Genomic DNA, 114,058 nt, shown 5'->3' on the forward strand with positions numbered 1-114,058 from the left:
AAATCTCCAGAAACTGCTCTGATTAATGTGTAAAAACCGCAAAGTGTAGCAAAGAATCTGGAGGATTCTCTGAATTTATGATACATTAAACAATAAAGTTTTCCTTAAGACATTTAACAATTACAGAAACACCGTATAAGTGAAAGAATTGCCTCTTTAACAATTACAGTTAATGCAGTGCTACTTTTAATTCCTAGCAGCATATTCAAATTATCGCTTAATTAACTTAACTTTCGCTTCGTAAGTAACGAATCTTATGCCAGTAATTTGAGTATAATGTCCATGTTATTAATAATTAAAGCCGATGTTAACTTATTTCCATCCTTAATTGAAAATCAATAACTATTTTTATTTATTTATTTAAATTGTTTAATTTAATAATTGCGGCATATTAAAATATGTAGTACTTACTTTCACTTGAATAATAATTTAGAGAATTACTATAAATAACTAATTTCGAGTTATTTATTTAATTTCATTAATATTCTTGGAATATTTATGACATTATTTTAAATTATTCAAGTATTTAAATTTATTTCAAACGTTTTAAAGTAAGAATGGAAAGAATTTGATTCGCAGTCTTTGTATAATTTCTGTCAGATTAGAAATGTGTTATAAGCAGTAAAACACAGTAACTACATTAGCAGTGTTACTGCCTACTTTTATAACAATTAAGAATAAAAAAATAAACGATAAATCCTAATGTAGCGTATTTATAGCTTTAATTTTATTACTTGATAATGGCTGTTATAGTTTTGGTATCTTGGTATAATGATATAAACACTAGTAATATAATATTAATATCATACAGGTACGTCGAGAGAGCACGGAAATCTGCAGTATCTTAAATTAGGAGCGTGTCCTTTAGATGCAAAGGTTACTGACCTGTAGTCTAGGATGATGTTTAAAATTATTCGTGAAATATTTTGTAAAATTGTAGATTTTTCTTTGAAAACTTTTACAATTTGCTATTATTTTTGTGTATTTTTTTCTTTTTTTTTTAAAATAATAAAATGTAAGAAAATGCATTACGTTATACCGAGTGATCGTAATTGAAGTAGCGAGTTGGCACATCGGTACTTTTTGCTATAAAAATGATTTGTTATAATGTTACGAACGGTCTTAACGTTAGGCGAAGTCTACCGTTATGCCCGGTTCCCACTAGAGCTTACGGATCTGTCATCGTCGACGTTATTCGTCAAATTCAACGACTGGGCATGCGTACAAACAGCGTAACGTCGACAGAAACTGTCGTCACTATCCGTCAACCAATCGTGGCTGTCCTAACGCAGTCGACTTGTTTCCTACAGAAAGCATTTCCAAGATGGCCGATGTCAAAATCGTGCGACAGAAACCCTCGTTTATAGGAAAAATCTGTGCACGAATATAGAGACAAACTGAAAAAAGAAAACACGTAGATATCCATTGGAAGGCATTGCAATTTCAGTGTATCACTGGTTGCATTGACTGGATATATGACGTAATGCTTATTCAGATGTTTGGCGGATATGGATACATAGACGAACGTTAACGGAACATTGCTGTAGTAAGGGCTTTATATTATAAAATATGTTTATAACGGTAGCCATTCGAAGTAATCTTTTGCTTATAACGGAGGCAATAAGATGTAGCGAAACATTGACATCATTTTCTTAAACATGGCGAACGAGAAGACGACACGATTTCGTATTTTTCTGATTCTGGAAAGCTTAAAACCATCCATCAATTATGATCTGAAATTAGCTTCTGGAACATTTTTGATATTAAAACCAATGGTTTAATATAAGTATTTCGTTTTTTCGGGCAAATCGTTCTCTCTGTCAGTCGGTCCGTTCGCCTAAGTGTGCGCTTACCATAACATTATACTATTTATAAATTTGCAAGCATAAGGAAAATACTGATGCGCAAACTCACCAGTACCCCCTATTAAACGTTATTTAGAGAAATATTAAGCAGTCCAAATGCAATCAAATCTAGCAAGATGACATTTTAAAACATGCGGTAGATATTTTCGTAAAAAATTTAGCCCTGTAGTTCACCAGTATGGAACTTTTGAAGCTGCAAGCAACGAAAAAGTAGTTTCTTTAGCATGAATATTCGTGTTGCAGTCAAGTTCCAGATATAAAAGTGTCCATAAATGTTGAATGTCATTCTTATCAGGTATGATGACAATAGCGTGGTTGAGGCCGAAGTTTTAAACGCGAAAACGTGTACGTCGGACGTCCAGTGCCGCTTTCCTGTAATCCTAGAAGTTTGACAATGGCGTTTGGAAAGTCGGTGGAATCATGCTCGACATTCCAAACACTTTTGTCAAACATCTAGGATTTCAGGAAAGCGGCGCTGGACGTCCGACGTACACGTTTTCGCGTTTAAAACTTCGGCCTCAATCTCGCTAATATCACGTTGCAGGAACGCGTATTTCTTGCAAAACTGTTTTATGAAACCAATGACAATGCTGCAGCTGTATTTGAGAATTGCGCCGTCAGAAGGATTTACGCGAAAACCATTGAGTCACAAGTTCTCAGGAGAACGATAACTCGATTCGAGAAAACTGGGATGTCTGGGAGTTCAAGTTGATCCAGAGAGCAAACCAATCACTTCATAAATCGTTGAAAATGTTACCACAGCTATTGTTGAGCAGTTAATGAATAATGTTGCAAACTCCAGTAGTGCATTTGCAGTGCCACACGACAGTTGGATCAGTCTTTTGGTACCTATTAGTGGCCGAGCTCACGCCTTGTCAATAGGTTAGTTAAATGGAGTTTTCTGGATATTTTCACATGTCTAAAATTTAAATAGGAACCAGTTTCTCTTAGAAAGTCTTCCTGGAAGGTATTCTCTCTTGTTAGATCGTCGTGTGTTGATTTGCCTAAATCAAACTATTCTACGGCATAGTGTGGAAGATACCGAGAAAACAGTGCATTGTTATCTGTCTATGACAGGGTCTAAGATAAACTATAACCAGCCCTGTTTCTTGTCGCCAACAGGGAAACCTGACTCATGCTTGCATTAACTTTCCTTTCCCGAATAGAAGTGATTGTGTCACAACCACGGAAGATCCTGTGGAACATTTTTACCTCAGCGGAACAGTGAACACACATAACTGTCGCATTTGGGCTAAGGAAAACCCTCGTTTCTTTTAGCAGATTCTACTGTATCCGCCTAAAGTTAGTCTTTACATTTTAATTATATTTAGATTAATAATACCTCAACCTGTTATCTAGCCCAACAGAGAAAGCCAGGTGGCCGAGCAGTTTAGGTGCCAGCCTTCCGCTGGGGAATCCTGGATCGAATGCGGATGGGTCGAAAAACCCCAAGAATGGTCTTTTCAATTGCAATATGCAAAAATTACGAAAAAGGTACTTATTTTTGAAGAAGCAATAAAAGAATTTGCACATATAAAACTTTAAAGTGCATTTCTGATATGATTCTAATCTGTTTAGGCGGTTGCTGTGTTGCAAAGATATAATTTGCAAACGCAAATAATAAACTAAAATTAATAATAAGTTCAATTGCTTTACTTAAAATTTAGTTATGCATTGTTATTGAATAGGCTATACGGGATAGGAGCCTAAATTCATTTTTGTATCTAGGACCCAGACACTGAAAAGATTTCTCTGGACATATTGTACTTCAACTGTGATAGAAACAATACCTTGAATCAACCACTTTTACTCAAGATGGAGGGCTTGCACATATCGGATGCTGCGTACGGCAGTTTCTGCGAATAACATTTTACCGATAATGGAGTGATTAGTCGTTCATTTCCTACGCCCGGATCATTTTGTTCTCAGGACCTTAATCCTAGTGATTTTTGGTTGTGGGGACACTTAATTAGCGTGATATAGAAGATATGTTGCAAATGTGGCAGCCTTGAAAGACAGTATCACTATGATTGTGAGAAGTATCACAGAAAATCAATTACCATCGGCCGTCTTACGTTCATCGCCTTCATGTTTTTATAGACTTCAGCATTGTGATCATATAGAGCGGTATCCTACGCTAAGGTCGCTATAGAATGAATGTCTTGTACAAATATTTTATTACTTCTAGCGCCAAAAATAATAGTGAGTTTTAGTAATGTCTTCGGCATATCATCATACTAAACTTGATTACATTTGAGCTACTAAATAAATACGCTATCTCACCAATCAGCGTTTAATAGGGATACTGTACTGTACTTTAATTACCATAACTAGTGATTTAATCAAATTTGAAACATGGTTAAATATAACTCATCCTCTAAAAAAGTAAATAAATATTTGATATATAAAGAATTATATACGTTTATAAACAAATATATATATATATATATATAGAGAGAGAGAGACTTACGAAAACCAATAAAAATTCTATTATGTTTCTTTTTTTAAAACTAAAATAGATGGATGCAGCTTTTTATTTTTTTCAAATCCATTAAATATTGTAGAGCATGAAAAGGGACGTTCGATAATTTTTACTTTTATTTGGATAATTTAAAATCAATAATTCAAATTAAATCTTGAATATTGTTATTACTTTAAAATAAATGCGAATAATTAATAAAAAGACGTATTTAAATGCAAATTACCTTCACGTAATTTTATTAGAAAAATGTCTAACTGATGGAATTTAGATTATATTTCAAAAACATAACTTTAAATATATATATATATTATTGAAGTTTTAAAGGTTAATATTTTCTGTTCTCTACGGACAAGTTTTCTTATGGCTCATGAATCGGTGAGCTATAAAAAAGTATAATAGAAATCCATTAACTAGAGAAATAATGGGAGAGATATAAACTATTCCCGGAAAATAGAAAATCACGGATAATAGAATTCGCATTTAGTGTTGTATTTTCATTTATTCGACACGACAAAATTATAATTAACAAAAACTCATAAAATTTAATAAAATAATTATATATACAACTTTACCCTAAATATACTTTCATTATACAAACACTCTTCGATTTGTTTGCCTCTTTATCATTAAAATCGTGTGGCGCTAAACCGAAATAATGGGGTCTAGATGTAAGTTTCAGTTTGAAAGATTAAATACCGATGCAAAATCATACATTTTACAGATACTAAAAGGTTTTTTATTTATGGACACGATACATTAACACAAGCATTCGTTGACGCTTTACAAAGATCAAAGATAACACTATTTAAGACGGCGTTATTTCGAGGTTTACCTTAACTTGGTCTCCGTCTCGGAAGATACGTACTTTTTCTATAAAACTAACCCATAATGACTATTTTGTCTTCATTTATTTGTGCATAATTAGCATTATTTTAGCGACGTTCAATACGAAGACTCCGGTTGCTTTAGAGTGTTTACAAAGTATTGAATTATAAATTATTAAAAATTTTAAATATAGAACACTTGATTTTATCACTCACTCTAGATTAAATTTGATATTTAGCCTATATAATCAAACGTAAGCCAATGATTTTTTAATAGACCGGACTTAGCTGTTGTCCTAATCTATAATATATAGGTCCTGATATATATGGGTGTCTATTTTGCATTATATCTAAGGACTTGACGCACTAAACCTTTTGAAAGTTGGCAAGATTATTTCTATTTATGTGGCATTGATGCTGTTAAATTTTGGTGGTTAAAGGTCTAGAGGCCGAGGAGATAGATGGGATCATGTGTCTCGAGTGGGATCGAACTTAATAAAAACTTTACTCGTTATTGGCATTTAAAATATTTGGTTAATGTTACCTTAGGTGCCAAGATGGCGGCTTGTCTCTGATTCCAGTAAGGCAACAGTGGGACACATGTTCTAACCTAACCTAAGCTATTCTAATAAATTACCATAATTATTAGCATCCAAATTATCAGAATAGGTTAGGTTAGGTTAGAACATGTGTCCCACTGTTGCCTTACTGGAATCCGAAACAAGCAGCCATCTTGGCACCTAAGGTAACATTAACCAAATCTTTTTAAAAACTCATCTCTACCCTCAAAATTAAATCTTTTGCCTTTTTATAATCATTAATGACATAAAAGTTATTTTTAAATAAAATTTTACAACAGATGACGCCACACATAATTTTATCTTTAAGCTAACGTTATTAAAGATAAAATTGTCCGAAAGCTGTCAAAGTCGTATGGTTTCCGATCTGCAAAGCTCCGGGAGTTCACTGACTTTAGTGCTAAATCTCATTGGATATCATTGACTAACATTGATCCCTACAGCAGAAAAACATTCCAGGCTTCAGGCATTTAAGGAACTGTTTTCCTAATGTTGTATATGTATATATACACAGTAACAGTTCTTTAGCTTCAACATTAATTTTAAGATAAGTAACTTATATTTGTTGCTTCTTTTAGTAGTAATAAATTTTAAAAGAATCCATTGCTGTAAAAATCACTCGAAAACAACGTGTTTTATTTGCTTTGTCTATTTTCGTGTTAGCAGCTTAATACTTTGTATTATTAACAGTACCATTAAGAAACGTTTCAATCTTATTGCGACCTGAATAAAAACATGCTGAAATGTTTGATATGTCTCTTTTATTATTTAACATTCAACAGACAAACCGTAGGGAAAACCCGTGCTGCTCTTGGGATGTAGTGAATCAAACAAGAATTTAAGAGAACTTTCACAAAGTAAAAGAAGAAGCACACTAAATCGGATGTATAAAAATTTTTTTCATAAAAGGAATTCGTAAAACAAATGTTTTTCTATTCCAGTTTATTTTAATTTGTGATTTGTGAGAAATTTCATACAGGTTATTTCAGTAAATTTAAATTTGTATTTGAATAAAATAATAATTTTATTATTAACGAGCGATTATTTATTGCGACATCGTCACAATACCGGGTTTCAATTTTTTATGATATTTTAATTTATTTAATTTAAAAATATATGCTCTCCACCTCAAATTAGTAGTGGCTTGTCCCTGCCCCTTTCTTTTAACAATAGAATCGTGCCTTTCATTTATCTAACACCCTTTCTTAATTTTCAGTGCAAACCAGAATTTTGTATATAGTGAATCGGGGTCTTCTTCCCATAAGGTTTCCATATCTCATCTCGTCTTTCATCTAACTATCACTATTCACGAGATTAAGGAAAGACAGGCGGACGGACTGACGACAGTGGGAATTTATAGGTCTACAATTTTTTCTTATTGCAGTCCAATTAGACTACGTTTATACTACCGACGACAACTTATTTAGACGGTACCAGTCTGTTTTAAAATTGGATATGGCCTCCTCTTTCTTCCACACAAGAGATTAGCGGTTCCTCCATCTTGCTCAAAGAAGTTCACGTTGATTGTCCAATGCCATTACAATCTTGGCTAACTATCGAACGACTTAACGAATAAAACGAAAGATCAACGATAACGACTAGTGTAAACTTCTATATTACTTATGAATTAGCGATTACATAAGGTAGGAATTTTATTGAATTCGCATGAAAAAATTGTTTTATTCGTTTATCTTGAACGCGCCACTAATTTTAGCACATCATATTACCAAAATAATCTTTAAAAATCAATTATAGATTTTTATTTTTATACCTCGTAACTACACTATCTTGCAAATAACCTTGCTATTCATTTATACTGCATATGCGTGTGCATATATTTCACATGTGCGTGTGCACGTGTACACGTGTAAAATATCTATATTAAACATTTGTATTAATGTTATATGTTTACTTATTCTGTTAAGAATACATTTTTAATTAAAATATTTTATAAATTTAAACTGTGAAAAGCAAGTGAGTTATTAAGTTTTAAAGAGGGTGAACAAATCCTGCCCCCCCCACACACTAACATCCATATATACAGAAAAAACCCTCGAATTTCTGTGAAAATCTTGGGGATCATTTTTGACCGATTGCTATACTTTCCCTCTGTTATATATAAAATAGCCGGGAAAGTAATAGAACTTGATTGGAAAATTAATTGATACAATTCTTCCTTCGTTTTACGGTCTTTGAGAAAGGATAAATCACTATTATCTCTAACGGGCTCAAATTCCCTGCATTCACAAAAGGAAGAAATTGGCTGAGAATAGTCTCTACACTTGTCATTTATCATCTAGAATAAATTTGAATTAATCATAATATAAAAACAGTTTAGTTGTATATAAAATATTTTCACTTTAAAAGGTATTTTTGAATAAATAATCTATAGTATTTGAAGGTGGAAAGTTAGATTACTTGAATACAGCTGTGAAATTTTGCTTTTTGTACACACTGTAGTTTATTAAGTTATTATAAGTATTAGGCATTAACAGGGGCAGATCTACATAGGGACTAATAGGACTTAAGCCCTGGGCCCCAAGTGTCAAGGGCCACAAAAATTGAATTATTATCATAAATTTTTAATACTTTTTCTTCAACAATTTATCGTATAGTAAAAAAATAGTTAATAGGTTAGGTTAGGTTTGGAAAAAATGGAGCCCCATTAGACTTTAATAAGCCCTAGGCCCCGAAAAACTTAGATCCGCCCCTGGGCATTAAGATAGATTGACCAAATTTCCAATCTTGTTCAGAACCATTAAACAGAACACGAGAAACTGCATAGTTGGCCAGCATGTGACCAAATTTAACACCAATTATTTATGAACTTTTCTGGTTTGATAGTCGTTTAAGCTAGTTCAATAGAATATTAACTAATTTATTTTCATTTTCATTAATTCTCTTGAAAAATTTCAGAATTCTCATCAACTGCAATCGATTTACATCGTGACGTAAAGCATAACCTGGAACTGACTTATCTGGATAAAATAGTTTTCTTATAAATTTTATAATCTCTAAATGACTTAACCAATCAAAACTCCAAATTGAGAATGAATAGATGACGTAGTATAATTAAAAATTATCGGACTTCCCGGTCCTCTTAACCTCCCGTTCTAGTGTTGAGAAAGTCGAGCGAGAGTCGTTGCCAGTAATTTTTATTTGTTTTCAATTATCTGCTACAAATATACAATGTGAGAAATGAATTTCTAAAGATAAATCTTTGTCCTCGACGTTTCGTAAATGAAAAATTTATTTATATTTGTTGTTTTTTTTTAAAAGAATTTTCTTGAATTATTAAGTTATATTTATTTTGTTGACATTTATAAACTAATTCTACTGTAATTTATGATTCGAAAACAGATTTTAATAACACGATAAGGATAGAATTTATTATTAAAAGCAGTTGAGTAAATGCTATTTCCTAATATATTTTTAGAAAAATAAATTGTAATAAATTTAGTTAATTAAATAAAGTTGGTTTATAAACTCTTTTATGCACTTTAAAGTGTAGGGTGGGTTAGACGAAATTTTATTTCAAATTGCTTACGTAGTTTCTGCGATATAAATATTATCATTAAATAAAAACATAAATATCAAAAGTTCTAACAGTAATTTATAATTCTTTAACGTAGGTCCTACCGAGCCCAAATTGACAAATATACCTTATATATTGAAGAAATTATAACACGAATTTAATTACTGTATTGGCACGTGAGAGTTTAAAAAACATGTTTTACTTTTTTAACTTGGTAGAAACACGATAAAAGTACAATTGAATTAATTATAATTTTAGTTAATTTAGTTAGTTAATTAATTAAGTAAATTAATTTTCCGACTTCCGATGCTTACAGACTTTTGGATTGGGTTATCGTATAGTATCCAAATGTGTCCTCCAATGCGAGAACTCGTCCACTTTTTGTAAAATATAGTAAAAATGGAGGACAGTCTTCCATTTTTTTATTTTAAAAATGTCTTTCCTGTATCCAAACACACTCGTAATGTCTTCCATTTTGGAAAAATTTGTCCTCCATTCGTAATTTTTCAACTGGTAAGCTATCCAACATAAACTGAGAAAATGGAGAATTTCTCAAGTGGAGGACCATACTGTAAAATACTGTTTAATATTTTAATATTCGTGTTTTTATTTGATAACATTTTTAGTTATACGTGCAGCTAATTTGAAATAAAATGTCATTTCTTGTCTACTTTACGCTTATCCTTATTCTTCTTCCCTGCTTATCGACGTTATTTTGACTAAATGTTTAGTTTATTTTTTATTTTAAAAACACAATAAAAACTATATAATGTATTCCTCCTCGAAATTAAAAGATATAATGATTAAAAAAAGTAAAAATTTCCGAGAAAAATTAAGTAAAATCACAACGAATTTTAATATTTGTAACTTTTCTTTTCTTTGTAATGCAAAATAATTGACTTTCTAATGAAGATTCTTCTTTCTTAGCTTTATCTGAATCGATAGTATTTGTTTTTATTTTTTAATTTATAAAACAGAAAAACAAAATAATCTATATTATATAAAAAAACAAATATTTTCATTCAAATAAATATTTTTAGATACGCTTTTGCAGCAACTCCTGCTATCATTATATTGATAAAATGTCATCAGTCTCATACATAAACAATTTCGCATTAGCTTAGGGACGAGTAAAAAATATTGAATAATAAAATAGAAGACAATAGAGAAAACGTAATATTATTTCTCGATTCGTAAGAATAATAATCTATTCACACGATGCAAAAAAATAAGATTAATAGAATTCAATATGATTTTATTCACTTATTTTATACACGAATAAAATCAATAAAACAAATAAAAACAATTTTTTTTATCATTCGTTTTTAAAAATTTATACTTTATATATTACTTTTAATTATATTTTTCTCACAAAAGGTCAAATTTTGAGGTTCTTACTCGTCCAGAAACAGTGCCAGATGATCTTACTCCCTCCTCCTCCTCCTCCTCCTCCATCTTGGATCGTAAAATATTTTTAGATTTATGCTATAAATTCGAATGATTAATATTTTAATTAATGCTTAATATAGTTAAAACTTAATATTATATCTTAATATATGCCTTTAGAGATGTGGAAAACTGTTAAAGATCAAATAATTAAACCGATCACGCGAACATTAATCGTCTACTCGAATTATCTATCATAATCTAATCCGATCATCGAGGAGAATTATAAATTCGAAAGATTAATATTCTAATTAATGTTTAATATCGTCAAGATTTAATAATATATCAACTGTCGTGTATAATATTCTCGCACTGCTAGTAAATTCGTATGCATATATAGTAGATCTTCATTTCTCACGCAGAATGTTATTTAGGATAATTTAATATTTCAAAATTTTTAAACGATTTTTCGAAGTTAATAAAATTTCGAATATAAAAATAAAATATAGCAAGTAATAAATAATCAAATGTTTAATATCGAGAGATAAATTCTATATTTTACAATTTAATTCCGTCTTAATAAACTTAGTTTCATCCCTTCTTGTATAAGCGGGGATGCTCCTAAGTTTAAGGTGATTTGAAAAAAAAAAAAATATATATATATATATATAGCCTATAATTTTAAATTATATATCATTTTTTAAATAATTATAACGAATAACATCTTATATTAAATTATTAAGTTATATATTTATAGATTTTGTATCGAATTCCATGTTAGAATTGAAGTATAATCTGTTTATTATCAATCCTAGATAAGTGAGAAGGATGCCGGATGCCGTTTAACATAGGCCTGTAACATCCCAAAATGTTGTCTTTTATGTTAAAAAATATAATATAAGAGTGATATAAATTAAAATAAAAAGGTTTTATTGATTTTTTTTGCTATATTTTTATAGCAGTCAGAGTAGAACAGAAATCACATTTGTAATTGATCCACGTTCAATTTTAGCTCTCTCAATCCCTATCTATTATCATGGTTACATAAAAAAAACTTATATTAAATTACGATTTTTATAGAAACAGATAATATTGACAAAATAAAATATAGAAAAAGAATAATTAATGAGTAAATAATCATTAATCAGTTGACAGTTATGAATGGTTGTTAGTCTACGTAGCGGAACACATGATAATATTCTCATAACTGAAGCTTTGTTAATAGAATTTGATTAATTGTAAGAAATTTTTCGGATAGTTGGGCAACTTTAACTATTTATAAATTATTTATTATTCGAACATACTAATCAATTCAATTATTATTTGTAGACAGGGCTTGAAAGACGTGACAGCAGGCACAAGCAGTTACACTATAGACTTCACTCTTCTCTAAAGTTTATAAAAATATATGGGAAAAATCAATAAAACGAAAAAATATATATGTATTTTTCCATCGTTTATTTTAAAAAAAGATTAATTTATATCATTTTTCGTGCCATAATTTTATATAAAATATTACATTTTGAGATTTTTATCTACAAGGTGCTCAGACCAAATAGCTGCTGTCCTCTTTCTCTCTGGATCTGTTAGCATTATTTTTGGATTTCAAAAAACACAACAGCATTTTCTTCAACATAAAAAATTATTTTCTCATACAAAATGTAGAAGAAGAGGAAAGATGTTTATTTTCATTAAAATATAATGATTATTAATTGATATATTGAAAGAAATATGACACGATAACACAATTTAAATAGTTTGAGCAATTATAACTGTGATCGAGGTCAGAGACGAAAAACTTTTTGTAATAGGAAGGCCACTTCTCATTTTAGAGGGCCATAAAGCCGCATATTGTATAGCAGGTTGCATAACTGTATCACCGAGTACCACAAATATACATTGTATTTAGCATCACATTTACGCACGTGCACCCTAAATACATAAATTGTGTTTAGATATTTGCATTTATCGAAAAACAGATAACACACTTTTGTATCTTGAAATTCATTGTAGCAAAATTAAACTTTGTGCCATTTTATGTTGTTCTTCTATTACACTTAATGCCACAAGGTCTAAGTTCCTCTACTGATCTGTGATCTGTAGATCGTAGATAAAGAGCATCGTGGCACGTTATATCTTCATGGGGCCAAGACAAATTTGAATTAGAGGCTCCATGTACAGTACAGTGTTAACTTCATACAGTTTTCTTCGAAGGTATGTTTTGGGAAGAAATATTTTCTTATAAAAGGTTGGTTTGAAGGCAACTTTTGATGGTGGCTTCAAGCAATTGACCTTTTTGCTCATAGGGTAACGCTTCCCAGCTGTTATATAGAGGGAAAGTATGGCGATCTGCCAAAACATGATCCCCAGATTTTTACATTTTTGGACTTAAGACACCTTGAAACGCCGAGAAATGAAAAGAAGAAGAAGAAAAAAAAACATTCGGGGTCAATTTCAATATGTATGGATGTGTGTGGCACGATTATGTTTATCCTCTTTGAAGTTTAATAACTCCTGTCCATTTTGTCAAAATTTTCTGAAATTTTGCAGGAAGGTTTGTTTATTAGGGGGATTAATAATATTAAATTTTAGTGGTTAAAAGTCGAGGGATGGGAACATAATGGGGGTCATGTATATCTCCAGTAGAGTCAGACTTAAATGACGATTCTACTCGTTATTTGCATTTCCGATTTTTTATAAAACCCATCCCTACTGTCAAAATTAAGCTTTTTTCCCATTTTATAATAGTTAAAAATATAGAAAGTTTTTAAAATATGATAATAGATGCCGCCACCAAAATTTTAAATGTTGCCGGGAAAGTTGAACAACTCATTGCTGGTTTATTTTTATATGTTCTAACTTATAATATTTTTATTATTGGTTTTATGTGTAATTTTAATAGGATGTTATAGTGTTAATCGGGAAGACATTTCTTGTCCATGGAATTCATTACCTTAATAACTATTTAATAAAGAATTGGACGGAATTCCAATAGGGCTTTACCTTCTCTGAAAGCGATAATCGTGGGCGTCTGCTGCAACATTTTTAAAGGGGAAGAAAAAGGCCTGATCCAGTAGGGGCCCCAGCAGATGTCCATGGCAATAATAAAATTAACAAAGCGAATAAAAATAGTTTTTTTTCCATTTATCAAAAGAAACCTTACAGAAAAGACTAAATGCTACAGTTGAGTACCACGTATTCACCAAAGCTCTGAATAAGTTCGGAGTTGCTTTGGACTAGCTTAACAAAAGTTCCGAACTTCACGATCTTGAATTCGGCTTCTATTTATACTATTTTACATGCGGTTTTTTTGCGTTTTAATAGGGTACATCAACAGAATATACACTAAAAAGGGAATTTTCGATATTCCCCCCACGGGGAAAGTGTTATACATTTATAATAGATACATTTTGAGCCACAACAACGCGTGGCAAGCTCTGCTAGTTATTATATAAAGTAGAAAAATGTAGCGATATATAAAGTATGTAGACCTACTCCATTTTATATACCTTATATTTAGGTTCTAAAATTTATAAATTTTGCATAATTTTAAAGTAATTTTTAACCTTAATAAGATTTAGAATGGTTTGTATACAGAATAAAAAATTCATTTTTGATGTTATCCATATAAAATAGCACGTAACTTGTTCTGTGAAATAAAAATTTTCTTACAAAAATAACATAAATTAAAATATTTTATAGAAATTTTAAAATCTGTAAATAAAATAACTAAAAAATTTGAAAAATAATCCTTATTTTTCACGAGTGTTTCGAAAAAATCCGAACGATCCGAGGGAAAAAATCTTTGTCTATTTATACTTGTCATGGTTTTCATGATCTTTGGACGTTCACTTACAACTAGATTTTAGAAAATCAATATAAGGGTTTTAAGGTTTTCAAAAGATTTATATTTCTTATTATCAGAATCGACTCTATAGTTTTGGTGTAAATATGATTAGTATTACGTCCTAAACTTTGAAACTACTTCTATTATAAGCCTATATTATCATTATAAACCTATTAAAATCAATTATAATAATGGATTTATTTTTACAAAAAATTAAAAAGAATAAACAGTTAAAGAATGTTATTTAATTCAATTGTAGAATATAACAAATATAAGATTTTATTAATAAAAGATACACAATGATCGAAAAGTTATATATACACATTTAGTTTATTTTATTTTTAATGATGAGACAGATTAATTCCAAGAAATTCGCTAGTGTGTCATTCTATGGATTGAATAAGAAGGATCTCAACATAAACAATGTAGAACATGTCCGGGAAAAAAGAGGTTGAACGGCAACTTAACTTTTTATTTATCTCGAGAAACAATTATATCAAAAATAAAGTCAAAAATTAAACATAACGATGGTTAATTTATATTATATTTAATAAAAATTACCAAGCAAACATTACAAGATATCCAGAAATTGTTAAACTAGATAATTGTCACGCTTTAAGAAATCTTGTTTTTTTTTTTTAATTTAATTTTATCGAATTTCTAAACCACTAAACAATGCTCATTTGATTACTAACTTTTCTCAGTTGTCATTAATAATTCTAACAATGTAGTTTTATAATTAAAGTGAATTTTTTGGGCTGCAAAACAGAAAATTTAGCAGGTCGAACTTTAGAGGAAGAGCATTTCTCGCGCGTAATGAGCGAGAACTCCATTTCCCTCTTGTGCATAAACTGATTTGCGAGTGAGAATCCTGATCCGAAAAGTTCTCTTTCGCCTGATTTTCTTTCTTGTCTTCCTCTGTATGAATACAGCCTTACCGTACAAGCGTCCTATGCGAGAATTTTCGGCGCGCCCTTAAACTTTCTAATTAGTGCATAAATTTTAATATTTACAATGAAATTTGTGTATAGCCTACTTGGTTGTTTTCTACTAAAAATTTTTGCGCAAAAAAAGAAAAATAAAGTTAAAAGTTATAATCTAAATACTCTGAACTCCCGATTATCCGTTTTAACTAGTGCACGGGTTTACACGGAAAATCGGAAAACACGGATATTCCAGATTAAGCCATTTAAATTATGAATAAGACTATTCAGATATGTAAGTGTGACTCCCAAGTTTCATAAGCTGAAATTTGTATTTAGTCAATAAACGTTCAAAAATACGTAGAAATTTAAATTTTACATTTCTATGACATTTTTCCCAAATTCACTTTATTTTTATTTTGGGACTACAGTTGTCCCTTGATAGTCCGACGTTTCGTAATCCGACATGCTCAGTAGTCCGACGCACCTCCCGTCAAGGTCACTGTATTCCCCGTCTTCAAAGTGTGAGCACGGTATGTACTGTACTGTACATATTTACATATGTATACAATTAATCTACCTACGTTGTAGCATGTAGTTATAATGTTTATAAATTATCGTACGTACTGCATTATTTATGCCTATACATACTGTATGTACATTTATTGGCTTCCATATTTCTTTTAATAAACATGTTTTAGTTAACCGAAAGGAGTGTTTCATTTCCATATTCACCTAGGCAGCATTTTACTTATAACATGTAGGAATATTATAGGCTACTGCTAGCAAAACAATGCCAAATATGTAATCACTTTCGGTAATCCGACACCCCTTTGGTCCCATACCTGTCGAATTATCAAGGGACAACTGTAGTAGGATATTTTTAAAATCTGCTGTGTTTAGCGTAAAAGGGATTGTTTTTTTCGCGTGTATTCTATCAATACATACATAAAATTTCTTTTATAAACCGGATATTTAAGACGATTTCTTGAAAAGTCGGCTGATCTCGAAAGCCTACAACTTGTGTACACTGATGGCGTGTATACAACTTCCCATTCGTTACGCTATCAATGGACAAGATGGACAAAATAGTTTGATCATGCACGGATAATCGGGAGTTCGGTGTGTATTATTAACTTGCAGAACATTTAATAGCATGCGCATGAGAGAATTTCGTGTTTATTTACATTGGGTGCACGAATATGTGTGATGTGATGTGAAATAGGTCTAAATAATTGTGTCGTTGGTAAAGATAGCTAGATTAGGTTTTGAAGTACATTTCTTCTCGTCTAACACTCCTGTTATTTCAATTAAAGTCGAGAATACCGAATAAAAACCACTGGCTGCCTGTAAACAGTATAAAGAAATATTTTATTGTAAATTTTTCATAACGATTTAAGTTATACTAACATACTGTATGTTCATGGTATTTTATATATCAAGCAAAAAGCTGGTTATGCATGGACAACTGAGATCTTACCCGAATCAGAAAGTTCTTTTTCACGAAAAAAAATCCTCCAATCGATATTCCAATAGGCATTCCTCCGAATATCTTCATGAAGCAAACGACCTAACATTAATCATTTGTTTTAGTTAAAATATCAATGAACACGAAATAAAATTTAAACTTATGATACTATACTTTTAACTTATATCTTAACGTCAGAGGAGAAGAGAAATATTTTTCCACAGAAATGAAATTGTCGTACACCTGAAACAACATTATTAGATTGTTATAAAAATTCAGCAACGAGTTGCGTAACTTTCCCGGCTGTTATGAGATTTTATTTCAAAAATAACATTTATATTAAAGTAGCCCCTCGTTTCGGATATATCGCGCTTGTTCTTTGTCTCCCGATAAGAGCGATATAACGAGGGGCTACTGTATTAATCATAATAAATAAATAAAATTGTGTGTGGCGCCATCTGTTAGGAGATTTTCTTACAAAAACTTTATTATATTTTTAATTATTATAAAATGGCAAAAGGGTTAATTTTGAGTGTAGGAATGAGTTTGATAAACAAGTGTTGGTAATGTGTAACAATCTTTATCAGGTTTGACTCCTCTCGAGATATGCTACATGCCCACTCACTATCTCCTCACCCGGTCGACCTTTCACCACCAAAATTTCAAAGTATCAACGCCCCTTATATACGAGCTACCATGAAAAATCTCAATTTTTTAATTTAAAGTTTAAGAAACTAAATTTACTCCATCTTGGGATATTAAACGAAATAGACACCAACACACAAGAACGCAAACATACATACCTATCCAAGGAATTTTTTCCCTTCCAGTTTGACTTTTTTGGGGTCTCAAAACATGGATATGGAGATTTGCAAAAAGAAAAAGAAAAAAAAACTCGGAAGATCAAATTTAACACGATTCAATACTCTCTTGTATTATGGTATAGATAACAGCCGGGAATGTAAAAACTAGAGTAAATGATTTATGTTAATTTTTACTTACGATTGATGTTAAATATGATGCTCCGCTGCAGACAAATAAACTAAAACTTAATAATTGTAATGTAATTATAGCCATTAATAAACGAATGAAAAGATCCATCTTGGCAAAAAGGGTTCCGTACAAAAGAAAGCAGGTTTCGTATACAAAATGAGTGTAAACGACAGGCAAAAGAAGCTCCCATTTTTCGTTTACTTGTTGAAAAACTTCCCATATTTCTATAAATTTTTCGATTAGATCTTGGAGGTAGTATTCTGTCGCTTTCTTTACGGTTTGTAATTCTAAAGAGATTTTAGATAATCTTTTCAATATGAGTAATGCAGTGAGAGTGTTTAAGACAAACACACAGAGGACATGAATAAATATAATCATAAACCAAATTTGAATAGAGACCAAACAGAGAACGGATCTGATTCTGAACTTCTTTCCGTCATCAACATATGAATGACCAACCAGCGGTATTAAAACAGCTATCGATGCGAATAAAAAGACTGCGTACAAAAACAAATTTCGAAGATATGGTTGAACTTTATCAAGAAGTGTTTCTTCGCCTTCATACCCGCTTTTCGGCATAGAATAATGGACATTGATCTTTCTTCTTCTCATAATGCTGAATTGCAATGCAACGTACAAAGAACAAGTTAACGGCAAGAATTTGCAATAGAAAGCATGCTCTTCAAATAGAAGAAATATTCTAGCGCAAGGTACATCGACTACAAGAATTACTGTAATAAATATTACTGCTAACCATAAACATATTTCAATTATTCTTTCGTAATTTAAGAAAATAGATGCGGATATTTTACTCTTTCGACATTTGCATGGTTCTGAAATATTCAATCCGAAAATTTCACTTAAAGAAATAACAGGATCTAAATAACCAGCGATACAAATGTTATTGGGATAAGATTTCGTACAGTTTGCCATATTTTTTTCTATTAATAATTCGAAAAATATTTATAATAAAAGAATACTTTATCGATGATTCGAAAATTACTCTATAAAATTTCAATTTCAAAAACCTACCTCGCTCTACGAATTCGGAATGAAAGTTTCGTTTAGTATTTACTAATTAAAATTGAAAACAATTAGATATAAAGAGATACGTGAAATGTGTCTTCTCGTGTCATCTTCTACAATTAGTTCTATTAAATGAACTCGCAAACAAAAAATATTGTCTAACAAGGTAACATTTTCAATGTCCAACTTCAATGTAATGCTTCCGCTTTGTACGTTTGTATCGGTATACTTATTGTTTGTACTGTTTACTGATAGATGAGTGACTTCATTATGAAAATGTCAATTGTTTACTTTTGAAATCTATATGCAACCGAATTGTAATGTTTACGTCTCTTGAATATATTACAGAGAATTTATTCAGGTCAATCTGAATAAATTAAATATGCTTTTTTTTTTTTTTTTTAACTTTTTCCGCCCTGTGGGCACTAAGAGGGCCTCTTTTAGTAGGCCCATTATGGGTTCGGCCAGGCCCACAATGGGGCGACCGGGTGGTGAGGGACGGGGCCCGACATATCCGAACGGACCACCCCCCGAAAAATTCCTGGGGATTTCTCGACCCGTTCGGATTCGATCCCGGGTCCCCCAGAGCGGTAGTCTGCCACCTTGACCGCTCGGCCATCCGGCCGCTTAAAATTAAATATGCTATAAAAATACTTTTTATTCGTTTTAAATTGTTCTATTGTGCTTAATCATTTTTTATTAATTCATTGTGCAACCAAGCACAACCTGGTTTTGAGGCCTACTTGGTCTAAATATTCAGTAATACTATTAAAACAATTTATGACTTTCCCGGAAAAAATTTAAAATTGTGAGGCGTCATCTGTTATAATATTTTTATTGAAAAATAACTTTTATATTATTAATTATTATAAAATGGCAAAAAGCTTAATTTTGAAAATAGAGGTGAGTTTTATATTTATAAACATTATAAATGCTAATAAAGAGTAAAATATTCATTAAGACCAATCCTAATGGAAATACGACACGTGACACCAGTCTGTCTCTCTATGGCCTTGACCTTTGTTTTGCCATGTACCGACAATCTAGGGTCCTTCAATATGATGCCAAATTTAAATTTCGATATTCTTACTACAGTAATGAGTTTATAAAAGATTGGTATGGGCTCCTGTTGGTGGGGACTTCAATCAATTGCCCTTTCTGCCCGTATGATAACACGTTGTTCAGACGTTCCAAAAATTGAACTTAGAAGCAGATAAGCAAATCTGTTCTGCCAACACAAGGAATTTTCGAGTAACGAACAAAGAAGTAATGAACTCTTGGCGCTCGATTATCCGCTGGACCCTGAAAGACCTATTGTGATGGAGTTGATTGGAAGTTAGAAGGCGGGAACCAAAATATCCGGCAATCCACTCAACCGGAGATTCATATAGACAATTGCAGGCTTCTTCAACTGGGTCCACAGACACTAAGCAACGCAGGTCTCGCGAGAACAGTTGAAGTCCCAAAAATCGTCAGCTGTCGAGAAAATTCGAGCCTTTATCTTCTAAACTTCGGTCTTCGGAAACTGGTATTTAGAAACTTTCACAGGAAACTTAGCCATATTGACTCAAACTTATCAGTAGCGTAGCGAGGGGGGGTGCAAGGGGGTGTATCATGCACCAGGCGCCACTCTCAGAGGGGCGCCCAAATGGTCTCCAAGACAAACTATATGTGTTTCTGGAGGGGGAAGAGAGGGGCGCCAATAAAGTGTCGGGCGCCAGTTATGTTCCCTACGCCACTGGAACTTATGATGAGCACAATGACCTTTGAGTGCTCGCAAAAAATTTAAAGATATCTATTGTAAAATCCTATATTAAGCGTTATTGACATTTATATTGTCATAGTGATTATTTCAACATTTTAAAAAATAATCAAAATTTTCGAATTTAATTTAATTTATTTCTAATTTTAAACAAAATTTTGAAATAGTTTGTCTAATATTCAATAATGACCGCGACTGTAAAATTTAATAAAATTAATGGGAATTTTTTCTGAAAGCGAAAACAACAATAATTCTTATGTCTGAGCTTCTACCTTCGAGTTTTTCACGAGATCTATGGAATTTGTAGAACTTTTAACTCCACATACTTGCTTCATCTTGTTTATAATCTTTCCTGATTTTATTCTATGTCCTTGCACTTCCTTTTTCAACTCTTTAACATAATATAGGAGCATAAGAAAAGAATCACTTTGAGATAAAGTCAATTCTACTTCCGATTCAGTTTTTTCTCCATTGACTATCTCGCTTTGATTGGAAGTGTCCACGAGCAAATTAGGTAATGATTTGCATTTGCACTTTTCGTTTCTATCGGTATTTTCGCCTTCTCCTTTTTCTAGAGGCATCCGTAATCGTTCCTCAATTTGTACTTTCTTATTGGATTCTCCGGTTCGTGCTGCCTTCAAAATCAATTCTTGGCCGAAATTCTCTAGAATGTTGTTACGAGCTTTTTCTGCCTTTTCTAGACGTTTCTTCAGCAGTTGGCTTTCCTTATAAACTTTAATAAAATCAGATTTTTTATTGAAAGCTTTCGGTTGTTTGCTCTCTCGCTTTCGGTATTGTTCCAATTTGGCGTAGTGGACAAGCAATGTTTGGCATCTCCGATATAAATTTCTCATGATGCATACAATACAAACTACTACAAGTAATTTACAATAAGCAAGGCCTCTAAAATACCACGAAGTGATCAAATCCCAAAGTTCTGCCATGTCCGATAAAAATCAGTTGTTACTATCACGTTACAATAGATCTACTTGTTATATTGTCGATTTTATCACTTTAATAAAGTAATTGTAAAGTAACTTTGAAAATATTTTCAACATAAAATTAATCATATTATTTAATTGTTTATCGAAAAATTGCCCAAAGTTTCTAAAACAAACTTTTGAAACATAAAACCGACTGAAGAATTAGTGTTTCCGGATAGAATAACTTTTATAATTATGTGTAAATGATCCTGCCTGCTGCCCCTAAACTTTCCATATCTGGTCATGTTAATTATTAATTTGTAAAAAATTTAAAAGGCTAATTTATTAAATTGATAGACTTATGTTACTCGATTATAAACATTTAAACTTTGCAATTTATGGAAATATATACTATAAAGCCTATATTTTAGATAAGATTAAATATTATTTCTCCAATGTTTGTACAATGCGAAAGATTTAAATGCGTTTATAACTAGAAAATCTTGTTCAAACATTGTTTCAAAAATACATATTATAATATATGTAATATGTTAAACAATGTGCATAATAACCGCAATATAAATTTGGTCTGTTTATTTTAAATATTTTAATTTTGTGGAAAATTACATAAAACGCATAATTCAATAAAACGAGAATTTTTAAAATCTATTTAATGCAATTCTACAATCAATTCGAATTAACTATTCAACAATGGAATAAGCAATAGGCTTAAATACGATTTCATAATCACATGTTACACCAGTTTATGTTTCTGTCTTCTTTAGAAGAATAAATAAATAATACTAACAGCCGGTTCTCTAACTTTAAAATTTAAAATCATTTTCATAATTTCAAACTGTCGACCGAAACTAAATATTTTAAGATTAACGATATAATTAATTAATTAACAGTATTCGAACACAGTTACGGTAGCTTTTCAATCCATAAAAATCCAGCGACGAGTTGCTTAACTTTCCCGGCAACATTTAAAACTGTGTGTATGGCGCCATCTGTTATGATATTTATGTAAAGATAAAAAAAGCAGATATCCGAATGTGCGATCATATCTGTGATAATTTTCTTTATTGATAAGTAACCGATGCTTTCATTTAAATATCTTGAATAACAGAAGCATATACTTCAGAACATCTATTGTTTTCATAACTGAAATAACAAAATAAATGTCGTGTCGCAAACAACAACAACAATAATAAATGTTAGATGGAATATCTGTCTGAAATAATTATTTAAAATTGATATTTTGATCTGAAATTATGGAAAATACCTAGCCAACATGCTGGCTACGTGGAATTTTTCGGATTTTCTTCATGTTAGTAACGCTTAAATAGCGGCAGTTTCTCGTAAAACACCTCCCAGGAGGCATCCCCGTTCGACAGATTGATCGTGTGTCGCGTTTATTTAATCGAATAAAAACGAATGTTTTATGCTCGGTGTGATTCCAAGAGGAGGAAAAGAAAATGTATAAAATGATTACATTTCTTCTTTTCTCTAGAAATTTTTGTGGGGGCTTGGGGGCCGTCAAAAATTGAATTGCGGGAGTTTATTATACACACCTGTCACCAGGTGTGTTTTGTCGAACACGCTTCCGATTTAGACAAGGAAAAAAAAAAAAGCAAATAGGCCTAGTTAATTAAGGCGCGAGTCACTAACGCGATATTTTTCGACCATTTATTTTCCGTTAAAAAATCGACTCGCGCTAAATTCGGGGTTTAAGTAATGAAATGTAATATAAACAAGGACATTTTCCTACAGAGATTGAAATGCGACTGAACGTCAGACCTAGCTCGACCGACCACTTCAAAACAGCCATGTGATCTAGTTAGTAGGCCTGCGCTTTTGTTTGCATAGCGCTACTATAGTAAGGCTATGTCTCCGCTTGTTCGAAGATTATTAGTCACGTGATGTTTCGACCTCCTTTTAGTGACGTGGGCTCTCACAGACGCCATTTTTTATCTTAAAATTGTGAAATTTTTGGCTTCGCTCGAAAAATTATTATTACATCTTTTTTTTCTTTTTTTTCTCTACTTTTAAACAATGTAAAATATTTCTATATTGAGAAAAATGCTTTATTTGCGTCGAATTTAATGTAATTTGATACGTAAAACGCAAAAAATAAACATATCAAATTTCAACTCGCTGTAATTTATCTCATGTTTCACCGATTGCCATCGGGTTTGTTTTTTAATGGGGAAGAAATATGCCTCATTCAAGTTAAGTCAGTAGAAATTTCGTACTACTGCGAGAAAATTTGTCAATAGACCCGCTCTACCCCTTAACGCGAAAGTCAATAAACGCTAATTGTTTTATAACCGTATTTTCAAATGCTTTTTTCTGAGTTGTAAATCGACCAATTGACTAAGTTTTTATTTTGTTTTACTCAGAAAAATGTTGTGTTTAAGATTTAACAGATATTTTCTTTACATTTTTACACATGAATTTTATTTTTAATTTTTATGTGATATAGTCGCGTGTTAGGCTTAACTCGATCATTGACATGAATGTAACCTGTGTTATTAGCTATAAATACCTAAATAAATGCTTATCTGATTGAATTTTACTTTCTTTGAATTTTTTTATGAGTATTATTTTTTTTCTAAATATCTTTATGAAAATTTTGGAGTCGCGTTAAATTCGGGGTCGCGTTATATTCGGGCTAATACGGTAGTTAATTAAGGCGCGAGTCACTCCGAAAGTCCAGGAATGAGCTTCACAGGAGGATGAATGCAACGTCAGGTAAACTAATTTAAGAATAAAAGAGAAAATTTATTATGGAAAAACGGAACATAACATTTGAACTTAGTTTAAATTAATAGTAAGTACAAATTTGTTTTAGGGAGGTAGCCTATTTCTATTTGTAAAACGGGGGTATCAGAACTTCGCGACTCACAACATACAAGGAAAAGAGTTGTCTTTTCTAGGAGTTGACTTTCTTTCTAAATGCTGTGTTGATTTTCTTCTTTTCTCCCTCTTTTTTCTGCTTTTTCTCATCTCTTCTTTTCCTTCACTTTCTCGCTCTTTCACTTTCGTTCCCTTTCTTATTGACCTCTGTCTCTTCTTTCTCCTTCACTCGGTCTTTCTCTAAGTCTTTCGCTAAGTCTGATTTTCGTCATTCCCTTTTATTTTATTCTTCGTTTTGACCAATCATGATTTTGTTCCGAAGGAAGTTGAGGTAATTTGCGATAAGCATGATTGATCATCCAGTAGTCCGCCTTCTCTTTTGTCTATTAAGAATTATATGCGTCCATGTGACTTGGATAGAGTATCATCTGTCATCTAACACCATTGAAAAAGTGGGAAACGACGGTCATCCCCTTCGTCTTTTCCTTCGCTTGTTGTGAGATTTATAACAATTAATGGATAATTTTTTTTTATTCTAACTCGATTCTCTGAATTATTTTTAATCGTTATTACTAAAAATTTAGAAAGGGGATCCCTAAAATCGGAAAAAATAGACGAAATTCCTTTACAACGTTGGTTGATAAACATAAACAATCCCGGCGTCTCATGCACACACGTCTTCGAGATGTGGGTGCAAACGACGTCTTGTCTGATAGCTAACAATTGTTTGTTGCATAACCAAACAAAACAAAAAAAAAAGGAATATAAAATACATATAAAATTTAAAATATAATATCTTGATTAAAATTAAATTATAATGTTAACAGTAATATATAATCCAGGTCTATAATAACAACCAAATTTGAGGGAAATTGTGGGCCTCACATTATCGAAATTACAGTTTGAATTTATGTGCAATTATCTTTAGTCTTGTGGCATTACACTTTTCACCGTGTATTTTACATAAATTTTCCTGCTTGTATAGGATTACTTTGTTATTGAAATTATGTTATATGTGTTAATATATTTTTATTTTAAAGTAATAAAACCGATTGCTTCAATACCGAGGGTTGACCATAAGCAACCCCCGGATACGCCCGAATTTAAACATATCTTATAATTTTCTAATACAGTATATGTTTTATAAATATTATCAACAAAGACACTATTTTCCTTCGCATATGTAGACTAACAAACATCGGCCAGTGGCGTGTCATGCTACAGGCAGAAAGGACAATTGCCAGGGGGCCCCAACAGAGGTCTCCAAATTAATGTTTTATAAGAAAATATTTTCTTTCAAAATTTCCCGGAAGAAAAATGTCTGAAGTTAACACCGTACATGGGGCACCGTAATTTGCGTGGGCGCCCATGAAGCTCTAAGGGGCCGATGACATCGGCTCCATTCTTATTCTAGGAAAATTCTATTAATAGATGTGTATAAGTGTGGTTAGCATGTTGTACTTTATGATATCCTAAAAGTGTTCTACTACTTTATAAAAGGTCCAAGAATTGCAGTCAAAATTAACTCTAAAAAATATAATTGTTTTTTGTAATAATAGATTGATTTCTTTATATTATATTTTTTTTACTTTAAACTCATTCACGTAGATTTTTTATATTCTTTTCAGAACAATTTGTCATCCATTTATAATTTTTTTTTATCTGATAAACGTGCGTATGAGACTGTAAAACTTCGTACACTTGCACAACACATGTTGAATATTACTTACCAATTCAATTAACTTTCACATCTTATATATATTTATTTTTTATATTAACACTTGGCACACATTATCCCAATAAATTCTTGTGTCATAAAATAGTAACTATAAGTATTCGCATTAAATGAACGAAAATTTATCTCATATCTGTAATATAATTCACCTATAGAAGCGTTTCTTTGTCAAGCAATTAAGTAAACCAATGACATAATTCGAACTACGTCATCGACTTGCCTTGACAAGGAAACGCGCCCTCTACATTAATTATGCTATACTATATTTAATTATTATAATAATTTATTAGTATAAAATAAAACAAGTGATTGTTTTGAAATCAGACAAAAAAATCTAGAATTTTTTAACTTAATAGTTTTATTACAACCACCGATAAGTATTTCAAATTTATTTTTCTAACTGGTAGGCGATTTATTTTCACGTTATATTACAACTGAATTTAAATTTAACGTCGACGATTAGCTTATAATGCCCTCTGTTGACAAACTAATACGCAAACGGAAAACAGGCAGATTACTGAAATATATGGACATCGCTTAAATTTATAACCAATGGTAGCTTTTGGATTCGAGATTTATAGATTTTTCTGCCTCGATCTCGTTAAAATTCATTCCCGAGATCCAATGCAACCGGTCACGTGGTATCAATTTCACCAATCAGTAGTCTCGAGAGTGACCAGGATAAACGACAAGTGATGAAGGTATAGCGGTAGTAAACCAATAGACAATATTTGGATAAATTTCCAAATATGCACAATTGATGTTATCAGAATTATATTAAAAAGTCACGTAAGTTTTCAGAGAATTGTTGTCATTGCTTATAATAGATTACATACATAAAATATATTATAATCACTAAGCAAGGCGTTGCAAGTATAGATTATTATATTACAAACCAATAAAATGTGCCATTGTTTTCCTTAATTTAAAAATGTGTAATGTTCTTAATAGCAGCTGTTTTTGTTAATTTTATATTGTTTGATATGTAATAATCAATTTAAACTTTGTTTTTGCTTTCAGATATATGTACTTAATGTATATTTTTGTTTTACATGGGTGATATAATTGGTTTTTGTTTTACATGCATGATATAATAATAATTTTTGGCACAAAATTTATTTATTTTTTAATATGTAACTTAAATTTTCATAAACCAATTGTTTACAATAAGATATTGCTTGTATGCTTTTTGTTAAGGTTGTTAAATTCTTTATACACTTGGATCCATTAGTGATTTTTATAATATAATAATTGGATATTTATTTATTTATTTATTTATTTAATTAGAAATTTTATTTTAGATTCAGAACAAGCGAAAATGTTTGATCGGGGGAAAAAAAGAGACGTAAACAGAGATGGAATGACAGTATCACTCAAAATTAAATGAAAAACAATTATTTATTTTGTTTTTTAATTTATTTACCAGCTATATATGGAAGAATTGGTCATTTAATATGATATTAAGTTTTCCAAGTAAATACTGTTGTAATCTTTCAAGGCTGAATGTGGATGAAAAAATAGCTTTTCGATTTCCAAGGTTAATTTTAATTACAAATAATATACTTTAATTGTTTATTATAACTTTAATCCAAAGTTATAATAGTCGTATTATTGAATTTTAAAAGGTGGTCTAGTTTGAGTGTGGTTTTAAGGACAATCAATCTATATATATAATCGAGATGGGTTAATATTATTAAGTGCAGAGACCAAATGGTTAGGAGTTGAAAGTTGAAATTTGGTACACAGTTACAGAATATCACAAGAACAGACACTAAGAAGGGATTTTTCAAAATTCCTCCCACAGGGGAGAGGGAGAGGATTAAGGCTACCCCGAAGAACTCTGCTTATACTGTACTATTTTAGATGCAATTTTTTTTAACTGCGTTTTAGTAGGGTACCACATGGGGATGAAAGAAGTATATTCCTTAATAGTGGAAGCGTTAAGAATGGGCGTGTTAACAATAGAAAAGAAAGCAGCAAGATTTATAGGCGCAGATGCGGTTTTTTGTGTTTTTGCAGGAAATCGAACATATTTTTAGATCCATCTAAAAATTCGCTAATTAGTCTGGAAACGGGGATCTAACTCTTGCATTCTGTGAAAATGGGTAAGACTGGCTATAATGTTATAATCTTAATTTTTGCTATCATTACTTTTTGTCTGAGCAATGCCGGGCTTATCTGCTAGTATAACATATTTTTGATGAGTACTTAAGTGATATAGTACTTGTATAATTAATCTTACAGATTAAAAATAATAGTAATTCAAAAATTATGTTTTTTATAACAATAAATGATGACACTGTTTTAAGCACATACTATCTTTGCTTTGATGCCATGTTTGAAACGAGAAACACAACTGTTTGTAATGTGTGTTGACACTAATAATCAACACACTAAAAGCCTTTTTCATTTACCAGGTTTTTAGTGTGTTGATTTATCTTTCCCAGGGATTGTGCAAGAAGTTGACACTAATAATTTTGCTTACTTGCATTAATACAGGGTGTCTGAAAATAAATTTACAGTTTAAAACAAATAAAACTCCAATAACATTTATTCAGCATAGCCATGTTAAAATGAAAAAGAAAAACCCTCCAAAACTGGATGTATTTACTAAAATTAATAACAAAAAACATTAAATACAGTAAAAATGGAATGTTTATTAATGGAATGAACATTTTCAACCATGTACAACAACCATCTTCAACCATCTTTAGAATGTAATAAATAGAACAGGAAGCATATTTGAAATTAAAATGTTCAAAAATTGCAGATTTATATAGGATATTTATATATCAGGTGTGCAGGAGCATAAATATGTCAAGTAAATCATAGAAAATAGGAATAAATAATTAACAAGAAAAATATTAAATACAAAATAAAATAATTAAATACAGTGATTATATACAAATATTGTTAATAAAAACATAAATATAGCAAAATGGTGATAAACAAAACTATAAAATCTCAAATGTGACACCATTACAGAATATTTAACATTAATTGTGGTTCCTTTCTTACTAGCCTTATAAGTTTCAAGCCTTTCCAATTATTTAAGTTGTGTCTTAGACTAAGCATGATATAGTAGGCATGCTCTATCTAATTATATTCTATTCTAGAATGTGAAGATTGCCATTGTACATTGTCAAAAACATTCATTCCGTTACTAAACATTCTATTTTTACTGGATTTAGGGTTTTTTTGGTATTAATTTTAGTAAATAAAGTCAAACAATATAGGAAGCTTGTTATTCAGCTCTGTTGTACCACAAATGAAGCTCTAAATATAATTATTTGAAAAATTTTTTTATTAATGAAACATACTCTCCAACCTTTAGTATGGGGGAATAGCTGGGATGTTGGTAGAAAAACACTGATTTTTGAATAAAAATGCTGACAGCATAAAAAGCTGTAGTATGTACTGTACATTGATATTGCACAAGGCTTATATTAAATACCTTTAATAAACAAAATTTAATTTATCTCTGCATATGATATTTTATAAAGCTATTGCCATAAACATTGTCAAGAGTATGGTAAAAGGTCAGGTGGACAGTACAGTAGAGGTAAGGTTAGGTGACATTACAGGCTAAAGTATGTCACTGAACTTTAAAATAACTTTAAATGGAAAAAATTCTTCAACATTGCTCATTCAGTGTGCTGTTGCTCTGTCCTGCTAAAACTAGGTATTTGCATTGTAAGCAGGATGTTGATGAAGCTTTGGTATGATAAAATTTCTTATCCTTTCAGAATAATGTGTACTGTAGATAGTAAGCAGGCAACCTCAACTGTCCTTGAGAAATATAGACCAATAATTTCCATAATAGACTGTAAAGAACGCTTTTGGCAGAGCAGGTGTAAAAGCAACACGACCTTGGTAATTGGTCCCACCTGACGTTGTGTCTGTAAATGGTCGAAAGACAAAGGGTGTAGCATCCCTGTTTATGGGACTTGTGTGTAGGCGTCAATGTGTTTACCACATGTTTGTCGACTTAAAAAAAAATGTAAACAAGGGATGGACGTTATGGGAAGCTGTTTCATCGGGAGAAGAGCGGACGTTTTTGAGAGCTTCCGAGGAAAGGAAGAACCCCGATTGATCGTAAGTTGTCGTCGAAGGACTCTTTAAATAGTAAGAATTACGAGAGAGATGGGGAGAAGGGCAAGAGACTGATAATACGGTAGTCTCAGGCACTTGGACAGCCCGCTGACCATAGAGAGAGTGTTCTCTGACAACGATCTCAGGGATGGGTAAGTGCGGAGACTGGATAGGCTGTATAGTTGAGCCGACTCCACAGACTGACTGAGGCTTCCCCAGAGTCTAATAGTTCCCGAAGGACAAGCTGTCATGTGAGATACCACACTTTGTTGTACCGTGTATGTGATGTTGTTAAACTTGTAAATATTCTCTGGATTGAGTGTGGAGGTGTACTTTTCTACGAACCAACGTAAGAACATTCTCGAGTCATAGGAACCAACTCGAGACGGATTATAGTAAAGATCTTCACTTAGACATTGCACACCAAACTGTCACTTTAGGATTGATTAACAGTCTCTGATGGTTGTTTTTAGAGTTGTTGAGTTAGAGAGTTAGAGAGTGTTGAGAGAGTTAGAGTTGTTGAGACCAGTATGAACAGTTTTGTTTGTTAATCTCTCTGTTTACATGGAAGTGGGATCCAAAAAACATTGCTTAAGCCATTATTGGAAACAAAATCTTTGAGTAACTTCTTACAGTAAGATTTGCATTTTTCATAATCTGGCTCTGTTATTTCATGCACAATTTGGACTTGATGTGGATGTAAGTGTAGGTTTAACTTTATAATTTGAGGAACTGAGGAACTGTAGCTGCTCTTGGAATCCATTATTCTTCAGAATGATGGATTCTAAGAGCAACTACATGTTTGCACATAGAATGCCTTAGTTTACACAGAACAGCTGTTACTGACACAACATCCACATTTTTTTCTCTTTTTAAGTTCTCCTTGGACTTGGTTTTCAATTTTTATTGCTGAGGATTTTGCCCTAAACCTTTTCACCTACAAATGGATAAGATTGATGCTTGGTACATCACTCAAACAACAGATATTTAAACCATGCACAAAACTGACATCTAGTAACTGCATAAGAATTGTTGGTCTTGAAAAAGGCCCCTATAATGAATCTGACACCTCAACTGACCATTGCAACATTGTGACTAACAAATTTTCACCTTTTAACAAATGCACTCATTGCCCTTTAGTGATGCCTTGCAATTGACATTTTATTCATTTTTAAAATTGTAAATTTATTCTGAGACACTTTGTACAATATATTGTATTACATAGTTTAAAATAGTCACTCATCATACTGACTGGGGATGACTACACACTCACAACCTTTACTGGTACTCAGCTTTTAACTTAACATATTGTATATACAGTGCTCTTTTTATAAAAAAAATTACTGAAGGTATGCATGTATGGTGACTGAACATACATAATTGTTTTTACTGATAAACTGCAGTGTTATGTAGCACTATCAGTAAGTTTACTTTTTGTTTTATGCTGTTTGCTAGTAGGCCATACTGGCAGATAGCATAAAATAAAAACTATTAATAGTTTCTTAGTAAAAACAATATAATCATACAGAAAGAAAATCATATATCTTTAAATAATTGGTGTGGAAATAAAAATTGAATGGAAGTTCAAATAGTGTGATTGCCAGTAGACTAAGTCCTGCTCCAGATCAATCTCTTCTTCCAGAATATTCTAAATTAATGTACTTAATTCTAACTATTAATTTTAATACAAGACGGTGACTTAATTGTTATCTTTAGCCCAAATTACATAATATTTATATATTTAATTAATTAGCCAGGTTAGATCCCAATAATGAAACTGGATTTATCATTTTATTACTAATATATCTATTAGTAATTATATCAGCAACAATTGTTTGAAAATTGCACATCTTATTGTCTTCCTTGTTTGTCTAAGATATTGATCTTGTGTTGATATTTTTTTGTGGTCTTGACTTTGTGGGTGTTGTTTATAACAAACAACATCCACATCCATCTTTGTTGTTTTAAATTAGTCCAGATTATAGAAGCAACTGAATGGGACTATGTCAATAATCATGTATTTTTCTCTCTGAGCTTTGCTTTCTTTCAGTAATGTACAGTACTTGCATTCTCATTTATGTTGTGATGTTGTCTTATTTTAATCAATATTTTATTTATATTATTAATTACAATTAAAACATACTATATTGTTTTATTTACATATAAACAATGCTGTCATCTTCTAAAACAGATTGTAGTGTAGAAATTTTTCATATTTGAATGCATGATTGCAGGTTTTTTCATTTTATGTATGATGTTTATAAACTAATATAGTAAACTGTCAATAATTTGAAAGTTTTATTTTACTGTTTTTTTATGTTATCTTATATTTGTGTGAATAATGGATATTGAATAAACATTGTTAAATAAATCACACCACCAACATATGTATTAAGCCAGTATCTTTGAACTAAAGAATAAAAATCCTTTAGTTCAAAATTTCCCAAACAGAAATTTCAAAACCATATTTGACATCCTGACATTTAGGAGCACCTTTTCAATATTTTTTACTGTTTGTGTAGCATTATATCCTTTTACAAAACTTAAAAAGTATACACCATCCCAAATATGCCTTTTATCTGCAGGCATTTCAATTTGATTTTATGCAAACAAAATGTGAAGTTTTAAAATAATTTTTTAAACAAAGAATACAATATCATATTAGCAATAATGTGTTAAATTTCACAACTATTGTAATTAAATTACAGTTCTATATGGAAATTGTCCTCAGCATAAAAATAGCAAATTTTCCAACACCTTATTTGCTGAGAAAAACATATCTGTGTTAAGAAAAGGTGGTTGTTAACCAATGCTTACTTACCATAATTAAAAATTCTGCTGTATATATAAAGGGAGTGTCACAATTTCACATGTTAAGCAAAACTGCATCAAATGAGGGATACCTGTATTGAATTAACTGTAATTCAAGTTTCTGATAATCAAGCCTTTCCAAATCAGCACAAAGTTTATTATAAATATTTTCTGCTGTTATAAAAAAATCATTATTACATTCTTTCATATTAATCTATCATATATAAAGCAGTTCAAAATATCAAATTTTAAAAATTAGATTTGATATTTTTGAACTGTTTTATTAATTGTTACAGTCAACCAGTTTGATTTAAAGTGAAGCATAATTATGCTTAATAAAAACATAATTTTATTAAGCATAATTATGCTTCACTTTAAATCACAAAAGATCAAAAGATTATTAAAGCTACAAAATAAAGCATTTGGAATGTACAGTATAGCATTGATTATCTGAATACCAATCAACCGAAACATCGGTTAACCGAATGGATTCCAGTCAGCAAATTCAAATTTTCACTAGTGTATCTTCCATTCCAAACCTAATAACCGGTGCAAAACAATTATACTTCTGGCTAACATTTTCGGTCCCTCCACTGAGACCTTCCTCAAGCCTATATTCTTCTTACACGATCTTTTTCAAAACGATTTTCGAACAATCAAACCTTTAAAATTTTCCGTTATGCACGTGCCACCCGATTAAATCGAAAAAATCGAACAATTCTAATTCAAAGCGTTGAAAAACTTCTGTAAAACTTCCAAATCCTAATGCTTTAATCGTATAACCAATCCTATGCTAATTAAGGCCGCTCCATCATTCCTCTAAAAGATTTGGAATGGAAAATATTGGTTATTAGGTTTGGAATGGAAGATATGCTTTTAGTCCGGTGTTTTTAGAGGAGTTTTATTAGTATTTGGTTATGCCGACTAACATTTACCGCAACAGCGTGGTTAGCCTTACCAAGGCTAGAGAAAAATTTGCATTTTTGAGCAAATGCAAAGAGTTAAAGGTATTCCCGATGTCGATATATCGGATTAAATTACCGCAAGCGAACCAACAGTTGGTAAAGAAGGTCAAATGGATGTCCTTAAATAGAGCGATAAGGACCACCAGAAGAAGTATGTATTCAGAATTAAGGAAAGTGATTAAGAGAGAGGAAGAATTATTCCAGAGGAACCCGCAAGAACTTAAGTTGGAGAATGCTAAGATTGCCATTATACAGGATAGGCTAGTCCACTCTCTTAAATCGCATTACAACGACAAGATGGATTGGATTTTGCGACACCAGACACCAGAGAATCAGGTTACGCATAAGTGCAAGTACACAGTATGGGATGATTTGATCCTCCCGGTATATGTTCAAAGAGTACTGAGGTATGGGCCGAAGTATGCACCCATATCCCGTAGAGAAGATACGCTTAGAGCATGCATTCCTGACTTAGAGAGGCTTATAGTAGGAATGACAGAAGTACAAAAGGAATATTATAGATGGATGGCCAGCTGCAGGATTAGAAATAGCAAAGATTCGAAGCAAGTGTACAGGCTAAGAGAAGATCTGTGAAATGGTTCCGGGTGAACGACATTACAATGCTTAGAGCAGACAAGAGTAAGGAATTTGTGGTAATGAAGAGAGAAACTTATGATAAGGCACTTGGGGAGTACATTAAAGACACGAAATGTGTTGTACAAAGTAGCCAGGAGACAGAAAGGCTGCAAAGGAGAGTCAAATGTTTCTCTAAGTCCAAACTAGCAGTAAGACTAGGTATGAGGGATATCGTAGTAGATGCGCCGAATACGCCCAAACTATTTGCATTTGCAAAGGTGCACAAGCAAGGGAAACAACTCAGACCGGTGGTGGATAAAGCAGCGGCACCCACTCGGAAGATAGAGACGGCTATGCATAACCTTCTTACACCCCATTTAAAAGGATACCAGTATGCAGTAACAAGCGCGGCAGAATTAGTGGAGGAAATCAAGGGGTAAACAGTCCAGAACACATCTCAGTATTGGATTTCCGTGCGCTTTACCCTTCCATCGAATTACCACCGTGTTTTTGTGCTATTAGGGACTTTTTACTCCAGCAAGTGAATGATGGAGAATTGCATGATCAAGTGTTGGAGCTAGCGCATTTAATCTGCTATGGATCGTTGTTTCAATTCGGAGGAACCACATACGCACAAGGGAAGGGAGTACCCATGGGCATCGTCGTATCGGGTGACATTTGTGAATTGGTCGTGAGAAAGTTGGAGGAGGCAGTAATTCCAAGGTTCAGCAAAGCATCCTGTTATATAGAAGATATGTGGATGACGTCTTAATATTATGGAGGAAAGATGCGGACGTCAGTTCATTCCTACAACAGATGAATGACAATAGGTACGGCCTTACTATAGAGTTGGAACAACACAGCAATAAAGCAGTGCATTTTCTGGACATAGACATTCAAATAACGAGTAACGGGTTGCACATGAAAGTATACAGGAAGACCACAGGCAGTGAGAATTATATAACAGCGGATTCATGTGACCCGTTTCTGTATAAAAGAGCGGCATTCAGGTCCATAGTTAAAAGGGCGCACACCCATAGCACCACCCAGGAAGCTGTACGGAAAGAAATCGAATATTTGAGTGAAGTGGCAAAAAGCACGGCTACGGCAGGTTGGTACCACAACTAGAAAAGATTACGTAAATGCCAGCAATCAGAATCCACCTGAGAATAGGAATAAGGAAAAGAATATCGTACCAATTTCGTACAACCCGTGCTTGGCACAGTTATATAGAAGGATTGCGAAAAGGCAAGGGTTAGGCATAGCATACAGGAGATGCCCCTCTATGATACAAATACTAAGGAATGACAAGGATAGACCGGATAAGGACAAACTTCCGGGGGTATACGCTATTCCGTTAGCCGATAATCGATGTAATAGAGAATTGGTATACATCGGATCCACCAAAAGGGCTATGGAAGTTAGAATAAGAGAACACCAGAAGGACGTTGAGAATGGGAGAAATACCACCTCCTTGACGGTTTATGCATCGGATCCGGAAATCATCCCGGACTTTAAAGCTGCAAAATTGCTGGCCACCACCATTCATACGGAACATATTAGATGGTTAGAACAGGTAGAAATTTGTAAAGCGTTCCAGTCGTCACTGCCAATAAACGCAAAGGATGAAATGAGGTTATCGATGGCTTAGCAGGCCGTGTTGCAAAAAGACGACACGGAATAAATGAATGAATGGGAAGTTTAACGAAGTAATGGAGGGGCAGTTTGGTGAAAGTGATAAAATGTTAGAAAAAGAATGTATATGGCATCGCAATAAAAGGGATGGCAAGATACTTTTAGAGGAATGATGGAGCGGCCTTAATTAGCATAGGATTGGTTATACGATTAAAGCGTTAGGATTTGGAAGTTTTACGGAAGTTTTTCAACGCTTTGAATTAGAATTGTTCGATTTTTTCGATTTAATTGGGTGGCACGTGCATAACGGAAAATTTTAAAGGTTCGATTGTTTGAAAATCGTTTTGAAAAAGATCGTGTAAGAAGAAATATAGGCTTGAGGAAGGTCTCAGTGGAGGGACCGAAAACGTTAGCCAGAAATATAATTGTTTTGCACGGTTATTAGGTTTGGAATGGAAGATATGCTTATAGTCCGGTGTTTTTAGAGGAGTTTTATTTTCACTAGTGCTTTGGCTCTGCAGCATTCTCCCCGTCCCTGCCAACCTAAACTGTAGGCCTACTTTAATGTACTACTTTATGTAAGATATGTATTTATAAGACGTGTGATACAAAATATATACAGTACAGTTTTGTGTTTAATATATTTTTTGTAAATGATCAGTTATCCAAAAAATCAGTTATTTGAACAACCCCAGTTGCGAATTGTTTCAGATAATCAATGCTCTACTGCAGTGTTTCCCAACATGGGGCCCACGTCCCACAGAGGGACAATTTGATTGTTAAGGGGGGAAATTCGAAAATGAACTCATCCAGAGTTTAAGTTAATCATACAGCCGCTGTATGCCATATTTATTGTAAATATTGATTTAAGTTAGTTTTAATTTTATTTGTTCTTTGTTTCCTTTTCCTTCTAGAACTTCCCTTTATAACCCTTTTCCCTTGGGGTGGGATTAACAATTCTGGGAACCACTGAGAACAAAGAGATGAACAAGGCCCTGAGGCTGGTGAAAGAGGAGAAAGGACATTCTTTGCCCAGACCTCGAGGTGGGCAGATGTGAGTTGTTGTGTTCCAGTCCAGGTCACGTTTGGCAATGACTGGAAAGTGCAAAAGACTGATGAAAGGATTGGGTTTTATTGTGGTTACAATAAAACAGTGTGGCAATTAAGTGCAAGAAAAACTTCAATGAACACGACGAGAGACCTTCCAAAAGAGTTCAACGTATATGTTGGGGGACATAAGAATTTTAGAAAGGCTTAGGTGGGGCATAGCACAAAAAAGCTTGGGAAACACTGCTCTACTGTAATTTGTTTAAAAATACAACCATCAATCCAATAGCCAAATTATTAATGAATGCTAAATGATCTGTCAGATAATCAGACAGGCATATTGTTTGGTATTCTGTGATTTGTTTATTTTTAATAACTAGGTAATTGAAACATTGTTCTAAATAAAGGAGATTAATTGCTTTGCTACATTTGGTTGATTATGTGAAAGTATATGCATTATGTATGAATAAATAAGAAAAACAATAAATTTTCATGTTTATATGCTAGTTCCAGCTTTAAGATTTAATAATTAAAAAAAATTGTTATGTTATTGATTTAATGAACTTTTTTTTATGTAAGGGTTTTTGTACTTTGGTAATAATAATGAGCTGAAATAGAGTAATTAAAAATTTTAAAATTACAATTATTAGCTCTTTAAGACTTTTTCACAACTAAAATCCATGTTATATAATTTTATAAATTCTTTTTAAATACAAATTGACTACTGAGTTTTGCATTGTGCTTGATTCCGGGGCCTTGCTATCTTTATATATTAAATACAGTAGCCCCCATTATAATGGGCCTACTGTATTTTATATATAAATATATATTATTGATCCTGATATAGGTTACATGTTACAAATTTATAATTTTATTATTAATTTTAAAAATTTGTTCTAAAAATTTAAAATGGCCTCAATTAGTTCTTCCTCCATTTTTCACTTAAATCATAATTTATTAAACACAATTAATGAGCAATTATTTACATTATTTGTGAAATTGTCACAATGCCAGGCTGCAATTTTTAATCCTATTTTTTTAATTTATTTAATTTAAAATATATGCTCTCCACCTCAAATTAGTAGCAGCTTGCCCTATGCTGTACATCATTCTTTTCCTTTAACAATAGAGTCGTGCCAGTCATCTATCTAATGCTTCTCAGGGAAAAATTTTTGAATTGAAATAACATGACTTCCAGTTTGCATTGGAAGTTTGTATATACTTAGTCTCCTGCCCTTAATGTTTCCATGTCTTGTCTTCGTCTTTCATCTAACTAACTCTGTTTTTGAGATTAAGGAAAGAGGGACAACGGTGGGAATTTATGTCTACAATTTTTTCAAATTGCAGCCCAATAATGGAAGTACTGTCAGGGTCATAAAGAAAATCATTTAATTCTGTTATGGTACTTACTAAAGTCAATAAATTTAGAATGCAGTATCTGTATTTCACTTTAAATTCAAATTGCTTATCTTAGAACAATTTGGTAGTAGGCCTACACATGTTCATAAAAGAAGCAGGAAGTACTTGTTGAGAAAAAAATGAAAAGAAAAAACATGAAAACATTTGATGGGGAATTGAAATCAATCTTTTGAAGGGAAAGGTTATGTTTCATTTTAAAAGGGAGCTTATTCGTTGAATTTGGAGACAAAGTAAGGATTGATAGAATCCTGGTGAAATTCCTAAAGCACTATAAACAGAAGATTGAACCTAAACAAGAAAAGGGGATTTAGTTTTGTTTGTAATGTCTTGCTTTGCCATTAATTAAAATTTGAATTCATATAAATTTAAGTTATTTAATTAAAAGAACTGTATGAACTATGAACCATTGGGAGTCAAAATAAAGACTGAGGAAAGAGCACTTAATCTGTTACTTATGCTAATTTCAATAGGTGCTATGCAGTAATGCCATTACAGCAAAATCAATCTCAAAACGTTTCTAGATATTTTGGTATTATCTCCAACATTTTAGCTTTGAAAAAAATTGATCATTCTTTAATTTCTTTTAGAGCATGGCAAAAATTCAATAATGGTAAAATTTACAGGTTGGGCACTTGGAGTTCTGCCAACTCTAAGTCTGATTGCTTGGTTCCAACACCATAACTCTGCTTACAAGTTAAAAATTTAGTCTTGGTTACTACTACTTAGTATTGCAATGGAATCTTATTTATCTAGAAAAATGTAGGTTGGAGTTTATACTTTGTATCACTAACATTTGTATATGTATGTGTGTCACTGTGAAAGACCAAAATTAGAGAATGTCAATATTCTCCAGTGAATGTCGACATACGAAATATGTTGGTGAAAGACCGAATATTTGGTTATATTATTATACATTTCGAACAATTGCCGATGTTTGTCGACAAGCACAGATAAGCTCTGGTGGAGGTCGAAACATCAAGCCAAGAAGCCACAAAATCAACAAATCTTTTGTTCTCTCTAAACTGCACAACTAAATGCAGTTGTAAAAGCAAGGGACTCTTGTGCAATTCAAAGTGTCATAGCAGTTTAAGTTGTTGCAATAAATACGACGTTAATCAGATAATTTACGTATAAGTTTATTATTGGTATTATTTTTCTTTTCTGATTAAGAATATACTGTTTGTCTTAGGTTCAACAGTTTATTTACATGTGCTGTTACTTAAGCTTTCTCCTATTTTGACATATATCATATATTAAAAAGTTGCATTTTTGACTTAACGTAGAAAAATATTTTAATTCAACATTCATCATCAGTGCATGCTGAATGTCGACATTTGCCAGTGTAAGTGAGAAATAATGATATTTAGCAAATATTTCATACATACACAAAACAACTATGTGAATGCTGACATTCACCAGAGAATCTCGACATTTGCCAGATATTGGTCTTTCACAGTAATATATATATATATATATATTTATAGTTCTAGTAATATATTTATAGTTACCGAATATATACAGTGGTACCTCGTTTAACGTACGCCTCGAATAACGGACGCTGCGAACAACGGACTTTCTGTTTGGCCGTTACATGACTCAAGCAACGGACTTTCCGGCATAATTGGTGACTGCTCCATGGGTGCGTTCTTTAATAGGGTTGCTCTGCATCTCCGCTACTACGGGAGTGCGCTGCTGTTTGTAGGCATTTAGGAACGACGGTGAAAGAAAGAAAGATGGCAGCACCCGCACTATCGATAGTATCGTGATGGAGGAATCTATAATTCTAAAATATGAGCTTTTAAAGGCAAAAGAAGGGTCCCAATTGTAAAATTTAACCATAAAATGGATTATTTGTTGAAAGAGCATTCAAAATAGCCTCGAAAAATATTCGTAAAGACACTTACATCACCGCGTGCGCTAACTCACGCTTTCACAATTTCTAAATTTTCATTCATAAAATTACATAATGGACCCGGAAACGAAACTATCTGAGCCATGGAGGATGCCATGTTGCTTTCCACCGTAAACTACTGCTACAAGCGGCTGTTTTTGCCGTTCGACGGCATACACTCCTACTGGAATTTAGGAACGCATTCTGCAGGAATTTTTAAATGGATGTCGCTCGCGCAGAGTTACGTGGAGGAATTAAAGAACACATCTCATGTTCAATATTTTATGATACAGTACGGTTATTTTATGCTGCGGAACGAATTAGATGTTTTAACATGTATTTCTATAGGAAAATGCGTTTCGTATAACGGACGTTTCACTTAACAGATGTGCACCTGGAACGGATTAAGTACGTTATACGAGGTACCACTATATATATATATATCTTCGTCACTAAGGGTAAATACAATGTTATGTTGGTACTTGAACTTAACTGTTCCAGAAGATTGTTTGAATGACAATCTGCTTGGGTACTGAATGAATTTTTTCCATAAGGAATAACATAAATTTGATTAATCCATTCCAGATCCCAAAAATACACTTATAAAAGCATTTTAACTAGAATTTGGCACAAATTTAACAAGATGTTTACAAGTCTAGCATGCATAAATCATTAAAAAAACCAAAAATGCAAAGAAATGAGAAAGTTTACAGTGAAATTTAGTAGAGTTGTGCACTGAGCCACATCTACAGGAAGACTGACACATTTCCTTTGTTTCAGCCTGGAATACTCAAATGCAGCACAGAATGGCAAAATATGCCTATTAATTTTATTGGGTCAAAAGGAAGGTTTTTATGTATTATTAACAGTTGTTGTTACTTAACATGGATGTGTGATTTAATTACAATAGTTGTGAAATTTAACATATCTGCTAATGTGAGATTATAAAATTCTTTGTTTAGAAGCCTATTTTAAACTTTTTACTTCACATTTTGTTTGAATAAAGTAAAGTCAAAATGTCTTCAGATAAAAAGCACATCAGGCAAATTATACTTTGAGTTTTGGAAATGAAATAACGTTATACAAAAAGTTAAAAAAAATTGTAATGTGTATGAGCAAGATGCTGCTAAAAACATGTCAAATGTGGTTTTAAAAGTTCCACTTAGGGAATTTTGAACTAAAAATACACAATGTACAGGATGTTCAAAAGCTGTGGACAAAGATGAATTACAGGAAGAAGTTAAAAATTAATGAATAACAGGTTGTGAACTTTGCAACAAATCTTAACATGCCCCTGACATGTATTGTTGAAATGCTTCATGGACTTGGAATGGTTTTAAAACATAATGATTGGGATTTGCATGTTAGTGAGAAAACTAAATTAGATTAAGTATAATTTCTTGTAAGTAATTTGTTACTAGATGTACACTTTAGGCACCATTTCTTATTAAATTTAATAATTTAATTTTTAATTATTAAATTTGTGTTTAATAATATCAACTAACATGTGGATTGGTGTGCAAAAAAATGAGAGGTGAGCATAGGTATACATGTCTTTGGTATTTTTTTCAGAAAAGTCTTGATAACAAGAATTTGTGCTGCATGCAAAGGATTTTTCGTGATTTTTAAACATGCTAGCAGTAGGGGAAAAAAAGCTGTTGAATGAGCTCATAATTGAAATTTAAAATTGACAGATAACCTGTACTTACATTTGAACTGACCTTAAAACATAGATAACTCAGAGATTGATGGCTAATGGCTGGGACAATTAAGTTGTCAGCCTACCATTTTGGGGACTCAAGATCAAATCTGGGAGGCAGTCTCAGGAATTTTTCAGATGTTAAGCCCTCATCCCTGTTGTGGGCCTGGCTGAACTAACAATACATATGATTAAAATGACCTGGTATGGCTCAGTCAAAAAATGAGAACAAAAACACTTACAGGTTATTTACCAGAAATTATGGCATTTGAATAATACCTGTATTATAATGAAAATATTACCCATAATATATGTTATTTACTATTGTAAAACATTTATTTGTTAATTATGCTTACAATTTCTATGCTATTTATTATTAGTTTTATTATTCTTAACTTTATTTCATTTTGTTCAAATTTCTTGCTTTAGGTGTATGACTAATATTGTCACCGTTACAAAATCGCTGACCTGGACAGCAGGTCAGGTTTGTTCAAATAGAAGTTCCTGACACGTGCGCAATGTCATTTTACAATGCGAAGAATAACGTGCATGCTGGTTCTAAATCATTTACAGTTAGGGACTAGGAACTTGTAGGAGTAACACATACAAACAAAAAAAAAAAAGGTCGAGAGGCAGGTTGCGCGTCACATGTCAGCATAAACAGAGTAACATGGCTGAATGGCATATGAGTTTCAGTGAGTGTGAGGTCTTTCACTGTTCAAATGGTGTAAATTTATAACAATATTTGCAAGAACTTTGTTTCATTGTAATTTCACAATTTCTACGAAATTCTCGGACAAAATTAATAGTTCACCCGGACTGTCCGGGTGAAAACCGGATGGGTGGTAACACTATGTATGACAAAATTAAATTTGATTAAAATTTATTTTTCTGTTTAACAATTTAAATCTACATATAATTTCCATAATACATAATAATAATTCCAATAAAAATAATATATAATATCTTAATCATGTTATTTTCTGTCCGGTTAATATAGTTATACGTCAATAATTCTTAAATATAAAACTGCTTTATACACTAATAAAATTTTGTGGACTAATTGTTGCAAAATTAGAATTTTGATTTATTTTATAAAAGATTTTTTTTTCTCATTTAACTTCATTAAATTTATAATTGTCATAATTTCTTGTAACAGATTCATACGAGATATGATATTTGAATTTTAATTACTGAAATGTAAAATATGTCATAATAATAATAATAATATATTTATTTAATTAAAATTTTTTAATTTTATAGGAAAAGAATCTATTGGATATAGTATTATATGAAATCAAAAAATGTACCAAAATGAAAACAGAAAATGTGCAACGACAAAACCTAATTGAATTAAAGAAAGAAAGATGTTTAGAAATTAAAAGAACACAAGTTGAACCAATAATTGAAAAATCTTCAAAGAAAGAATCTCAAACAGCTCGCAAATCTACAAATCCAACCAAATTAATACGAAGTCAGGAAATCAAAATAGGTAGTCCACATTGCAGCAAAGAGGAAGAACAAGGATCGTCAGCATACTTTGATACTTTAGAACCCCCTCAGATTTCAATGTCAGTTCCAGCTGAAAATGAAAAATTAGATGAAGAACAAAATATTTCAGAGGAATTGCCTATACTTGAAAAAGAAGAAACTAGTTGTGATAATGTTGAAAATGAAGATAAAGATATTGAGAAAGTATGGGAAAACATCAGAAAAGATTTAACATTCTCTGAAGAAGAAAATAATAATGAAATAAAAGAAAATGATGACAATGAATTTTTAAATGCATCACCAGAAGAAAAAATTGCAGGTCCAGAAGAAGAAGAACCATCTGATTGGGAAGATCATGAACCTTCAGATGGTGAAATAGAAAATGAAAAACAACAAACAACAAATGAAACTGTTGAAAGTGGTGAATGTGTGTTGATATTATCTGATGAAGAAATTGAGGAAACAATTCAGCCATTAAAAGTCAAAGAATTAGATAATCAATCTGTTGAAGTCAGCAATGAAAATTTAGCAAATACTTCTAAAGAAGATGAACTTGAAACTGTAATGATACCAGACGATAAATCAAACATTGAAGTTGAAGAAAGTTTAAATTCAACAGGTTAGTTTTTTAATTCTTTCTTTCAAGATAACAAAATATTTTCTAGATAATGAATATTGAATTATTTATTATAAATACAGTTGAACCTGCCTATCTCAAATCTTACACTGTAATGGGGAAAATATTTGAGACAGACAGGTTTCTACATAGTAAACAGTAATAGGCTTGATTGGAGGTACGGTATTTTATTAATACAATAGCAAGTATAGTATATACCCATATTAGGTATAAATAAAACATTTTTGACATGTACCGTAACAGAAATAGTTTGTCAATACTTTCCTGACTTTCGTCAACCAATAAGCTGTAAGTCAAACTTGTAGCTGATTGGAGAAAAGCAGCATTAATTACAATTATGTACTATATTGAAAAAGATATTTCTCAAGTACAATTTATGCTATCAAATGTAGTCTCTCAGCTTTGAATTTGTAATTGCCACTTATCAAATTTTCAAACTGCTTTCATGCTTTAGCCTTTAAGACTGCCACTGTCTCTGTGTTTATATATATAGCTTAATTTTCATATTTAATAAAGTTTATGTAATGGTGTCCAGTTTCACTGTAACACGATTTGAGAATTTGGAAAATCCTTCATACAAAATTTCATAACTTTTAAGTGCAAACTCCTTTATTCTATATTTTTTTAATCAAGTAAGCATGCATGTTATCTCAAATTTAGCTATGGTTTTAAGAATATTGAAGTTTTCTATTTGTTTTATTTATCACCAGGTTTTTATGAAAACTGAAACTGCAATTTTTTTTCTTCCTTTTCTTAGCTTTCCTATCAACTGAGTGTTGTTAAAGTTCAAAATTACAACTGAAATGGATAACTAGAAGAAAATCAACACTTTACATAATTTTTCAGCACCACAAATAATTTGTATAACAAACATTTTTGCTTTATTTTATAAACCTGCTTTAAGTTTGAAATTATACAAATAGAAATCTCCAAATTGGAATGTTTTCAAATATTCAATAACATTATTTATAAAACTCTTTAAATATTGTAAATGTGTATACATAAATATATATTTTTGAACAATTATATATTAATAGAATACTGAGTATATAAATAATGAAATTAAAAATAAAATAAAAGTACAAATAAAGTAAACCACACGAATTTCATATGCCAGGGGTGGCAAACCTGTGGCACGTAAGAGAAATCATCTGGCACGTAATGTATCATATGATTTCTGTCCTTTAAAAGGACAGAAATCATATGTATCATATGATTTCTGTCCTTTTCAATCATCCTTTCTGTTTATCACCTGATCATCCTTTTTTCAATCAGATTTTTTACATTTACTCGAATTAAAGCGTATTCGTTTAATTTCTTTAAATATCATTATTCGAAGTCTAAGACTTTGGCACGCATTAACATCTTTAAAGCTAAGTATGCTTACAATATGGCATGCGGACTCAAAAAGGTTTGCCATCCCTGCCATATGCCTATGCATTTTTTATGTATAAACAATTAATCTGTAGGATTATCAAAGAATTATTGCCACACATTAACATCATTTCATTAACATATGAGTGTTGTCGTTGCTTTCAGGCTTTAGCCTTTAAGACTGTCACTGTATAGGTTTGAGTGTATAGTTTTAGTATAGGTTTGAGCAGCTCTAATCACAAAATTAATTTTTACAAATAATGTTTTAGATTTGTAAATTTTACAAGAAAGTTTTATTATTAATTTTTCGAAGTGAGTGGTAATTTGAAATAATACAACACTGAATTTATTTTGAAAAAAATTTTTTTATTTTTACGTTACATGGATACATTTTATTTAAGAGTGTTTCTAGTTTTTTTTCTTCAGTTTATCTAAAACAAGACACATTTCTCCAAGTAAGTACGGGAGTATATTTTCACGATTGCAAACGATATAATCTCGATCTAATTTTTGATGTTTTATAATGTGACACCAAGAAAGTTGACATTGGAAATCGTCAAGAAATTTTTCATCAAGTTTTTAGTAACAAGAAACAAAATTCCAGTTTAGATCATCCTCTAATTCGTGTAAAGTTGTGGTTTTTAATTGTTGGTATTTTAAAATTTTTTTTTATATCAAACCTATGCATGAAGATGACAATAAAATTATCTGAGAGTTTGAAATTCTGCAACTTTATTCCAATCAAGATGATCGGAAAAATTGGATAGAAATTGTTCATCTAATTGCTGATATTGACAATTTAAATCTCATTTTGCGTAATTAATATGTTGCATAATAAATGCGACGTTAAGTTTGTAATTTTTCCATATGTATTCCCAATTTAACTTATCTGCAAATTCCAAAATAAATGTGTTAGATAAATCGTGACGCTGACTGATGATATCCCAATCAACATAATTTTTAAAATGACAAATAGTCGTTCTTCTAAGGGCAATGACGAGAAAGTTTCCTAGTCGATTGGGGGTTGTGAATTGACAATTCACAACCCCCAATTTACCACTCCGAGATATTAATAATAAACCTTTCTTGTAAAATTTACAAATCTAAAACATTATTTGTAAAATTAATTTTGTGATTAGAGCTGCTCAAACCTATACTACTACTACTGTGTTATATTTTTATAGATTAATTTTCATGTTTAATAAAGTTTATTTAAACATTTTTAGACAACTGTAGGTAAGTAATCATTTGTAAAAATGATGAATGAAATACTGTGGTATCTCTGTACTCGGACAATTCAGTGTTTGAAAACAAATTCGTGGAAAAATTGCTTGGTCGTTGATTGAACAAATGCTAACCACTAGAATAAATTGTCAATTAATAACATATTTTGATTTTTATTTTGTCATGCATATCAAATTTTTATTGTAAAAGTTTTAAAAAAGATGATGATGCTGATATTTCTGACAAGATCAACGAAAAAGCTCAGATGACGACAATACTTTGTAGAAAGAAAATACCCTGGTTTAAATAAAATTAATATTAACATGTAAAAGAGCACTTTTAATTGTGATTGTTAGTTAATTATTGATTGGAAATAAATTATTGATTGCTTTAATAAACATATTTCTTTTAATAACTAAAAAAAAAGTATACTTTTGCTTACTTTTGGAATGTAATCCCATGTTTTGTATTAGTCTTTTGTTTCGTATAGCACGGATTTGTATAATACAGCACTTTTTTGGAATGTAACTATTGTTTTATATGAAGGATACCTGTATTTGAGATAAACATGGAAAATTTATTGAATTTAGGATGAAAATGCATGGGGAAAATAAATTTCAACTTAAGCATCTTTGAGATAGACAGGTTCAACTTTATATGAATATAAAGTTAATGAAATAAAACATTAAATCAGTTATTGATAAATATTGGAAAATAAAGCAAAAGTTTAAATTTCTGGATGGAATATTTTTTTATTTTGTGGAATTTAAAACATTAAGCAGATGATTTAAACATTTAATGATACTTTTAAACATCGTTAAACGGTTAAATCATCTGCTATTTGTTGAGAAAATTATTATATTTTTAAGATTGCTGGTGATTTTTATTAACTAGTTTTATATCGAGTACATCTGTATTTTGATTCAATATATTATTTAAGTCTAATGTAATATTTTTAAAAATAATTGTAAATAGCTACAGTTCTCTAATTTGTTTTTAATATTACTTAAGTGGTTATTCAGTTATTTTTAATCAAATTCAATTGTTGTATTAAATATAGATGCTATTTGTTTACGTTAACTTACATTTTATTATGAGGAAAATTTTATAAGGAGTGCTGGAGATGTTTGTTACAGTGCCATGTAAAAAAGGAATAAGAATGGTTGTCATATTTAGATTATTTTACATTAAAATAGTTAAAAATATCTAAATTTATACTAGATATTATAAACTATTTTTTTGTATAATCAGGCTACTATAGAATCTTGTTTATAATGAAAAAGTTTCACTAAAATTTTAAATATAAATGATATGTTTAATGTTGAATGCTATGTTTTGATTATTTTTGCTGTTGTCTTTTACATGTTAATGCAAATATTTATTGAGATATAAAGAGTTTTTATATAAATAAATATATAATCTTTAAAATTTAAAAAATATGGCTTTTGATATTGAAAATTAAACTGATTTTTAACTTATTTGGTTTAAGAAAAATTAAGAATAAAGTTTGAATGAAATAATTGGAAATTAAAATACTATTCTTTCATTAAAAGATGACTATTTTTATTATAACTTCAAAGCTGTGTATGAAAATATTTTATTGTTGTTTTAGATCATCAGGATGAAAAAGCAGTGGAAAAAGAGGAAACAAAAGAAGCAGAAAATACTGAAAATAATAACCATGTAGATTATAAATCAGATCAAGAATTTAAAGATCAAGAATTAATTGAATCAGATTTAGAAACTGATAATGAAAACAATCATATGAAAGATGTTACCGATACCGTAGAATATCTTTCTGAAAAATCTACAAAGATGAGTAATTCAGATTCAGATAATATTAACACTAGAGATTCAACAAAAATTACTATAAAACGAAGTGTATCTTCTGGAAACGAAGAATATGAATTGAAAAAAATGAAATTAGACAATGATTCTTGTAAGTTGAGAATATCTTAGTAATAATAAGTTAAATGAATAATAATTTATTTTGATTTATCCATTTTATAATTTTAAGTTTTGTTAGCTTTTATTTCCTGAAATTTATAGAATTTTCTGAATTTTTAGAGTGTGCTATAAATTTCAAAGTAAATTTTAGATAGAAAATACTTTTAACGTGTCATTTATTAAAAATTCAATGAAAAGAATTGCTGTATAAAGAATTTAAAAGTTGAGTTAAGCTTTGAAAAAGTGAGGGAAATGTTATCTGTTGAAATGTGTTTTAGACTTTTTTTTTAAACATAATATAGAAATTATATGAATTGTTATGAGAATATGAAGATTTAAAGTTATTGAAGACTCATTAAAAATAAAAAATTTTCAATGAAAAAATCACTTACAAAATACTTTTTGATAAAATAAATTTATCAAAAAGGATATAGAGAGTAAACTGAATATAATATATGTTTGTAATGAAATTTTGATGGAAACAATATTTAAAAAAGAAATTTTTTTAAACTAACGACAACATTAATAAGAAAAACTTTAAAATTCAAAATATTGTAATTAATTATAAAAGAAAGTTTTCATTAAGCATTAGTTTTCTGTGTAGGCTATCTGTTTTGAATGGCCCTCCTTAACTTTTTCAATGTCTCTCAACCTTCTCATCAATCTTCTGTATGAGTTTATCAGTCACCACAGATAGTTGGCCACTTTTCTGCTCATTGTGGACATCTGTCACCCCAGTTTTGAAAATATAGCACCATTGTCTTACTCCACCCTCACTCATGTTCTGTCCATAAACTTTGCACAGGACAGTGGATTTCAATAACTTTACGGGTTTTTGATTGACAGAAATTTTTTAACTCACAGCTGGCAAGATTCTGAATGGCAGCACACATTTTGAATTACAGTTGTGGCAAGAAGGCAGAGTATGATCTGCTCTGGATGCGTACTGACTCACTCTCTACACTGTTGCCAAATATGGTGCTATTATCTCTAATACTGCCAACACCACATGAAAACGGAAGTTAGTTTCTGGACAGTTCTCATATAAATTTGATCAATTTGAAATATTTTTGGGAAATAGTTAATATACTATATTATATTAATTTGAAAAGGTTTTCAATAAAAAGATTTGAAGGAAAATTTTGGAGATAAAAACTTCTATGACAGCTGTCACCAGAATTTTTTCAGAAAATATAATTTTATTTACGAATCATTTATGTATAAATTTCTTCTAAGTAGTTCTTTCTTTATTTAAAACCTTTTGCCGAATCCTTAGACATTGCCTTATCTACCTGTAGAATTATTTTTCTGAATATGCCACTCAACCTTGGTATCCGCACCAGTTTCACTGCATAATTTGCATAATCCCAAAAAATAAGCATCTAAATTGTGCACTTGCATGCAATTTAGATGTATGAGCTGGAAATACTTTTTCATTGTTCAAATAGATATAGCCAGTTGGCAATAAGTAAACAGCATCAGCTGGTTTGATATCATTTACTGTCCTATTTGATTTCAAGATCCATTAATTTTATAATTTCCTCAACCTTTCAGTTGAATATTACAAAAGCTGAATAAAAAATAAAAATTTCTTAATATGCTATATAGCATTTAAATTCACAATTTTTCTTTATTTACTAATTATGAAATTTAATGTTGTTGCTTAGTTCTACCGTCAATGTTGAAAAAACCAAACTCTTCCTTTTTTAAAAACAATTATGTACTTAAAATTGATATTTTCATTACTTTTTTCCCCTCACAAAGAACAAGTATGTTGCTAAGATGATTGCATCATTTTCATTCATTTTGATTTATTCTTTCTTTCCTCCAGATAGAGTACAAATAACACACTTTGACTAGTTTATACTCATTAATATATTGACCCATCCTTTAGCATGCTTTGTTTTTTGTGAATTATGTGAATTTAAAAAGATTCTAAATTTTTCTTATATTATTTAAATTTCAATGTATAATAATTGCAGTTATTTTTCAACAAGCCAATCAAAAGCAATTTATTATACCAGTAGACCGAACAACAGAAGTTAGATAAACAGTTTAAACTTGATAAATCATTCTATTTTAAATCATTCAAATACTAACAATTCAGTTATGAAAATCATTGAAATAACTCATCACTAATAATAATTCATAAAATTATTTTAAGCATGTAAGATGGAATAATTTATCAAGTTTAAATTGTTTATCTAAAACCAACTTCTCACACAATTCCTGGGAAGGATAAATCAACACACTAAAATCGTTTTTTATATCCCAGTACAAATAGCTTTGGTTGAAAATATTAGTTTTTATCTAAAGCTATTTGTACTGGGATATAATGCAAGTTTTTATCTAACCTGTTCTGTTGTTCAGAGTCTACAAATATAGTAAATTGCTTTTAATTGATTTGTTGAAAAATAACTGTAAATTCTATAAATTACTCCCTTTGTCCCATAATAATAATAGCAGTTAATGAATTTAATTTGTCCCATAATAATAGTAGCAAAAGAAAATATAGGACGTAACATTTATTATCAAAAAAACTAGATTAAATTAAACAATGAATTAAAAATATTACACCTAATTCTCATTTTGAGTGTTCAGATAGTTTCTGGATTTTTCAATAATTTTATTAGCGAGGTTGAGGCCGAAGTTTTAAACACGAAAACGTGTACATCAGATGTTCAGTGCCGCTTTCCTGTAAGCCTAGAAATTTGACAATGATGTTTGGAAAGTCAGTGGAATCTTGCTTGACATTCCAAAGGCCATTGTCAAACTTCTAGGTTTACAGGAAAGCGGTGCTGAATGGTCGACGTACACGTTTTCGCATTTAAAACTTCGGCCTCAACCTCGCTATTATTGCGTTTTAAACTTGTAGGTAGAATCTCTTGGTCTCGAAGCTTTGCTTTCCCTGTATGAGTGAGCTTAAAATTATTAGCGCCATCGTTCTTCATTGCTTCCAGCATAACTTGTTGAAGTGACAGAAACGTATTATCCAAATTCTTGATATGGTCATTCTGTTACACTCAAATTGTTTTGCAGCTAATGTAATTGCACTTTTCTGCAACTTTTCATTTTTCTTTTGATTCATCAAGAACTGAACAATTGCGACTCAATCTTTGAAAACTCTTTTTTTTTATCTTACCTTTATAATGGGTTGATATTCAACTGAAATAAAACAATTGATTTCAATCAGTGGATGAAATTAGAAAAATACTTGTAATTTGTAATAATTAGGTTAAACCAAAAATTGAAAAATGAGATGTGTCAAAACAAATGGCAGATGTCATGAAAAATCAATTTTGATTGAAGGCTTTGCAATTTTGCACTACAACATAACTTACAGCTGTATTCGCTAATAATTCCTGTTTAAATATTCACTTGCTACTACTATTATGGGACAGAGGTAGTATAATGTATATAATATGAAATGAGTTCCATCTCAATAATTTGGATACAAAATATAAATTGTGAATTTGAATACAACTCAGAAATTTTTTATTTTACACTCTTCAAAGACTGCGTTAATTTACAGCACAGACTCTTGTACACCTTTTTACACACAGCCGTTTTTTTGCTATCATTCAAACATTTTCGGTTATTTTTAATAACCTTTTTCAAGAACCATTACAGTCGAATGCGGTCGTAAATTTAAACAAACGTCGCCAATAGTAATGGAACTTTTTTGAAATGGTTCTATTCACGATCTCCTAACGGGAGATTTACAAACCAAAACTTATAAAAATGAAGATAAACATATATCCTTAATATTCATGCTAGCTCATCGTTCGTGATATGTATCACATTAACTAACTGATTCCCCTGCTTATCCGTTGTTATACCTACTATACCTGTATAACACCCATATAATTCCTGTAAATAGCAGCTGTACATGCATTTCCTCGCCTGTTACTATGTTTACTAAATATCGTGTTAGTATAAATATCTGCTGTAGCTGGTTTTCTTATCTGGTGCGACCTTTCCTTCGTTACAACACGCTGTTTCTCCATGCCGATGAGATCTTGCTGGCTTCCCTGAAGTTAATGGTCTGCCCTTTGTAGCTGGTTTTGAAAATATTTCATGCTTCTGCATACTTTAGATGTTTTTTGCTGTATACTTTTTGTATGAGCTTTGCTTTATCCCAATCTGCTTTTACTTCTTGTTGGTCTGCCAGTATATATGTTGCCAGGGCGGACTCGAACAACCAACACCGCCCTGGCAACATATATACTGGCAGACCAACAAGAAGTAAAAGCAGATTGGGATAAAGCAAAGCTCATACAAAAAGTATACAGCAAAAAACATCTAAAGTATGCAGAAGCATGAAATATTTTCAAAACCAGCTACAAAGGGCAGACCATTAACTTCAGGGAAGCCAGCAAGATCTCATCGGCATGGAGAAACAGCGTGTTGTAACGAAGGAAAGGTCGCACCAGATAAGAAAACCAGCTACAGCAGATATTTATACTAACGCGATATTTAGTAAACATAGTAACAGGCGAGGAAATGCATGTACAGCTGCTATTTACAGGAATTATATGGGTGTTATACAGGTATAGTAGGTATAACAACGGATAAGCAGGGGAATCAGTTAGTTAATGTGATACATATCACGAACGATGAGCTAGCATGAATATTAAGGATATATGTTTATCTTCATTTTTATAAGTTTTGGTTTGTAAATCTCCCGTTAGGAGATCGTGAATAGAACCATTTCAAAAAAGTTCCATTACTATTGGCGACGTTTGTTTAAATTTACGATCGCATTCGACTGTAATGGTTCTTGAAAAAGGTTATTAAAAATAACCGAAAATGTTTGAATGATAGCAAAAAAACGGCTGTGTATAAAAAGGTGCACAAGAGTCTGTGCTGTAAATTTTTTATTGTTTTTCAAATTATCCTAAATCAATTAAAGCTTATTTAATATTAATGTTAGATAATTATACAACTGTCAGTGACATTAAATTTTTCAGTTATTTTTTTCAGCAACATAAAATCCATCTGGATTAAAATGGACTAAAAATAAACAATGATGATGATATTCAACTCAGCTTCTGGTTTCTAATTTCTATATTGTTAATGTATATGTATGTATCAATTAAAACATAACTTTTAAAGAAAGTATATAGTCCATGAATAAAAATTCAGTAACATTTAAAGATATACAATTGAATAAGTTGGTTGTATATTTGATATAAAATATTTAATAATACTGTTTGTATGAAATATTTATTGATAATGATTATGGTTTTAAAAATTGTTATATTGGGAAAAATTATCAATTCTTGCATTAATTTTTGGTGAGTATTCAAATGAATATTAACAAATTTGAAGATAAATTTCAAATATCTTATCAATATTTAGAAATTCTAACAGCAGAATTTTTAAACAGTACTTCCAAACAAATTAATCATCATTGTTTTCGAAAAGTTTTTTCAAAAGAATCCTAGTATATCCTAGTTAGCAACATTGTGAATACAAATGTGATACTCCAGTGTATTTAGATACACTGGAGTATCTTGTTCTATTGTTTTTAATATAAGTGACAAATTCTAGCCAAAGATATTTATCAACTCCTGAAAGAAAAGAAAGTGACAAACTTTAAATGACAATACAAGACTTTATAGACAGACAGTAAAATTTACAAGTTTTTTTTAAAACAAACCTTACAGAATAGATAAAATATTAAGTCATTAATGAAGAAAGATTTAATAGTTTTAAAATAAACATATTTAATGAACCTAGTAATTAAAATGATTAAACTTTTTAATCAATTCGCATAATATCTTTAACATAAAAATTATTGCTAGGTTCTTGGTGTTTGTTTGAGGAATGTTTTCCTCATTCCCTTCAGTTTTTTAATTATCAGTCATTTCTGTCCCTGATAAAAGCTTTCAGTTTTATTTTCCAAATTGATAGTATGGAATCCAGAAATTGACAGTATAGAATCACTTGATGTTTTTTTTAATAGTAAAGATACAAACTTTTGGATATCAAACATGCTATATTGATAGTACTTGATTTCTTACTGTTATTATTAGTTGTGCTAATTCAAACAGCAACCTTTGTACTAATTTCTTTGGAATTAGCACAAGGTTGCTGTTGAGAACAAATCACACAGGAACTCTTTTTGATGGAAAAAGTAGATTTATTTTCTATGATTTAAAAGGATATGCATTTTGGGCTTAATGCCCCTCTTCAGTCCTATTTTATTAAATATATTGGCATAAAATTGTGTAAGAAATTACAGAATGTGTTAAATTATATTTAACATACACATACAAACATTTTCTCAAAAAATATAATTACCTAAAAAATATTATAGTGACAGCTGGAATAACTAATTATTAAGACCTTTAGATAAAATAAGAAAAACTGTAGAAATAAAATTATTTGTTAAATTGTATAAAACCATGGACTAGTATAAGTAAAACTGTAAAAATAAGTAGTTTTGTTAAAATGTATAAAATGTTTTGATTAAAAAGGTTGTAAAATGTAAAATCCTTAAAACTAATTAAAACTGGTTAAAAATAAGGTGTAAGAGCATTCACTGTGTGTTTTTGATGTATGATAATTTTACTTATACTGGCACAATTACAGTTTTACTTATACTAGCTATGGTTTTATACGATTTAACGTAAATAATTATTATTTTTTTCTATTTCATGTGAGAAATAAGGTATAATTAAAAACTTGTACATCTTACAGGTTTCCAAATACTTTTGTGACAGTGTATGTTACTATATTTTAGAGATCTCAAATTTATTGCCAGTCTTTTTAAAATAATTTTCATTTGTCTTTTTCCTTTTTGTTATCTGAGTGCACTGCTGTCACTGTAATCAGTGTTGCCAAGTTAGTGAATTTTTGCTAATTTAGGTAGAAATTGAAACAATTGTAGGAAATTTAATGGGAGGGACAGTATTTTTGATGGAAAATTTGGGAGATGATTTTTTTACATTTATACAGTATTATGTTATAAGATACTGTACCTGATACTGTACATGATAGTGTCAAATTCATTTGTAATTTATAATTATTATTTCCAAGTTATAGCCTGATGATTTGCGACAGTTGTTGGTGTGTCATTGCAATGCATCAGGTTTTAGTATGTTTATAGATACTGTACCTTTTTCAACAGCTTAAGATGACTTAATAGCATGCCCAAGCTCAAATATTCAAGCTTGAATCATGCTATGTTTAATGGGAAGGTTTTCAAATTTAGTTGGAACTGAAGTTTGAATTAGTTTGTTAGCAACTTAGCAATAGTGTTGGCCAATATCCAACAGTTGAACATATCAAACTGGCAAACAGCCACATTACTGAGATTGTATTCTACTTGTTTTTGTACCATTCTTTGACTGCAATAATATTTTATTCTTGAGAGTTCTACAGTTAGTACAAGAGATGTCCTTGATATCTACAAAATTCTTGAGACTTTTGAGGACATCGCTCTTATTTGATTGCAGTACTAGAACTTTTTGTTGAATTGTAACTCTTGCTATTTCAGAGCACTCAACCGTCAGTGTTTTGCATGGACAGTCCACTTTTCAAGGGTTCTGTCTGCACATCCACTGTGTTTTGCATTTGTCCACTTTTTCATTTGATGATTCCAATTTCCATTTTCTTACAATTGTTGTTTTTTGAATAATATATTTTTTTCATATATACTAATCCATTACTCATTTTTTTTCTTGTTGATTTTAAATATTCTTCAGTTGAGTGTTGTATATACTTGGCTGTCAAAGAAACCAAAAGGAAAACTATACATAAACTTTTTGAAGATTTTTTAAGCAGAAGAATAATATTTATGAAAGTGTTTATGCAACCACATAAGAATTGGTGATTCCAATTGGGAGTCTCAAGTCTGTACTTAGGGAAATGCTGTTCTGCACTACACTGTTAGTATAATAATCAAAAATACAAAGATGATGTGATAGAATAACCTTATATCATATTTAACAACTTATTTTACCATTTCTGTACACCTTGCAATAAAGAATTCCATCAAAATTGTCAAAACTACTATATTTCAATTAAAATTTTGGCTGTCAGCTTTTTTAGCTATAATGCCAGCTCTTTTCAAAATCATAGGTTGAGAGCTCTGCTATTTCTTTTGATATTTTTTCTAGTACTATCAATAACATCTCATTTGTAGTATAAAATGCTTCTTGTTTGGATAACTATGTTAAATTTTTAATTGGCAATATCTATCTTTTTATCATAAGGATGCCTGTCTTCTAAAGTGCTTTCTTTGGAATTGTACAAAGAACTTTTTAGTGTTAGATTTGTTTTCCATTCATATAATTTACAGTTGATCACTGTTTTGTGATTCTACAGCTTATATTAATAATAATTTATGTTATTTATGATTCTATAAGTTTTGATTATCACTTTAGAACTTTTTTATACGTGATCATGTTTGAATGTTAATATATTCAGTTTCTTTATTATCATTATTTTTCATTGTTTATTTATTTATTTGCTGTTTTAATTCTTAGTTGGAAACTACAAATGATCATCAATAATAAAATTATTAATTGATATAGCTCTGGAATTAAGTTCTTTTGCTAATTTTTGCTTAAGAAATTAAAGATGCTTAATCATTTTTAGGCTTAAGATCTATCTTCAGAGAAATATAGAGAAATTAAAAAAATAAAACATTTGGAATATTAAATGTTTAATTTTGTTCGAATAAACATATGTAAGTTATAAAACTTGAGACATTTGCATTGCAATAAATATACATCATCAAATCAAATGTTTTATTACATACAAATAATGAGTCAAACCGAATTGAATGCAGATGCAGAAATGCCGTATTATTATTTTTAACAGAATGTGATGTGATAGAATGTTTTTCACACCTAAAATGTTAATATTATCTTGATAGCATTAAACATATCGTTGGTGCACAAGAATAGTGACACAACTCAAAAAAGTAGATTTTCCAGAACAGCCACTTAAAGTTTCTGGTTTCTTTGTTAAGGCTTTGTCATGATCTTGGATTTTGAAAATTTTCAAATCTATTTTGGAAATAAATATTAGTGTTCATTCTTCCACATAAAAATATGGGGAGTTTGCTATACAATAAACTCAAATTTGGAAATTTTTGAGTTGTGTCACTGTTCTTGTGCACCAACGATATGAATTCTATAACTTACATAACATGTTTTTATATCTTGATAATGATTATGTAGTTGGCAATTAAAAAAGTAATTAAAAAAAAATGTTTTCTTTCGTTGTTTGCTTATTAATGAGTTCTTTATATTTTCTTCTTATGATTTATTATTTTGGTTAAATATATAAATTTTTTTTTATTCTTGTCAGTTTTAATGTTTTAATAAAAGTAAAAATTTTGTCAATTTCTTTAATTATCATCATTCTATACAAAGAAATATATTAGCAAGATATGGTTTTAATACTACTATAGAAATTTTATGTTAAAATTTATAAGTATATTTTAAAATAGATGACCAATTAAATTGCAATGAAAATAACTTATATGCAGTGGAAAATGGAGCAAGTGATGAGTGTGAAGCAGATTTATCGTCAAATATAAGTCGTTCTAAGTCAACTATTCTTACTCAAAAAGTAAGTTATTTAAGAGAGATTATTTATTAGTTAATTTAAATATTAAACTCTATTTTAAAATATAATAATAAATGCAAATTTATTATTATATTATAATTAATGCATATGTTTTTAGTAGCATTCCAACTTTAAATTAATGCACATTATAAACTTTGTAAGTCATTTATTCTGAAGAATAGTTTAATGAGAAATCACAAATGTTTTGATTTTTGTAATTCTGAATTTTTATTAATAAAAAAATAAATAATTCAACATTGAATTATTATGTTGGGTTAAGTGAGATATACTCGGTTAACACCGGTGGCTGATGTACTATGCCGGACCAAAGTCAAGGCATAGTAACCAAAACAGAAATTAAAGAAGTGTATCAGTGTGTGTGTCTGTATTCAGGAATTTTCTCACAATATGACATGTATTCAATATAGTGGCCTTCTGTAGTGTGATGTATGTGTTTCTATTCAATTCTAATGTGCCCAGGCTTTTGTGTAGTGTGTGTGGTATGACACCTGTAGAGGAGAGAACAACAGGTACAATAAGCACCCTATCCATCCTCCACAGATGCCTTATTTCCTGGGCGAGTTCTGTGTACTTGCTAATTTTTTCAGTGCATGCGTTTTGTATATTGTGAGTGTTTGGAATGGATATGTCTAAAATGTATGTGATTTTATTGTGTTTGTCAATGAGTGTGATGTCTGGTCTGTTGTGGTAAATTGTTTTATCTGTGATTATGGCTCTGTCGTAGTACATTTTGTGTGTGTTGTTTTCCAATACTGTCTGTGGAATGTATTTGTAGTATGGTTCATGGATGTCTACTAATTTGTGTTTCTTTGCAAGCTCTTGGTGTATTATATTTGCTACTTGATTATGTCTGTGTAAATAATCTGTCTGTGCCAAGAGCTTGCAACCAGAGGTGATGTGTTGTATAGTTTCTGGCATGATGTGACATTTTCTGCATGTGTCATTTGTGAGTGTTGCATCTTTGAGTATGTGTTTTCTGTAGTTTTTAGTATTTATGACCTGATCCTGTATGGCAATCATGAATCCTTCCGTCTCCCCAAAGAGGAATCCCTGAGCTAACCAGCTGTTTGACGCAGTTTTGTCAACAAAATCATGGGCCAGATCATAAGGATGCCTGCCATGGAGTGCCTTTCGAGCCCACGATTGCTTAATGGTGTCTATGCTTTTTATATGTTGCGTTGTGTCCATATGATGTGAGTGTAAGTTTAATGGTGTGTTATTCGAGTCTGCTAGAGTTACTGCTTTATGTAATTGTGATGTTTCTTGTTTTTTGTAGAAAAACTCTCGCAGTGACTGTATTTGTTTGTAGTGAAGGTTAACTATGTCAATCAGGCCACGTCCGCCATCTTTACGTGGAAGAGTTAATCTTTCTGTGGCAGATTTAGGATGATGTTGTTTATGCTTAGTAAGTGTTGTTCTTGTTTTCCTTTGGAGTTGCTCAAGATCTGTGTGAGTCCAATGTATAACTCCAAAAGAATATGTGAGTACTGGAATGACATATGTGTTTATTGCTTTAACTGTGTGTTTTGCATTTAACTGTGTTCTGAGAATAGCATTTAACCTACTTTGGTATTCTTTAATTAATCTTTGCTTTATTTGTGTATGTTCTGTTAGTTTGGCCTGTTGGAATCCTAAATACTTGTAGAACTCGCCCTCTTCCATGGATTCAATAACGTCTCCATTTCCAAGTGCAAAATCTTCTTTCTTCAGGATTCCTTTTTCTATGTGAACTGTTTTGCATTTATCTAGGCCAAATTCCATTTGTATGTCCTTGGTGTATGAATGTGTGATTTGTAGGAGTTGATGAAGTTGTTTTTGTGTGGATGCATAAAGTTTTATGTCATCCATGTACATGAGATGTGACAGTGTAAACTGTGTTGTTTTTTCGTGTCTGATATTGTAACCATATTGCGTGTTGTTTAACATGTTGGATAATGGGTTCAGGGCTAAGCAGAACCAGAGAGGACTCAAGGAATCTCCTTGAAAAATTCCTCGCCTAATAAAAATTTGGTTTGTTTGTATGGAAGTGTTACTAACCCTGAGATGTAGTGTTGTTCTCCAGTGCTGCATAGTGTTTTGAAAGAATGCAATGAGTGATGGATGTATTTTGTACATGTGTAGAATATGTAGCAGCCAACTGTGTGGAACACTGTCGAATGCTTTTCTGTAGTCTATATAAGCCATGTGTATGTTTCTGTGTTGTTTGTGTGCTTGCCGTAGAATGACTGAATCTATGAGTAACTGTTCTTTGCATCCCTTGTGATTTCTACGGCAACCTTTTTGTTGTTCTGTTAGAATGTCGTGTTCTTCAATATGTTTGTATATTTTGTTTGCAATACAGGATGTCAATAATTTGTAGAGTGTTGGAAGACATGTAATTGGTCTGTATTGTGTGGGGTCTGTGGTATTGTTGTTTTTAGGTTTCATGTAGGTGATGCCCTGAGTAAGAAAATTTGGCATGTCTTGTGGATTGATGATGATGTGTGTTAGGTGTTTAGCTAGTTCCTGGTGCAGTGATGTAAACTTTTTGTACCAGAAATTGTGAATGTTGTCTACACCAGGTGTCTTCCAGTTGTGTGTTCTGTTGACAGTGTATTGGAAATCATGTATGTTTATTTCAGCACAGGGCATAGTTGGTATGTTGTGCAAGTTTCTGTTCTCCTCCTCGATCCAGCCTGCATCAGCATTATGCATGACAGCACTGGACCAAAGAGAAGACCAATATGTTGTGAGTTCTTCTTCTGTTGGTGTGCCACTGTGCTGTGTATCAGTGTTTGCTTTGTTATTAATTTGTCTGTAAAAGAGTTTTTCATTGTTTGTAAATAATTTATTTTGTTGTTTTCGTAGTGTACATGTTTTGTAACGTTTGAGTCTACGTGCTTTGGCAGCAAGTTTTTGTTTTAGTGTATCAATGTATTCTGTAATGTGTGTGTTGTGATGTTCATGTTTTGTATGTGTTTTTATTTTCTTAAAAATGTTTTTGAGCTGTTTCCTTAATTTGGGTGTTATGTTGTTTTTAGTGTATTGTGTCAGCCTGCCTAATTGCTGTCTAATGTCATTTATTTGTATTTCTATTCTTCTCTGCCAGGCAGGCTTGTGATAGTATTGTGTTTTCTGTGTATTTGTCTGTGACTGTACTTTCAGTCCATGGTGTGTCACTACTGTGACTGCCCCAGCATAAACTAATGTATGAATGTCTGCGAGTGTAGAAATTGAATGAATGTAGTGTGGTATTAAGTGAGTGTTTACATAATTTAGTGTTTTTCCTACTTCCTTTGACGTGTTGATTTTTGGTATTCGTGGTCGTTGTGTGGGATCTGTGCCTGTATATTTAGTGAGTGTTTCCTGAAATATAAGTGAGAGCGTATTAACTAAATTCATGTCTATGTTATCAGTGATGGACGAGGAAGTGTCTGTAGTATCATTAGTGGTAATTGTTGTATGTGTGTTATTATCAATGCTTGTTGCTGGATTATCCTGACAGGTTACATCATCTTCATTAATGTTAGATGTTTCTGTCTGTTGATGTATTTGATCAGCCACCTGTTGTTTGATAAGTTCAAGTGTTGTTTGTGGAATAAGGTTGTTGTGTATAATTGTTCTTTTTTGATCAACAACCCTTTGTTCAGTGACAGTGAGGTGAGGATATTGTTGTGTGAATTTATGGTGTAGTTGTTGTCTGTATGCTGTCATGTTTGTTTCAAGTTTTGTGATCGTGTAATAAGTACGGATGATAAACTCGTTCATTTCTACTGTCCATTTCATCCGTTGGCGTGGTTTTCCAGCCTTTGTGGTCTGTGGATGCATTGCCACAGAAACACCAAGGCTGGGTTGGTTCCTCACATCTGTTGAGGGCATTGCAGTAGCCATGCTTGGGCCGGTGCTGCTTTCGCCACCGGTAACCAGGGGAGACTGTGGCCTATTTTTCGAACGTGAGCTTCTGCCTAACCCACGCGGACCTTGTTAACCCGGGTGACGTCCGAGCCGGTATCACACTTTGATCTAGTTATCACCATAATAAATATCTCCACAGAATGTGGGTGTGGTCACTCTTAGCTTCATTTTTCCCCATAGGCCTTACTGGCATGGGTGTCCCTACCAGGAGCTTGTGCTCCAGCCTGCATTGCCCTATGGATCAGTAAAATTACTGGGCTCTCCCACCACGCCAGGTGGTGACCACGGGAGAGGTATTATTATTATTATTGTTATTATTATTAATCTTTAGCGAGGTTGAGGTTGAAGTTTTCAATGCAAAAATGTGTACGTTGGACGTTCAGCGCCGCTTTCCTGTAAGCCTAGAAGTTTGACAATGGTGTTTGGAGTGTTGAGCATGATTCCACTGACTTTCCAAACACCATTGTCAAACTTCTAGGCTTACAGGAAAGCGGCGCCAAACATCCGACGCACACGTTTTCGCGTTTAAAACTTCCACTTCAACTTCACTTTTATTTGGCCATTAGGAATATGTCCATTGCCAAGGCTTTTTATACATATGAAAAATATATGTAACAATTAAATGTGTATCTTTACTTTAAATGTGTATATCAGTTCTATAATAGATGTTGCTAAGGTAAACTTCATTTTTTTTAATCGGAATCTCCATTTCTTATTGCATATTATGATTCTACATCAAAAACAAACAGACTTTTATCTAAAACATTTTTTTAAAAGATGCACTATCAGACATTATGAGCACTTGAAGTTTTATGCAGTTGCCACACCATGCATGTGAATCTGTGTGACCTCTAGATCAGCGATTCTCAACCTTCTTAGCTCCACAACCCCCTAATAGTAAATATAAATAAAATTAATATTTTGCGACCCCCCATCCCAAAGGAATAATAACAGTAAGCCTTACTATTACTAATTAAATTTTGACTGTAATTATAAATGTAAACAAATGCAACCATCACATTAATTTCTTTTCTTTACATGTGTACATATTGTAAATAAAATGTTTATTAAGTTTATAATAAATGATTTTTTCTCATAAAATGTGATTTCATTATTGTTTCATGATCCCCCTTTAATATCACTGCGACCCTCAAAGATCCCTAGGTTGAGAAACCTTGCTCTAGATGCAGATTGTCAGTCTGATACCCTGCAAAACCTCCAGCCATTTCTGGCAATACATCAGCATATGATTAATGTTGTAGTTTTTTTAAAATATATTGTTTTCATTTCATTTGTTACATAATCTTTACATTTAAACTTTTATTTAAAATTTTAAAAGAAAGTAGTAGAATACTTTTAAAAGTACTTTTAATATACAGTTGAACTTGTCTATCTTGAATCTCACAGGAATGAGAAAAAGTTTGAAATAGACAAGTTTTGAGATTTAGACATTTCTATAAACAGTAATATGCTTGATTGGAAATATGGTATTTTATTAATAGAATAGCAAGTACAGTACATACTTATATTAGGTATAAATAAAACATTTCTGGCATACTTCAAAAGAAATATTGATACTTTGTCAATAGTCTCTGATGATTGACTTTTTTCAACCAATGAGACACAAGTTAAACTCACGGCCTTCAGTCCATAATTTGAGATATAGAGGTTTTGGGAGAAAATTATATGAGATAAATGTGGAAAATATATTGGATTTAGGCTGAAAATGGAGGAGGGATAATAAATTTTGAGATAAACATGTTTGAGATAGACAAGTTCAACTGTAATTGTCATTTGTATAATAACATTTTTGATTAAAATCATTAACAACTGTTTTCTTTGTTTTCATAAAAATATTTAAAGAGACATAGATTAAAATCTGAAAGGTTTTATATTTTTCACTTTTCAATAAAAAGTTCTTCAGTTTGATAATTGCAAACTTTTATCTATCTATCTATCTCCTTCTCAGCACTGTTTAAATCAATTAATAAATAAACACACCTGATTTATATTTGCTGAGCTTATTGTTTTATTCCGAACGTTTTCACATTTCGAACAAAAAATGTAAAGCCTGAAGATGGCCTATTATAGTAGGCTGAAAACATTCGGAATAAAACAATAAGCTCAGCGAATATAAATCAGGTGTGTTTATTTATTAATTGATGCAAACTTTTATATTGAACAAGTTCAAAATTTATTAACTCTTTACACGATATCGGCCAAAATTGGCTTTATCCATTAAAAACGAAATCGGCTGATTGAAAAGTTATTAGTCTAGTTTTGCTATACAAGTTTCCATTGTAGTCTGAGGGGTAAAAACAATTTAGTCATTAGCAATGGAGATGGAGTGAGTTTTCAGAGCTTAAAGCATTAAGACAAATTTTGTTGCCTTCAGTATTTAAAACAAAGACTAAAAATGAAAACAGGATAAAATGATATTAACTAGAATTTATGGTGTTTATTAGATATTTCAGATCACTTATTACATTTTAAAAACATTACTGATTAAGTAAATGTAATTTGTATGTGTGTAGACACAATATTCATATATTATACTATATAGAATTTTAAATACTTAATAGGAATTCAAAGTAATTATTAATAAAAAAATTTGTTTAAAGAAATGAAATCATATTAATATTTAAAATCCAATAAAAAGATATTTTAATGTTATTACTTTTAAATTTTTAAGTTTTCAACAAAAACTCTACATTAGATCTAGGAATCTGCTACTGCAACAGATACAAAAACAAGTTGTATTCTGAAAAATTTTATCAATTATTCATTATGAATATTTCTTCACACTTAAAAGTAGTGAGTAAGCATTTCATCATATCATGTAAGATTGAAATATAAAATTAAAATAAACATTAAATTTCTTTAAGTAGATTCCACTGATAATTTACAACAGATAATACAAGATGAAGGAGCTCATTCTACAAGGAAAAATAAAAAACTTCCAGAATATCATTTTTGAACATTGTCTTCCAAATGGATAACAAAAACAAAAATTACAGTAATAGCTGGATTGCTCTTTCTATAATAATTTGTAATTTTAACCTGAAATGTAAAATTAATTAACTGATGGAAAAAACATTTAAATTATTAGAGATACAGATTCCAGTATATCTTTCATAAAACATCATGTGTATATTTAAGTGAGTATTTGTCTATTTATGCATGCATATATGTGCATGTGCATGCTGCAAATTACAGTTCTTGTTTAAGAATGAAATTAATTGAGAGTAAGAATGAAGTACGTTTTATTCATAGTCAAGTATTTTTACAAATATTGTATTTGATACAGTATATATACAAAACTTTATAAAACTTAGTTACAGATGTTAAGTTTTCTCTTTATGCGATTTTCAAATCACAATTTCATAAAGTATATAAATGGCTAGTTTATGAAAATCTAATTTGATTAATTGAAAATTTATTGTTTCCTGTAAGTCCATTTATCATTGATCATTAAGTTAAATACTTAGCTAGATGACCAGAATGGGATGTACAGTACAGTACATTTATTTATCATCACTAAGACTGATCAAATAAAATTGGATAATCAATATTGTTTGTTTTAATTAAATTATTTCAAGATAAACGTCTATGATTAACATGTTTAGAAATTCACTTCTGAACATATGAATAGGCATGCTTACATTGAATAAAACTCAACATTGTATGTAAACAAACAATTCTACTCAAACCCGATACATTGTAATACCAAAACCAACCAATGGCAGTGGTTGGCTTTGGTATAGAATATGGCAGATTCTATTGGTCTAATTAACGGCTATAATAATAATAAATTACCAAACAATTTGATACTAGAGGGAGGCGTTAGGTGCCATCTCAATAAATTTAATACAGTCACTTCTCGACTTACGACTATTCGCACTTACAACAAAAAAATTTTATAAAAAAATTGAAAAAATGTATCAATTTTTTATAGTTTTTGTCAAATATATATCATATACATGTATATCTTGCACACTTCTGCAATCGATTGTGTCAACTTTAGTTTTGTTGTGCAGTTAGTGTAGTTATCCTTTGTGTGTGCTTGTTTAAGGTGACTAATTGTTTCGTTATACAGTCAATTCTCGACTTACGACCATTTCGACTTATGTCTGAAGTTGCAGAACCGAACCCCATTGTAAGTCAAGAAGTGATTGTAATTATAATTTTTTAATTAAATAATTTAGATTTACTGGAAGAAGGTTCAGGTATCGTAATTGGCAATGCATCCGCATGGTAAGCGGGAGTTGTGGGTTTGAGTCCTACTCTGGGCCAATTCTTTTCTTCCAGTAAATCTAATCAACTTCATCCAAAGAACAAAGCTCTAATATAAATACATCTCACTAACCTTATATAGCTTTGCAGATAAAAATTTAAAACATATATCAAACGTTTTTGACCCACTTTCTGGGGTCTTCCTCAGGTGTTCTATAAATATTTCCTGGTTTTATTCTAATTTTTATAATTTCCAGTATCCTATGTTTTCTATCTTCACTGTAACAACTAGCACAAGTGCTCATCTTTCGAATATTTAAATCTTAAGAAATTCGAAAATTTCGAAGATAGAAAACATCGAATACTGGAAATTTTAAAAATTAGAATAAAACCAGGAAATATTTATAGAACACCTGAGGAAGACCCCAGAAAGTGGGTCAAAAACGTTTGTGATACGTTTTAAATTTTTATCTGCAAAGCTATATAAGGTTAGTGATACGTATTTACAGTAAAAATTATTTAATTAAAAAATTATAATTATTAAATTTATTAAGAGATGGCACCTAACGCCTCCCTCTAGTATCAAATTGTTTAGTAATTTATTAATATTATAGCCATTAATTAGCCCGATAGACTATGGCAGTGGTTGGCTTTGGTATCAACATTGTATGAATTACTTGTCTGATAAATTGATTTAGGAAAAGTCATTAAGGTTAAGTTATTTTATTTAAAATAAATTTTTTATTAAGTTAACTGAATTGCAAAAACTGTCTGGTTTAAAATGTAATGTTTCAGAATTATTTATATATTTAAAATAGCCAAAAATGTTTCAGATCTTGAAAACAGCAAAACTTATAACTGTTGAAATGATTTATTTTCAATTAAAAGTTCTCTTATAGAATGACAACATTCTTCTAATGATAGAATGGATTATTAAGTCATACGTAATGTTTTTTTTATTATTTGAAATCATACTTTTAGAATTAAACTGCTATAAATTTCAATAATACAAAAAATATATATAAATGTAAAATAATTTTATATGAAGATTATTCAGTATTTAATATTATAACAATATTAAAATTAATTTAATAATTTTTCTGAAAATAACTTAATTAATCTAATCATAACTGTAATCATAAACAGCAAAACATTTATATTTGCTTTAGACAAACAATGCTGCCAGACTTTAAATGAGCTATAATTTGGCTAATTAATTATAAAGGTATTACATAATTTGGACTAAAGGTAGACAGTTAAGCTACCATCTTGAATTAAATTTAATAATTATAAATGGACAATTATTTATTGTGACATTGTCACAATGTTGGGCTGCAATTTTTAATCATATTTTAAGTTTATTTAATTTCAAATACACATGCTTCCCTCAAATTAATAGTGTTTTGCTCCTGTACATCATACTTTCCTACTAGTAAAAGAGTCATGCCAGGCATCTATCTAATTGCTTTTAGGGAAATTTTTAAATTTAAATAACATGACTTCCATTCTAGACTGGAAGTTCATATATAGTTAATTGGGGTCTCCTGCCCCTAAAGCCGTGGTCACACCTTGTGACTTCCAGCCGCGCAGGCAACTGCAACCACGACGGCTGTTCTCGTTAACTAGTAAATCCTGTTTGAAAACCAGCGTAACTGCAAACGTGAAACAAAAAGCTTGTTCTACTCGCGCCAGTTGCAAATGTGCATCCAATCAACAAACACCTTTGTGCCGTGTCATACAGTAACAACATTGAAAATAATTCATCATCATGGAGGAAAATTACAGGATTGATACTTTTACAGAATTGAAATTGATCAAGCTTATTCAAGCTCATGAAAACCTGTGGGATTTTAATTCTTTGTTTTATTGAAGATTTTATCTCTTTGTGTATTCTCACCAGTTCTTTCAAAATGATCGCAAAATAATTTTTATTCATTGCAGAAAAAGAACTGTTTGCCATTTTAATAAGAAAAGTGGCTAAAATTCTATAAATACAATTATAATTTCTGATAATTAGCACTGAGTTCAGCGTTAACGTAGATTCTTCTTTTTATTAAGACAAACTGATGTAATTTTATTGATTTATTATAGGGTCACATGTTTCCGAGTTGCAACGAACAATGTGTGACCATGAGAAGATGCATGTGACTGGCGCTTGCTGCAGTTGCAGTCACTTGTGCGGCTGGAAATCGCATGGTGTGACCATGGCTTAAGGTTTTCATATTTGGTCTTGACTTTCATCTATCTAATTCTGTTCTTGAGATTAACCTATCGGATGGTTAAAGTTTTCTCCATTCCTTGTGATGCCATATTGAATTTTTGTTGATGTTAAGCCTAATGAAAATTACACATTTTGAAAAGAATAATTGTGGTTATTGTATTGTCCAAAATTATTTTTTTATTTTGCACAAACAAAATATAGTAAGACCCCACTTAACACTGATTCAATATAATGTGGTCTACTCAAAGCCCTAAAAAAAGCTCAAAATTCGCACTGATTCAAATTATTGTGGCATTTCATTGATTCCTATATAATACGATTATTTACGAACATGAACCAATCAGCAAAAGGTGACAATTTGTCGTCGTGCTGTACTTTCCTTAAATCGTGTTTGTTTTGTGCAATTTTGGAAAAAAAATATAACATCATGGATGCCATAGGAAATATCGACTTTGCTTGTCAAGACTTAACTGATAAATGCATGAACAGAGAGTGGAAGAAGTTATGGCTGAAGGTATCCAAGAATTCTCAACAAGAAGAGCCTATCACTATGTTGTTAGGTTGACCAAATTGTCAACTTAATTGATACAACAGGATCAGGAGATGTAGACGAGTGGGATATTGAGGAGTTACTGCAGGTTTCTGGTGAGAGCCTTACCAATGACGACCTTCAAGAACTGGCAGAACAAGGAATTCATGTAGAACTGGAAAATAAGAGATTCTGAAAGTGAAGAACCCAAAGAATTTGTCTACAGATTTCCTTAGTGAACGTTTGGTAATGATAACTGAAATCGTTGATCAAATTGTAGCAAATGATCCAGATTTTGAAAGGAGTGCAAAAGCAAAACAAACGTTTTGGATGCGATCTTCAGCTACTAAAATTTGCTGAATGAAAGAAAGTGACAAATGAAACTACACGAGATTGTCGCAAAAAAACAAGAATCTCAGAAAAGCCAGGTCTTTCATCACAAAAAATGAACTTTACATTTCTGTGTGCATATGTTTGTGTTATTTAACATATATTATGATGCAAATTAATATAAAAACAACTTAAAATTAAAGTAAAATTTGTTTATTTTTGGTCGCATGTTCCCCTTTTCCTATTTACACTATGTTAATATGACCTTGTTTAATGCTATTTCATTTAGAGCTTTGTCGTCTAGGAACGTATCCCCCACATTAAGCGGGGTCTTACTGTAGCTATATTAATAAATGTAATAACTAAATAAATTATATTTTGAAAGTTAGTTTTAATATAAAAATTATAACGACTAGTGACATCTAGCTTCAAAAACATTCCAATGCTGAAACAAGATATCTCTGGTAAACCGGTCAAGGTCAGAGGTCACAACCCTGAGATATGTCAGGATTAACACAGGACAGGTTAAGAAAGGACAGACAGACAACAGTGGGAATTTATAGATCTACAATTTCTTCAAATTGCAGCCCAGTAAATAAATTTAGATTATTCTGGACTAACGGATTAAGTTGGAGCAGAATTTGAACCTGTAATTCATGCTTACTGTGCAGATGCATTCTCAATTATGCTGCCCAGACCTCCAATTGATTTTCACTTCCAAACCAATTAAATTAGAAAATATAACCATATAAGTCATTAATTGCACTAACTGGAGATGATTACAGACCCATAGTTCTACATGATGCTCAAGCTTTTATACCAGTATGACTTTTATATATATATATATATATATATATATATATATATATAATCATAATTAGACAGTTGTTTTGTCATTTGTGATATTTCATTAATAATCACAATGTCAATAATCCTTAAATTCAATATGAAAAATGAAAACATGAACCAGTTTTCAATAAGTATGCTCACTTTTTTTCAGTTTAGTGCAAACAATGCACTACAATACTATATAAGCATAACCAAAATTTGCACTTAAATCATCAAAAATTATAAAGTTTGTAGTAATAGATAAGAACTTAGTTTTGAATAAATTTATTGAAAATTTCACAGTTATGATTTATGCTAATAAGTATCATTTATTAGTTTAATCATATTTGATATTATATATAATTAACTTAAGTATAACTGTAATTTACAGTGAAATTATTAATATTACAATATTAAAAATTTTGGCCATTGGTGGAAAGTTTTTGAAGTATCAGATTTATAAAATTTTATGAAAACTTATTAGATTTATTTTTAAAAAAAAGATTAAATATTTTCATAATTGCTATTCATAGATTCTAAAAAAGTCTGAACAAGCATAAATAATTTTTTAAGATTAAATTGAATCAGCATATTGAGATCATAATCAGTAATTCTAATAATTATTATGTTTCTGTGCTTTTGTGATATTTATATTTTGTACGTAAATTTTTCAAATATTAGAATTATTTTCAATTGTTTCGTATAAGCATTTGTCTTCTGTTTTTATAAGAAACTTTATTTAAATGTTTTAAAGTTGTGAAGTTTTGAGTAATTTTATATTTGATTTATTAAATGTATTGAAATGGTTTCATAAATTTATATATATTTTTTTTCAGGCATTGGAAGATATGATAGCACAAGAAATTTGTGAATATATGATGGAAGGAAATAAAAATTGTATTATGACATGGAAAAAGAAAAATCAAGAATTAGAGAGTATTATAGATACATGGAAAAAGAAGGCAGAGAGTTTACAACAACAGGTAAAATTCTAACTATATTTGCTGCTTGCTATCTTGAAACCTAAAATATTCTATACTTGAGCAAGATTTTATCAAATATCTCACCACTTTAATATAGCTTACTATCCCGTGCATAAAAATCAAGTCTCCATTTATGGTTTTTATTTCAAGAATAAACAAATGAAATAAGTTGAAATAATTTAAAAATTATATTTGATTTTAAGTGTAGGGATATTTCTTGTTTGTCAGCATTTTATAATGAAAATTCCTTAAATTGAAATAGCATTTCTATAGTTACGGTCAAGGAATATGGTATTGTTTTGTAAATGAACAATGATGGTAATTCCCATCAATACTAATTTGAGCATTGTAGAAAAGACAAGAATTTATGAAATAGACAATGATACCAATGAATCTTTGTTAAAATATTTTCAAAACAATGAAAAGAAGTCAATAAATGAATTGTCATTAACTTATCTTGTGTTATTCTCGACATATATCGGGGTCGTGACATTTGACCCGTGGGGTTTAACCCGATATATCTCGTTACAGGATCGGTACGTTTTTGTCGCTATGCATCATAATTTTTATATTAAAATGAACTTTCGAAATAATTTTTTTTGTTTTAAAATTTTTCAATATATTTATTTTGTTTGTGCAAAATAAAAAAATAATTTTTAACGATACAGTAACCACGATTATTATTTAAAAAAAAAATTTTGTTAGGCTTAACATGGACAAAAATTCAACATGGCAGCACACATAATAGAGAAAAATTTCAACATGAGATAGGTTAAATTATCTTAAACTCGTGTAGCATTCATGCACACTTCATTTCAAGATAGCAGATGGGACTATAGATTTTAAATAAAATATGGTTACACTGAATAATTTTTATTCCATTAAACTTGTTTAAAAAATATTGCTTGTTAATATCCACACAATAATAAAGGTTCATAATACACATTTGTAAGGCTAAAATTATTAATAGAAAAATATTATCACACCTTAATTTTCTAGCAAAAGAACTTTAATGGAAAACACTAACATTTTTTTGGCCATTTTAAAATAAAAATAGAATGTTACATTTACGACTTGTGTGATAGAACTTAAGCTTACAAATTCAAAATTATAGAGCATAAATTCAACTTTTGTAATGCTTATTTGATGTTTTGAAAGTTTTTAAATTTATAGTTATAGAATAAAAGAAAAAATATTTATTTAATCTTTAAACATTTATGTCAATATTTATATTTTTATAAAAATTAGATGTATACTTTCTTTGAACTCTCAACAATAAGGGCATTATTGTGAGTGTAGAGCATTTTAACTATGATTTACAGATTATATTATCTCACAACAATTCACATGCATTGGAAATACTATTTTATTTCTACAGTTTTCTTATTTTACTTGAAAGTTTTAATAATTAGTTATTCTAGCTGTCACTATATTTTTTAGGACTGAAGAGGGGCATTAAACCTGAAATGCATATCCTTTTAAATTATAGAAAATAAACCTATTTTTCCATCAAAAAGAAAGTTCCTGTGTGATTTATTCTCAACAGCAACCTTGTGCTAATTCCAAAGGAAATACAACTAATTGAGAAAACAGTAAGCAATCAAGTAATTGGATATACTTTTTGTGTCTCTGAAATTGATATATTTGGCTTTTCTAGCCAATATACATAAATATCTAACCTTTCTAAACATGTCGAATCTTTCATATTATGTTACCTTAGCATGCTGCATTCTACCCATATTTCCAGAACAGATGCCAAGATAGTCAAGGCAATGGTGGATATTGCTCCTATGTATTCTCTATATAGATCTCCTGTTCTTCATTAGTTTTTTGTAAATGCTAAGTGCCCAATTGGTCAATACACTCCTTATCATTTCTTACAAGCTAAAATACCAAAGCTGTCCCACTATAACAGACTGTTTATCATCATACAATTTCCATGTATTGAACTTGGCAATCCTCAGAGTCCATTTTCATTTTGCATGCACTGTTATGTGATCTGGTTTGAAAAATGTTCACTAAATTCTCTACCAAACATTTTAGATATCCTTGTTTGATGTATTCTAGCTAGTGCTGTAATAGTTGGAGTATGTAAACACACATTACATCAATGTAGTAAGTGCAGTTTTGAATCATAAGATATAGCAAATGTTAGAAATTGAATAGTGTTTTGGAACTGTGTGTACTGATTTCTTTATACCTCTTTCATTAAAGGTGATTACCTTGTGTTTTATCTTACACATTCTAACTGTAACATTCTATTACTTTCCAGGCTGTTATATATAACAGTGGAAAAGTATGGTGATCGATCAAAAAATGACCACCCAAGATTATTTTTACATTTTTGAACTTGAGACAACTTGAAATTGAGAAATGCAAAATTCAAGATGTTGAGAAATGCAAAAAAATTGGGTTTGTTTTTTCTGTGTGTATGGGGGGCACAATTTTGTTCACTTTCTTTGAAGCTTAATAATTCCTGTGCCTTTTGTTTAGAATTTCTGAAATTTTATAGGGTTGTTTGTTTGTTGGGATATTGATGCTATTAAATTTTGGTGATTAAAAGTTGAGGTAGTGGGAGATAAAAGGGTGTTGTGTGTATCTCCAGTAGGGTCGGACTTAATGATGATTTTACTTGTTATTAACATTTATAATTTTATATAAAAAAAATTATAAATGTTAATAACAATGTTAATAATGTCCTTATCCTGAAAATTAAGCTTTTGTCATTTTATAATAGTTAAAAATATAAGAAAAAATTTTAATAAAATATGATACCAGATGGCACCACCAAATGTTGCCAGGAAAGTTAAGCAATTCATTACTGGAACTTTTTTAATTGGGAGATCTCCTGAGGATGGTCATTTAAAATGACTGAAAACATTGGTGTTATGCTTTAAAGATCTTTTGCTGGAATGTTAGCGTATGTTGGTATCTTTTTAATCCAGTTTACTGTTCAGTCTTTATTGACAGAAAAGTTGGTGCTATTTAATTTGCTGAAAAAAGAAAAAAAAATACATAACTTACAATAATTATGAAATGTTAATTACTAATGAATTATAACAAGTATAAAAAAAGAACTTATAAACAAACAAAAATGTTGTTGGTGGTTTTTGTGTTTTTGTAATTGAATAATAGTCATAAGTTATAATTAAATTTTAAAATATCATATATATAATAATAATTTATTGCCTTTTATTCAATTTGAAAAATATTTTTTAAAATTAACATTTACCTTTATGCATTGATAGCAAACAAAACTTTGATTTAGTACAATACTTTGTACCAAATCAAAAAAATAAACTTGAAGAATAGGGCAGCTTAAAATTATCTAACTTTTTACATCATTCTTTTTTCATTACTTTTCTAAAAGTGTTAAATGGAAGAAGGAAAATGGACAATTTTAAATTGATAGATTGATTATAAATTATACAAATTACAGTATGATTGTGTGATTATAAAAGGAGGAATAGAAAAGTATAAAATCATTGCATGCCTGATTTTTATTAAAAATGATCAAAAATTTGAAATTAGTTAGTTTGAATTCATATATATAATTTCTTTAGTATGTACCCCATACTTTTCAACATGTGTTTTTGATAAATATCAGTTTAAATTTTTCTGTTTGTATAACATTACTTTCTGTCATTGAAATCATGAAATGTGTGTTGTTATATTTATTTTAAAGTGATTAAACCAGTCTTGCTTGCTGATTGGTATCAAGTGGATACTGCAGCACCATAAACACCGTCTCCTGGAATAAACTATATACATGTATTACTAATTTGTAAATCATTCGCATATTTTATTTTATTTAATATAGTGTACTGGTGATTATGGAATATGTTGGTACTCAGCAGGCTTAAAGCTACAACTCTAAGTAAAAAGGGATGCAGAAACCTATGAAATTCTTATGGCACACTTCAGAAAAGCTCATCACTGCTCTAAATGTAAATTAAAATACAAATACATCAACAAGCTAAGATGAATTTTTTCATACAACTTCCACTTAAGAAGAATAAGGTATAGCATAACTAATTATTTTGTTGAAAAAAGATTTAACATCATTTCCACTCATTGAATATGTGTGCATTATTATTAATATTTAGACATAAATTATCCCTAATACATAAACTAGAACTCTCTATTGCACAAGTAGAGTAGTTTTCTAACATATTGAAGTCTGAAGATAAAGAACACATGGTGAAATTCTGAAATATTGCACTTCAGTAAAAAAAAAAGTGCTCTTCTGACATAATGTATTTTAAATGTTGGTAAATCTAATGTTCTTGTCTTTCTCTGATACACTTCATATAAATGAAAAATGTAAGCTCTCAGCTTCTTGTTAAAAGTTGCAAAGTGTTTTGAATGAACAAAGTTAAAAATATATCAAAGAATAAACTGCTACCTGATAAATTTACATTGTAAACTTCTTAAGAGAGTAATTGCATCCAGGCTGTTTGACATGATAAAGATACACAAGAAAGCATGACACCTGTACTTAATATTGGAAAAGTCTTATGTTCCTACTAGTCTATGCATAATTATTTTAAAATTTTATGGTTTAAATCAGGGGTGTCCAACCCGTGGGCCGCATGTGGCCCAATAAACGTGTAATCAAAACTGACCATTTTATTTTATTTTATTTATTTATTTATTTCAACGGCATAAACTCAAAAAGAGAAGTTTCACAAAGCTGTAAACCTTTGTACATATTTTATTTTTGAGTGGAAAGGAAATACTTTCAAATACTCGGAAATGTGTGAATGAGGAAGGAATACTAAATAAAGCTGGAGTTGTGACTCAAAGAATTATAGACCCAAATTCGGGGAAAGACCAAAAGATAAAAAGTAGTGAGAAAGGTTAAATAGACCTTCTGTTATGCAAATATTGACCCTTAATTTTCCAACCTTCTTCACTTCTTTATCTTTTGTCCTTTTTCTCCTTTCCCTGTATTTGGGTCTATAATCCTTTGAGTCCCAGCTTCAGCTTTATTTAGTATTCCTTCCAGCATTGCAAAATTTGGCTACCCTCTCTTAGTTTGACATAAAAAATATCATTTGGTGCATTGGCTACTTTTTTGGCTACATATTATTTATATATATATTAGTTGAATAAAAATGCACTTTAAAATGGTGTTTCATCGTTTTTTATTAATTAGAGACCCAAATAAAACAAATATTTGTGTTTTTCAAATAAATTTTTGGCTGTCTCCTTTATAATAAATGAATTTATTTATTTTTTTTTTTTTTTACTTAGAAATCTAAGTAAAAATTGAAAGTGTCTGTAGAAGTAATTTTTTAAAATATTCTTTTTTGTGATAAAGTTTTAATACTTATTATTATAATCTAGACATGTTAATCCTTAAATAAACTTGTATATTTAAGGATTGGGCCACAATATACTTGGTCCACAAATATATATAATAATATTACTTGTGGCCCAAAACTCCATAACTTCTTCCAATGTGGCCCAGAGAAACAAAAAGATTGGACACCCCTGGTTTAAATCTTTTTATTAAATTTTGTGTTTTTTTAAAATACTTTTCATGTTATACTTTCTGTACTATTATTATGTTTGTTTTCTATACTATTATTCATTTCCAAAGAGGATGTTATAAATATATGTAATTGGATAAATCTTTTCCCATCTATAAAATACAGGCTACTGTACTTCATTCATAATAAAGGAACTGATCTGTCAACAAATTAAAGTACAATTGAAATCTTATATGTCAGTATCTGGTTATTTAAACTATATTTATTCACTTCATATTTTCAAGGAAATAACAATTTTTACAGGCAAAATTCAGGTGTTACAAGCTTCTGTTAATTGAAGATGTTTAACTGTTCACAATTTACATAAAACATCTACTACTGTATTATTATCATTCAATATAAGATTTCAGTGGTAATTTATAAATTAAAATATTCATTATTAAAAGAATTTTATAAAAATTTTGTTAATGAATATTTTTAAAATATGAATACTGATTAAATATATGTAATTATTCATGCATATGTGATTTAATAAAAGTATAAAATGATTCATAATCATGAATTTATTCCCTAATAGTTTTATAATTTATGTACAATTATAAAAATATATAAAGATCAGTTTCCTAATTTAATTGTGTTATATTTTATAATGCAATATAATTTTATAAATAGTTTTTTTTTTATTTGCCACAGTTACTTGAATTGCAAGTGGAACAAAAGAAATTACAAAGCTTAGGAAACAGAGCACCTGGAATTCCGTTTAAGGTACATTAATTAATGACAAATATAATAATTTTTAATAATTAAAGATTTTGTTATGAAACACAGTAATGAACTGATTTCATGATTATTATATTTAAATGCTGGATTTTCAGGCATACTATAAATATGCTATACTGTTTTTAATGAAACAGTAATATGGTAAAGGATGAGATGTAATGACATTTTTAATGTATTGTGTTTAAAAAAAATTTTTTTTTGTTTTGTGAATTTTTAAATATGGCATAAAGGTAGGTTGTTAGGCCATTATTTTGTACTAAATTTAATTCTATATATCTGGGGTGGCCAACTTTTGTATACATAAGATCTACTTTTTATCTTAAAAATGCGTCGCGATCGACTTGTTGTCATAGGCATAGTGTAAGTGGGGAGGGGGAGGTGTGAAATACATACTATGTTTATACACTGTGTTTCAGTACGTGGTGCACTGCTTATGAGTCGAGTCATAACTGCATGCATACTGTTGTGTTCGGTTACAAATATAATACATTAAGTCAAGACATCGCGAGCGATCGACCAAAATTGGCTTGGCGATCGACCGGTCGATCGCGATCGACTTGTTGGCCACCCCTGCTATATATCATGTAATTTTAAAATTAATATAATAATTAAATTTAGTACAAGATGACAACCTAACTATTTATCATTAGACCAAATTATTTTGTTTTGTTAATTATTATCTTGCCTTTTGACAGTAAAATTTGGAATAATATACAAACCAAATTTTATACAGGAATTTTTTCATTTTTTATTTAACTCTTTAATTGATAATATTACTTTGATAAAAACTTACACATAATCATTTGTATTGCTTTTGCAAATTAAGTTATGAAAATTTGTAAGAATAAATTTAAACCTGATAAGTTAATCTATACAGTGCCACAGTAGGATTTCCTGCTTTATTTTGGATAGTCTTGCTTGTTTTGTGTCAAATTGCATTTTTTTATATTTGTCACTGCAAACTTTTTTGGTCTATCAACAGTGGTTCTATCCATAAGATCAATGATATATCTAAAATTATGTTCAGTCAGATAATGATTTGTCTGAAATAATTAAATACCATATTTACTCAAATATAAGACGATCTTGCATATAGGATAAGGTGTGACTTTAAAGATCAAAATAAAGGAAATTAGATTTATTAATACAATTCTAATTTTATTTCGTTTAATAACAAATAAAATATCAAATGCATGTAAATGCACACATTGTTCCGCAAAAATCACTGGCATTTTAAACTTCATGGAAAAAATCTTGTAAAATCGACATAGTTTGTTAATGTAAAGGTGGACATTGGGAACCTTTTTTGGCAATTCTTAACAGTCGAATTCACTCTTTGTCAATACACTTATGAGTTTCTTCAAATTCTGATTTCCAAATAATCATCTGTTTTCACGTAGGAATGAATTAAAACTTACTGTATATCAGGCTCCCATGTAATTTTGGAATTAAATTCAAAAGATTTGCTTTTCCTATTGCTATTCATCTTTACTCCTGACAATACACAAGAATGATTCAAATGACCCAGATAAAATACTTTTGTTTTTAAACACTAGAAGATAAAAAATGCGAATACAGTTTACAAAAATTATACAAAAATGAAAAGAATCCTTCACTCGTGTGCAGTGGTGATATTCAGTGGGTTCGCACAGGTTCGGCCGAAACCCGTTGTTAAAATTTTCAGTTTTCCGAACCTTGTTAAACACACAGAACATTTCTCAGTGGTTTTTTTTTTTTTTTAAATATATTAAAATATACGTATTATACTCTGTAATACTACTAAACTAGAGCCTTATACCCTGTTCGCACCAAGCATTTCAATCTAGATTGTGAGCAAGGTCGGGGACTATGTCTTGGTGCGATCTCTCTCGACCGTTTCAATCTCGACCAAAACAAGGTTTAATCGCGATCGATTCAACAGAGTTCTTGAAACTAGATCCAGTCATAAGAGAGATCCCACAATCCCACGCGTGCGAGATAATACAAGATGGCTGTGGAAGACGTGTTGGGCTATGGACAGTGAAATAAAAAGGATATTGTATTTCGAGAGATGATGACATCTGTCTATTATCAGCGGTGCCATTTGGGGTGAAAAATTTCTCTGCCTAAAAGAAGAAAAAAAAAAGGTCGACAGCACTAATATACTATTGTTACCTGGTCTTTGCCCAGGGCTCGTTACGTTTCAAATACGCCACTGATTATTAGATATATCGCAAGAAAAGGTATTGTATTTATTTCTAGCCAAAACTTCCATTTTGTTTGTCGGTGATTGTCAGGGAAAAATTTTCTACTAGCGAACCCTTTGTTAACTATATCGAATATCACCACTACTCGTGTGTATAAGATGACCTAGGTTTTTGAAGCAGCGAAAAATGGATAAAAACCTCATCTTATGTGCAAGTAAATACGGTAATTTTAGAATTAAGTTTAATTCAATAATGAAATTGTTTAATTACTGATATTAATACAAGATGGTGCATAACATCTACTTTCATATCAAATCCATTTGTAGACCAAATAACTTTATATCATTAATTATTAGTTAGTCAAAAGTTATAACAAAAATGTTATTTAAACCTATTTCCATTTTTTTTTTACTGTTTAATCTTAAAATAATTAATACAGATATTTATTTGATAGTGTAATAAACAATTAAAATAACTCAATTAAGAAAATCAAATTATAAAGACAGTAAACAGTTTTGATTATATTATTGATCTTTATCACTGTGCAGTAATAAAATTCAGAATAGCATCATTGGTATTAGAGCATATACATACAAGGTAAATATATTCAAAAAAATAGTTTTATTATCTGCTAAATGATTTGCATTTGCAGTAATGTCAATAGTGCATTTGTAATTTCCTATATCATATCATATATATATATATTATAACTTGATAAAGTATAATCATAATATTTACATATGTAAATACTACAATATAATATAGTGGAGCACTGTTTATATATTTCACATTTATCATTTTTTTATATTGTTTCAAAACATTTCTGCTCCTTTCAATGGTGAAATTTTTTCTGTAGTCTTAAGTTCATTATTGAGCTTCATTTATAGTGATACATCATTTCTTCTCTGATAAAGATAGTCATTATCTTAATATTCTTATGAGAATCTGTTTGTTAAATGATGTAATTCTGTCAATATGAAGAATCTTTCAGCCTAAGTCTAATTCTCTTAACAAAAAGCTTTCTATCATTATTGCAATTCGTCATACAATTATGACATGATATCACGGTCCTCTTCTTTAACAAGGAACCATTATTGAAATTGTAAGACTGGTTCCTACAATAGACAAGGGAGAATTGTTTGTACTCCATTGGATGACTCAGAGGAAGACAAGAAAAAATAGAGTTTGGGATGGCTGAAAGTCAGTTGATTTGCAGAAATGATTGTTTATGGAAGGATTTTATGATTGTTGATTGTACATCATATAGAATTCTTTGCTAGGGATTATTCTTGGGACTCCTAATCTTGAACTCACTATCACTTTCAACCAGTATGTAAATTCTCCCCAGAATTTCCAACCAATGCTATATTCAATTCCCATCTCTGATACACTTAGATCTAAATATAAGATCTAATGAAGAACTTTCCCTCTTACAGACACAAACAAATTCTGTTGATAAATATATTGATTTTTGTACTTGATTTCCTCCTGTTCTTGTTTTAATTATAAAGAAGTAAGCATAAAATTTTTTGAGAGAATGAATCACACAAAAACACATAATGAAGATAGATAGCCTCCAGAATTAATAAAGCTTATATATCATTTCAGACAATATGTCTGTCCCTCATTGTTCCTCTTTATTTTACATCAGTCTGATTATAAAAGCTTAAGTTATAATTAAAAATTTACATAAAGTTATAACAAACAATATTACCTGGATGACAGAAGTTTGTGTTATGGTTATAATAGTGGCAACTGGATTTTAATGTACAATAGAGTACCTAAATAAATTGTAAATTTTAAAGCGTTTTAAATAAAACTATTAATAAAATGAATACCTGAAAATTATAAAACGAGAGAGTATAATAAAATACTATTAAAACTGTAAAATATTTTTTAAAAAGTGATAAAAAGGAACTTTGTGTTCTAAAAAGAAATAAAACTTATTAAAATGTTAAAAGGTAGTGTGACAATCACTGTATGACTTGCATCTAAACTATAGATGGATGTTACAGTGTAATGTAGGAAGACAGGATGGGTGGGGTACTTTAAATGGACTCTTCTCAGAGCTGCAGTAGTGATTGCAAGAATACAGATAACAGAATGAATTTGAACACTGACAATGTCATTGGTGAGATCTGGCAATCGCTATATAGCTTTGAGAAGAGTCCATTTAAGATATTTCCCTCCTGACACCTCATCTCTGTATTATACTAACATCCATCTCTAGTTTGGATGATAGTCAAACAATGATAGTCACTCCTTTTTATCAAATTTTTATAATTTACAGGTATTTGTATTGATTAATAATTTTATTTAAAACTCTTTATACTTTATTTAATTTACAATTTATGTATCTATTTTATTGTACATTAAAATCCAGTTGCCACTATTATAACTTTATGTAAATTTTTAACTGTAACTTAAATTTTGTAATGTTTTTTTATAACCAAATTGATGTAAAATAAAGAAGACCAATGAGGGACATATTGACCAAAATTCATATTCTCCAAGAATTAATAAAGCCTGTATATATATTTTCATTGTATGTTCCTGTGTGATTCATTCTCCCAAGCGATTTTATGTTTACTCATAACAATATTGATTTTGTTAACATAGTATATCACTGAATAAATATACAGTAGAGAGTCGTTTATCCGAATCAGTTGGGGACTGGGGTTGTTCGGATAACTGATTTTTTGGATAACCGATTATGTCCGAAAAAATATATTAACCTGTCTGATGTTGAAATTTTTCTCAGTTGCGTGTCGCTTCGTGTTGAATTTTTGTCGATTTTAAGCCTAACGAAAATTTTTATAATAATAATCAAGGCTATTGTATTGTTAAAAATTATTTCTTTATTTTGTACAAACAAAATAAATATATTGAAAAATATAAAAACATAAAAATTATACTTTAGAAGTAAATCTAGTATCAAAAAAGTTCGATTCAGCACGACACAGTCTGACTGGAAAGCGTTCGGATAACCGGTGTTCAGATCAACTCTCTACTGTATTTAATTTTTTTATTTCTGAGCATTATCACTCTTCATCAGGATCTACACAATGCTGACCTTTAAACAAGGCATGTCATTATATTATGTTAAGGTCTGTATATCTACAGTCAGACCCGGTCATGACATATCAAGACCATAAAACCTCATGTTGTTTACAAAACATACACAATATTTCTATAACACATTTTTGTATTGTACTATTCTCTTACATCCCTCTTCTCATTCATATAATCAAATAATTTAAAACTGACTTCGTCAAGTATGTTGTTTCTCAGAAAGAAGAATTAATAATTTATTAGGTAATGAGCATGAAGTAATCACAATCACATTATAGGTTTACATATTTATAGTATCCTGTAACAATAAGAGAGTGTAAATAATGTTTCTTTAACAAAATAGATTTATTGCTGAAACTATTCCAATGTAAAATTCCAACATAGAATTCCTAGTGGTTCTTGATAGATATTCTGAAATTAAACAAAATTTATAGATGACAGTGAACCACTCATTATAACTGGCATTTTAATTTTGAATAAGCAAAAATCATTTTGGAATTTTTTGATGTTTATTAGGATGAAAATTGTCTAATTAATCACTGATCAATGCATTTTAAAAAAAAGTGCAATAAAAAGGTTCTACTATTTTTTTTATTAAAAAATATATATATAAAATAAAAAGCTACAACTTTAATGATTTTTTTCATTTAATTATTATAAATTTATCACAAAAAAATTATTAATTTTGCCATTTTGTGATGCATGATTTAAATTTTGTTTGTAAGTCTTTTTGGTCTATTCTCTTGATATATAAACATATAAACAATGCTCCACCATATATAATTTTAATATTTTATATAATAAAATTTCTCTAGATATTGATACATTTCATAGATTTAATATTATGCAATAGGAACTTACATAAATTTATATTTTTTATCAACATGAAAATACATTAGCTCAGTGATTCTCAAAGTGGGGGTCACTGAAAAATTGATGCCAGATCAATTTTTTTTCAAATATTTTATAAATTTACTATGGATTCAAGTTTAGAAATAATAGAAATAAAAAATATATGAAATAATTTTTACTTAAATAAATTGCACATATAAATAATAAAAACACTATAAATATTTAAATACAAGCCTAAATATAATAATCATAAATTTGTGCGCTATTGGGGAATCCCCTGAGTTCCACTCTGCCTAAACTATGATAGAACAGCGTTGTCATTTGGAACGGTGTTTGCTAGCAGCATTGCGTCTGTGGGCAAGTCGAGTTAGAAATACAGCAGAGTGTCGTTATCCGAAAACCGATCAATCGAAAGCGTTTCAGTCGGCAAATTTGAATTTCCACTAGTGCTGTGGTGCTGCAATATTTGGCTCTGTCTTGGAATACTCCGTTTAGTTGATGTGTGTTTTTAGCTGGCAGCATTGGCGTGACCATGAGAGAGTACTTAAAGATGCACCAGTATTTGAACGAGACTTTTTTCCCATTGTGAGTGGTAAGTTTTGCTTGTTTTTCTGAGGACTGTGTTGTGCTGAATCGGAACGTTTTGAGACTAGATTAACTTCCGAAATATAATGTTTTTTGTTTTTATATTTTTCAACATATTTATTTTGTTTGTGAAAAATAAAGAAATAATTTTTAAAAAAATTTCATTAGTCTTAACATTGACAAAAATTCAATGCAATGCGACACGCAACGGAGAGAAATTTCAACATGGAATAGATTAATTAAACAAAAGAAATTAACTCCTCCTGAATCCCCTCCCTCTGGGATGTTTTTCAACACATACTCATTCTTCAGGGTCCTTTGAAATTTATAAGTGCAAAAGGGGGTCGCACACCAAAAAGTTTGAGAAACACTGCATTAGATAATTAAAAAATCAATAATATTTTACATGTTTATTGTTCTTAAAGATTTCTTGAATTTCACTTGTAGTTCTTAGGGTTTTTGAAAGAAAATTTCTTAGAATTTATTAATTTTTAATATTTTATCTTGTTTAGAAAGCTACAAGAACTGTTGGAATAAATGTTAGATTACCTCAGGTATTAAATTTTATATCTTCTTTTTCTAATTAATATAGAATTTTTAACTAATAAATGTTTATAATTTGTAGGAACTTTTAACAAGAACAGTAGGAACTAATGTAAATTTACCTCAGGTAAATTTAATAATAAATTAATTATAATTAATAATTAATAAATTAAATTGAATAAATTATAAAAATATTGTTTGTAAAACATTTAAAAATTATACAATGACTATTCTGATTGTTTTATTCATTATAAAATATCTTAATGTTTACTAAATTTTTAAATATGAAGTCATAAAATATTTATAGTTTTCAAAAATTTTAATTTTAGAATTATATGTTAAGTGGAAAATGTTCCTTGCTAGCTTTTCATTTGAGAAAAATTAATAATTTAATAACAAAGTTGTAAAACACTTTTTTTTTTCTTTCTGATTAAAATAGAAAAACTTTATGATATTTTTCTTTTTACTAAACAAACTGCTTTCGTTGCAGTGAAAGCACTTTGTTGTAAGTACACTAGACTCTTGTTAATCTAGCTGTTTTTTTTTTTTTTTTTTTTTTCATCGAGACCCCCGGAACAAGACATACCCTCAGATTGCATTCTCTGTGCATATTCAGTTTATAAGAATGTATAGGCCTGAAGGCAATGATTTGACCTGTTGTCCTTTGAAGCTGATTTGGTTTGGAGACAGGAGGCAAATAATAAAGTGTACTGACATAAAATACTATACACAAAAATATCTGAATAAACTGGAAAATGGGTTTTGTAACATGACTATCATTTTCATGTAAATGGAAGTGTATAGATAATTGTACTAAGCAGGGATGGGGAGTCGGAGGAAAAATACATTACTCCCAACTCTTGAGTGAGTATTTTTTTAAATTAACTCCGACTCCTGATTTCTTTCACTAATGCACTATGAATAAGTTAGTGGTTTGTTTAATAGGAAAAAGTTGGCTATAATAAGGTTTTTGATAAAAAAAAATAGTGTTTTTTATTTATTATATACAAAAATATATTTAAGAAGAATAAATTTGAATTTTAAAATTTCCGAACAGTATTTAGTAAATATTATTTATGAATAATTTTTATAAATTTATGTAGTAATATAAATTGATATCATAATAGTTTATTTGTATAATGGGACTTTTACAATTTTCAAACAGTTTACATGAAATAAAAATTGAAAAACAGCAAAAAAAAAAAAAAAATCAGAAAATATTGACTTTGAATACAATTTTTAAAAATTTTAACTATTTTATATGAAAATTTTAACTTAGAACATTTTCAATTTTGGGGGTTTTTTTGGCATTATATATGCAAAATACATATCTAACAATATAATTTCTGCCCTTATAAAAAAACTGAAGGAAATTTTTATTATTTTATGTATATGTAATGATATTAATACTGTGGGAACGCCGGAGGTAGGACGGAGTCGTACCTCCTTTTTTTCTCGGCGTTCAGGTCGGTAAGACCCACCCACTGTCTAGGATGGCTAAATTTATCGTAATATCCCGCCTTGTCGGGATCGGTTAGTTAATTGTCAGGTCGAGTGGAGGAAGTGTGGGGTCGTCGATAAGAAAAAGGCAATATCCGTAGTAGCAGGACAACACAGATAAGATTTATTAGAACAGAGAATCGATTACATCGAAGCGACGCATTCCGTCCCTAATCGCGGGAGAGAGAGAGCTCACAATTGTTAGGGGATTCATACCTCTCAGTTATTGCTTATGATCGAGAAGGTTCTTCGGGTCGGCTGAACGTCCTTCTGGCGTCTTCCCTGTCGGTGAGCGGCTGGATCGGCTTGTAGGCGGAGGCTCCGGCGTCTGGAATGGCCTTCGTACAGGACTCGGGTCAGCGGGTCGTTCCCCTTCTTCCGACCTCTTTCTTAGATCTCGTCCCCCTTTATATACCCCCGGTCCCTTCCGTAACGATCACCAATCGCGAGGGAGGGTGGTGACTTGAGTTCCATGACTCAGGTGGGATCCGGAGAAGGAGGGAAGCGGTTTTGACGGCGGAAGACTGTACATCCTTCGAAGCTTGATCGTTATCGCGAATCTCGATCGTTATCTCCCGAGGGGATTTGAAATAATGAAAATTTAAACTCAGACCGACTCAATTCGGTCCTCACAATACTGAAGTAAAAAACACTAAAAGATTGAATGAAATTTAAGAATTTGTTCTCAAAAAAGACTAGCCTCCATTATGTTCTCTTTAAAGTTAGTGCACAAGTGAGATTTGATGAAATGATACTTATTGTATCTGTCGTTCTCTCCTCTACAGGTGTCATACCATACACACTACACAAAAGCCTGGGAACATTACAATTGAATAGAAACACATACATCACACTACAGAAGGCCACTATATTGAATACATGTCATATTATTAGGAAATTCCTGAAGACAGACACACACACTGACATACCTATTTAACTTTTGTCTTGTGTTGGTTGCTATTCAGCATAGTTCTTAGCAACCAGTGTTAATGCTGCATGAAATTGCTAGGTGTGTGGTGCACAGGTAGCTAGCATTTAAATTTCTATGAAATGAAGTACCAATTTTTGTTACTCTTTCATGTTTTCAATACTACTAAAATCTAATTGCATTGGGTTCAAATTTTTTTACTAGTAGTATTTAATTATTTAATATTAAATAAAATATTTAATGATATTTATATTAAATGTTTTACTTAGAAATTTATTTTTGATAAAATACATTTAATGTTGTGTTTTCTTTATAAAATTCTTTGGTTTGAATATAATTGTTAGAAATAAATACTTTATAATTATTATTTGAAGGTTGAGTTTTCTGGTTTATTAATTAATTAAATTAAATCATTAAATTTAGCGTCCAATTGAACGTCTTCCAAAATGTATAAGTCCTTCAAAATCAGTCTCAAAAATTTCCTCTAGATCTGATTCGTCATCATCACAGGGAACTTCAGCTGTTACTAATCAGGTTTTTTAAAAATAAAATAACAAAATTATTGACTGTAAGTAATAGAATAATACAAATGAAAATAATTTGTATTTTTATTCCAGGAAAAGATTGGAACACCTCCTGTACCAATGCAGTTAATTGCAAATACTGCTATGGGACCTTCAAAAAGTGTTCCTTCTACTGTATCTAGTACCACAATAAAGCCAGTAGCTTCTTCAATCAGTGTTATTGATTTAACTAGAGAAGATGGAGATGTTGCATCATCATCATCAAATAATAATCTTTCTACAGCTTCATCTTTGGCATCTTTATCAGGTATTTTTTATAAACTAGACACTTTCATCAAAAAATTTCATTGTTATAGGTAATAAGTGATGATAATATATACAATATTATTATTATTATTGATAATTAATAATATATATAATAAATTTGATCATTATGTAAGTTTGATAAGTTATGTACAGTGGTACCTCACTTAATGAGCATAATTCGTTACAGAATCTTATTTGTAATGTGAAACACTTGTTAAGCAAAACAATTTTTCTAAATAAATTAATATAAAATACAATAATGCATTCCACACCAAAAAAATACTCAAATATTTCATGTATAATGTTTATTCAAAGAAAATTATACAATATATATTGTTAAAGAGTGTGAATCATCATCTTTTCTTCTAGCGTGGAATGAACCAACCTGAATTTGCAGAAAACAAAAAAAAAAGTCGCAGCTAATATGTCTGATAAACATGCCAAATAATATGCCAAATTCTTGGGCTATGTAAATGCTGTAATTAAATATTATAAATTAATTAATTTGACTAGAGGTAGGCAGTTATGCTTCCATCTCGTATTAAATTTAATAATTGTCTAAATCAGGGGGTTCCCAATCTTTTTTTATACTGCGACTCCCTTTACAGGCTGTAATTTTTTTTGCACTGCCCTTCTAAAAGAAGATACTTACCTGTAGCTCTAACAGATGTTAAAATTATTATTCAAAGAAAACTTCAAAGAATATAGAATCTTAATAATTATTATTTATTAGAAAGCATAACAGTACAATTAATGAGAAGGACGAGCTTGCTTTTCTGAGCATAACTTCTCAAATTGGGGTTGACATTTTGAAATGGCTACTCTTCTTTGTACTCTTTCCTGAGTCTTTGACACGTTTTCTATTTATTTGAATAAAGTTATCCACTTTATGATGCATAAATTAAATACAACACACTTGAAATCAAAACACTGATTTATCAACACTTATAATTGACAAAAACAAAAGACTGAACAAAAGAACGAGAAAATGGAAGAGTGGGGTGATGAGACGCATGCACCGCGCACTCACTCATTACGTCGTGTGCAGGCAACCTGTGGGTATCGTTTTGCAACTCTCCTAGGATAGCGCCGCGACGCCCCAGGGCATCGCAACGCACAGTTTGGGAAGCCCTGGTCTAAATTAAAAATTAATTATTTATAATTATTAAGCTTAATATGAGATAAAAGCATAACTGCCTACCTCTAGTCAAATTAATTAATTTCTAATATTTAATTATAACCTTTACATAGTCCAAGAATTTGGCATATTGTTTGGTGTGTTTATTACATAATGGGCTATGGTTGTTGATGTTTATACATAATATGTGTGAACACAAGTTTGGAAAAATGTGTGATCACAAGTGACATTAAGATGCTAGTGGAATGGGTGCTAAGTACAGACTGATGGAGCATGTGCACAATCTGGAACTCCTCCTCTTCTTGTCACTCATTATGCAAAACATCACTCATTAAGCCAGTCAATTTTTTACAATTTGTTTTGCTCATTATGTGAGGTTCCACTGTATTTATAAATAGTTAACTTACCAAACATTTTAATTCAAATTGAAATAATATGTATTACAGTACAGCATATTGAAGTGATGTAAGGAATATTATAAATCTTAGGTTTTAATAACTGAATATTTTTCTTTCCATACTGTTACCTTTTACTAATCAAATTAATACTTCTCATCAGAATCATTTGAAAAATTGAATAAAATTCAAATAATAGTATAATAGAATACAGTACACTTTCACTAATCTGAATTTTGCTTAATCTGAACTAATTTTGTTTTTTTCGCAGCTAAATGTTTCAAACAAAAACAAAGTATTATGGGTTAATTTTTACAAAGATATCAAATAAACAAACTTAATATGTACTATATTTTAATATAAATATATTCATCAAAATACTATAAAAATTTTAAATATAATGTAACTCTATTTCTTGTAATGATGGATAATGTATCAGTTAGTGTTATCAAAAGTTTTGAATTAGAATAACCTTTGATATGAAGAAGATTCATGGAAAGGATAGAAAATGTTAGTCCTTTTATCCAAGATTATTTACTGAAGTTATTTCTAGTTCTTTATGGTGTTTTGTGTTGTGAATGTTATCAAAATTAGTAAGTCCCAAAATTTTATCATCATTATCAGGTAAATAGGCTTTTTTTAAGCTCTTTAATGCTATTAGTTTTAACAAATGGCTGATATTGCAATGAGTCTCAACCAGTGCTTTAAACATTAAATGTAAGTAATTGTTTTAATCATCATTTACTTGCAATACAATAGGTTGGGTTGGCTATGGAACACATGCCAAATGGGACAATTTTCAGTGGCACTCTGATTGAATAGAAATGCAGTAAAAATTATATTTTAATTATTAATTACACATTTAAATGGAAACCAAAGTTTAGTGTAGGCTATGGTACATTAAAAATGAATCTTTTGCTTGTGTGTATTACAGTGCATACATTTACAATCCATGCTGCCGTCTACAAGTTGTTCATGCATCACAGATGTAAGAACAATTCATTTAACAACTTGACTTCAAAATTATATATTTTTGAAGTCCATTATAACAGGACCAATTTTGATAATTTATATATAACAAAATTGGCAGAATTATGTCAGCATCTAGAATAACACTATAACTTAGGTTCAGTAAAACATTGCTGAAAGGTTGCCGACCCCTGCAATAGGTTAAATCATCAGTATTATACCACTTAAACTTTTTAGCATACAAACAATACTGAATGAATTATATATTAATAAATAATAAAATTATCATTAAGTTATACATTTTTTTATTGTTCATGTCCTTTTAATGTTAGAATCAATCCAGATTGGAATTTCCTCTTAACTTATTTTACTTACCCTGCTTAATGTTATCAATTAGTTATTGTTAACAATTAAGGCAAATACCAAAATGATTACAATAAGTAGAATCTACTTTATTAGTATTAATTTTGTAATCATTTTGACTTTTTTATTTTTGTATAACTCTGCTAATCTGACTTTTCGTTAGTTCAAATAACTCCACCTTTTTCTTATTAATTTAAATATTATTATTTTTTTATATTATATCAATAAAAAATTATAAAATACAATTAATTTTAAACAGAACAAAGAGTGCTGATTTAATATTGAGTTATATTATTTAAATTGTAATCGTTTCTATTATATATACATACATACATACACAGTGTTATTTAATTCCTATTACAAACTTGGAGGGTGGTTAGAGTGGACTAACTGCTTCAATTTTTGTCCTGTGGAGCATGTCCAGAAATAAACCATTTTTGAGATAAAGGTTGGCAAAGAACAATAAAAAATCTGATAAAATTTCATATCTTTATTTAATTTCTTAATGATAAGTTGTTACTGGAACTGGTCAAAATGATAGTCTCCAGCATTGTTGCAGGCACGCTTTGTGGATTGCATATTTTCATACACACTACCAAAAATTCCAGGCATATCCTCAATGGAATGTTTTGTGGCTATGTGTTGTATAGTAAGATCTTTCTCAGATTCCACTAGTATCTCATACATTAATTTCTTTAAATGATCTATAGCAAGAAATCCAGTGGAGTCAAGTTGAATAAATGTGGTGGCCATGCCACTGACCATCTCTATCAATCCATCTTTCTCCTAATTTTCTGTTTAGATAGTTTCAGACAACATAAGAGAAGTATATTGAGCCGGCGTGTTGGAACCACATTTTTCAACTAATTCCACATGGAACATCTTCCAAGCAATCTGCCATTAAGAAATTAAACAAAGCAATGAAATATTATTAGACTTCTAATTGTTCTTTACCAACCTTTTTTAAAATTGGTTAATTTCTGGACAGTCCATAGATGTACTTGATTCACTGTACCCATTCTCCGGGTTTATATTAGAAATTAATTAACATCACACGTGTGTGCTTGCACATGTGTAAATGGAATAATTTAGTTAATAATAAAATGTAAATTTGATTTTAAATAACATATAATTGCAAAACAATTTTAAAAAATGTTACAAATTTTGTTCATAGGTGGAAGTGTTGTTGTAACATCACCACCAAAAACAATTACTCTTTCATCTACACCCACTCAAAATAATCCAAACGTTGTTGCTGTTCCTCTTGTGTGTACAACTTCCCTTCCATCTATGATGCCTTTTATACCTTCAGCACCAACTGGTGTGTCAACAAGTATTAGGACTTCACAATCTTCAGCAGCTGTTGTTCCTTCAAATTTAAATCAAGGAGCAAGGGTAACTTATCTAGTACCACAGGTGACAGGCAGCTCCTCTCCCAGTAAATCCCGCACGCCCCGGAACAACAAATCAGAATATTGTTGCCAACTCCAAACAACAACCAATGCAAACAATATTTCTACGTATGAGCTCACCATCCAGTAAGTTAATAAACTCATTCGTCTTTTTATTTTGTAATGAATAATTAATATAAAATATAATAATATAATTATCAGAAGTGTGTTTTGAATGCAAAATATGCATTCAAACATCTTTAAAGAATTTTCTCAAAAATAATGTATATATTATTACTTTTAAATCTATTTTCATTCATTTTAATTCTTTTAATAATAATTTGATTAAATAAGTTTAATCAGATTTCTATTTTTAATTTTTCTATGTAATTAATTCCTGAAATAGAAAACTTGTTTCAGATTTTTACGGAAAGTTTAGAAACAAACTGCAAGAATTTACAAAAATTTTATTATATATCAGATAAAAAGCATAGAATTTACAATCTACTAATGTACTATTAATGTAAAGTAATGTACCATTAATTCCAAAGTAAAAATGCCGTTCTGGATCTGGAGTAAAAATGCCATTCTGGTTATCCAGAACGGCATTTTTACTTTGGAATTAATTTGAATTTTAAATATTTGCTTGAGTTCTATTTTTTCTGCATTCTTTTTGTTTTTTGAGTTCGTTTTAACTGATGAAGGCTGTTTAAAACAGTCGAAAACGCTTTTATTAAATATTTTTAATGCTGGAATTATTAAGGTTTTTGTTTTTAATAAATAAAAAGGTATTAGATATAGGGAAACTTGAATGTTTCAGTTGAATGGTTCAGTTTTCAGAACAGTTTGGAGTAGCTTCTAAGGGAATTTTTGGAGAACAAATGATATACTACAAGATCAACTTATATTAGTGAAATTAAAAAGATTCTTGCAAATAGGGATCTTGGAATTCTGGCAATTGAAATAGAAATGGAAAGTGCGATTAAAGAAATTTGGCATCGGGCAAAAAAGCCTCACTAGCCTAGGAGTAATATAATATTTATATAAAGCCATACATGAAGACAACATTTCCCAGGAGTTTCTTCAATTTAAAGAAATGAAGACATTACATAAAAATAATAATTTCTAAAGGTCTTTTCTATTCTCCTGTTTCACAGACTAATCCAGAAGTAACAGTCAAAAAAACTTGAAGGTAAAATTCTTCTAAGACATCAAAATAGAATATTAAAAATTATCACAGAGTAAATATTGTAGAAATTTTAATCATTGTTTTATTGTGAAGACAGCATTTTGATCATATTTTAACTTTGTGATAATTTTTAATATTCTATTTTGATGTCTTAGATGAATTTCACCTTCAAGTTTTTTGACTGTTACTTCTAGATTAGTCTGTGAAACAGGAGAATAGAAAAGACTCTTAGAAATTATTATTTTATGTAATGTCTTTATTTCTTTAAATAATATTTATAGTTATTTAATATCTGTAATATTGATGATATTACTAATTATTATATATGTTACAGTAAAAACCCGTTTTGTCTAGTTAAAACTAGAATTTACTGCTGTACATGTTTTGATTTTAGATAAAACTAAAACATTAACTTTTTAACTTTTAACATTAGTTAAAACTACTTTTAGCTACATAAATATGTTTGGGGGAAATAAATAAAGTGATGATTGGGATTAAAACATTTGTATTATTTAATACGATATTTATTGAAAATATTGGTCACACATCTGTGTTATTAACATTAATTAACCCTTTGCCCCTGAAGGCACCGATCGATCGGTACCCTGGCTTTTTAAGCAAAACTTCGAGAGTACCGATTCATCGTTACTTTGGTAAATATCGATTTTTGTAAAATTTATTAACAACAGATATAATCTCATTCGATATGAAATGAAATTCATTATATTAGTTGATAGCAGTATAAAATTTTGATTTCAAACAAATGTTTGATATAATATGCGATAATTTCACAACGAATAAACATACATGCGTAAGTGTTATATCGAATTGTACAAAACAATATTCTAGGTCTTTCTGGCTCAGTGCCAGCAAACAACTACATAACTAGACAATGTTAATTTTCACAAAATGTTACAAATTATCAAGTTTATGTGTCAGTTCTGATATATATTTATTTTTTTTCTTATAAATTTTTTTAATAAAATGGGTTGAAAAATATCGTATTTAAAACTAAAGATATTAATAAATGTAAGTGATTTTTTTCATATAGATATAATGATAATTTGATTTTTGGTGAACTTTTAAAATAATATCGCATGACTGACCTATATTGCCTTAGGAGGGATCGCAAAATAAACGTAAACAAGATAGCGATCCAAACAATGCCAAATTATCAGGCTAGCAAATGGCTATAGAAATATTAATAATTTAAGATAATTTGCTACTAGAGTTTAAATTATATTATAGAATTAAATTATAAATATTAAATTAAATTAAATTTTTAAATTATTAATATTTCCATAGCCATTTGCTAGCCTGATAATTCGGCATTGTTTGGATCGCTATCTATAACGGGCTAGTAGTAGTTTATTTACGTAAACAAGATATCAGGGGAAAAGGGTTAAAGCGATACGAAATTCATCATACACTATAGGAACATGTTAGCTGAATGACCTTGGTCGAAACAGTTTTTACTAAGCCATTTTGTTAAAAACCCGTTTTGTCTAGTTAAAACTAGTTTTAACAATGACATCCAGTAAAAACTAGTTTCAACTAGTTAAAACGCGTTTTCACTAAAAACGGGTTTTTACTGTAACATATAGATTATTGACTGAGTAAATCAAATTTAAATGAAAAATTTTATAGAAAATACACCATTACAATAAAATTAAAGTAATTTTTTCCATTATAATAAAAACTGTTAAAAAAAAGTAGGGGTATTTTAATAGAATTAAGATATAAAAACAAAATAGTAAACAATCTTTAGTAAAAATTTAAAGCAATTTTTATTGTAGTAGAATATCTCTTTACTTTCCGCCTATTCTAGCATGAATGTATGGAAATCAAAAAGAAATCTGATTAATGCTACTGAAGAAAGAAAGCTCCTTGTTCTACTTGAAAACTTAAGATAATTTTTGACTAAATGTGGCTCTCCTCATAATTTAAACTACTTAAAGTTAAAACATATAAAATTTTTAAATATATTTTTTTAACTTTAAGTAGTATAAACATAATGGATATATTAGCTTTGGTTTGCATAACTGTGTTCCATTAAAGATGTCATCTTGCTGATGATAAACTTTTTTAATATTTAAGAAAACTTATGCTTGAAGAATGGATTATTATTTTACCTTCACTTTTTAGTTTAAAAATAATGAAATTTGAAAAATATTCAGTAATTTGTTCAGATATTTAATTATTTGTAATGATCTCTTATTGAAAATTATTGAATATCTAGTTTATTTTGTGATTTTTCTGCTTCAGTAAAGCATTTGAGAATGACTTTCTTATCCAAAACAAATAGTATTTGTTAAATAATTATAAATTATACAGTTTCACAGTAAAGGAATGGTTCATTCTGATTCATCTAAAGAATTTATGATAAGTAATATGATTTACTTATTATGACATTTCAAATATGACAACAAATACATTTTGAAATACAAAACACACATTTTAATATATGACTAAATTTCATCTTTGTTCCTTTATCTTGTAATAAAAAACAAGCCATTAAAATCATGTTTAAAATGATTTTAGTTCATATATTAATTATTCATTAAGTTAGTTTGGTTATTTTGTCATTTTGCTTTCTTGTATCTAACAAAATCTTTCCTCATTGAAAGGTTTGAGAGAAAACAATTAAATTTAACATAAAATAAAATCACAATTTAAAAAAGAATATTTTAGTGAGCTACACATAATGAGCATTTTCATTATTTTTTAACTAGAATGAAAAATTAGCAAATGTATTTTTTGGTTAATGTTACCCTAGGTATACAAAATGGCAGCTTGCCTCTGATTCCAGCAATCAGAAGACAGAAACAGTGGGGATGCACGTTCTAACCTAACCTAACCTAACCTATTCTAATAATTTGGTTGCTAACAATTATGGTAATTTATTAGAATAGGTTAGGTTACGTTAGGTTAGAACGTGAGTCCCCACTGTTCCCTGTCTTCTGATTGCTGGAATCGGAGACGAGCCACCATTTTGTATACCTAGGTAACATTAACCTATTTTTTTTTAAGTAAATCTTTGTAAATTATGGTATTAATTGAATGTCTGTTTAAATTTATTTAATATATGCACTATCTTGATTTTTTAAAATTACCACTTTACTCATATTGTTGATAATTTAAGACTGATTATAAAAATTGCAGATTTAAATGTAATGTGTAATACAGGATTTTAAAAATATTTATGTGATATTAATGTAAACTTAATATCTTATGTTCATCACACAGTACATTCTGTTTTACATTACTGAAAAAACATATTCAATGTGAATGAAATTTTATTAATATTACTGGAATGATATAATAAAGTATTTTTATATTTCTATGAAAAAGAATAACAACTACTTTTTAATTATTTTTAGCCCCAACAAATAGATTTCCAATGCAGCAGACAGTTTCTACCTCAATTGCTCCAGCTATTAGTGTTGTTCCTGTTCCAAGAAGTTCTGTAGCAAATTCAACAATTTCTCAGAGACCATTACAAACAGTAGTAGTATCGAGTGTACCAATGAACACAAGTACATTAAGTTCTGGTAATACTGTGACCACACCTACAGAAATGAATCAGTTAACACCAACTAAATCTACTCAAGTCATAACAAAGCAACAAACAAATGCCGGTAGTTCGAGTACAGTTATGATCTCTTGTGTAGCAAAAGTAAGTAAATTTACATATTTTATTTTTATTTAATTACTTTCTTGGCTGTTATATATAACAAAGGTCAAGAAGGTTGTGAGATAGATGGGTGTGTGTCATCTCAAGTTGGAATGGGCTTATTGATGATTTTACTTGTTATTAGCATTTACCATTTTTTATAAAACTCATTCCTATCTTCAAAATGAAGCTTTTTGCCATTTTATAATAATTATCTAAAAAAATTTTTAATAAAGCATCATAACAGATGGTGCCAATGCAGTTTTAAGTGTTGCTGCCAGGAAAGTTAATCAATCAACTCAATGCTGGATTTTTTTATATTGCCTTTCAATAGTGTAATAACATTATTAGAAAGCAAAATTTTTTAAAAATCCATACAATTGAACAAACCATAACATTATAGAGAGATAAAAATTTGTTAGAATTTTGTGAAAATAAATAAATAAAGGAAAAATGGTATAATCTCGGTTCATCTTTGTCTTCACTAACTTTTTAAAAGTGTAATGTTGTTTAATTTCTTTAAAATCTATTATAAAATTTTGTTATAATACTAATTTATTTTAATTGAATTCATAATTGTTCCAAAGAATTTTGTTTTGTTTTAATTGTATATACTTGAATAAGCTTGGGGACCAAACAAAAATGTTTTCAAAATCCATTTGTATTATTAAAAGTTTCATTCCAGTAGCATCAATACAGTATAACATCAGTAGTGTTTTTTTTTAATTGAAAAATAGTTTACAATATTGCCATCAATTTTTATTTAAAAATAAAAATAAATAAATTTAAAATTTCCTTTATAAATAAGATATTTAAAGAATTCCCAAATAAAAACCAACAACTGCCGAATTATCGGGCTAGCAAATGGCTATAGTAATATTAATAATTTAAGTTAATTTGGTACTAGAGTTAGGCGTTAGGCGCCATCTCTTGCTAAATTTAATAATTCTATAAGTTGTCTGCAGTATATTAAGCAAAGTCATCCAGTTGGTAAGCAAAATTTATCAATAGCAAAGTAAGCAATATGATTAGTAACGAGAAGCACTAGACTTTGTGAGTTGCATTGCTAAATTTGTTTTCAAGAAACTATATACACTGACTTTTTATCACAATTTTTTGGAAGAAGAGTGCTTGGCTTATTTAAGTAAATACAATATACTGTATAACTGAGAAACGTTATGTTATAATATAAAGATTAGCCCATTCGAAACTAATTAAATGCCTGGAATTGGGTAACATAGTCGTGGATTCCCCTGACACTCCCAGGCTCTTCGCATTCGCCAAGACCCATAAACAAGGTTGCCAACTACAACCTGTGATGGATAAAGCTAGAGCCCCTACTTGCAAACTGGAGAGGGGCACCCACTCATTGATAGCCCCCCCTCTTGAAGACTACTCGTACAACATCACTAACTCAGTAGATCTCATTTCTCTCCTTAAGGATCTTCCCTCTCCTCCAAGATTTATCACCGTATTGGATTTTAAATCTTTATACTCGTCACTGTAGCTCCCCCTAGCATTTTGCACTCTCGGGGACCTTCTCTTTGGAGTTGTTGGAGATCGCACATTGCACAAACAAGTACTGGAGATGGCCCACATGTTGTGTTATAACTCGTTTTTTATGTTCAATGGAACAGTTTATACACAAAAAAGAGGAGTCCCTATGGGAAGCCCAGTAGCTGGAGACTTATGCGAGATGGTCATCAGGCAATTGGAGCACACGGTCCTCTCCCAGTATCTTCCTAACTTCATTTTGTATAAAAGATATATTGACGATATCATCATCTTATGGAGAAATGTACCAGATGTGACGGCATTTGCAGAATTGGTTAATGACAACCCTTATGGCTTAATTGTAGAAGTAGAACAGGCTAACAGTACGGAGGTGCACTTCTTGGATCTAAACATCAACATCGAAGGATCGTCTATACACACCTCAGTCTACCGTAAACCAGGTACGGCCTCCCTTTATATCCCGGTTGGGTCATGTGACCCTTTCCAATACAAGATCGCCGCATTCAACACGTTAATTAAGAGGGCATTTTCACATTTGTCCACTCCAGCAGCACTTGCCACCGAATTGGAACATATCAAACACCTAGCAACCATTCATTGGCACCACAAGCTAATCAATAGATTGATTAATGTCACCATCGCTCCACACGTGTATCTGCCATCTGCTCACGTCACGACAATCCACCGGAAGATGAGACACGGATCCCCATCACGTATAATCCATACATGGCTTTGTTATATAAGGGGATCGCCAACAAATACTATATTAAAATAACATACAGAAGATGTCCTACCATCTTGGACATCCTCTGTAACGGGAAGGATTTCCCCGATCCCAACAGACTTCTGGGCATTTACTCTATACCTTTTAAGGATCACAGGTGTGGCAGAAACCTTGTTTATATCGGTTCAACCAAACAATCATTTGGAATCAGAATACTTGAGAACAATGCAGATATTCTACATGGGAAGAACTCTACGGCTCTTGCAATTTACGCAGCCAATCCTGACATCGAGGCGGCCCTCAACCAAGCGAGGCTCATCCGCACCTCGTCTCACCCTGAACACCTGAGGTGGTTGGAGGCTATTTCCATTTACAAATCTAGCCGTGCCACCACCTGCATAAATTATAAGGAAGAGCTCAATTTGTCCATTGCCTGGCAGGCCCTCATCGACACGGACCTTTAATCGTCATCTACCCACACCGAATGCACATGTCCAATCAAACAACTTTAACGCGAAGTGTTCGATTTTGTTTAAAAATAATTGTTCTATTTTTGGATCTGCGTTCCGTCGCTTTTATCGTCTGAAGAACTACTTCCAAAGTTCAAAAACGTTAATGATGTATTTTTCATTTTTTTCCAACACCGGTAATTGGTTCAGGTACGTGTGGTTTATAAAGAATTTTCTGTAAAATAAAAAAAATTGGCAACAGTTAAATTCTAACTAATAACCAAATGTTTTTGTTGAATATATGTAGGAAATCCTCATTAACTCGAAATCAGATAGTTTGAAATCCCATTAGTTCATAACTGTACTTTTGTTCTGGTTGTGGATAGAGTTTTACATGTTAAGGAACTTGGTTAGTTCGAAGTATAGCTACTTTGAATTCAAAGTGAAAATTCTGTCTGAACTGTGATATGCATATGTTAATTTATTTGTTTAGATCGAAGTGCCTCCTATGAGAGAACAATAGACCAAGAACAACTCTGATCTGGCCAATATGGTTTTGCTTCTACAGTAACATATTTTCGGATGTCACCTTACACATGGACTTCCCCTTTATTTTCTCTGATCTCTTAAAATAAGTCTGATTTTCAGGATCACAAGATTGGGTTGCAAGTAGCAGATTGAGAAATTTGTAGGGCTCTAGGCTACTACATTTGGGCAACTTACTACTTTTTGGTCTGCTTTAAAAATAATTTGGACTACATTTTGAGGAATTCTGCTTTCCTTTTTATAAAATCTATCTGGCAATCTGTGGGTTCTCACTGGACAGGTGCTGTTTATCTACAATTTATTTATATTATTAATAATTATTAATTAATGAAAGTAACATTCTATATATATAGCTGCATTCCATTTGCTTAATAAACTACATCAGTTATGTGGCATTTGGCATAGTGTACAGAAATATGTAAATCTCAGATAATTTGAAACTCAGTAATTTGAAGTCATGATTATTTTGTCCCTTGAGTTTTGAACTAATGAGGATTTCTTGTATAATGCTTGTCTACATATTGAAGTAAACATTTAACATATAAACTTTTTAATAATTAGTAATTTATTTGGAAATAATTAAACATTTGTTTTTAATATGACAAAACAATTGGTTGATAAAAAGATGTATTGCTTTCTGGATCTGGCTAAATGCTTGATTTTGTATGTAAATTGACTGTCATATCATGGACTCTGTTATACCATATATTCAGTTATAACACATTATTTTTTACCCTAATAGAAAATAAAAACTTGACTGACTTGTTTGAAAAAGAGAGGATGATATTGTGCAAGATAACTAAGAAAAGAAAACAAATGGCTATTGACATGGATACAAAATTTTACATTATTATAGATATTGAGGGTGGAAAGAAACATTTAGAGGTTTGAAAGAAATTTTGTTTATCTAAAACTGTGAACACAATTTGGTGTAACAGAGAATAGACTGGAAACAACTTCAGAAATGTATCCTTTAAGGATATTGAGATGGCTCTTTTGAAGTGATTGAATAACAAAATCACATAATGTTCATTGACGTTTGGTTTTTCCCCAGAACTCCATTATAACAAAGTTAGTTTGTGTTTTTGTGTAGTGTTCTTCTGTACAATTTATTAAATAATTTAATTTGGCATAAAAAAAAAGTCAGCAGTTAGATCACTATCTTGTGCTAATATTAATAATAAAGGTTAATTGTGAATTGAATAATTTAATTTAGAAATTTCTAGTAGAAAAGAATGATCTGGAATAGGTTTAGAATCAAATCATCATATTAGACAAAAGTAAAGGCCTTCTGACCTAAAAATTATATTATAAATATAAATAATATGTATAATTGTATAAATAATATAATTTTTGGTTAATTGAATATCAGGCTATAATTTACATTTGTGAATAGAATTGGTACTTTTTAATATTGGTTTATATCAATAAATGTGCAAGATGGATATTTTTAATTTCTGTAATTTATGATAAAAAAATCATTAAAATATATCTTTTTCATATTATTTTGTATTACATAATTCTGAATTTATTTTTACTTATTTTTAAAACATGTAAAAAATTTTTATATTCTAGCATCCTGCACCTCTTCCTTCCCATTCACCTAATCCTGAATATCAACATTTCAAAGCACTTCCTCCAAAACCAGCACTAAAAATCTCTAGAGTTTCAAGTGGTGAGTAGAATTTTTATGCAATATATATAATTCACAAAATTATTGTTAAATATCAAATATTTTTATTGCCATTAATGTTTAGAAACACAAACTATGCTTAAGAAAAGTTATTTCTTTTTTTTTTAAATTAAAGAACTGTAATTAAGTAATTGAACTGAACAGTCAGATTTTAAAACCTAAAATATTCATTACTTAATTTTTTTATAATAGCATTTATCACAAAGTATTATTGATAAAAGAATCATTCTAAAAGTGTATTATAACAAGATATGTATTTTATTTAAATATTTTTGTATCCTATAGTGGTAATGTATGGTCTTGTTTTTGGTTTTAGGTATTTTCATTACACATTCCCAGAGGAATGGTAGAAGTTGCTGTAGATTAGAATGGTGTATTTTAGTAATTATCCTTTGTAAAGTATCTGTGTAGTTAGGAATCTGTATTACCAATATATGTCTTTAGTTGTTCATACTATGTGTCACATTTCAAAAGTATAGTGGATTTTTTTGTCTACTATCATCTACAATTTCATTCTGTTTCAGCCATTTTCTTGGAGTGATATGTGAACTGATATCATATTTTATTGATGTAAATCTTGGGAGTAGTTTCTCACAGTAATTGGCATCATGTTCAGATAATGGAGTTGTGAGGACATCAGTCCTGGAAGTTTCATCCTTAATATCACTGTTACATTTAAGGACAAATTTCAAACCATATTTAAGAGCTTCCTTGAAGTATTGAGGAGAATCGATGTTATTACAGCTTATAACAGATTTCATTTGATAGTGCTTGCTTTTATGGATCTGCTTTTTTAAGTATCCATTTAAATTGTTTGTGTCTGATTTTAAAGTCATTTTACTTCATTATTTTTTTGGGGGGTTTTTGAATATTGTTCATTTCCTAATTTTATACATTCTATACTATTGTATTCAATTTTTGGTTGCCTAATGATTTAAAATGATCAAAAACGTTTGCAGTTAATTTTCTTGGTGGCAATGTATATCATTTCTTTCTATTATTTAAAATATTGTCGAGTCCTCATAAGTCGACACCCCAAGGGGAAGTGGAAATGTGTCAAGTTATCCGATATGATGACTAAAGCAAAGTTGAAAAAAACCACAAAACTACAATTAGGAAAATACAATAGTGCAATGTACTACTATGACCATTCATCACTGGTGCTAAAGTTGGTTTCTACTCCAAGTATCCCAGCAATTTCCATCACCTTTTGTTTCAGTGTCAGTCTCGAAACAGGAAGATTCAATGAACGATTTTGCTTTAGCCAAAGTCCCAAAGTATCTTCGACATCTTTGTACGGCGACTTTCTCTGGCGTTTTTGAGACAGCCATGATGAAAATCCAAGGAAAGGTTTCTTAATTTCTTCTTTTTTCTTCAGTATTCCAACCATTGTTGTTCTTGGAAGGTTTTTTTGTTTTCCAAATTCGGCTTGCAAGTTTTCTTATATTCAAATTCAGACATAATTTCATATTTTTCCTTCAGCCTAAGCATTGTTAACTTTTGGACACTCATTTCTAACAGAAATGTGAAAGACGTGCTACAAATAACACATGATGTGAGAAAATGAAAATTCGTATTCTGCTTTGATGTTGATATAGATTGTATATTTTCTTTTTGTTTATCTGTTGTTATTTTATATAAAAAAAAACATAAAATGTTAAGGCATTTTTATTAATATGTATATATTAATAAATAAGTCAACTCCCCTCCTGAAAAAATGAGTGCTGTGTGGTGTGAACTCATCTTTTCAGGAGGGGAGTTGACCTATCAGACATCTGAACAAGTGTGGGACAGCAAAAGTGTGTTGATTTATCCAGTGGTGACGAGTTAAACAGTGTCGAGTAAATCAGTTTTTTAACATTAATGCCTATGTAAGTCGGCCGGGACCACAAAAAACTGACTACTTAATTGACTGTGTTGAGTTATACCTATGATGACTTATGCAGACTCAACTATATTTTTACCAGTTAACAACATGGTAGCATATTACTATAGCTAATTACTATAAGCCAACTCTAAATTTTATCATAATATTTGAAAATCTGCTAAAGTATTGCATTAAAATACATAAATTTGCAAGGCCTTTCACAAATAATGAAATTATTTTCAACATAATAAATATAAAGCAGAGAAATATTAGAAAACTAATATAGGCTAAATTTTACTTTTTAGTAATGTCATCTAGTATCAATAAATTTAACTATGTTGAAAGAGGCCCACCAGTGCCAAGTGGATAAAATCACTTAACACTGGTAGTTGGTCACAGGTTTACAACACGCCAGTGAGCTGGCCACATGGAGTTTTCTGGGTTCTCATTGTGTATCTAACACCTAAATAGGGGTCAGTTTTTTACAGAAAGCCCATGGCAGATCATGCATGTGTTGTGTTGCCACATCCCATCAAACCAACTATTTTGAAGGAAATTATACATCAGCAATGTTGAGGTTGAATTTTTAAATGTGAAAACATGTACGTTGGACATTCAGCACCACTTTCCTGTAAGCCTAAAAGTCTGACAATGGCATTTGGAATGTCAAGCATGATTTCACTGACTTTCCAAACACCATTGTCAAACTTCTAGGTTTACAGGAAAGCGGTGCTGAACATCCGACATACACATTTTTGCATTTAAAACTTTGGCCTCAACCTCGCTATTATCTTCACTTGTCCATAAACTAAGCATTAAGAAATATTATTTCAAAAGTATTATATAAAAAAGAATATTGACCATAATAAAGAAAAATATGAAAGACAAAAAATTTTTAAATCTTGAATTAACTTATTTTAATTGATTTAAAAGTATATATTGTGTGTGTGTGTGTATTGTTTGTTATGTAAAATAGTAGTAGTTACTCAGAGTAGCAAAGTCAAGTAGGAAAGGCCTCAAGGACCTGAGTTCCCTTACCTTTGTAAATAAATAAAATAAACTGACTGTGTTAAACACATTTATGCAAATGTACAGTATATACAATGTAAAAAATTTATTCTTACTCTTCATCCACAATGGTACAGAGTTGAATGTAAGTTTGCACATTCTAACTCAGGTCTCTTTTAATATCTGTTCAAGTTATTGTTGTTCAGCGCCCCCATGTTAGATACCCACACGCTGCTATTGCTTCAGTATGGAAAAGATTAAAATGTTAATGTTTAATTCCTGGAATGTGTCTTTGATCTGTAAAGCAACAAAATATAACAGCGATTTGCCATATCATGAAAAAATATCACAAGAATACGATGGTTTACTTTTTTGTGTGTAAGACAAAGTGCCAAGTTTTGCTGGAACAACTATTTCTGGTCCTCAATGTGTTCTCTTGCAACTATATGTAGTGTTTTTTATTATTTATTATATTTTTTTGTATTATTTGTATTTAATTATCAAAGAATCAAATAATTTTATACATATTTACAGATTAGATATGGTATCAAATTAGAAATCTCAGTTTTCTTAAATAAGAACTTCATGAAATTGTTTTGTCATGAAATATATTTATATTGTTTTATATTTTTTATATGTTATAGATTGTTCAATGAATCATTAGTGTAGAAGTTTTTATCAGAAAGAATATGTAATAATATATAAAATTTCTGTATTCATTTTTAGGCATTGTTCTGTCTTGGAATATGATTCTTAACAACACCCATGCAGAAGTATCTAGTTACCAGTTATATGCATATCAAGAAGGTAATGGTCCACCAAATACTAATTTATGGAAGAAAGTTGGTGATGTGAAAGCCTTACCATTACCAATGGCATGCACATTGACACAGTTTGTAGAAGGACACACGTATCATTTTGCAGTCAGAGCTGTTGATATACACAGTCGCCTTGGACCATTCAGTGACCCAACCAGTATTGTGCTGGTGGGAAGAAACTCAGTCACTAATAAATAATTCATTTAAGGTACATATCTTGTCTGTATTATAATTTAGTCATGAGTTCATTAAAGTACATATAATATCAGTTTCAAATCATTTCTTTTTAATCTTCTGAAGACAATATAAAAGTTATTTTATATATTTTTTTCAATAAATTTGTTATAAAAGCATTTATACATCGTCAATTTCTGTTTGTTTGAAATCATTTAAAAGTTATTATCGATATTAATTTTATAATTTACATGCAAAAATACTTTCAAAGTGCTTTTAGCTCAAATCAATACAGAAAAATTAATGTGAAATATTTTTAATCATTAAAAGTAAAATACTGTTTGTATGAAATTTAGGAATAAAAGATTATTGCACCAGGTTATTGTGTTTTAACTGTACAATTTTATTTATTAATTACAATAAAAGATAGAATATTTGTATTATAAGAGAATAAGTATTATTATTTTATCTAACTATTTGTTTATACAGTAGAATTGTACTGTATAATTGTACAATTCCTTAATTATTTTGATACCAATTTATTTTCAAATGGAAAATAAATACATTTTTGTGCAAAAACTTCATTAAAATTTTTTTGAGAATAATAATAATAATAAAAAAATACAAATAGTTTGCATTTAATGATTAATAAGAATTCTCATTCTTTTCTTTTTTCAGTTTTAGATTTCCAAAAAATGAAATTCAATTTACGTGATTCTTGAATAGCACCATTTCAATTTAGCTTGGTCAGAAAATACAAAATTTCATTTTATATGAGAGTTTCACTTTAAAATACAGTATTGTAAATATTCTTCAATATTTTATTTTTAATAATTTAATTTTAAATTAAGTAGGCCATTTCTATTTATAAAATTAATGCTGTTATGATGCTAATCATTTCATTATGGTTTTCAACTTACACATTCACAAAGACAGGATTCTCTGTTTTGTACTAAGTCACAGCTTTACCCCATATATATTAAACTAGCTTGTTACATTTGGCATGCTTGGGTGTATAAAAATACTTGTCACAGTAATTGTTAAACTCAGTGTTAATTGTAAATTTCAAAAATATATGTGGTAAAGCCCATTATAAGAACATTATCTGAATTTCATTTCTAACAAACCTGTACTCAAGTTGTTAGAAGTGGAAAACAAAATTCTCGTGTAGTTTTCACAGTGTAACACCAGTGCTCTGTGCCACCAATCTCACTAATATAGTTTGTCTACTTTGTGCTATATCATTGTCACAGTAATTAAGTGAATATAATAATAGGTTTTTGTTTAAATTATACATTTTTTTTTTGTATTAATTACATTGAATTTATTATTTTTTTAAAGTGTTTTGCTAACAGACGGTACTACATGTAAAACCAGTAAATTGAATGTAAACAGAAAATTGATATATAGAAATTAATCAATATTTTGGGGTGGTATGTTTGATATTATCTACATTAGAAGTATGTTAACATAACTGCCAAGTTTCATTGAATCAAATTCTTAGGAATGCATAGCTAGCAAATATCCTCATTTATATACCATATTTACTCGCATATAAGACAAGGTTTTTATTCATATTTTACTGCTTCAAAAACCTAGGTCGTCCTATAAGCATGTGAATCTATATATATAATCGAGACGAGTTGATAATAATAATAATAATCAGCGCAGAGCCCAAACGGTTAGGAGTTGAAGGTTGAAATTTGGTACATAGTTAGGGTACATCACGAGAACGCACACTAAGAAGGGATTTTTTTGAAATTCCTCTCCACAGGGGGGGACAGGATTAAGTCTTAACATTTCAATCAATGATGGAAGTGTTAAGAGAAAGCGACGTGCAAGACGCGGATGCAGTTTTTTTTTTTTCGTTTTTGCGGGAAATCGAACATATTTTTAGACCTGTCTAAAAATTCTGTAATTAGTCTGGAAACAGGGAGGACCCAATTCTTGCATTCTGTGAAAACAGGTAAGGTTGACTATAACGTAATAATCTTAATATTCGCCAAAACAGTTAGGAGTTGAAATTTGGTACACAGTTTGGTACTTAAATCTGGTACCCTAAGTGTTAAGTAACAATGGAGAACGAGAGAAAGCGACGTGCAAGATTTATGGGCGCTTAAAGAAAAAGAGTAATATGTTGGAACATATTCGATTTTCAAATTTAAACAGATTAGTTCGGTTTCTCTCGACCTTTCTTCTTTATGAATATTCGATGAAAATCGAAGGATATAATCAGAACACGTCGTGAAAATCGAACAATATTAGAACATTCAAATTCGACCTTTCTTTAGAAAAACTTAGTTCGTTGATGAAATTACTTTTTTTGTGACTATAATGTAATCTTAATCTTCGCTATCGTTACTTTTACCCGACCAACGTCGGGCCTACCTGCTAGTAGTATATATTTGAGAGACTCTGGGATAATTTGTTAAAAGGTTAACATTTTATAACTTTTATTCCAGAGACACTCATGCTTTCGAGGGAAAGACGTCGAGCAGGGGCAAAAATACGATGGATTCTGGTATAATTGTAAAATCGCTGGAGCGAATCTGAGATAATTCGAATCCCAAAAACTCATACATCAAAACCCAGGCCTCGGAGTCGCTCACTTTTCTCACTTGTACTCACTTTTCTGAAGTATCCTCACTTTTCTCACTTTTTTGGTCATTTTCACGTGCTTAATTAAGATGTGGGGCAAACCAAAAATAATTTTAAAGCCAAACGAATTGCCGAATTATCGGACTATCAGAATAGAATTTTTTAGAAGAAAATACGCGGCCCTGAGCAGACTCAAAATTGCAACTGCCCGCTCAGTGTCGTTAGGTTATAGAAAACAAAAATTTATTTAACGTATTTAAAAAAATCTTTTATGCACTTAAAAAACCCCTCTCATTACAAATTCAGAAGCCAGTGTTGAGTAAAGTTATGTACTCATGCCATATTTTCATTATTCGCCAAAATCTACCTTATCCGAATTGCATTTCCTTCTACAGAGTTTAAAAATAAGTATTCTAAGCATCCCTGCAGTTTTGGCTGTTTTCTAAGAAAATCACTAAAGTCCTTTTGCAGGGGAAAGCACATTACGCAGAGGGATTAATCTCTCAAGCTGACAACACTGCTGCCGCTTTTAAATTCAAAATATATAATTATTAAAATTAACACGAGATAGTAGCGTAACCTCCTACCACTAAAAAAGATTTCGTTTCTGACCATTTAGTTATCCTGGTTATAGCCCAATAATTTGGCAGATTATTTGGTTTTAATTAACAATCGGGTTATGGAGTTGTCGTTTACAAAAATATTTTTTTACTTGATTTATCTTTAAATAATTTCATAAACTTGAGTTTAATAAAATTACTTTAATGATTTCATAGCATATTGTTAACGTTAAATCACATCTACATCTTCCCATAAATGTATGTTTAAATTGACTACAAGTATAATTATTCCATATAGTAAGTGTTATTTTCATAAAATGTGTGATTACTTTGCTTGTGAAATATCCATTTTTTAATCTTCTCTTATGCCGATTATAATTGTGCATTAATTGAGAGACTAAAAAAGTAAACGAAAATGTAAATTCATATTTACATATAAAATTTACCAAATAAATTAAAATATTCGAAGTGTTGTAAAAAGTACAACACGTAATTGCTTGTGAGAAAGATTTTCACAGGCTTCCCAAAGGTTAACAACTTTGCAACGATGTTGGTTTTTATTCATCTGCAGGAAAAAGTTTTTTGTTATTTATGAAATCATTAATAAAATATTATTTTACTTATATTATTTGGAGTATATTTATTTCAGATTTATTATTTTATTTGGAAATCAATATTTACACATCTCGAAGCATTAAAAAATAAACAGTTTCTGATAATGATAAATATCCGAGAATAGCCAAATTAGTGAAATCAGCATCGAAAATCCCGTTCCCATGAATGAGAGGATCAATTTTATGCCGGGCACTTTCTCCTGATAGAGCATCAGTGTTGGAAAGAATGCTTAATTCACTTTTGATTGTTAAGGAGGGACTAAACATGTATGACCAAAGCCCACACCTTGTACCTATTGCAAAGGACGACTGAAATTAGCTTCCTCGGTGCATAGAAATTATCAAGAACGATTGGAAAATGAAAAGAAGTTAAAAGAATAAGAGAAACGGAAAAAAGAGCACAGAAATGTTTTGAAGAACAACAAAAGAAAGCTGTTCGTAACATGAAGATTATGGAACGGCAACTGAGTTTAAACCAGAAAAATGTAGAAGAAAATGAAATACATGCGACAGTCTAAGTTTTGTTAGAAGCAGCAAACAAAAAAACTGGAGAAGGCTATTAACAGCAAGAACATGAATGAAGTACAAGCAGCACGTGTGATGCTTATTAGTGTTAAGTGTTCAAAAGCAAGAGGAAGCGAAATAGAAGGAAGTTGATAACATGCAGAATAATCTTAATAAAAGAACATCATCTTTCATGACTGATTATTTACAGAAGCCAAAGACTTTTCAAGTATTCATGGTTTACTGAAAATACAAAAGCCACTGATTATCGGGAAACAGAAAAAAAAAAACGCGATATAACCGAGTAATAAAAATTCTGGGCTTTTACTAAACAGATTATACATGCTATGGAATCTCTGTTCTTTCATCAGCAAGTGTTTCTGATATAAAATAAGCTTAGTTTTTCAATCCTGAATTTTATTCGTAGGTTATATCGAATTAATTGACGTTTACGTAAACATCGAAACCATGAACGCCCATTTAGCATTGTTTCTTTAACAATGACATTGAAAGACAAATACTGTCGATATAAAAACATCAATTGCGATTTTATTATACAGTACTATATAAATCGCTTATTAGAAATTCGTGTAGTTTATATTTTTCAATAAAAATTATAAATGCTGTAATTGAAAATTTAAAAAAAATGAATATTGAATATATAATAGAACACCAAAACTTATAAAATTACAGAGTAAAAATTCTCTAAAAAGCAAAATGAAGTTACTACTGTATAAAAATTTTAGAAGTTTTCGTTCAGAATCAGAGAGATCTTTTCCTTACACGTTATGCGGTGAATTCGAAATTTCACACCTTTATGTGAATTGACGCAATACCGTTAATTCACATAAATGTATGAAATTTCGAATTCACAGAAACTTGTAAATGAGGAGACTGTACTTAAAACTAATAAATAAACAACTTTTATATCAAAAGGAAACAAATGACAATCGATCTATCCACCTGTTCTGCATATTTAGCTCTTTCTCGTATTTCGTTGCAAATAGAAATTCAGTGGTAATTGGTAATTTAAAATTAATTGACTCAAATGCTTTTAAAATTTAGGGGACCAAAAAAACGCGATATAACGAGTGGCTACTATATTACAGTATATACAGAAATTTTTAAAATGTGTTTAACCATAACAGAATAAAAAGAAATAACAATTTTTACTGCTGTTTTGCTGAGTTTTCCTTCTGTGTTTTCACTTTGTTTTGTCACTATTGCACTCACTTTTTATTCACTTTTTCTGTATTTCAACTCACTTTTCTCACTTTTTCAAAGGGGAAATAGCACTCCGAGGCCTGAAACCACACCCTTTTTGATGCCCCTTCGGTTATACTTTTCCGCATGATTTGAACCAGAGTTTTTGGAATGAAACGACTATTTGAACTGTTATATTTATTTAAATTTTTATATAAGAGAACTAATATTTATATTTTTAATATTTTATACAAGAGATCATTGTCGTACCATCTGTTGACAAGAATATTATATAACATTTTTTTATATTTTAATATATTATTTTTTTTCCTTCGAAATTAGACGTTAAAAAAATAACAAATAACACGTACTGTCACTAATCAGAACGTGCTATTTGCTATTTCGCGTTTTATCAATTCTTTTACGCTATATATATGGTGGTGGTGTTTAATTAAAATACTCCTTAGTTTTTTTATGTCGCAATGGTGATTAAATAAACCACAACTTTTGTAACCGATTTTATGATGCAATCGCTTTTTTTTCTCTAATAAACTGGTTTTAGGTTAATGAATGTGAAATGTTATTAAATAAAACAAGACTCGAAATTTTCGAAAAAATGTAATTTATTGATTTTTACATTTGTATTCAAAATACATTTTCAGAATATTATTTTCGGGTCCACAATGCAGATTGTTTTTCAGAATCGATGAAACATTCGTCAAAATAGTTGAATGTTTTGGTAGATTCCGATAGAATTTCTAAGCTTTGATGATTGTAAGATTCCTTTGATGTATGCAGTCATCGGAAATGTTTCACTTTTGTCAAAAACCCTGGTAGAAAATCTACATAATATAGAATTTTAATCCCTCTGGCCTAATTGTTTAATCCCTAATGGCACTTGAAAATCCTCTAAGAATTTTAGTTTTTATGTTAAATAATTATTTCCACTCAAATGCGAATCTGACAGTAAAAAAATTGCCAGGAAATAATTGCCTCAATATAAATACCCCCCCCCAAAAAAAGTGTTTTTACAGAAAAACTATATGAAAAATTAAAAATAATTTAAAATGAATGCTTTTATTTGAAAAATATAGCTGCACAGATTGTTATTCTTTCATTTAATAAGGCTTGAAATTTCACACATGCCAGTCTTCATTGTTTACAAACCAGTTGACCTTGAGAACAGGTGGTGTTAGCTTTCCCCGGTAGTTCTGGTATGCTTTAGGAAAATAATGGTTTAAAGCAGGAGGGGAGCTAACTTACCGCATCTGTTCAAATATAACAATATTTTCGATTTTTATGCTATTAAAACACGAGGGGACCGAAAAAAAGATATGGAAAAATTTTACTGAATAAAAAACAAAAAAAACCTGCTGATGTCATAAAAAACATCCAATAGCGTTTTAATAAAATTTGCAGAAGTCAAATCGGTCAAATAGAAGTTTAGAACAATTTAATTAATTTGATTTTAAAAAAACTCCTATAAAAACAACAGAGCGATTAATTATCTAAATCGTCCTAAAATATTTTTCGTGGCCAAAATTATTCATAAAATTTGCAGAGATCATAGATAACCATGTATATGTGCTGATCCACAAATTTTTGGATAAGTTATAAGTCAAGGCCCTTTTTTGAGGCCTTAAGGACTATGCCCATTTAAGGTCTTAAGGGTTAACACTACAATATTCGCATTTTTCTGATTATTTTACTCCAGATATTACGAAAATAAAATATTTCAAATAACAGGTCTATATATCATTGTAATTAAAAATTTATTTATTTCAAAACGTATCAGCAACAGCAGTGAGCTATTCTCCGTGTTTCGACTCGATCTGTCAGGAGCCATAAGACAAATTGGTTTAGAAATCGTATTAGCTGTGTACTTCCTCTTTTCTTTTGTCTATTGCAAAGCTGAACGCATCTAGAACGAAGTTTCTAATTCCTCATAAATGCAAAAATAAATCTTTCTCAAGAGGGATGACTAGTCACTCAATAAATCTGATTATCTTTTGTATATTTCAGAGTGTGACTCGCTTCCTAGTCTTTATCATGTATAAGCTTTTATCTGTAAAATTCGGGCACTTTAATTTAACAAAATTTCAATTTTATTTATAGATTAGAAAGTGTTACTCAGTAAATTTAACAAGGTAGATTAAACGGGGGTTACTAGACTCGAACTCTGTTCATTTTTCGGTTCGAAGAATCATCATAAAATCGGAAGTTTTATTCATCTTTATACGGACACGAAACACGAGAAT

The 114,058-nt window shown here is 30.3% G+C and overlaps 2 protein-coding genes across 4 annotated transcripts; both read left to right on the plus strand.

Moving 5' to 3' along the window:
* The first annotated feature begins 26,702 nt into the window (after positions 1-26,702).
* LOC136988450 (enolase-phosphatase E1-like) lies at positions 26,703-97,375 on the plus strand. Of its 3 annotated transcripts, none has more exons than XM_067286295.1 (12): positions 26,703-26,995; positions 43,605-44,451; positions 48,680-49,006; positions 58,520-58,602; positions 71,492-71,638; positions 77,827-77,898; positions 85,121-85,162; positions 85,234-85,278; positions 88,003-88,113; positions 88,197-88,410; positions 92,449-92,812; positions 97,235-97,375. In XM_067286295.1, the coding sequence occupies exons 2-12, from the start codon at positions 43,656-43,658 to the stop codon at positions 97,245-97,247; spliced, it is 2,214 nt and encodes a 737-aa protein (XP_067142396.1). In that variant the 5' UTR covers positions 26,703-26,995; positions 43,605-43,655; the 3' UTR covers positions 97,248-97,375. The 3 variants fall into 3 exon arrangements, with proteins under 3 accessions (XP_067142396.1, XP_067142397.1, XP_067142395.1); XM_067286294.1 differs by having other exon boundaries at positions 26,706-26,995; positions 58,481-58,602; XM_067286296.1 differs by lacking the exon at positions 85,234-85,278 and having other exon boundaries at positions 26,705-26,995; positions 58,481-58,602.
* On the plus strand, positions 97,255-106,703 carry LOC136988454 (activating transcription factor 7-interacting protein 1-like). Its single transcript, XM_067286301.1, has 3 exons — positions 97,255-97,530; positions 102,337-102,436; positions 106,056-106,703. The coding sequence occupies exons 1-3, from the start codon at positions 97,255-97,257 to the stop codon at positions 106,343-106,345; spliced, it is 666 nt and encodes a 221-aa protein (XP_067142402.1). The 3' UTR covers positions 106,346-106,703.
* Positions 106,704-114,058: the final 7,355 nt, after the last annotated feature.

Source organism: Centruroides vittatus, unplaced genomic scaffold (genome assembly GCF_030686945.1).
Source record: "Centruroides vittatus isolate TY-2023 unplaced genomic scaffold, ASM3068694v2 scaffold_3315, whole genome shotgun sequence".
Taxonomy (NCBI): domain Eukaryota; kingdom Metazoa; phylum Arthropoda; class Arachnida; order Scorpiones; family Buthidae; genus Centruroides; species Centruroides vittatus.

Excerpts from the sequence above, each read along its gene's own strand:
- LOC136988450 (XM_067286294.1), top strand. The coding sequence starts at position 43,656 with ATGAAAACAGAAAATGTGCAACGACAAAACCTAATTGAATTAAAGAAA. Across the intron at positions 77,899-85,120 it reads CACCTGGAATTCCGTTTAAG|AAAGCTACAAGAACTGTTGG; the intron begins GTACATTAATTA and ends TATCTTGTTTAG. Across the intron at positions 88,411-92,448 it reads ATCTTTGGCATCTTTATCAG|GTGGAAGTGTTGTTGTAACA; the intron begins GTATTTTTTATA and ends TTTTGTTCATAG.
- LOC136988454 (XM_067286301.1), top strand. The coding sequence starts at position 97,255 with ATGCAGCAGACAGTTTCTACCTCAATTGCTCCAGCTATTAGTGTTGTT. Across the intron at positions 97,531-102,336 it reads TGATCTCTTGTGTAGCAAAA|CATCCTGCACCTCTTCCTTC; the intron begins GTAAGTAAATTT and ends TTTATATTCTAG. Across the intron at positions 102,437-106,055 it reads AATCTCTAGAGTTTCAAGTG|GCATTGTTCTGTCTTGGAAT; the intron begins GTGAGTAGAATT and ends ATTCATTTTTAG.